At 37.3% G+C, this 141,662-nt stretch overlaps 2 protein-coding genes across 2 annotated transcripts; one reads left to right on the top strand and one right to left on the bottom strand.

Annotated features, from left to right (window-relative positions):
* Positions 1–31,075: 31,075 nt before the first annotated feature.
* On the top strand, positions 31,076–33,609 carry LOC306867972 (homeobox protein DBX1-B-like; the record flags this gene model as incomplete). The annotated part of the gene is made up of 4 exons (XM_079413942.1): positions 31,076–31,433; positions 31,625–31,726; positions 33,022–33,224; positions 33,307–33,609. 4 exons carry the CDS (start codon positions 31,076–31,078, stop codon positions 33,607–33,609), a joined length of 966 nt encoding a protein of 321 aa, XP_079270068.1.
* A 692-nt stretch (positions 33,610–34,301) lies between these two features.
* LOC306868252 (neuron navigator 2-like) lies at positions 34,302–103,362 on the bottom strand. Its single transcript, XM_079414339.1, has 37 exons — positions 102,824–103,362; positions 98,200–98,317; positions 97,681–97,733; positions 96,429–96,501; positions 96,091–96,343; positions 94,884–95,014; positions 91,206–92,148; positions 90,997–91,109; positions 88,070–88,181; positions 86,056–86,397; positions 81,619–81,741; positions 58,789–58,918; positions 56,079–56,376; positions 54,731–55,334; positions 52,883–53,251; positions 52,616–52,681; positions 51,602–51,762; positions 50,439–50,615; positions 48,827–48,879; positions 48,444–48,467; positions 48,008–48,082; positions 44,682–44,765; positions 44,425–44,545; positions 44,172–44,335; positions 41,305–41,477; positions 39,638–39,791; positions 38,662–38,809; positions 38,486–38,583; positions 38,306–38,401; positions 38,053–38,221; positions 37,691–37,926; positions 37,321–37,475; positions 37,133–37,204; positions 36,596–36,792; positions 36,334–36,452; positions 36,045–36,248; positions 34,302–35,957 (listed from the first exon to the last, which is right to left on the bottom strand). Exons 1-37 carry the CDS (start codon positions 103,040–103,042, stop codon positions 35,856–35,858), a joined length of 6,729 nt encoding a protein of 2,242 aa, XP_079270465.1. The 5' UTR covers positions 103,043–103,362; the 3' UTR covers positions 34,302–35,855.
* Between the last annotated feature and the right edge of the window lie 38,300 nt (positions 103,363–141,662).

Raw genomic sequence — 141,662 nt, 5'->3', positions numbered from 1 at the left:
TTTGCACTTGCAGACATCTACATTAAAGTAAAAAGCGATATATCTTATTAAATTCTACCTTTTTATATGTGCTATTAGAGAGACATATCGGGACACTGGGGTTTGGGGTATGTAAAACAAGCTTGCATTTAACTAAATTTAGAAGGAAATCTAGTAGGCTAAACCTATAAAAACAGAATAATTCTTAAAACATATTTAATTTACAATTCTAGATTGTCTTAAATGACAATAAGATTGTTTGAATTATTCACTGTGGTTGACACCAAAAACTATGTAGGTTCCTTGCAAACCACTGCTTTTCCATGCAGTATAAAGCCTGGGCTTTGATTGGCCCATTTAAAGTTGGGGAACACATTTGACTGCCAAAAGCAAGCGTTGCCATATTTTAATGTCATTCAAGGGTGTTAGAATGAGCAGGAGATTAGATGGGGGCCCCTAATTATTTTGGCTTTAGTTCTGGATTAACCCTCTGTTCTGTCGATTTCAATTCACACTCGCCGTTTGATGAAATGTGAACTGACATAAATTCCGCGGCTCACTTTCAATCCGATTATGCAGTTAAATCACAGCAGTTCGAACCCAAGCAAGAGGCTCTGGCGGGTCCCTATTCTCCGGCTCCTCCGAGGCCCTGACAGCTCCTCCCCGAAACACAGGGACCCACGCTACCTCCTCACAGGACCCACGCTACACTCTTAACCCCACATGAATAGGCCCTATTCAGCGAGGTAACGCTCAAGCACAACCTAAATATAGTTTTTATGAGCAGCAAATAGGTGGCACCTCCAAAATAATAGGCTACTCGTTTCTTAAATTCCCATCGTCCCTGGTCTTTTCTAGGGAGGAATAGCGCCGTGTTACAATGACCGGGCTTGTGTTGTTGGGCACATTTGGAACAAGAGGAACACAAGAAACCGACATACCATTGAAAACGTTTAAATAATTCGCCTCAGGTTGCGGAACACAATCAATTTTAAAACGGTGCAATGGAGTTGAAATCACATGGAGTTAAGCGTTTTCCTCAAGGGAACGGTTTTGTTTTGGCCGCGCGAGAGAGATTATTTGCTTACAAGCACACTGAATTTAAATCTTAATATTTATGTGTTTTAAAATCTAATTTAAATAATATCTGCCAAGTTTCTACTGATGTTAGTTTTATATTCATGTTTGTTTCAGTGTATTTTCAACAACAAAACAACATTTCCTCATGAATATGAAAAACTTTTATCAGGATTACGTCTAACCTAAACAAAAAAAAAATATATTTTTTTTTTGCGCTTTAACTCTTTGAATTTATCTGAACAAATTAACAAAACTGAAAACAATTATTGAAACAATTATAAATTATTGTTATCCCACCGAAAGTGTTTTTTGCCCCAGATAAGCCTGAAAGGAGTGGTAAATTCCACCCCCCTCAAATCTCCTCACGGTACGTATAGATTTAGCCTATATCAAGTTTCGTTTGGCCTCCAGCAGAGGGCGATATCAGCGCGGATCCTGCAGAGAAAGTCTTTTAAATTCATAATTCTTAAGCCATCTGTTCTAAGACTATTTAAGTGGGTTTTCCCATGAATTTGCAATGCATTTTCACAGTAATTACGATCACACGGATCTGAATAATAAATAGTTAATTCTCACACAGCTAGTTGGTTAATGACGTAAAAAGGCTGGCTTTAGGTTGACATTAAATGTAAAGGATTTATTAATATGATCATACAACAACATTGTTCAACAGAATACAGTTGTTGTTGTTGTTGACTGACTTTCCTGTAAAGTTTAGCACTCCAACATAGGTTACTTTATTTAACAGTCATGCACTTAAGTAGATATTACAGTCGTGGCTTGATATTGAAATGTTTTAATTCTCAGAAAAATAGACTTATTTAAATTTTAGTCTATGGCTTTCTTTGAAATTGTATTATGTTTTGTGCAATGTTTTTCTAGATTTTACAATTAAAAGATTTAATATTTCTGTACTTTATTGAACCCCATATATATATATATATATATATATATAATATATATATATATATATATATATATATATATGTGTGTGTGGATTTTTAGAGAAATATGTGTTCTGGTTGGTGATCTGCTCAGTGATTTGCCTTAACTTTTTAAACAATTGTTGGATCATTGTTCTGTCCAGGTGAATGAAATTGCAGTTAGCATGTGGTTTAACTTGAGTTGCACATGCTGTTTTAATGCCTTAAACTGATTGGCTCACAGGATATTCACAGTCAGCTGGGTTCAGACATGACGTTTTATCATTGTAAAATATACATCAGTTTAGTTTCCCCTTTTTCTGGTGAAATAGTTATAGACTTGTTTTGTTAAGATTTTCTTTGCAAACCCGACTGCCTTCACAATTACACATAAATCTGTAGCGAGTTTCATTCAAAACTGTTGCAAGCTTCAACATTCCACTTTGTTTCCCTCTGAGGACTGTTTTGTCGATTCTAACATTCTTGAGTTGTTCTCTTCATATTTAGTGCTTTTGTCCTCATCAAACAAGTCCAGTGATTTTCCCAGGAGTAAGAAAGAGAGCGTTGAAATCTCCAAATTGGTATGGACCTCACCAACTCGCCAAAGCCTCTTTGGCAAATCTCTGTTTGATTTGACACTCCTGTTTGCCATTGCAAAATCTTTCTTTTGTTGTGTCTGGATAAGCTTAATGACTTCTTTAACTTGGGAACGCAGCTTCCAAAGCAGGAGAAAGCAGGGAAATCTATAAGATGGATGCTTTCACAGAGGAACTGTTCTCATCAGGTAGAATCCAGACTTCTTTGCATGTGGATGTAAAAGCATGACATCTATGCAACTGAGTTTAAGGTTTCCAGGTATGTGTTCAGAGGCCAGAGAAATAGAAAGGAAAGTAGGAAAATAAGTGAAACTTTGAGTATTGAGTACACAGTGTGGACCCACCACAGCACGATTCAGGGAAGCAAACATGACCACAAATGCTTGTATTAAGGGATCAATCAGGGTCTGAATGGACCAGCATTAACTGGGCTCCTAATTCTGGTTTACTAACACCTGTAATAACTATCAAACAAGTGGTAATCTGATAAGCCCCCATGTCATTTACATATTCTTCATTAGCTTGTTCAAACCTGAAGGATGCACTTTCTCTCTGTTGGCGGTCTCAACTCCTACACTCTGACTGCTTGGGTGGTTCGGTGGCTAAGTGACCGGTCTGAGTGTGATATGTATATGTATGTAAGGGATTATCTGTATTAGCATCAGCGTTTACCAACGTGGCCATATTCTTAACATGGCTCTGGATAATTGGAATGGGAGGAGAAGATGGCTGATCCATTAGTTCATTCTGTTTGCTTAGTGGATGGGTCGCTCCGTTCCTCAGTTTTACCACTCGGGAACATTTTTGTGGAAAGGGTGCGTGCGTGTGCGCGAGGACTTCTTTATGCTTACTAAATCTAAGTAGATTCATCTACAAAGCAAATGCCTTGAAGTCTTAGCATGGCTCGCACATAGTATCGGGAGTTAGACCAAATACTGTGGATTTTTCAAGTGACTCTTGAGGGAATGACCCAATCAGACCACACAGTCTGTGCTCTACAAGAGAGAGATCTTTGAAATCCATAAACACCTTGAAAAGCCCCATTCTTGCTCTGTGATAATGCTGTGCTTTCGAAGCTCGCCATCAAATGTACCGAAAACTGCTTCAAAGAAAATTGAAATGTAACAAATTCTGTCAGGGTAGAAAAGGATTATTGTAAGGCTCTAAATGGAGTTCATTTTGCCTGCATTGTGTTTTTTTTTTCTTTCTTTCGTTTTGCTTTGGTTGGTTTTCTTAAACAGCTGACTGAACATCTGTCCTGGAATTCCGATCAGCACAGATCAGCATCAGCAGATTAGATCTAATATTGCAATGTGAATATAATATAATATAATTAGTGCTGCCAAACGTTTAATCTCGATTAATCGCATCCAAAATAAAAGTTTTTGTTTGCATAATATATGCGTGTGTTCTGTGTATATTTATGTATATATAAATACACACACATACAGTATATATTTTTTAAATATTTACATGTATTTATGTCTACTTATATTCATATAATTTATATTATAAATAAATATATTTAATATATAAAAATAAAAATGTTTCTGAAATATAGTCATGCATGTGTGTGGATTTATATATACATAATAAATATACAGAGAACACACACATATTAAGCAAACAAAAACTTTTATTTTGGATGCGATTAATCATTTGGCAGCACTAAATATAATATAATATAATACAACTTAAATATCTTAAATAGGTTTATTATATTTCATACAATGTTAATATATTATATAATGTTTACTCTAAGAGCAAAAACTTTGTAAACTGTTTAATATTTATGAAATATGTATAAATTAATATTTTGTATTGTATTAATTTATATATTTATCCAACAATCTAATATGAAATATGTATTTAAATATATTTTATTAATTCAAATATTTATATTTAAATTATATATATATATATGTATGTATGTGTGTGTGTAAATATCATATTATATTTAATATAGCATTTATATAATATATAGTAAATTATATAATATTAATTATATAAAACTTAAGATATTAAACATTTATTTTGTGTTCATATTAAAATATGTATGTACTGAAATTATATCTAATATTAATTTTATTGTAATAGCTTGTGTTTAATCTAACTGAATATAATAATTTAATATTATAACAAAGTATTTAATTACAAAATATATAGCTATAATATATAATTATATATTAAATGTTCTAATGTGAAAGTGTTTTATAAAACTGTAAAATGTAAAAACAGCTTTTTTGTTGGTTCTTATCTCTAAAGTATAGTATTGTCTAAATATTTCTCCAAAATGACATCAGGTTGAATAGCTCACAAAAACCAAAGCAGCTGTTAACTATTCTTCCTGACTAGTCAGTACTGCCAACCCGATCTCACAGCAATTCATATATATTTTACGAGGTGGCTAATTGAATCTGGTCGTACAAATTTGTACAATTAAAAAAAAAATTGTCCATATTTTAGAAGGTGACGAATTCGTTCAAAGGACCACCCCTAACCCCACCTCTAAACCTACCCTTCACACAAATCGTACACAATCATGAGTGAGTTTGTACAAATTTGTATGAATTAGCCACAATGTAAAATATGTACAAAATTGGTCGTGAGAGAGCCTTGATACTGCTCTCTGTGTTTTATGGTCCCAATATCTGCATTGCTTTGACCACTTCATCTCAAGACCCCTAGATTCTGGCCCACTTAACCCGCCTGCTTCTTTCCCTTTAGCCATAGGGATGGAGTACTGGGGCTTCTGGTCCTGACAGGGGGAAGCTCAACCAGTGAAGAATGGTCCAGGCAGCTGGTGTGACTAAGCCATGGCTTGTAAGGATGGGGCGGAGTGGCGTAGACTGTGAAGGCAGGGAGGGAGGTAAGGCGGATGGGGAGGGGGGTACCATCAGGCTCTCCGCAGAAAACAGTGTCTTTACATCGCACCAACTGTTCACATTTTTAACGCCGACCCCCTTTTTTTCTTCGTCCTGCCAGAGCTTTGTTAACAAAACAGTTTACTAAGCGCTGGTAAGACATGTGGTTAATAAAGTGCAGAGGGTGGCGTCAAAGTCCGATGCGATCCATATGGACCACACCAAGCATCCGTATTGTCCTCCTGTCATGAAGCTACTTAACAGGCCCTAACTGCATTAGATCAGAAAATAACAGCACATGCTCAACCTGATGCTTCTATCGCTAAAATGCCATAATAGCACCCAAAAGCATTTTACTTAGAAACATTTTTACAGGATCTTTTTAGGCATTTTTGGGCATATCAAACCTCTATGTTTCACACTCGGTCTTTACTATAATTTGCTTATTTGTAGAGTGTCAAAATGGCTGAACATGAGGTTGTGATCTGTTAATGGTATAGTTGACCTAACAATGAAAACTATTGGCATCTTTTAAAGCATAATATCCTGCGAAAGCCAAAATTGTATTTACTGGGTCGTTTTTACTACGTATTTGTTCTTCTGTATTTTTTTAAAGAAACTTTTTAGGCATTTTTGGGCAACACAAGTGACTATATTTCAAACTTAATCTTAGCTAAGATTTGCCTATTTGTTGAGTGTCAAAATAGCTGAAAATAATGTCATGATCTCTGAACCAATGAAAAGTCCAAACAACATTGGACCCCATTGACTTTCACTGCACAGAAAAAAAATAAAAAATAAGATACTTTCTTCTTTGGAGCGATACAAATTAGGAACGACATGAGATCATGAGTAAATGTTCGCAGAATTATCTTTTTATTTCTTTTTAATCGTAGTTTACAGATGGATTTTGATAAATAGGTGTTTTTAATTTTTTTAATCTTAAAATATGTAGAATAAAATATATACAATTATATAAATATATATATATATATATATTCTTAAAAAAGAATGAAGAATAGTTATTGAAGAGTCACAATAAGCACAGTGATATTGTATCAATATTGTACAAGCAAGCAAAATGTAAAATATTACATAAAATGAATACATCAAAAACAGACATTTATCCCTTCGCTTATGCTGAAATATTATGCATTACATAACAGAAAATGAACCATTTGAAACACTAACTGCACACCTAAGTGTTCTGCTGTACTTGTAATGATATGACTAGTGATATAATGTGACTTTTAACTAGATCATCTTTTCCTTATTCACACAGTAAGATACCCTGGGGAGCTGACAATAGATCCTTTGAGAGAGGAAGGGAGGTCTGCACTGGCCAAAGGTTAAACAGGGCTTTTGGCTGGTGATAAATCACTATTAAATGAGGCCTGCATTGCGGCGCATTGTCGTTGCTCACTTTCAAACCCATTACCTTCTGGTTGTAAAGCTGACACAGCTAATGAACTGACTGCTTTGAACTGGGGCCACAATATTGACTGGTTGCTTGGGGCAGATGTCTCAAGTCAAGCGACTAGTAAATGTACATTTGATTAAGAAAGACTCTTCGGCTCTTTGGGGGTGGAGATATTCTGAGGGGGTGAGGCTGCTTGGATAGCAGGGGGCTAGTCTCCACTTAATGAAAACACTTCAGGAAGTTCATATTAAAACAATTGGGCTGACTGAACCTGGCTGATAAAAGAGTGTAAGGCATGCTGTTTGACTTTGCGAAAAGACAAAAGGCTGCTAATGATTAGCCAAAACATGGTCAACTCACTTCCTCTCAGCTCTTCTGGTGCTGATGCTGGTTTTGATGGGTTTGATTGACATTTGTGAAAATCTAAATAATTTGGGGTTTAAACATGAGGTTGAAAATTAATTTCAACAGTTGTGGATTTGATCTATTTTGGTTGGCATTTTAATTTTCAGATAATTATTTGTGGTTATTCAAAAAAAAAAAAAAAAAAAAAGTTGCCCAAACACAATTTTGGCATTTAAACCACACTTAAAAATTAAGAATTTTCATGTGTTAGTTAACAAAAAAAAAGTACAATTGCAGACTATAATTACTTTTATTAATCACATAAATACATAATTGTATTTGTAGTACACTTTGCACAAAATAAATGTATTTCAAATACACTTTAGTATTTTATTTTTTTTTTCAAAATGGAATCCATTGGTTTATCATTTATCATCTATTAGTTTACCAATGACATGGCTGCATTTTTAGGTGTGACTTAAACGTACAAACACTTTCAGGGCCACTTCATGCTACTTTTAGACATAATAGTAAGAATATTATTGAATATTTTTGCTCATTTGCACCATAGTGTCAATGCATTCGTTGGACACCTCTATAGCAGACTTTAACTGATAGATTAGCCTATAGTAAGCCTATTGGAGGAGAAGTCAGCGGCTCTAAAAGGAAGCATGACTAACTGTTATCTTGTGCTGCCGGTGAAGGATGGGGAGCTGAAGCAGTGCTGATGTGCTGATTAGCATATAATTGGTTCTTTTGTATTAAACACAGGGAATTAGCCTACTGTTCAGCCTGCTGTTAGCAGCCTGGTTTCCTATTCACATAAAGAGAGAGTGAACACATGGCCTGCTGGGAAGTGCTAGCATCTGACAAAAAATTTGAAAATCACCAAAAAGAGTAAAAAAAAAATATCTTATTAAAATATCTATCTATCTATCTATCTATCTATCTATCTATCTATCTATCTATCTATCTATCTATCTATCTATCTATCTATCTATCTATCTATCTATCTATCTATCTATCTATCTATCTATCTATCTATCTATCTGTTCCCTGTTGTTCCTTTATTTTCCTTGCTCAGGAAAAGATCTTTAATCTTTCGATGATTCTCTGATCAGTATAGATAAACCTGTAATCTGGTTCTTCACACTCATCTGTTTCCACACGGTGTTACACCATTAGTCATCATATTGACCCAGCCATGGTGCGCCTGTTGTAAATTTGTTGTTACATGGTGTGTCTGCCACGGTCCCCGCAGCATATTTGTTTGGGTTGTGTGTGTGTGTGTGTGTGTTTGTGTGAGAGTGTGTGCAATGCTTATGCAGGGGAGTGTGTGTAGGGCCTGCCAAGCTGCCCCCCATCTCTGATAAATGGACTGTGGTCAGTCTGGGGGTGGTGGGGGGTTCACGAGGCCCCACGGGGCCAACAGTGCTCTCGGATGCAGGGATGAGGTGGACCCACGCCAATTATGGTCTTTTGTATGGGCTAACTTTGTGATTGACATCGGCTCTATCCTCTCCCCATGGACCCCATTTACACATACTGGCCAGTAACTGACCTGCACAGGGGAGGTAATGCATTTACCGAACTCTCAACTGACTTTTGCCTTAGGTCGCTTTTTTTTTAAGCAGCGATTAATTTATGACTTCAGGTGAGACGTTTATTATTTTCTCATAATTACACAGCCACTTTGTGGGATTAGCCAAACGATCTGAAAAACGAAACATTTGCAATTTAAGATTAAGATAAGAGTGTGTTGGGTAAAAGTTTCCGCTAGTTGAAATGCCTAAAACAACTGTGGCGGGCATCGGATAGGGGCCATTAAGGCATCATCTGTAAATCCCACACATTCCTGCTCATGAAGACACAAGCGTCAGCAGCGAAATGATCTCATTGTGACTTTCTCTTTAATTTTCAATCAATTTATAAGGGTTTGCCTTTTCCTGCCTCTGTCAATGAGCTCTCTTTCTCCGTCTTTTATTTTCTCCCTAAAGACAGCTGAATGAGCATGCAAGAAGATGTGAGCATAATGACCCCGGCAATGGTGACAAAGCCTAATTGGTCACGGAGGCCAGTGGCTAATGAGCTGAAAAAATGAGCCCATGGGTGTGTAATAACTGTATTTTCCTCCATTTCTTCTCCTTTCGTCACAGTCCTGTGTGGCATTTTTAACCAACTAAAATGGCACCAGATGCAACAGGGCTCAGACATTTTGACTTGAATTGGGAAACCATATGTTCAGATAAGTCATGGTTTCCCGTTTCCCACAGGCAGGGGCCAGTGCATCTGTGAGGAAAAGCACTGGTGGCCAGGAAACCCTGCTTTACGACTTTACACAAGAGCTTACGGTCTCGGATGGCATTACTTAGGCATGAGAGGGTTTTTGCCTAAAAAAGGTGAAGAAAGCAAGAGAAATGAGGATGTAATAGAAATTGATTGAGATGTGTTTTTTTTTTCCACCAACATTTTTTTAATTTTGCAAAAGTTGAATTGTAGTAATTCTTATAGTTTTACTTATACCTAAAGGAATAGTTTATTCAAAAATTAAAATGATGGAACTTTTCTGATGACTTTTTTCTGTGGAGCTATTTAAAGTAAAACAAAAACTCTTTTCAATGCAGTAAAAGTGAATGGTGGCAAAGGCCATCGAGCATTTTCAGTGAGTAATGACTAACATTTTTCTTTTAAAGTGGTATCATATGGCTTCATAAGACTTGAGTGGCAAGTTGTGTGGACCGCTTTTATGGTGCTTTTTCAATTTTTATTTTTATTTTAAGAGCTGAACAGTCCCTGTCCCTATTTACCTTCTTTATATAGAAAAGAGCAGCACAAAAACTCTGCTTAACATCTCTTTTTGTGTTGAGGGTAAGTAAATGGTGTCAGAATTAATTTACCAAAAAAGTTTGTAAATTAATTTATTTAAATTATAATATTAAAATTAATTTATATTTAATTAAAATATTTTTTACATAAATATTTTATATTAGCAAGCATTTCAGCTTGTTTGGTGTGGAAAACCCTTTGGCAATGAGATCCAAAACAAAGGCTTTTCTCAGCCGCTCTTGCTGCTCACTTCAGATTCTCCATGACTCCAGTCAAGTGAAGTTACTACCTCAATTTTTTTAATATACTGCACTTCTTGCCCTCCTGAACCTGTTGAGAGTCTCTGAAAGGGACCTGAGGAGTGCTATACTGGTCCCTGAAAATAGTGCTGACTGTCGGGCCGAAAAGGGGGGAGTCTGCTTTTATTCAGTGCCTAAGATAACAGCATACAGAATGATAGACTTCTCTGAATTGTTTGTTCCTCTAGCCCATTGTTCTTCCCTCCATTCAATGAGTCTCTTAGCCGCACTTGAGGGGGCCGTCACAGGTAGGAAGGCAACTGAGCTTATTCCCAGCACATGCTTGATTGCCTCCTTATAGACTCTCACTCTCAAGGCTCTGAATGGCCTTGACGGCCTGGTGAATAAACTACTGCTCGCTTCCATAAACTTTTTCTCCTCCCGAATTTTCCGAGGATGTGAGCAAAGAAGCTCAGAGCCAGGCTCAGGGGAAGCGTCTGAAAAGGGAGTCTGTTTGAGAATCAAAGCCCACCGGGTCCACCCTCTCTGCACACTCACAAAGGACGAGGATGCATCAGACCCTGCCCACCGAAGAGCAAACTTCTTGTTTGCACCAGTCCAGGTACAGACTGTTAAAGGAACATAGCGAAACGACTTTTTCTTAGACTTTAATAAAATATCTAAACATGCCTCATTTCTTCCAGGATTGTTGCCATTGGTTCTAGCTGACCATTGTGCTTCTGTTGGGACGCTGATAATGAATGAACTTTGAGGGAAGATCTCATTTTAAATTCAATTAGGTCAGACTAGACCTATACATATAAGAAGCCGTACAATGAGGGATTGTTGGTTGAAATCAGTCCGTCTTGACTGTCTTGTCTCCTTCCTGTGGATTGTTCTTCTCTTGTTAATGAGGAGAGACTGACAGTGGAACATGCTGGGCTTTGGTAACATATCTTTGACTACTTTAAAGACATGTTAACTATTACCTCCAACGTCAAAGGGTTTTAAGCTAACAAGACAATGCGGATGCTGACAAACGCGCTTTTTACAGATCACATGAAAGGATTGAGTCATGTCAGGCCAAATAGTTAGACAAAGAAATCACATCAGATCTTGTGTAAAAAGAACAACACTTGCATAATAGCAGTTTGGGGCCCTAGAATAATTGATTTCCATCAGAAGCATCAAAAATAATCCTTGAACATCAGTTTGAAATCAAAGAATATTGTTGGCATTTAGACTTGGCACTTTCATACTTTTCTGGACTTAACTGAGCTTTGCTGGTAGCTTAGTCCCAGAATGAATGTTGGTTGTTTGAGAGATTGAAAAGCAGTATTTTTATCACTTATAAAATTACTAATAAAGTTTGTGAACAGTTTTGTCTCCACGGAGGATGTGTCGCTTTGTGACGCTTGCATGTTCTCCACCTATTTAAGGAAAGTTGTAAAGATGTCCATCAGTAATTTTAAGTGGGTTTGATTGACATTGTCTTTGGGAGGGAATAGACTCTGCTTAAACATTGTCTTTATGTGCTCTGTGTTTAGCTGTTGGACTGTGACCTCTCCATCTGTTCAGGCTAATCTGGCCATTATTTGGACACTAGCTTCTTTCTCACGCAGGATACACTCAGAGCCGACGTTTAACACATAAGGCATGATGCTAAATTAAAAGCGATTTGTAAACACATCAACTGAACTGACTTTATATAGCATACAGGGTAATTATTACTAGCGACAGGTATCTAGACGTTTATTAAATGTAAAGAAACTGTACTTGTTCATTTATGACACTGTGCAGTCAGTCACTTTAAATCATCACTAGCCTACTGTAAAAATGTCTTATTGGTCTCCTTCAACCCCCTTTTTTTAGTACAAGATTATAAGATGCATTATTTGATTGCTTGGCTAAAGAGATTTGTCTTTAATCTAGATTTAAACAAAGAGAGTGTGTCTGAACCCCGAACGTTATCAGGAAGGCTATTCCAGAGTTTGGGAGCCAAATGTGAAAGAGCTCTACCTCCTTTAGTGGACTTTACAATCCTAGGTACCACCAAAAGTCCAGAGTTTTGTGAGGGATCGGATTGGACTGTAGCTAGGTACGCAGGAGTTAAACCATTTAGGGCCTTATAGGCAAGTAATAATATTTTGTAACTGAAACGGAATTGAATAGGTAGCCAGTGCAGAGACTGTAAAATTGGTGTAATATGATCATATTTTCTTGACCTGGTAAGAACTATAGCAGCTGCATTTTGGACTATCTGTAGCTTGTTTATTGAAGATGCAGGATAACCAGGGTATGAATGCATGAATTAGCTTTTCTGCATCGGAAACGGGTAACATGTTCCGTAACTTGGCAATGTTTCTAAGATGGAATAATGCTTTTTTTGTTACATTGGAAATATGATTTTCAAAAGACAAGTTGCTGTCTAATATAACACCCAGATTTGTGACTGTAGAGGACGTAACAGTACATCCGTCTAGTTGTAAATTGTAATCCAAGAGATTTTGTGAAGTGTTTTTGGAGAAGAAAAATTTTTGGGAAATTTATTGATCTGGTCTTGTTGAGATATATAGTTGAGTATCATCAGCATAATATAGAGCGTCAGTTCTATATTAATGCTAAAGATAAAGAAATATATTTGTGAAAGATTATTGGCCTTTCTCTGTCTGAAATATAAATACCAATAGAAATAATTTCTATATTTTATTAATTTATTTACAGAGGGAAGTGTACATTTTTGATATTCTATAGTATTTTTAATACAAGTCTTTATGATCTTTCAAATTTTTTTAAGAAATGAAAATTAATATTTACAGTTGTGTTAAAAATAATAGCAGTCCAACATGACTAACCAGATCAATCACTGTTTTTGGTATAAATCATATTATTACATGGCAAATAATTTACTAGTAGGTGTAGTAGACTCCGAGAAACCAACAGACCCAACATTCATGATATGAATGCTCCTGAGTCTGTGTAATTGAATAATTAAGTGAAAGGGGCGTGTTCAAAATTATAGCAGTGTGGAGTTCAATCAGTGAGGTCATTCATTATGTGAAGAAACAGGTGTCATTCAGGTGGCCCTTATTTAAGGATGAAGCCAGCACATGTTGTACATCCAATTCTCTCTGAAAACCTGAGAACGATGGGTCGTGCCAGACATTGTTCAGAAGAACAGCGTGCTTTAATTAAAACGTTGATTAGAGAGGGGAAAACATATAAAGAAGTGCAGAAAATGATAGGCTGCTCAGCTAAAATGATCTCCAATGCTTTAAAATGGAAAGCCAAACAAGAGAGACGTGGAAGAAAACGGAAGACTACCATTCGAATGGATCGAACAATAGCCAGAATGGCAAAGACTCAACCAATGATCAGCTCCAGGGAGATCAGAGATGGTCTGAAGTTACCTGTGAGTACTGTGACAATTAGAAGACGCTTGTGTGAGGCTAATCTATCGGCAAGAAGCCCCCGCAAAGTCCCACTGTTAAAAAAAAGATGTGCTGAAGAGGATACTATTTGCCAAAGAACATATCGACTGGCCTAAAGAGAAATGGAGAAACATTTTGTGGACTGATGAGAGTAAAATTTTTCTTTTTGGGTCCAAGGGCCGCAGACAGTTTGTCAGACGACCCCCAAACACTGAATTCAAGCCACAGTACACTCTGAAGACCGTGAAGCATGGTGGTGCAAGCATCATGATATGGGGCTGTTTCTCTTACTTTGGTGTCGGGCCTATTTATCGCATACCAGGGATCATGGATCAATTTGCTTATATCAGAATACTTGAAGGGGTCATGCTGCCTTATGCTGAAGAGGAAATGCCCTTGAAATGGGTGTTTCAACAAGACAACGACCCCAAACACACCAGTAAGCGAGCAGCATCTTGGTTCCAGACAAAATTAAGGTTATGGAGTGGCCAGCCCAATCCCCGGACCTTAATCCAATAGAAAACTTGTGGGGTGACATCAAAAATGCTGTTTCTGAGGCAAAACCAAGAAATGCAGAGGAATTGTGGAAGGTTGTCAAATCATCCTGGGTTGGAATACCTGTTTACAGGTGCCAGAAGTTGGTTGACTCCATGCTGCACAGATGTGAAGCAGTTCTCAAAAACAGTGGTTATACAACTAAATATTAGTTTAGTGATTCACAGGAATGCTAAATCTTAACGTTTTTTCAGTTTATTGAGTAAATATTTGAGTTTGTAATGAAAAATGCAGACACTGCTATTTTTTTTTTAACAGCCCAATACCATTTTTTTCTTCATTTTCTGTAAAGTAATTAAAATATTGATAGTTTTTCTTCATGTTTTGATGTAAAATATAATGTGCAGTGTTCCCAATGAATGGAAATAAAAAATATTATAAGGATTTTGAGCTTTACACACGTTTTAAAAAACACTGCTATTATTTTGAACACAACTGTATATGCATTTACAATAGTTGTAGTACTTAATGTAATTTATTTGTAATTTGTATATAGTAGTCAACATTTGAAGTGGATCAAAAAGTTCATCAAAGTTGTCCTAAGACAAGAATGCATTTAGGTTTTAGGACAACTTTGATGAAAGGTTTTGATCCACTTCAAATGTTGACTACTGTATACAAATAAATTACAATGTGTTTTATATATAATATATATATATATATACAGTGCCCTCCAAAAGTATTGGAACAGTAAAGACAAAATTGCTCTGTTGGCAGTAGCTGATGTCAGACAAATCCTAAAAGCTGTGAAAATGAATCCTAAAAGACGTGTCTGTAAAATCACCAACAACTTCCAGAAAGCTGGGGTGATGCTCTGACAATCTACTGTCGATTTAAATCCGACTGAACATGAATTTCACCAGCTGGAGAGGAGAGTAAAGGCAGAAACTCTTCAAAACAAGCAACAATTGGAATTGGCTGCATTAAAGGCTGGGAAAAGTCTTTCAAAGGATGAGACCAAGAGTCTGGTGATGTCTATGGGTCACAGACTCACTGCTGTGATTGTGTGCAAGGGATCTGCAACTAAATAATAGCTTTTAATCTTTTATATCTGCCTTATGTTCAACTGTCCCAATACTTATGCTCACATCAATGAGTGGGATGAACTCTAAAAGTGCTGTTCTTTTTATTTGGTAAAACATGTATGTGTTGAAACGTATAATAATAAAATGTGACATTCTGTATTTTTGTCTCATATTCATCTTTTAATCATATTTGCAAATGTCTTGACTCCACCTCCAACAGAGCAATTTTGTCTTTACTGTTCCAATACCTTTGGAGGGCACTGTATATACACATATACATATTACACATACATATAAAAATAATAATAATAACAATAATAATGGCCTCAAATGGTGTCTTGCTTTAATTGGACACATGCACACTCACACCTTGATGAAATACCTCCATCACAGCGTGCAAAATCTGCTTGTGAAAGCACTTCTAACCCGATCCATCACAAAATGACACTGATAGCCACACCAGCCCACCGTGTACAATGACTGACAGCCTGAAGAGTGACATCATAAACCTGGACACCCCAAGCAGTGGCCAAATCCCCTCGAGATCACAGGACCTCTGTGCTTTAAAGCCACTGTTTATAATCTGACTTAACACTGAGTCACTCAGGGTTGACGCAGAAGATTAGAAAAAATCTTAAAGAAATATGAGAGACCAGCTTTTCATGCCTTTTGTTGCTGGCCTTGACCCCATGTGTCTTCCCAGTCGAGAGAAACTATAAGCTTAGATCAAGGAAAGCATTAAAGGGAGAGAAAGAGAATAAGAAGTAAATGTATTCATAAAATCAGTAGGCCTCTGGGAATGGGATTTATGTAGTGCAAGCTGTTACCTTTCATACGGGAACCTGTTTAAGTGAGAGAGACACGGACAACATTTTGACAGAAATGTTTTTGTGTTGATGCTGAAAGTAAATCCTGAATGCAAAAAAGAGAAGTTTCTTAAGGGATTCTTTTCTGTATCATCTAGAACGATGCTTAATGGATAGCGGATTCCCCCCACATACACCCTCCCGAACCCCATCCCATTCAAGTGAAGTTGTCCATTAATTAATCTCTGCTTTTCTCTACAAACACTTCTTCTGTGGTTTCTCGCTCCTTTCATGCTCGTTTTACACACACACTCGTGAGCAGCACTATGGGAAAGAAAGCCCTATAGTCGGGCACAAGTGTCTTAATTAAGGCAGAGAATCGCAAGCAGGCTCAGCTTATTTGGGATTCCTTTCTTGCGTGCCGAAAGAAGCCGGAGAGAAGTGTGAAGTTGCACTTTAAGTTCAGCTTGTTTGCCGCTGCCAGTATAAGGTCTTAATAGATACAATGACTTGGAGAGGTTTTCAAATTAAAACTGGCAAGACCCCTCCACGGCCCATGTCATTCACTCTCATTATTTCCAATATGAGGAGCTGAAAGGGAGAAGAATACAGCATCTTCAAAGTCCCCCTTCAAATAACCCTTGTTGGTAATTAACAGTGTGGATAGGTATCGTCTTAGTTTGTTGTGGAGACCCGAGGGTGAAGGTTCTGGGTGTCTGAGACTCTCAATTCAATCGCTGTGAATTCAATTCTGCTTCATTTCTCAAGGAAGCTTTCCAGCCTTTTTGGAAATGAGACGATTGTTGTGGAATTAATGAGCAGAGCTCAGGAAGACAGACAACTTTGTCTCTGAATAAGCTTAGGGGAGAATCTTCCAGGTCTTGGGTTGCGCTTTCATAGCTCATGAGATTTGAAGTCATCACTTATGTTTTATTTCAGTGTATTTAAGTTCAAATTCATTAGGAGAAATTAAGAGACACAAAAGAGAATTTTTGTTAGAATCATTGTAGGCAGCATGGCTTAGATGATTTGGAAATCTTGAAAGAGCTTGATGAGAAATTTTTGAGTTCATATCTTGGTGAAACTCTGGATATGAAATTACTAGGACCTTTTTCTCAAGAGAAAATCCTGAAAGACCTAAGAAAAAGAAAAAAATTATTTTATTTTATGATGAAAATGTTTGTATTTGTAGATTAATATTATATGAGGGACTTTCATACTATCTTAAATACCATGCACAACATTATTATTTATTTGTAATATCATAGTAAAACTACTTTATTTGAATCACTTCAAATGACTTTCTTTAGAAATTACAATAAAAATTATTTTAATTAATTTATAATTTTGTATAATATTTATTCTCTAATTATAGTGCATTATATTAAATAGCAGTTTTTAGATGATTTCACAACCACAGATTTCAACCAGAATCCTGTTTAATCTCACTCGCTAGAAGAAAGAAGCCGGAGAGAAGTGTGAAGTTGCACTTTAAGTTCAGCTTGTTTACCGCTGTCAGTATAAGGTCTTAATACATACAATGACTTGGAGAGATTTTCAAATATTAAAAAATTCGAAATAATTCGAAATAATTATCATTTACAATTTTTTTTTAAATGTATACATTTTTTAATTGGAGTGCATATTAAATAATTTAATATACTAGTTTAAGATTTTACAGTTTCTCTCAAAACAACAATCTAGAAGCAGTCCAGTAGTCTTGTAGCCAAGTCTTTGGACGTGATTTGGCTCCATGTCTATTAAGAATACTATTCTCTATTAAGAATACTATTCTCACGACGCCTCTGAATTCATCCTCATTTTCACTCATCTTTTCAAACTGCCCTTTTGTTCAAATCAAGAGATGGGAGAAACCATCAGTATGTAAATTGCATGCTCATATGAGACTTGCTCATGTCGCTCTATCTATTGAGCCACCCTTTCCATTCCCAGATTTATCCCTCCAAAAAAGAGAAACAATTATTTGGATGACAAAAGAGTGGGGGGTAACGACTCGCAACGCACGCAAGAGAAATCACATTTGTGGGGGAATTACAGAATAATTACATATATGCCCAGATTGCCAGCATTCATGGGCTCTGACAATATTTTAAGGATTAGAGATGTTAGTGGCGCGGCCCTCTGCCAGAGAAGGAGCTCGCGGATGCATTCAAATGCAAAAGCATACCGTTAGGAGGGGGTAATACCGTCTGTCTGTACCGCTCGATACACTTTTGTGAAGGGCGTCCCATCCAACAGATTCGGCCACTTGATGCCCAGATCTGCTCTCAGAGAAGAAGTAGTTAACAAAGACGGCCAGCCTCTTTAGGATAAAAGTAATTATCTTGAAGCTGATAAAAGTACTGCTTGACTGAAGCCTTCTGAAAACTATAACAGACAGCATATTTTTTGCCTTCAACGTAATCCGAAAAGTTGAATGCATGACATGGAACAGTTTGATTTGGAGTGGGAATGACGTTAAGAAGAGGGTGTGTTTTTGCTGATTTCCAACAATGTCCATATTAATGTGAAGGCCGAAAAAGTAGAAGTATCTTTTAACAGGAATATATTTAACAGGTTCAATATGAGTTAAGCTTGATTGGCTGCATTTGTGGCATAATGATAGTTAGCACAAAAAATATCATTCATTTCTTAAAAAAATACAAAAATAAAGGGTACAGTAATGCAGTTACAATGGAAATAATGGGGCCAGTTTATGGGGGATTTAGATGCAGAAATATGAATCTTGTAATGTTACAAAAGCACCTAAATTTTTTTCTGAGCTGTAAAGATGTTTAAATTAAAATTATACAGTCATTTCAGAGTTTTAGGGTTGATGCCATTGAGTTATCATGGCAAAAAAGTTTACAAAGAAAAGGTTAATATGTGATTTTATCATGTTAAACTGCCTATTGTTCAGGTCTTATGGCTATACTATGTTAATGGATTGACTCACTTTTATTAAAAGTGCCTCACAATAACCCAGATTTGAGCTTTATTTTAAAGAAAATGAGCTTTTATTATAGTCAACATTACGCCACAAATGTTTTTGATTGAGATTAACTTTTACACTGATATCAAACACTGTTTGCATATAGACCAAAAAACTGTTCATTTTTAATGAAATCTGACTTCTCAAAGTGTTTAAAGCCGCAAGCAGTGGTATCTCGTCCGTACGGTCCGTGAAATTCCCTCATTGTTGATGTTTAGACATGGGAATGTAAGGCATTCACAGGAACTAAAGCCGTGAAAAACGGATGAAATTACAGTCTGTTGGGGTGAAAAGGCCAGAGCAGGCGAAGTACAAAGGCAGATATTCTGGTGTTAAAAGTCTGGAGGTGACTCTCTAACAGGTGAAGGCCTCCAGTGTGTGGCGACGGCACGTGAATGTGACCGGACAACAGGCGTCCTGCTGGGAAACCACAAAGAGGGAGCAAACACCATAACCACCAAGACACTGAGCGCATCAAGTGCTGGCTTTCACTCTCGCCTAACCTTTGGACTTCTTCAAGTGTTACAGATATGGCACATTTTGGCAAACCGGTGAACGGTTTCATTTGCAGAGACCCCTTTTCAACAGGGGCTAATATGCGGAGAGCAGGCATTGCTTGGGAATAGCCACAAGTTCCTCTTCGCTTTTTATCTCTGTGTGTGTGGGTGGGTGTGTGACGGCAACCCTTGAGAAATCTGATTTGGGGCCCTGACTGAAAGGAAGGCAGGTTGAGCGTGTGTTATAATCTTAGAGAAGGTATGGTGAACATGACACGGCTCTCAAACTGAGAGCAAAATATTCATGTGTTCCCTTTCTGAAGAGGACTGTATTTGTTTTTTGTCTTATCTGTTGTCTGTACTTTTGTCTCAGATTTGTTGCTTGGACAGTTATATATACAGATCAAGCAAAAAATACAGCTGCCCAAGATGATGGAAAAAAAAATCTTATATTAATGATATATTTATAAATGAAAAAAAACTAAACATTTATATAATTTTTGATGTGAAAAGCAAAAAATTTAAGTAATAAAATAATTTCCGTTCACTTTAAATATGTTTATGCAATCATTATTTTCAGAAACATTTTCGAACATTTTTGAAGTACTTTTTCCCTTACAAATTCCATACATTTTTGCATCATAATTATTAAAAGTTTTCTTTACGTCAAAATTTGTTTTAGTTTTGACCTAAAAGTCCTTTTTCATAAAATTTTATATTTTTTAAAAACGTAATGACTTTGATACAGTCTTAACGGTTGGGTATTAAATATAAATTATATATGTATTAATTTATGCCATTGGTTTTTTTGTTGTTGTTTGTTTAGTGCTGATGTTGTTGTTTGTTTAGTGCTGTCAAATGATTAATCACTATCAATCACATCCAAAATAAAAGTTTTTGTTTACGTTATATATATATATATATATATATATATATATATATGTACGTGTACTGTGCATATTTATTATGTATATGTAAATACACACACACACAGTATATATTTAGATAATATTTACATGTGTATACATTTATATATTCATATTCTTATATTTTAAATTATAAATACATTTAATATATAAACAACATATTTTTCTTAAATATATACATGCATGTGTATGTATGTGTATATATATATATATATATATATATATATATATACAAATAATATACACATATTTTTTTTTTTTTTTTTTTTTTTTTTAGAATTTCGCCTTTAAATTAGATTTTTTTTATATATATAATCTCCAGACAGTTACGCTTTTTGAACATGCTTTCAACTTCCAGATTTGATCTTATTTTAATTTTATTTTATTTTTTTCATGGGGCATGAATTGAAAAATGTCTGTTACAGGACATTTAAGAATATGCAATAGGTTTAAAAAAAATACTTATTAATCTACAGTTATTGCTATTATAACAATATAATAACAATAAGGTGAAATGGCTCAACCAATGTCTTATGCTTAACGTCTTAACATATTTAATATGACAACAGACAACAAATTATAATTCTATTGTCTAAAAACCACTTTTTTCTTATTAAAGGCAGAAATGTAATGACAAAAAGCATGTCGCTATATCTACAGTAATGATATATTTTTTTTAAAAACAACAACTTGACTGTACCATCTACTAAAGGCCTGCGCTCGGCATCACAGACAGCTGCACAAAAAGTCTCTCCATACAGACTCAAAACAACAGTGGGGAGGGGAAGAGACTTTCTGGCCTCTTAGAGGCAGCCTCTTGAAGTCAGTCCCGACAGTCAACCGGGGTGTTGATTAGTAACCCCCTGCCAGAGGACGCGCTCGCGTGCCTGCACCATTCGCCACCTCCGGTCGAGGTCTCCAACATGCCATCCTTTTGAGAGCAAGTCAAACTGCGGCCCGAAACGCTGCAGAGAATAAAAGTCCCCTGCACCGCAGTGGACGTCCAGCGGACTTCCATTCAAGCCCTCGACCTCCATGAAAATGGCAAAATCTGAAACAAACTTTCAATCTCCGCATCCCGTTTGAGTGCGGGAGAATGGTGGCCTTCCATTTTCACAACTCCCCCCACTGATCCTTTTGTTCTCACTGTGGCCCTAATAGTCTTTAGATTTCGCTTTGACCCAGTGAGGGTTATAGACTGCTGAAAGAGTCCCTTTTGTCCCTAGCTTTGAGAATGATAAGGAAAAAGGCAAAAAATAGTCATTAAAATCCAAAATGAAAGCCAAAATGACACATCCTTTAATATGAAGGCACAAAAAGGGGTCTGTATGATTATCAGCATCAATGAGTTTGCTAATGAATACGCATTGCCTAAATTACAAGTTATCGGTTTAATGGCTGTCCTCAGCATATAAAAATATACAGGAGGATCCATGTTTTATTCAAAATCAGATTTATTATCTGGATAAGAAAGGGTCCCATAAAAATGTTAGGATGGCTATTGAGAGTCCCCTGGCCCTTTGTGAGCAGGACCCCTCCTCATCTGAAGAAGGAATGATTTCATGACTGACTGAGAATGAAGAACAGCCTCAGTTCTCAAGTGACTATTTTCCTGACTCTCTCTCACTCTCTCTCTAAGCAGTAACACCTACATTGTATGCAGAGAGACAGAAAGCATTGAATGGCCTTAAAAAGAAACCCCATTCACTTCAAGGCAGCTGGGCAGGCCAAGTGTTCAGCCGGCCTCTTTACTCATGGATGGGTTTTTGTGCGAAGCGTGAGGAGAGGCCTCCAGCGCTCCTTCTGTAAGGAAAAGAAAGACAATAAATTTGTCTTGTGAGCATTGCTACTGCTCAGTTCTTCCACGTAGCATTACACTGTGGCCAATATACAGTTTTATACTTTTCCTGGATGGTTTTGTGGGCTTCTGGGTTGATCTGATCTGCATTTTTGGCAATGCACTGCCAGGGGCTTGAATACGTGCCAGTCTTAAAAGAGGGTCTTTAGAATGTAGAGGGGGTCAAAGGTCTCACAAGAATGTATAGATCCTTACTGCCATCAGTCTTGACCATCAGTGGACAGCAGAAAATAACACTGAGTCTAGAGTGGCTGTTCACTTTATGAAGTCTCCTCAGAAAAGAAGAATTGAAGTCGCTCTTTGGCCTTTTTTCCTGTTCTTTTCTTTCTCTATACCTCCACTTTTAAAGCATTGTCTTCTTTCACCTATGGAAACTTGTTACAACTTGCCTCAGTTACAAAAGGTAATTGTGAGATAAAGTTTAAAATAAGAACTAAAGTCACGCTGTGAGATCAAAATTACAATAACTCGCAAGAAATAAAATCACAATTGGGAGATTAAAAGACAAATTGCAAATTTTAACATCACATTATGATAGATCTAAGAGAAACTAAGTTATTGGGAAATTAAAAGTCAAAATTGGGAGATATAAAGTGACAAAAGAAATCAAATTAATTGCTAGATATAAAGTCATATTTTGAGATAAGAAGTTGCAATTAAGAAAAAAGTCACAATTATAAATTAAAGTTTTATAAAATTACAACTGCACTGAATTATTATTTTTTTTACTCAGAAATTGCTGGTAATTTTTTATTATCAAACAAAACAAGTGTGAAGTAACAATAAATTAAACGTAGTTCAAGTAGAAACTAGAGTAAAATAGTATTTAAGGTCAGAAATGTATAACCCTCATAAAAGTACCTTTTTTCTTGAAGGCAGAAATAGGCTTCAGCATTCACCACATTTGGAAGGGAGAGTTTCAAAGTAAAGTTGAAAATATATGCACAATATATAATATATGCATCTTTAAAGATTGAAGGTAAATGATCATCTCAAATGAGTGTAATTTTACAGTGATTATTTGTAACAAACCAGTTCTCTGAAATGCACCAAAGCGACTGAGAAAAATGTAATATGATTTCCTCTTGTATACCTACCAGGATGTCAGCGACAGGAGTGATTTGAGTCAAGTATGCACCTGTTGCTGCCACATTCTCTCTCCATAAGGAATTATTTCTTGTGGAGATTAACATTCATCTGTGCTGCACACATCTCCACACTTTCTGAAGAAGTGGCTTTAACTTTGATGTGCGCCAGAAACATGGCCTTTTGGGTACAGAAACCTTGTTAGCCTTTCTTTGGGTCCGAGAGGTGGGAGGCCAATATCACGCACCTCTTCAGGAAGTGTGCGCTGAAAGCACGGAGCAGTGGGGATTCCGGCTGGATTCCACAGGACCAGCAGGCTCCGCCACTGGCATTATCCTCTCCGGGCAGGAGATCCCGGGCCAGAGCACCCCCACTGGTACTTCCCCATGCCTTTCAACCCCACGGCCTGCAGCACACAGAGAGGAGATTAAGATTAATCTCAGGTCCGACATGCTGATATTAACACCACCTCTCCCACCCTTCACTCTCTGCCGGAAGAAGCGGTACTGTCGCATCTGTTTTTAGAAGTTGAGGGTTGTGAACACATGAAAGTCTAGGACATGGATTATGCCATGTCCTAGAAAATAGAGACATGTTCAAAGGTCTGGCCTTTTCCAGGAATGAGGATGAGAAATCATTCTTACATCAGCCAAAGTGGTGTCTAGTTCACAGTGAAAACTTCGAATTGGTTTTAAGGTGCAATGATCCAGTACCATAAATGTCTTCTTTAATGGTTCTATATATTGATTATGCATGCTGTTATTTGCTTTCAGCAGGAGCACCTCCAGGTTGTCCATCAAGAAGGATCCAGATCTCCTTTAAAAAAATGCTCAAATGAACTGAGGAATAAATCCAAGTGTTTTATATATATATATATATATATATATATACACACACACACACACACACATATATATAATTTTCTGGTTCACTTTTAAAATGTAAAATTATTGTCAATCGGGAAATATATAATTTTTCCATTTAAGGTTATTTTTAATATAATTGAAGGTTTTTAATATAGGGCTACATGTCTAAGCTGTCATCTTTTTTATTTGAATTATATAAATATACGTATTAATATAATATGTTTTAAGTTTTCTTACTCTCACAGTTGGCAAAAAGAGTTTCTTTGGGTTTCATGTGGGAGAGCTCCTCTTCCATCTCTGAGATGTTTCATTTTGATAAATGTTTGAGGATTGAAACATCAGTTTTTATTTATATTAGTCATTGGCCAGCCATTTTTTATAAGGTGTCTTTTTCTTTTTGTGATACGTGTAGGTACTACACAAAATAAAGGTTCTTGAATGGTTCTTTGCGTCTGAATTTTTGTTTGTATAGAATTCTTGAGTTGGCTGTATGCAGCGTTGGGAAGGTTACTTTGGAAATGTAATAGGTTGCACATTACAAGTTACCTTATTCAAAATGTAACAAGTAGTGTAACTATTTCAATTACTTTAGTAAAGTAATGTAACTGCACTCTAAAAAATGCTGGGTTAAATACAACCCAGTGATGGGTAAATATTGGACAGAACATATGCTGGGTTGTTTTGTTTTTTAATGTTTAACCCAACCTTCTGGGTAGTAACCCAACCGCTGGGTCTAAACAACCCAATCGCTGGGTTCGTCCATATTTTACCCAGCGCTGGGTTGTATTTAAACCAGTATTTTTAAAAGTGTGATTACTTTTTCTAACAAATATTTTCAACTGTTTCATTATCAAACATTTAAACCAGACAGCATTAACCTTACAATAGTACTCTGCAAATTCAAACAAGAGAACTAATCAAAACACAATAGCATCACTTTACCAAACTGCTTTTAAATGTCAGGAGGCATTATCAAAAACAGGAAAAGCAACAAATTCATATTATTCAACATATCCTAGCTTTTTGCAGAAAACTTTCAGATGTAACCTCCTTTGTAGTCATTAACATTAACTGTAATTTAATTAGACATTTTTTTCTCAGTAACTGTAATGGATTACAGTTACATTTATTATGTAACAAAATTGCATAATTCATCAACACTGGCTGTATGGTTCTTTGGAGATTAAGTGTTACTTACTATAATAATGTTACATTATTATATTTATAGTTAGATAAACATATTGGTTTCTGGGTTATTTCACTACCCGATCTCATTTGGCGTAATATTTGTACACATTTTCATGAGACTGGGCTCTATTTCAAGAGGATGAACATTTTGTGGTCTTTGTGGAACTAGTTCTCCTTTGGCAATAGACTCCCTTTAGTTGTAAATGGAGCTTTTTTTTGTTGTTCATGAAAAATTTTCAAATGATTATTACAATTTTGCGTTTTAGAAAGTAAATTATAATCCAAAGAATACATAATTACATTTCAAATGAGCGTTCAACAAAAGAGAGATTAAAAAACCTGAAATGTCACAACAAAATCCCATTCAAAACTGCCACCGTGTGAGAGTGCACATCATTTAAGGCGAATTACACCACCGTAGCACTTTTGCTTTGTTGTCTGACTCAACATATTGCTCCAGCAGTGGGAAAAAAGCTAAATGTCAGCGTCTAACGTCTTCTCGCCCTTACCCCTGTTTGCTTATCCCTGTGAGAAAACCCACTCCTTCACAATATACACGTTTATTTCGCACATTTGAGTACATTTTCCCCCTTTAAGGCCTGACCAGGGAGAAGCACAGGAATAGGACCCGCACACACACACACACACACACACACAGCCAGGCCTTGAAAAGGCAAAAGTTCTTTGCTGTTATGCAAATATAGCAATCTGTAAATGGTCGAGTGAGAGTTATATTTGAATTAAATGAGGCTTTGCCTTTTCATAACGCTGAATTGCAAGCCAAAGTCTCAATACAGAATCCCCACGCCAAGGCCATGCATATTATGCATTTGACGAAATGTGAACTGACACAAATACCGTGGCTCACTTTCAATCCGATTACTCGGCTAAACCACATCAATACCAGCCAGCCAACAGGCGCTGGCGTCCCCCATTCAAGTAGCCAGCGAACAACCCCGGCTCCTCCTCAGTACACAAGCGCCTCAGCTACGTCTGCTTTGCCCCATGTTCAACTTATCAGGCGTACTCAATAGGAGCCTTTCGACAAGGTTCTCTCCCCTGCTCCCTGAGTTCAGGTCTAAAACAAAGCTAAAGATTGTGCTAATGGGCTCAAACTCTTAACACCATCCTATGGCCCCATACAAGCATTTAGCTTTAAATAGGGAGTCCTCCCTCCAAGCACTGAATTTTTTGGTTTGTGTCCCATTTTAAGCTCATTGAGTGGCTTTTTCTATTATGAGTGTCAGCAAGAAAAATGGCACAGGTTAGCATGACCAAGGGTCATTTTATTTGCAGCAGTGATTGCTTGTTAGCAACAAGCCCTTAATTTAAAGTGGTCTTGACAACCACGAGGATTGTTCCTTTTTTCAGACTGCGTAGCAACGCTTGGGCTTCCCCAGAAACACAATTTAACTAGAGCCATTTACAAGCTTTATTTCAAAACAACCTGACAGGTGCTGAGGAGTCTGAAGAGATTTGCCGTAACTGTGAAACTTTATGAGATTAAAATGAGAAGAAAACACATTTTCCACGTTGATGTGGCCTGAGCTCCCATGACCAATTTAAATCTAATGAACAGATTCTGTGAGATTTTTTTTTTAAATCTCAAAAGCTTGTTGTTTTCTTTTAAATGCATATGGTGAATTAGCTATTGTATTGTAATGTATTTAAATGAAGTCTTATCTTTAAAAGAACAGAGGATGATGAGAAATATATTACCCATGGGAAATTGATTTTAATTTAGCATCCTAATTATCTAAGAAAATCAACAAAAACTGAAATACACACAGACCCACCCATAATTTTAAACATTTTAATCATGCTTGTGTTTCTATCAAAGCATTTAATGACTACTATGCAATGATGATATGTTCTGATTAAAATGTTAGTCTTAAATTAAGGAAATAGAAAAAAAGTTTTACATTTAAATTTAAAATAGGCCTACACATCATGTATTGAGCATATAAAGATTGATTGCTCAATTTACAATGGTTAATCATGGGATATCATAAGCCAAACATATATCACAAACCTACAAAAGCTAAATTTATTCATTAATTATTTGATGCGATCCTTATTTTGCTGTTTTCTTTATTGCTATCACTTTTTGTGTTGGGAACCTTTTTTTGTCCATTTATAATATTTTTCCTTAACATATTAAGCTAGTCAGACTAGACCGCTTGAAAACAAGGCTATGAGGGGAAACAAGCCTTTAGATAGGTTGTACTCTCTTATAAGCTATAGATCAAGTCTGTTTTCAAAACTGTTTTCAAGAGTTTTTTCTTTCACCTCTGTCACCTCAATCGTTTCTGATTTTTCAAAGACACGTTTTAAGTGTTTTGGCAACCTGAACGATCAAAAGTAACATTAGGCTAAACGTTACTGAACGTGCATCTCCAAACAGCCTCGTTTTCATTCGTGAAAAAATAGGCATATATGCCTATGTCGTCTAACCAATTTATAGTGTAGTTAAAATATGTAATTGATAATCACTTAACCAAAACACTCTTCAAAGCCAAATTACAACCTAAAACTTGTTTTCAAGTTACCGGACAAATGTTTCTCCATTTGGTGATTTGTGAGGCTGCAGAGACGTGTTGCGCTAAAGCTGTCTGAACAGAACAGGTGTTTTGTCTGACGCAAATCAAAACGCTTTGTTCTGCAGACTTACGTTTGCTCCGGCGTCATGTTTAATGCAGAGTTAATATCAATTTAATGCTTGTCAATGCTTTTCTGTATTTCGGGTCTTGGTTAATCTCCTCAGTGTTCTGCCGTCCTCGGATAGAAACAGATGCTGGGTCTGTCTAAAAGGGGTTTGCACGAAGGGCGGCTTAAGGTGTTAAAACCAGACTCATATGCAGTGTTTACATGTTACTTAAAGATATTAATTCAATTAAAAAATCTAATCATAATTTGCAATGGGTTATTATTACTCTGTAAATAAAAAAAATAAAAAAAAAGTGACAAGGCATTATTCAATTTTAGTGGCTTAATATTTTTCTGTTCATAACTGGTCTACATGTCATTTAATTATATAATATTAATATAGCCTAACATATTTGAACTATTATAATTTTTTATCCTCCCCCATACATTATAATGAGTAGCCTACTTTCTATAAACAAAAACATAATTTTCAATAATATTATAAAATTATACTAAGTTTTACTGCCAAGTTTTTTGTTTTCTGTTAACTAGGTTTTTAACGTGCTTTAATCATTGCATTGGCATTTCACTTAAGTTGCTTAGACCAAATCTGCAGAATGCGGATAATAAAATGAAGCCAAATCATTTTCGATTTATGCCGTTGAGCTAAGGAGAATGACATCAGCACAACCTGTAATGCAAAAGCGCAGGCGTTAATGTGTGTCCGGAGGAGGGAAGGCACATTTATGTGGATATAATATCTTAGAAATGTGTCTTTAATGGGTTTAATTCAGCGCCCGACCAGCTGCACTCCCTCTATTTGGTAAAGAGAAAACAATCGTGCCATGGCTTGGAAAGCAAGCAGAAATTAGTTTCGGTCACCGAAGCTAAGCTATATTTCCTGCAAACCATCTGCTTGATAGGTACAATGGAGGGATTTTCAAGTGCAAGAGAAAGAATAAAGTGCTTTGAACGTGCAGAAGTCCTCTTGGGTTTTCTGAAGGTGATGAGGTGTCTTAATACGACTGCCCCGGGCGGTGCTAAAAACAACTGATGCAAATCTAACGGTCGTATTATTTGATGAAAATTTGAATAATTACATGCTAATCACTTATGGGTCTGTTATTGGCGTGTTGATAGATTTTAATAGCCTACTTGTTTAAGCTGCAGCAAAGGCTGTCAACAAAAATGTTCCATTCAATTGAGAAATTAATGTGATTCAAGATAGATTGATTAATAGATTGATAATAAAGCTACAACTATATTTTAAGTTCTGGTTATGTTGGCGAAAGTAAGAAAAAGGTAGGGATATACTGGGCCGTAATGAGGGAATTACAGCTGTCCCAAAATTACTTGCGTGATGCCACAGTGATGCCCCCAACAAAGATTTCTCTGCTTTTACTAAGATGGTTACTAAGACTTCTTAAGATGGACTGTCGGGCTGATCCCGTTTTAAAAAGTTCTGAAATATTGTCTAAAGAGTCAGTATCACAATCCATTTGTGCGAAAGAGCAACGCCTGGCGCATAATTTCATGGAGATTTACTCGCCGTGTCATCGCTCAGGGCTCACGCGGACTATGTCTTCCCCTCGTTTTTTTTTCCTGTCCAAATCAAAGCGCACGAGTTCACTCCGCGGAGATAAATGTGAAGGTAGCTGCAAGAAAATGAATGGATAGTGAGACAAATCCTGACAGAGAACCGGTCAAACGCCATTAGTCACAGGTCTTAGCCCACAGGCTTAAGGATTCACCTCTTTTGGTGCATCTGACAGGGGAGAGCGTCTGTCCCAATAAAAGCCTCCAAGGAGAAATCCTTTTGTTCGCACTTTTTCTCGTTTTATAATATATTTTATCAGTAGGCGTTGGCCATTTTCCCCTTGCGGTTTAGCAGCAAAACTTGAAAGGTTGTGCTTTGCCATAGCACATTAAACCTTATCCACGTGTGGCGCATTATGTTCTCTGACCCAGCTCCTCAAACAATGAAATTCCTCTTTTTTACTCTCTGTAACTCAATGGAAGAAAATGTGTGACCTATGAGCAGAAAACACAGGTTGGCAACTACTACACTGAAAAAAATTGCATTTAGTAGTATTTTCTTGTATAAAGTAGTCCAATATTCTTTGTTTTATTTACAACTTCGAAAAATCATTGTACAGCGTTGCTATCCTGCGTTAGCATTTTTATTTAAATGCTTTACAAACACTGGACAGTATAGCCGCAAAATCTACGCCGTGAAATGTCTTCATCTGTAACCTTTTTGTCATTTCTACACGAATTTTCTGAGAATTTTTCAATGATAATTGGTTGAATAATGTTAGTAATCAACTAAAGTTGTACCCCAGCACTATTTTACTTCTAAGTTTGCAGTTAAAATTATTATTTTTTCCCCAATTTCTTCATTATATTGGTTATTTTTAGATCCTGCTTTTCCTTTAATTTATTATTTTCAAGGTGTAATGCCTAGAATATATATATATATATATATATATATAAATCATTGCGTTTCGTATGCAAAGCAGAAAGTGTTTTTATTGCAATATTTGTAACAGCATGACTATGATAATTAACTATAGACTCCAATGTTTTTTTTTTGGGGGGGGGGGGGGGGGGGTTCGTAAAAGGCTGTTGTCTGCGGTTTGCTTGTGGTGTCTAATCCAATCCGAATTTCCTCTGTCCAATCAGGACGCGCCGTCTCTAGAGTAAACGGAACTCACGTGGAGAATTTGGTTGAACTTCATTGTTAGAGCTGTCACCCATGAAAAGGCTTCTCCAGCGGTCCACTATAAAACCCCTGGAAAAGAGAGGGACGGGCAAGAGCTCCTTCATTCTGCCCTCTTGGACTCTAATCTACGCAAGCCTCTGCAGTGAGAGAGTAGCAGCACGTGAATTCCTCGCTGTCATTTTCAACAAAAAAAAAAAACGGTGCAATGATGTTGCCAACTGTTATTGCGCCACCTGCTATGTATCCAAACTTTCTGCGGCCCTCGGCGGCTCTTTCCTTGCCTCCCACTTTACAGTCGGCGTTCACCACGCACTCGAGTTTCCTGGTGGAGGACCTGTTGCGGATCAGCAGACCTGCCACCTTCATGCACAGGAGCATCCCGTCTCCAAGCGCATCTCCTCCGGCCACAGGAGCCACAACTCTGAACAATTCCTCCGCAATCCACGTCGCCATGTCTACATCATTGCCAAAAAGATCAAGCTCTCCACAAACATCATTTTCAAACGATCCAAATTACTTGAAGTTTGGAGTGAACGCGATTCTCGCGTCAACAACACGAAACGGTAGGTTTCTCTTTTGTTTATAAACTAGCAACTTTATACTGTTAAAGCATCAACAAGAGTAACTGTCTTGAATGTTTTGTTTAAAATACGCTCATTAAGAATTTAGCTACATTTATGTTATAAACGCATTTTATGTCACATTCAACTTGTACATTTCATATAATTAAAGTCCGCTTTATTTTGTGTCATAGCTTCACCACCACCTTCAGTGCAAGGACTGAATGCGAAAACATTTCCGTTCCCATATTTTGACGGCTTATTCCACCCATTCATCAGAGCATCATATTTCCCAGGTGGGTTCCTAAAAAAATCGCTGTCATTTCTTAATTCGGTCAAACTGATGGGCCTTCAGAATCTGCTTCCAATGCTGGAATTTGTAGGACATTGTGGAATCAGTCTCGCTAATTCGATGCCCTATTTAGCAAATGCAGTGACTGCTGACATTTTGCACCGCTTCCCCTAATCCACAAATTAGCCGGAATTGTCATGGTCCCAATTTAAGGCGGGTCCGCTCTCACAAGCAAACTGTTGGCGTCTCTTCATCGCTGCCTTTTCCCACCGAGCCAGTGTACTTAGTTACTGATTGGCAACAATGCTTTCAGCACCATGACCAATTGGTCAGCTCCCTCTGGGCAGCCACACACAGACCCGTCGTTGACTTAAGCATGCTGCTGATAGGCATTTACCAGTCATGGACTAATTCCCCTATTAGCTTCTATTCAGTGTTTCAATATTCTCACAAGACCACATAGAGTGTGGGGAGTCTTCACTGGACGTCCAAGCAAAAGTTTTGGTCTCATGTAGCAGCATGAAAATTGCTTAACAGGGTCTTAATTAGACTACTGTGTTCACTAGTAGCAATACAAATGGATTATAAAAGTTTATTAAAATTTACTCTAACCAATGCAATGATTACGAAAACTATATTTGTATATTGGTTAAAGCTAAGTATGCCTCTAAAACCAATAAAAGTGGGTCTATTTTGCGTTAAGCTTCATGTCCATCAATCCAATGAATGCGGGCTACAAATAGCCTTGTGGATCGTGCACTCATTCAGACCGACGATAATAGACTGATTCTGTTCACCGCGGTGTGAATACGTCAACAAAACAACTTGAGCAGTATGAATGGCTTTTCGTGTCCATTTAATGAAAATATTTGGGGGCAAACATAGTCCCCCGCCATCAGTATTCTCAAAATGTCCCTGGCATACCGTTGTGTTTAGTTTTTAAGTGTAAATCTCTTTTGTGGCCGTAATATATGGCTTTAGTGGCCTGTCCTAAGCCTTTTTCAGTCAGTTCATTACTACACAATTACCGTCCACGCTTCATTAGCACCTCTATCTTTCACTGGAGCGCTCTGAATGACTGCTCGCCCTTGTTACCATACCAATGCTTTTGGGAACCAAGCAATGTGCTAATTAGCTTCCTCATCACTCAAACGGTTTGTTTTTAAAAACAAAACAAAAACAAAGGCCAACTTTCGTTCCAAGCCCAAAGACTACTTCCTGTTCTTAGAAAAGACTCGTATTAGCTTATTTAGAGAGAAACACTGATTTTAAAAGAGTTTGTTTGGTTGTTTCTGATAGCATCGTCTTCAGCAGTGCCTATTCCCGGAACTTTCGCATGGCCCCTCACTGCTCGAGGGAAGCCGAGGAGAGGAATGCTTCGACGGGCCGTCTTCTCTGACGTGCAGCGAAAAGCGTTGGAGAAGATGTTTCAGAAACAGAAGTACATCAGCAAACCAGACAGAAAGAAACTGGCGGCGAAACTTGGCCTTAAAGACTCTCAGGTAAGATGATGTTGTCCACAAACATTTTTTTTTGTATCGTACCTTTGGGTGTGCTCATGTCTTGCGAACGCTTTCTCATCAGGTTAAAATTTGGTTCCAAAACCGAAGAATGAAATGGCGCAATTCCAAAGAAAGAGAGCTTCTGTCGTCAGGAGGTTGCAGGGAACAAACATTACCGACGAAAATGAACCCCAATCCTGACCTGAGCGACGTTGGAAAAAAGTTAGAAACTGACGCGGCTCTGAGAGAAAGCCCGCGCGCGCCTTTCTGCCTTCCGCGCGGGAATCACGAGCTCAACGTAGATTTACAATTCACTTCGCCTTCCATCTCCAGCAAGCACTCAGACTTCTCAGAATCAGAGGACGAGGAAATAACCGTGTCGTAATCATTAAGCAGACTATAATTTTTAATGACTTATGTTTATGCACAAAACTGGAGGAAACCTTTCAGAAAAGTGGTCTTGTTTGACAGTTGTGTGAACTTTATAGGAAACCTTTCCGTTTAAGAGAGAACGTCGTAACCGCTGCGTTTTTGGCAGTGTTTTGTATGAGTATTTTGTATGGAATTTTTATACCAAGATTATTGTAATCTTTCTTAATGATTTGGGATTCTTTGTCTATAATCTTAAATACGTAGATGGCACATTTCTAACTTAAAAGTCTTATATTATTTTGTATACTGATGTTTTGTTTTGTAAAAAATGTATATACATGTGAAAAATATTTTTACAAATTAAAAATCCAAAGCAAAATACCATAATTTTCGTTTTTGTCTGCCTTGAAATGAACATTTTATTCATGGTACAATAGTTGTATTTTGACCAAATTGAAATGATACAAAATTTTCTTCACATAATTTGCAATATTTGTAGCATTTCGACAAACCAAAGTAAAAAATAAAAATGGATCAGATTTATTATTATTACCATATTATATATTATTAATATTATATAATATTATCAGGCCTGCCAATAAGATCAATGAAACAATGTCACTATACTTGCTCACTCCATCCACAACTACTGAAAACACAACTGTTGACAATTTGCCACTGAATAACTGACAGAGACTCATAGTTAGAGAGGAAAATAAACACATTTATTCCGAAAGGGTCATATGCAATCACTAAATTGACACTGAAAAACATCATTAAACATTAACAAGAACTTTACATTAAAAACTACACAAACAAATTAAACATGAGGCAAATATTTACAATATATTACAACTGAAAATATACACAAACTCAATCAAAATTGTGTCTTGTTTTCTAAAATTATCAGCAATTTATGGGAAAGTAGACACTATTTGCCTTTTTTTTATTAATTATAAACTCGTCTCATTGTTTTCCACACAAAAGTTTTCATGTGTCGAAGAAAAAAATCTAACAGAAAAAACTAAATTAAGAAATACTGCATAAGGTCATCTATTAAAATATTTTCTAGAAAATTATTTTAAAAGAAACCTTTATAAAGGGTCTTTTTCTAATTAAACAAAATGCAATCTTTCAAATAAAATATCTCTCAGTGATCTATTTGGACTTAATGCAAAAGTTTGCCACATTAGCAAGACACACTAATATTCAGACTAAAGCACAGCACACAGATCCTTGTGCCAAATCATTTGTGAATGTATAACTACCCCAAGATCTTCAGACCTTAATGATTCACATAATTTCATCCCATTCTTTCTCCCCTTAACAAATATTTTTAGATAAACATACTCTCACACTGAACAAAGCAGACTAATTTTCTGCAGCTGTCCTTGTAGAATTATAAGAATCTATAAAAGTGTAGTAAATTTTGGTTTCAAGTCGTCCTGATATCAACAGTATTGCAATAATGCCACTATACTGTCCGTAATGGTTTTTATTCATTGAGATTGTTTGGTAAAACCTTTTCTGTTATTGACTAAAATTTTGTATTATTCTGTTGTGATGAAGTTAAATATTCTTTGAATTTAACAATATTGCATAGAGAATATTGTACTAGATAAAGAGGCACAAACTATGCTCCTGGCACAAAATTAGCTTTAATATTATCAATATTTTTCCAAACAGCTCTTTATGTTATGCGAGTGTTGCCAAAACATTTTTTTGTTGGTGAAGAGCAACCAAAATACAGTTCATATTTAACTATATATCTCTGTTAGGTCCCACAGATAGTGCACCATTGGAAGGCTATAATGTCCTTGTATTACTTTGTATAAAGTTAGATCTTTAAGACATAAGCTAGCCTGTCTCAACGACTCTTGTAAGGCATTATTATAAAGTGCAGCACCAAAGTTTTTCACTAGTACATAAGTCACCCAACATTAGATACTATTTAGAAAGTTTAATATATGACTGAAAATAAACATGAATTGGCAACAGTCTTGGAGTTGCTACATCTAAACAAGGTTTATCTCCTTTTTGAACACATTTATACCGCCATCAAGTGTCCATTTCTGGAAATGACGATCTTTGATGAATATTAAACTTTTGGACATGTTTTTTCTTGCATTTCAGGTGATGATTAAGCTGTGATGCGACTTACTGAGCAATAATGATCTTTCAGGGTTTCCAGCACCCTGTTTTACAGGTTACCAGCACCTTGTAGATTCATATAAAAGACAAATCTGATATTAAAAAGTCTCAGAAGAGTCCATCTTGGTGACTGTTGCTGGTGGAATCACTGTCGTAGCTCTCTGTCCCTGTGCAGTGAGCCGTCTCCTTCAACCTCATTAACATATTCATCTGTGGTAATAGGAACAGGACATTACATGGTAAATCTTCATAAGTAAGAACTATGTAGATACAATTTATTTACTTTATATAACTTACCAGTGGGTCTTCTTCTGATTTTCCCTGAGCAGGCTGCTTGCCTGGACTGCCCTCCTGAGATATATTGTACCCGTCGAACCCAACGTCCTCTGGCCGAAGTCGCAGCAGGGAATTCCACTCGTGTTGCTGTGGACTTGCCACCCAAGGGAAGCTCTCCATCACCCACTTCGCCGGGTCCTCCCATGCTGCCTTACGCCCATACATCTGCAGAACAAACAGAGAGTTATTTGTTTGTTTGCTTTAGCATCCCAATATTGTAATGCTGGACATATGATGGAAGGCACCTTACCTGCAGCCCTTCTCTGACAGCCTCCAGCATGTAGGGGATGATGGAGTAGTTCCACAGATCGGTGAACCACACTCTCGAGCCTTCAACATCCATTGGGCAGGACAAAAAGAGCCGAGGTCCTGTGGTGGACAAAATATGTTTTACATGAATCAATATATTAAGCCAGTTTCATACTTAAGAAATGAGTGATTAACATTAGAAACAGTTTAAAAATTCTAAGGTAGGCATATGGGTGATTGTGATTGGCTGTTTCCACACTCACCGATTGTGACATCAGAAGAACTATGTGTTTCCAGGAAGCGGTTGAGATGATGCCAAACACATGGGATCCACTCAATAATCTTAACTAACTCGCCGTTCCTCACACGACTGCTGATCTCGGTTTCTAGAAGCTTCCGTCGCAGGTACCGACCCAGAAAACCTTTCAGAGGCTCCATATGATTGGCACACAAAACCCATCTGAAATAAGAGACCAAGTACAAGACTGGATCCAATTTTACCCAAGTATTATAAGCTTGAGCAAAATAAACGTTGAGAAATGCTTGCAGGACCTCTTGTGGAGAGTTGAGGTATAGCAATTACCTAACCCCAATTATAGGTATATGCTATATAATACATACAAAAATCCAATTTTATAAATTGTATATATGTGTATATATATATATATAATTTTTTTTTAAACTTATGAGCACTTAAGTGACTTCATTATATATCATTGATGTATTAAATAAAAAAAAAAGTAAATAGTAATAAAAATATTACAAAATAGTAGTAAATTAAAATCTGAATGAGATGATACCTGAAATTATGATGAATCTGTAGATTTGGAGTGGGAGATGGGGTTTGATTCATGGTTCCAATAATGTAAGGACTGTGAGAAAATAATATAATTAAATATACATGAAATCTATCATGAAACATGAAAATTTAAACAAAAAATCTGAATTTTCAGTTAAAATCATTGCCACAATCTGTTGTGATGCTCACCACTGGTGGTTCTTGCAGTTGAGCAGGCCGTTGAAAATCTCAGCTAGTGAGGTGACATGGTGAAGGTTATCTAGTATAAGCACTACAGGTATGTCAACAGCATGTACACTGGTTTTACACTGGTCTGCCAGGTTGGACAAGTACTGCTTCAGCTCCTGTATAAAACACACTGTGCATTATTACCAGAACCTTCAAATTTGCAACAAAAACCTTGGAGTTTTGTAACACTAAAAGTGTTTAGCATCTATTAAGTTGTTTGAATAAATCAGCCGCCTACAATTTCTCATTGTTTATAAAGAAAATTATTAAGTGAATGGGATATAAACCTGTCATTAAGTTTTGTCATATTTATTCAATCAGATTAACTGACCTTAGTAGTTTTGTTATCAACATTGAAAGTGGCGATTGCTTGATGTTCCAGCTGTTTTCCCTCTTTTAGGACTATGTACTCGGCCAGTCTGCTGGCTAGAAAGCTCTTCCCTGTGCCAGAGGGCCCTGAAAAGATGATTCGTCTGTGCTCCTCCAGCTGAGAGATATATCGTTGCAGAACTGGCTTTGGAATGAGAGTCTCAAATGCCAAACTGTCCTCACTATTGACAGACAAGTCTGCAGATGGAGAGACAAGGCTTCGGTCATGAGGAAACTGTCAGAGACCTGTCGTCGTCAATGTATTTCAATGGTGTGGTGTCATGTTTTCAAGACTAGTTACTTCTAAAAAAGCAATAGTCGTACCTTTCAACTTGACAGAGATGGTATCGCTTTCTCCCACAAGATAACCGCATGGTAGAAGTTCTGGTGTATCTGCATCACTGGCGCGATGGATGTCTGCAATGCCGTACTCCATCACACTGTCAGTGTTCAGACCCAACTGTGTGACAGGATCAACGTAGATGATATATTCCTGTTGGAGTGACAGGGACATGTGTTTTTTTCATAAGATTTCGCCTTAAAGGTCTCTAAACTCTAAGTAAAAGGGTTTTTGTACCTTAAAGAGTCGTCTGACTACACCGTCTAGGACATCCCATTTGGTTTTTCCACTGACACCAATGCAGCCCAGCAAGAACTGAGAAGGTCTGCACTCCTGCCAAAAGCAGTACAAAGAAGTGTTTGAAGTGACACTAATGAGATCATGGAGTTATTTTTGCTGAAAAGTCTTGAGTTGTACCTCTTTCCACTCTGGATCTTTCTCCAGACTGACCACAACCTTCACATGCTGTCCCTCTTTCCAGGAACTCCCATCTCCATTGTCTTCTAGCAACATATCTATAATTCAACAGAGAATTTCCATAATTTATAATGCCAGATTTATTTCAATTCTTGATGTTAAGAAGTCTTTTCTACCTAAGCTGGTGGATTCTGTGAGGCTGAGTTGAGAAGAAAGGCCCACAGAAGAAGGGGAGATGGACATCTGAGAAGGAGCTCTGCTACAACTGCCTCGGCTCTCCATCTTTAATCTGTCATTCTCCACTTTCAGCCTCTCAATCTCAATCTGATAGGATAAAATGGATTTTATGACTTTATGGATTTTAAAATTGGCCTCCACATTAAACATATTGAATGTATAAGCGAGTATAACCATGTATTAAAGGGATAGTTCAACCAAAAATTTAAATTCTGTCATTAATTACTCACCCTCATGTCGTTCCAAACCCGTTAGACCTTCATTAATCTTCAGAACACAAATGAAGATATTTTTGATGAAATCCGAGAGCTTTTTGACCTGCATTGCACAATGCAATTGAAACGTTCAAGGCACAGAAAGGTAGTAAGGTCATTGTTAAAATAGTCCATGTGATATCAGTGGTTCAACCATAATTTTATGAAGCTTCGACGATACTTTTTGTGTGCAAAGAAAACAAAAATAACTTTATTCAACTATTTTTTCTTTTCCAGTCAGTGTCTGCCGCCATTCATGAGAGTATCACAACGCATGCGTGTGCATTCTTTTTCTAGCAAACGGTGGTTCCTGCGTCAGCAGCACCACATGCATGCGTCCTGGTACTGTCGTGAATGAAGACTGACCTGGAAGAGAAGAAATCGTTGAATAATGTTATTTTTGTTTTCTTTGTGCACACAAAGAACCACTGATGTCACATGGACTATTTTAATGATGTCTTTACTACATTTCTGGGCCTTGAAGGTGGTAGTTTCGTTGCTGTCTATGCAGGGTAAGAAAGCTCTCAGATTTCATCAAAAATATCTTAATTTGTGTTCCAAAGATTAACAAAAGTCTTACGGGTATGGAACGACATGAGGGTGAACATTTTTGGGTGAACTATCTTTTTAAACATATTGTCTTGTTAAAGCAGATGCTCACTTGCATGCGGTTCATGGATTCTCGTAGTTGGTCCAATTGGTGGGCGGAGCTGAGAGCCTCCAATCTGATGTCTGTGAGTTTCATTTCTTTATCACGCAGTTCACTGCGCAACTGCATGACTGTTTCAGCCTCGCTGTCCGTACACTCTGAAATCCTGTGACAAACACGTAATATCAAACAAAAAAGAAAACAAACAAGATTAATTTAAAACACATGAGCGGAACAAAACAAAAATGAAAACAAATGCAAACAAATAAGGAAACATTAATACAAAAATATAAATAAAGCAAAATCTAAACAAACAAAACAAAAAACGCTTAAATACCAAACAAACAATGCAAAATATTAAAAAAAATATATATATACAAACAAATAAAAATAAATTATTGTGGTGTTTTGTTTTGTTTTAAAGATTAGGTCTTTATTTTTTTTATGGAAAAATCACAAATCATTAAATACTGATTAGCAGTGAAAGTGAATTTTCCATCAATGAACTGTGGAAGTAGTGCAAGAATCAGAAATAGCAACAATACGTAATTTATGAATCAGGGCATATAGTGTTTTAAAACTGTTAATTGCTCAGAATGACTAATGTAGGAGTCATTTGTTGAACATCTGTTCTTGGCATTTTATTCAGGGAACTGATCATCAGAGATTGAGAAATATTGGTATTGTTTGTGCCATTCCCTTTACCGTGCCAGTGAGGCAGACCTCATGGACTTGCTGCTACAGCCCCAGACAGGCCCAAGTGCAGGCAGCGAGGACAGTTGAGGACTATGAACATACACATATCAACCATGAGAGAAACTCTGAGGGTGTTCCACGTTGAATTGGACATTTATAATATGCCATCACATTGAGAGTTACTCTGTAGCAACATAAAATTTGGGTGTGCGTAATTTTTTAGTTTACAAAATGGGTGGTATTTTCCAAAAACACTACCTAGTTCTAGACTAAATCACGCTGTAAATGGTGCTCGTCTATTATAAATCTTTCTTCCATCCAAAATGAGGCTTAAGAAGTTTCCCGAAAATCTAATATTTCAGAAAACTCCTGGTTAAAGGTGTGCTACCTGAACCAAGACCAAAAGGAATCGGGCTATTATTATAGAAAAATAAGAAATAATAATACATTGATTAGTAGTAACAGTAATAATAATAATAATAATAATAATAATAATAATAATGTTATTATTATTAAAACAAGAAAAATAAATTAGATAGTAATAAATTATATTTATAATTTATAAATTATTATAAAATAATAATTTACAATAAATGATTAATTAAAATAAATAAATGTACAATACTACTACTACTAATAATAATAAATACATTTTATTAGTATTATTGTTGATATGAGGAGCTTAGTAGATACATTTATAATAATAATAATAATAATTAATACACAATTCTAAATAATAAATAGTAACAAATAATAAATAGCAATAAATTATTATTTTATTTTAATTTAACCTCTGCACACTTATTCTGACATGAAATAAAAATAGGACAAGGAATTATGGGTTGCAAAACTATTATTATGAACAGATATTATTATAATATTCATTATAATAATTTATTAATTAAAATAAATACATGTATAATAATTATAATAATTACATTTTATTAGTATTATTGTTCTTGTTGTTGATGTGAGGAGCTTACAGGGAGTTGGAGTGGGAGTTGCGTATCATGGGAGAAGATGCCGTTGAGCCGTTATAGGGGAGTTTGGGTGAAGATGGCAGAGAAGAGTCCATCATCTCTTCAATGTCCGAGTGAGAGGATGCCGATTTAGGAGACTTTTTCTTCCCAAATGCTTGTTTAAAGGAGCTCCGCAGCTGTGGAAAAAAAAACTAATCTGTTACTATGAAACCTTCAACACACAGCTGCTAGGAGTTAGTATCCTTTTTAAAGTTTATCTTTATGAACCATCCCTTTAAAACATTCCAGAAATATAAAAAGATATTCCGAAGGAGTCATTTATCCCACCTTACCTCATACACCTGTACCATAACATGAAAGCGCAGGGAAAATCAGACAAAAAACATAATTCAACACCATGTAGCTAAATTACCACTCGCTCAAACAGTTCGCAGATTTTAATAATAAAAATGCAAAATGTGTTTTGGATCACGCATTCTGAAGGAGGGGAGATCACCTGCACAACATAAATCTGATAAATCTAGTGATGAAAAACGCTGGTTCTAGCTCTAAAACTGCAGAACGACATCAACACTTCGATAACAAGGTTAGCATGGCATACGTAGTTATCAGGTAATTGTCCTCCACTAGATGATACAGCCTGAATGCAAGAGGACAAATTAATTTATGATATTGATGACTGATATTTACTCTACACTTAAAAACAAATAGTGCTGTCAAACGATTCATCGCGATTAATCGCATCCAAAATAAACGTTTTTCTTTACATAATAAATATACACAGTACACGCACACACATATTATGTACAGTCGTGGTCAGAATTATTGGCACACTTGGTAAATATGATCAAAGAAGGCTGTGAAAATTTATCTGCATTGTTAATCCCTTTGATCTTTTATTTAAAAAATTCACAAAAATCAAACCTTTCATTGGATAATAAGAATTTAAAATGGGGGGAAATATCATTATGAAATAAATGTTTTTCTCAAATACACAATGGACACACTTAACGGCACCCTTTTATTCAATAGTTTTTGAAACCTCCATTTTCCAGATTAACAGCTCTAAATTTTCTCCTATAATGCCTGATGAGGTTAGAGAACACCTGACAAGAGATCAGAGACCATTCCTTCATCCAGAATCTCTCCAGATCCTTCAGATTCACAGCTCCATGATGGTGCTTCTTCTCTTCAGTTCACCTCACTCGTTTTCTACAGGGTTCAGGTCAGAGGACTGGAATGGCCATAGCAGAAGCTTGGTTTTGTGCTCAGTGACCCATTTTTGTGTTGTTTCTGAGGTTTGTGTGTGGATTATTGTACGGTTGGAAGATCCAAACATGGCCCATTATAAGATTTCTAACAGAGTCAGTCACTTATTGATTTTTTATCTGTTGGTATTTGATAGAATCCATGATGCCACGTGTCTAAACAAGATGTCCAGGACCTCTTCTGGACATGTCCAGGAAATATAGGCCCACAACATCAAAAATACAGCAGTATATTTCATTGTACACATCTGACCATAGAAGCCAGTCCCATTTGAAGTTCCAGTCGTGTCTGACAACTGAATATGCTGGAGGTTTTTGGATGAGTGAGGAGAATATTTCTTGAAACCCTCCCAAACAACATGTGGTGATGTAGGTGCTGTTTGACAATTTATTTTTAAGGTTTTCTGACCCCGATACACAACTATTTACTGCAATTCTCCAGCTGTGGTCCTTGGAGAGTCTTTAGCCACTCAAACTCTCCTTCTCACCGTGCATTAGGATGATATAGACACATGTCCTCTTCCAGGCAGTTTCGTAACATTTTATGTTGATTGGAAATTCTTAATTATTGCCCTGATGGTGGAAATGGGAATCTAGCTCTTTTTTTAAAGCCACTTCACTAATTTGTGAAGCTCAATTATTTTTTGCTGCACATTAGATATATATTCTTTGGTTTTTCTCATTGTGATGGATGATTAAGGGAACTTTGTTTTCCCTCCTATATATATTTCTGTGAAACAGGAAGCCATGGCTGGATAATTTCTTGTTCATAATCACCCCGGAGTGCTCAAAATTGTGAATATGAATGGGAATATACTTCAGAGATATTTTACTCATAAGAATTTCTAGGGGTGCCAATAATTGTGTCCAACGTGTATTTGAGAAAAAACATTTATTTCATAATGAGATTTCCCCCCATTTTCAATTATTTTAGTTTAATGAAAGCTTAGAGTTTTGTGATTTTTTTAAATAAAAGATCAAAAGGATTAATAATGCAGGTTTATTTTCAGAGCCTTCTTTGATCGTATTTACCAAGGGTGCCAATCATTCTGACCATGACTGTATATATAAATACATACACAAGCATGTATATATTTAAGACAAAATTTGTTGTTTATATATTAAATATATTCATATATAATATAAATTATATGAATATTAATATATGCATGTAAATATTTTCAAAATATATACTGTATGTGTGTGTGTGTGTATTTATATATACACATAATAAATATACACAGTACACATACACATATAATACATAAACAAAAACTTTTATTTTGGATGTGATTAATCGCGATTAATTGTTTGAAGAAAAAAAAAAACACGTAAAGCCAAGAATATCACCCACAATTCTAAGTTTAATCCACTAAGGTACTACTAAGACATAAGTATTCACCTTTCCTCCACCACATGTAGGCTGATGACATGAAACATCCAGAAATGAAAAGAAAATGTAACATTTAAATGGTTAAAATAAATAAATAATCCAATCTAGCATTGATCTAACTCTAACTAGTCTGTTCAGTCTTAGAGAGAACCGTGTTTTAGGAGAAAAGAAGGTATTTTTGCATCAGATGGATAGGTTTGAACACTTACCCAGTTCTTCTTCTTCTTGTTCTTAGCATCTAGCTCCAGGTTGCTACCAGTGCTGGAGTGGCTGGTGGCGCTGGTCATGCTGGAGACGCTGTCCGATGAGGGCTGCCTGTGGATACGCAACTCTCGCTGGGACTGAGGCGACCCGTTGACAGAATCAAGAGAAACTGAGGGAGAGAAATAAAAATAAAAATGAAGCATAGGCAATACATGTGATACTGTTTATTTTATTGCACTAAAGTTATTGAGATCTCACCTTTGCGGTTTCTTAATAGTGGGTCCGGTGTGTTAATGACTCCATTGATGGTGGCTTGAGTCGCTGAGTTCTGCTTCTGAAGGAGCTCAATGGTCTTCCTCATGTCATTCAGCTCTGTGTCCTGCAAAAAAGTGATATTAAACAATATTAAATTATATTTAACAATAATACATATTTAAAGACCAAGTGAAGTTGACTTCTTCAGAAATTCTGATCCCCACAAAATTAATAAAACACACAGTCTTTCTCACACACACCTTCTGTTCTGCCGTCGTTGTCAGGCTCTGCAGCCGGATGGTCATGTTTCCTAAACTCTGCTCAAAAGCCGCCACAAGGTGAGCCTGAGGACACACACAATTTCATTTACAAAGTAAATCAGTTTTATTTTATTAAGCAAAATGCCATAAATGGACAAAGACTCAAAGCAGTAGTAGAGTTAAACCAGATGTTGAGCAGTCAACTAAAGTATGATCACATTTCTAGAAAAATGTGGGTCGCAGCTTGTCAGTAATGCATCCAAATATGTCTGTGAGACTGAGTTTTGTGATAAAGACAAGCTGTGGCATGAACTCGGTTGTTAAGCTGACATTTAGAGGATAAAGAAACGGGTAAAAACTCATTAGCCAGTTTAAACACTGACATCCTCAGCTAAAGTCAACAAAAACCAGGAACATAAATACAGAAATTCTTTTATATAAATAAATACAAATATAAAAAGAAAGAAAGAAAATACAAATAGTAAAAATAAAATTACAAACTGATAAATACTACTAATATAAGCAATACATATAATAAACAATTTTTCTCTACTTTTATCATAAGACCATTTTTATATAATTGCTATATATATATATAAAATGCATATACAAAATGCATTAATGTATATTTTTAGTAACAATATATATATCTTAACAATAAATATTTAGAAATGTATATAATATTGTGGATAGTATAGTATAATTGAATTTTCTTAATATAAACACACACACACACACTTATATATTTTAAGATATACATGTAATATATATTTTTAAATTTTTATAAAATATAAATCACATGTAAATCTGAATATATATATATATATATATATACACACACACACACACACACACACACACGTAAACAAACTTTTATTTTGTATTTTGGATGCGATTAATTGTGATTAATCGACTTGACAGCATATATATGACAGACCCTCTTCAAAGATGGGTAATGATTCAGAGGATACCAGGTAACTGCTCGACTGGAGTTAGCCTTGCCTGTCAACATCTTTGGGACGATGAACTGCATACGTACTAAAACACCGAGGACGATGTGTACCTTAGATTCTGCTCAGCTGTGGCCACCAAAAATGAGCAACCACACTCGTACACAACATAACAAGCATATCATATGCAACATGAGCCGATAATCAAGGGACTGGAGATCTGGATGACTTCCATCGGAGGGAGTCAGAGGTTTGTGTTTAGGCATGTGCGGTTTCAAACATCAGATAATCCCCAATATAGCTTCCTCAAAGGGTTTTCGTCCAAGCAGAGGAGCAGTCGGTGCATTTGTGTGTGCGTAAAACACTTTAACAAACACCTAGAAGGGCAAAAGCCTCTAGTTTTGTTTGTGAAACCCGTATGAGAGCTGACGAATGCATTAGGATGTGTCGGCCAAATGCGGGCTGTCATATTTGTTTTATTGAGCAAATAATTCCACTTAAAGGTGCATCTCACACATATACACACATACACACAAAATCATCTTACTCAATACAGTGCAGGCAGCTGTTTTACCAGCTGTTAAAGCTGTACAAAAGTCAAGACTACACCATGTTACAAATCCAACATTAACTCTATAATTTCATTATAGTATATTATTACATTTGTAATTTCAAATTTTATATCTCATAGGTGTGACTTTATAAAATAAAAAACAATATAAAAATAATTAATAATATATAATTAATCATAATAACAATAATATGACATACCCATATACATATTAATACTAGTGCTGTCAAACGATTAATCGCGATTAATCACAGCCTAAATAAAAGTTTTTGATTACATATATATATATATATATATATATATACACACACACACACACACAGTTGCATCTCAATAAATTACAATGTCGTGAAAATTTCTCTTGTAAGTTATTTCAAAAAGTGAAACTTTCATATATTTTAGATTCATTGCATGTAAAGTAAAACATTTCAAAAGTTTTTTTGTTTTAATTTTGATGATTAGAGCTTACAGCTCATGACAGTCAAAAATCAGTATCTCAAAATATTAGAATATTTACATTTGAGTTACAATTAATGACCATCCCTACAGTATAAATTTCGGGTGTCTCTTGTTCTTTGAAACCACAATAACGGAGAAGACTGCTGACTTGGCAATGATCCAGAAGACAAACATTGACGCCCTCCACAAAGAGGGTCATTACTGAAAGGTGTGGCTGTTTACAGAGTGCTGTATCAAAGCATATTAAATGCAAAGTTGTCTGGAAGGAAGAATTTGGGTAGGAAAAATGTGCACAAGCAACAGGGATGACTGCAAGCTTGAGAATACTGTCAAGCAAAGCTGATTCAAACACTTGTGAGAGCTTCACAAAGAGTGAACTGAAGCTGGAGTCAGTGCATCAAGAGTCACCACGCTCAGACGTCTTCAGGAAAAGGGCTACCAAGCCACATCTGAACCAGAGACAACGTCAGAAGCGTCTTACCTGGGCTGTGGAGAAAAAGAACTGGACTGTTGCTCAGTGGTCCAAAGTCCTCTTTTCAGATGAAAGTAAATTTTGCATTTCATTTGTAAATCAAGGTCCCAGAGTCTGGAGGAAGAGTGGAGAGGCACAGAATCCATGTTGCTTGAAGTCCAGTGTGAAGTTTCCACAGTCAGTGATGATTTGGGCTGCCATGTCATCTGCTGGTGTTGGCCCACTGTGTTTTCTGAAGTCCACAGTCAACGCAGCCATCTACCAGGAAATTATAGAGCACTTCATGCTTCCTTCTGCTGACAAGCTTTATGGAGATGCTGATTTCATTTTCCAGCAGGACTTGGCACCTGCCCACATTTTCCAAAGGTACCAAAAGCTGGTTCAATGACCATGGTGTTACTGTGCTTGATTGGCCAGCAAACTTGCCTGACCTGAACCCCATTATATAGAGAATATTTAATTTATATATTAAATATATTTATTTATAATAGAAAATAAATGAATATAAATATAGACATGTAAATGCATGTGAATATTTTCTAAATATATACTGTATGTGTGTGTATTTATTTACACAATAAATATACACAGAACACACATATTATGCAAACAAAAACTTTTTTTTGATTAATCGTTTGACAGCACTAATTATTACTATTAATTAGATATTATTAATTATTTTTACCATTTTATTTTAGTAATTGTGACTTCTTATCTCCTGGTTGGATCTTTACATTTCACAATACGACTTTTTATCAGATTTATTCTCAATGATACTTGATGCTGAAGAGCTATGCTATGCAGATTTTGAATTGAATATGACTGAAGGTGGATTGTGGTTAATAGTGCCAAAACGACCGTCCAGTGTACTCACATTGGCACTGAGCTGTGTTGTGAGTGCCGAGACCTTTTCCTGCGACGCATCCAGTTCCCTCCGCAGCTTACGGATCTAAACAAACATTAAATTCAGTTATTCAAACACAAGCTGACTTCTGATGCTAATGTCAGACCAGTTTGTGGTTTCTCATATAATAACGTGCTAAGGAGAGACTAGCCCTTGATCAGCATGAAAGGGAAACTTTGGATGCAGACATAAAACACAAAGATTAAAGAGTAGATATCAAGGACAGTTACCACCAAGACCGTCATGACAAACACAGAAATTTTCAAAGCGTTTCAGAGCGTTACATCAAAGTGTGTTTAAAATTACAAACCAGCAGAGAAAAACAGTGTTTTGGACAGTCTACAGGCTCCCATGTGCAACACAGTCAATAATTTACATTATAAGAAATGAGGGATGCTGTTCTCACCTCTATTTGAGCCTTTTCCTCAGGCTGGAGATGGAAAAAGAAGAAAAGACAAAGATTAATGGTTTGGAAAAAAGTTTTTTGAGCATCTGTGTAAAGAAAGACACTTAGGAGAAAGAAGTCACCATGAGGATTTTGTGTTATTACCTTTACCTGATAAACCCAGTCTAAACATTGGTTCATTTCTCTTATCTGTAACTTAAGTCTGACATTTATGACTATAAAGTCTATTGACTTTAACAGTGAAAATTCTACACAATTCTTTAAGTTTATACAGCTAACTTGTAAGTTTGTAAAGCTAAGAAAAGTATCACAAAACAACCCGGACATATGAAAGAACCATTGAACTTGAACATTTAGCATCAATTCAAAATCTTTTGACTCACCGTAGAGTAAACTGACGATGTGCTAGAGACTAGAGACAAAGATGAGCCATGAACTGTGAAGAGAAGAAAAATACAATCAAAATAAAACCATTGTTGTATTGCAGTAGCATGTGAGCCATTGAAAAACTAGCATGACTGATGAAAAATTAGCAGGATAGGCTAGCACATACTGAAACACCATAAAATGATTATCACCTTCAAGTGGGCTATTGTTTAGTCAACAATACCTTTATGGCCAGAGCTTTTCTGATAAGTTATACGTCCAAGTACGTTTTTTCTTGATATGCGTTATTGCAAAACCAAAACCAAAATAAAACAAAAGTGTGCCAAAACAAATGTACTGTGAAATAATTTGTGAGTGAAAGGGTATTCAACTTGCCCTTGCGATACAAGGTTATAAATCCTCTTTATCACACTGCATATTCACAAAGAATTATTAGTTTGTGTTTTTTCAAAATGGAAAAAAAAACCTCGTCAAGTGTTGCTTAAACTAAGGGATCAGCCTTCATGACTAATCTCAAGGAACAAATGGTTTCTTCACAGTCCAGAGAAATTGCTTAAGGGGGATTTTTAACCCAAGACAAAAAACCTAAACAAGAACGACATTTTAAATAAAAGCTGAAATTTACTCAAGTCTTTATTGTCATGATCCTTCAGAAATAATTTCAATATGCTGTTTGGGTGCTCAAGAAACATTTCTGATTATTAACAATGTTGAAAACAGTTGTGCGGCTTAATATTTTTATGGAAAGCATGATACATTTTTTCAGGATTCTTTGATGAATAAAAAGTTCAAAAGAACAGCATTTAATTGAAATATTTAGTAACATTAGAAATGTCTTTGTCACTTTTTATCACTATAATACATCCTTGCTGAATAAACATTCATGTACCATAAATAAATTAATATGGCAATCATTCAGTACCACGATACATCAAAATACCACCATTAATGTGCACATTAATTTCACCAAATACAATTTTTTTTAACGGTAGTTCCTCTCTGAGCCAACTTTTTCCTTTTTAAGCCAATAACAAACAGACTGGAGGACATGCATCATTGCGAACAGCAACTGTTGTTCTTTATACAAGCCTGAACACCACTGCTTAAATTCACTGGCACATTGAAATCAACACCATCACTACCTTACAAAGACATGAATCATAAATCCAGAAAGCAAAAGAGCCTTGGGACAGGTGGTGTTGAGCCAATGCAGGCGAGTTAATCATCAAATCAACATTAATTGTGGGGTAAAGGCTGCCAGGCCAACAAAGCTGCTCTTTGTTCGTTTATGCTTTGGCGCAAGTAAGGACACACTTTACAGCCTGACGTTGTCAAAATCCCTAACATTAATGACAACCTATCAATTAGTTATTTGCTAACGGAACAATGCAGGTCTATTTCCTCATTTCCAAAAACATGACGTTATGGATTAAGCTATGATAGTAAATTCTAATAGCAGACAGAAATAATGCATTCAGATGATACTAGCTCATATTTAGTCTCCTTATGCACACCAAAGTACACACACACACAAAAAAAAAAAAAAAAAAAAATCGCACAAATTCACATGGTTTATTTAGATCCATCGGAATCATTCTGAAGTCTCACCTTCTTCCAGGCCCTCACGGAACGATCCGGAGCTGCTCATAGTTCGGCTCTTTTCCTCCAGGTTCATGGAGGAATTCCTCAGACGTGGATCGCTGTAGGGGTCGCACAGGTTGTCGTGATTGCCCTGACCGTTGGCGCCACGCAAAGTTGCTATCTGAGAAGCTGTGGTGGGGCTGCCTGGATTGTCAACACAGGGATCAGGGTTAAAAAAAATACTAAGCTTGAACCTAATGACATGAATGTGCATTCAAAGTTCACAATAAAGGGGGAGACTAGTAAATATTTTAGTTAAAGCAAAAGCAACTGAAAAAATTTAATAAAAATTTCAATAAAATTGACAATTCTAACATAAAACTTAAACTTAACTTAAAACTTAAAACACCTTTGAGCTGCAATTCTGCTACTAGTATTGGGTAATAATCCAACAGACGATTATCTAAAATAACATTTTACACATAATCTAGGGATGCACCATTCTGGGAGATACCGATATATCGGTAATTATTTTCATGCTATGGCCAATAACCAATAAATGGCTGATATTAAAATGTATACTATTTTGCCAAAAAAAATTATATACATTTTTTAAGCATTACAACATTATAGTGCATTGTATGAAAAATGGATATTCATTTAACAGTGTTTAACTAAAATTGTTTTGTTTTTTAAATATTTTTAAATTAACTTTATATCACCATTACAAGAGAGCAAAGGTAATCTAAATGTACAAAAAAGGGAAATGAACAAGTAAAATTTAATATCAAATATCAACCGATAAGATTACATACGTATGTTTATTAAATGTATCGGTAGAGATATATAAAAATTATAATTATATATAAACACACACCCACCAATGTTAACACTGGTCGATAATCATAATCAATATGGTAACAATATATTGTGCATCTTACAGTGTAAACCAGGGGTCCTCAAATCTGGACCATTCCTGCAGAGTTTAGCTCTAACCCTAATCAAACACACCTGAGCATGCTAATCAGAGTCTTCAAGATCATTAGAAAATCACAGGTAGGTGAGTTTGATCAGGGTTAGAGTTAAACTTTGCAGCAGATTGGCCCTCCAGGGAAAGATTTGAGGAACCCTGGTGTAAACCCTAGAGTAACAAAATAAACCAGTAATTACGCATATTTTCTTGTGTTTACCAAGTGTGCTAAAGTTGAAGCGTGTGCCGGAGGGCGAGCTGAGTGTAGAGGCAGGGGTGTAGGGGGAAGAGCCAATTGAATCTGGAGGCCCAACAGCTGAGGGACAATGTAGCCAATCACGGGCCTCTTCATGACCTTTGACCTGAGGCACATGGCCATACCTGCAGGTTTAAAACAAGTGTAAGTCAGTGAAATGGAGAGCTGTTTTTCTCTTTCACATGAATGTTCTCTTGAAAATAGCTCCAGGAAAAATGTCACAATGCCAGGATAAGCACAGCTATCCAATCTATGGTGGGTAACAGAAAACCCAAGTCCACAGCTCCAAGCTCCCATGATTATTTGCATACAACAATATTTAACCAGGTCAGCAGATACATACAAAGTAAATACCATATTGTGTACTAAACGAATCAAAACCTTGTTAAAACAAACTGCACTGACATACTATCAATATATTGACATACTACTGACATAATCAGGGCTCTAGACTAAAACAATGAGTAGGGAGCCACTGGCTCAAAAAAATAAAATAAAATAATAATTAAGAAGTTAATTTATTGTTTTGGCTGACAAATTAGATTTAGATTGATATAATTAAAAATTACTTATTACACAAAATCTCTGTTGTGAGTACGTATTATTAATTCCAAGTAACTGTTCTCTGTTTGTTTTAAATCTGACATAAATGAAAAAAGATTTGTGGTTCAGTGAGGATCACTGACAATCTGATTAAGAAATGAGTCAGACGGTTTTGTGATTTTTTTTTACTAAAAAGAACCAGTTCAAAAGAGTCATTTCAAGGAATCTAGGAAGGTTTACTGTCATTCCAAAAACATGAAGAACATGAAAGGAACAAAACCAAGTACTGAGTTTTCCTGTTTATTTTTCTACTTCAAATTATTGTTACAAATTTATATTTTTTGTAGTCACAGTCAGGAGCTCTGATCATAATGCACACAAGCAAGACAAAAAAAGTAAGCAAAACTGACCATTTGACCACAAAGATAGCTTTACCTGTCCTGTATCCGTGGGAGTGTGTTGCGGATAAATTTAGGGCTAGCAGAAGGGGAGGAGTGAGGGCTAGAGAAGTGTACAGGGCAGACGAAACAAAAAGAGGCAGATGAAAGTGACAGAAAAGGGAGAGGAGATAAAGAAATGATTAAAGAGGAGTAGGTGGAAATGACGATAGATCATTACTAGAGTTATAAACCATACTTTCAAGTCACAAACAGCTGGAAGAATCATTTCTGTTGACATGAAGTTGAACAATCAGTTTCTCACCTGTCTGAGAGGCCATTTCGGTTGCTGTTGGTCCGATTAAGACATAAATCTTCCTTTCCCAAGGAAACATTAATGGAGTCACTATTGATGTGATTGGAGCCCAATCCATCCTTGCCTCCCCAAGGAGAGAAAGCTGATCCTGGGCTGGAGGTCATAGAGGAAAGGCTCTGCTCTCCATGACCCCCAGAGGGCACCGTCAGGCTGTCACTATAAACTGGGCCGCTGCCTCCACTGGCGACAGACGGTGTGTTTACAGAACCATTCTGCTGGATGGACGTGGCATGAGGATTGGAGATGATGGTGGAGTTCTTCATGTTCTCCATGGTGGTGACCGGAGTTTGCTTGTTGCAAGATTTGCTACCAAAGAGTCTGGATGGAAAGAAATTCAACAAGACAAAAAAAAAAAGAACTAAAATGGTTACAATTGCAACAAAAAGTAAACATTGTGAGAATGACTGAAAATCTAGGTTTCATCATAGTAGAATGCATGCCAGTGTCTTTTTAATAACTCTGTGATATCCAATTCACAAACAAATGACTCTTATGAACTAACTTTTTTTTTATTTTTATGAATCAGTCAAAAAAAATATCATGAAACGGTATCATACTCACTTGAATATAAGCAGTTTGAATAAGACTCAATCAGGCAGAGAATTATTCATGGCCAACAAATGACTCTTATGAAGCAGTTCTTTTTAATGAGTCAGTCAAAAATATTCATGAAACTGTCTCAAACTCACTTACAAGTTAGTGATTTGAATCAATAAGCAGGGGAAATGTTCATAGTGCAAGCTGTGATGACCAAATTGCTTATAACATTAACATTAACATAACATTTTAACTCTTATAAACAGATTACTAGAAAGATTCACAAAATTGCTTTTGAGTTTGACAGCCATTACTGAGACCACAATTAACACTCTCACTGAATCATGAGTCAGTTTTTGGTTATGTCCATTTCAAAATGAACTAGGAACTGTAATGTATATTTTTGGTTTGTGAAAATCTGTTTATTTATAGACTGGTTGTTCATATGAAAATGTGTAATTAATGATACATTGATACATTAATGAAACATTGAAGCATTCTACCAAAAAAAGTAGCAAAGTAAGTTCCAGTTGAACTGACAAGAAGTTTTTTTTTTTTTTTTTTGATCATTGACAGCAAAATGGAAATCAACGTCATTCTTCACTGAGGGTGTTGAAGTTTAGGGTGAGGGCGAGGAAGTTTGGCTCCAGTCCTAATTAAACAACCCTGAACCATCTGTCAAGTCTTCGGGCTCACTAAAAACCTCCAAGCAAGGGTGTTGGGGCAGCTAAACTCTGTGGGCCACTAGCCATCCAGGATGGACACCTCTGTTCTTCACAAAGAAAAATATGAGAGAAGGAAAGACTGGCACCTCTGATTTTTCTCATTACTTCATGGACTGCCTGGTCTGATATCAGTCTATCTGTAGTCTGGTTCTACTAACTAGGAGAGCAATCAGTCAGAGCTAGCAAGCTAATCAGCTAGAACAAACACTAGCTTCTTGGTCTGTGCCATGTCTTAGAGAAACATCAAGAAGCCCAAGGAAAATGCACCTGTGGTGCCCAGAAGACACCTTTAAAGCCTCAGAATCTCAACCAACATCAAATCGCTCAGATAAACAGTGAGTCCTGTGAACGCCGTCCAGCACCCAAGGAGGAGAATATTCTGGAACTCACACAGCCCAGCTGAGAACTGCTGGGTAAATATTTGAGGGCCCTAAAATGGTGCTTTCACCCACATCAAGTAAAAAACATGCCTTGCAAAATACATTTTTCATCAACAGTCTTTCAAGTCTACATGAGCTAAACTTCAAGAACTTACCTACGAAGGGTTGGCGAGGACATTTCTGAATACTTTCCTCTTGCTTGCCGTCCAGCTTGGCACCCCATCTGGGCAGTTGTGCTAGTCTTAAGTACCTGGCTCTCCACATCGGAAAAGATACCCTTCTCTCGGTCTGTCTGGTTAGTAGTTCCAATTGGAGACTTGACTAAGTTACGACTCTTAGGATTGGGAAGTGTGGCGGTACCTTTATTGCAAAAACTAGCATCAAGGCTTGAGTTGTTGGAGCGGTTAGAAAAGCGAGCCGTGCCGGTACGACTAGGCCTTGGTAAACTACGGTACTGAAGAGTTGTCCGAGCACTTGGAGGAAGGTATCCATCATCAACAGTCGTCTGACGACTCACAATTCGACTCCCAGAAAACCCAACTGATTTAGGTATCCTGCCCACTGTCGCAGAGCCACTAGTTACCACAGCTCCACTTGCAGTTATTGTTGCCATAGCACCCGGAGCCTTCTTGAAGCCAAAAGTGCTGGTTGGGGTGCGTGAGGTCGAACTGAGGGGAGGTTTCTTGGTGTCATCAACCGGTGTGGAGTGGGTGCCATTGGAACGTCCTTTCTCCGACACCTTGGCGTCGTCGGTCTTACCTGTGGGATGATCAAGGACATGGACAGTCAAGCACAAAATTAAATCATGTTGTTGAACAGTTCTGAATATAGTAGCATGGTCCATGTCGGGACTCGTCTGAACATAAGTCTCGGCAAAGGAGCGCAGCACACCACACATAAGACAATGTAGGTGTTATAGTGCAATGTGATGCGTTCTGTGATCTGATAATACATATCTGTGGCTTTCATGCCTCAGGAAACCACATGAAAACAGAGACATGGCTCAGTCAGTGTTGTTACTCTTAACTAAAACTATTTAAAATAGTTTTTATTAACTAAAATAAAGCTGAAATAAATTAAATAAAAATATTAGATAAGATGAAGTACTTAACTTAAAAAAAATAAATAATTAAGTTGAAGTACTAAAACAAAACTAAATAAATAAAGCTAAATAAAAACTAAAACAAAAAAAAATTTTATTTAGCTGATTTTCTTGCTCTGGGAGCAGATGAGCAACATTTTTCATTATTTATACATGAAACATTATTAATATTTAAGTCAAAGGAACAAATTACCTCAAAAATTTACATTTGGTCATCATTTATTTACCCTCATGTCATTTCAAACATACTTACTTTCTTTCTCTGGAACACAAACTTGTTTTTTGGACCCCACTGATTTTCATTTTATGGATAAAAACATTCATCAAAATACATTGTTTTGTGTTCCAAAAAAGGTTTGGAAAGACATAAGGATATGAAACATGACTATCTAAACCATTACCATGTGTCTTGAGTGAGCTGCAGTTTGTAGGTATTGTAGATTTTGTCCGTGGAGAGGTGACGCCCACCTGGGCGGTCATTCCCCGCCTCCAAGAGCCTGTCTGGGAAATTGTAGGTGTCTTGCGACCCATCAAGCTCCGTTCTGATTCATCTGAGAAATCTGAGGACCTGTGATTCCATTTAGTTGTGGTCTCCATTTTGTTGGCACCGTCAGAGCTGCCTTCTGAACCTTTAAGGTCGTTGTTGGACCAGTTGGGGTTGTGTTTCACTGCAGAGTGCTTATCTGCATCCGTCTGGAGCTGAAAGAGAGAAAACAAGATCATTAACGGCAAATAAATGTTCTGAGCTTCTGAACTATGAAAGCAATATCAAATGGATTTCTATGTTCTTTGCAAATAAGTAAAAGTGTCTATTGGGGTGTGGTGTAAAATTGGGTGTTTTCCAGGGGGCCACAAGGGGGTGCCAGAGTGTCTGTGGGGGGAATTTTTTTTTTAGGGCTGTCAAAGTTAATTTGTACTTAGGATATGAAATATAGATAAATAAAATATGTTTAACATAGTGATTTGAATAATAATCCTATGTAATATTAAAGTATATTAGGATTTCATTCTGCTTTCTAAAAACTGGTCAGAAATTATTGAATTTATTTTATTCTATTGGTAGCACTAGTTTTAACATTAAAAAAAACATTTGCATATAGTTTTGTGGAAAAAGGGTAATAAAAATATTATTTATTTATTTTTTAACAAAGGTGGTGGCAAATGGTTTGTGAGCAAAGTATAAATGAGTTGTTACATAAATACAAAAATATAAATATATATTACATAAATATATGCCTGCTTTTAAATTTAAGTCCTTTGCATTAGAAATAGTACATAAACGGACTTTGGACTGATATGCACAAATATCATTATATTATTATATAATGTCTTTAATGACTGAGTTAATTTGCAACTCATTTATTCAGCGACACCATCAACAGGCATCATAAAATCTGATTATGTGACAAAAGAGCTAACTCGTCCATTACATGACCTTGTGATGTATGTATCCAAGATGACATCACCCCCTTTTATAAAGCTGTTTTTCAGCTGCTACTGAAAATCCTCATAAAAATTATTGCCAGGGAAAGAATGTTAATAGCCTCCAGTTGTTATCAGGCCAATTCCAAAACATTGTTATCTCAATGCCGATACAATAAATCCTTCCTCCACTCCAGCCCGAATAATGAGGGGAGACTATCTCGGGAAAAAGTACAAGGGTGTGGAAGTGAAAGGTGGCAGATATTTGGCTTCGGATGCACTTTTGGGACATGTCTCTAAACTCTTTGAATTTGAAATCATGTTTATGGCTATAAGCATTGAAAAAGATCTTTGTTGCTTGAAATAAAACAAATGTTCACTGAAAAAACATTTCACAAAACACTATCATCATCTCTCAGTGATACTAAACTAACACTATGTACTGGAAACCACATATGGGACTTTTTTGAAGAACCAAAATCAAAAACAAACAGAGGGAAAAAAAAGTGTTTTCATCTGCAGAGATAAATATGGAAGACGGAAGATAAATAAGGTCATGGATTTCGCTTTTAAAAACTAACACCAATGCACAAACCAATGAGCCATAGGTGTGGATAAAGTTACTGGAACACAACCCAGTGTGCCACATCTGGATTTAAAGAGCTCATCTTGTTAGAACAGGCGAGACAGCCGCCGTATCTTTGCTTCACTGTACTGGCCCATTTGCTCAGCATATGTTAACCTGCTTTGAGCTTGTAAAGATAATCAATCACCGGGGCAGAGTTGAGTCAGTCCGCTGACTCACACTCACAAAGGCTACGCAAGCTAGTTCTGATAAGGGCCCACCAATGTTTCATTGAATCAAAAGGGATAATGAAGCAACAGAACCGCTCCCAAAGCAGTTCTGTAAACATGCAGGCCTGTTTTTGATTGCATATAATGATAACCAGAGATGGCAAATCAAATTAAGGGACTTTTTAACAGTTCAGTGAGATATTTATAAGGCTACTACATTTCCCTGTGTATCTTTACATGGGTGTTCCTTCAAAGTCAGGCATTTTTATGCCCCAAAGTCTCGATTTTTATTAAAATTAACATATTTCAGATAAATATAGACCTTTTATATAAAGGTCTAAAAAGGTTTACAATGCATACATCATTTATGTTTACCAACAAGTACTAAATTTGCCAATATTTTGAGAAAATTTCAATGAATTAGCACACTGGTCTTCTAGGTCTTTGCACACTGAGTCTGAAATTCTCTTCCAAAAAATAAATACGATCTCACGTTGTGTCAATCACATTTACACATTGCCTCCGAAACTTTCATCCGTTATAAAAAAATTCGGACCAGGTTCGATTGTCTGCGTTTGTCGCATCCGTAGCAAGCATTTTGATAGGAAAGGATGACGGATACGAAAAAACGCATATGAAGATTTCAGACTCAGTGTGCAAGGACCTTTAGAATTTCGATCTTAACATGAAAATCCATCATAAAAATATAAATTATTGCCTGTTTAAAACAATGACAGACAATCAAATCAAATAATAAAACCATTTTAAAGTACATTTTGTGATAATTATTTCTATAAATGAAAACTGAATCATGTTTTGAAGTTGTTTCTCATGTGAACTTCTGCAGATGTTTCTGATTCTGTAGACCATGAGGCCCCGGTATCAATGACTGACCTGTTCATCCACGTCTCTGTGTGGGACAGATGGGGTGTTGACGTAGGAGCTAAGGGACGAGCTGGTGTTGAGGTCATCTGTGTCCAAGGTGTCACTGATCCCGCTGCTGACTGAGCTGCTATCGTCCCAACTGAGAACAAAGAGAAAAGAGAGAGGAACAGTTTCAGGAACATTTCTGAGGGACAAGATATCAATAAAGTGAAACGAGCACCGCAAGACAGAATTCACGGATGCAGACTGTTCAGCGTAATATGGAAAATGCAGATTTAAAGAGTAGGAATGGAAGGAAAGGTAAGCAGAAAACAGCATCTGTGGAGAGTCATGAAGTCTGCACAGGGACAGTCTGAGCATAAAAACCTGCATTCCCATCATGCTTGAAACATTAGGTGCGTCTCTCTACTTCTCAAAACTTGTTTTAATTAGCTCTGCACTTCGAATTCTCAATGCTCTCTGCTTTGCTTTCCCCCATTTTCCACAGTGTTCCTGTCTGACAAAATCCATTAGGATGCTCAGCAGGGCTCAACCAAAATCATATGGGACAAAGACACTACTGGTTAAAGGAAAAACACAGTTGCGAGATTGAGTTGTGCGATTGTACATTTTATTGTCAAATCATAAAATGTATTTATTTAATTTAAAAAATCTGACAATAACAGAATCAGTTTCTGCTACTTCGCCAAATAAATGTATTTATTTGTTTGTCAATAACAGAATTATATTGCTAAATCAGGCTAAAAATCTAAAATCAGGCTAAAAAAAACGCAAGCAAGCAAGTCAGGCAAACATATAGGTATATTATATTTTTAATCCTATTCAAATTTAAAAGTTATGGCTAAAATATTTTATATATTTTTAAAGCTATTTATTTATTTATTTATTTGAAATCTGTATTTTTTTTACAGTCACACATTTTTTACTTTAGCTAAAATTCTAAAATTCCTAAAATAATTGTATTTACTTTATTTGAAAATAATAGAAACAACAATTGTATTACTTAAGATGAAATAAGGCTTTTTAAATCAAGGTTGAGAAAATCAAGCTAAAAATTATAAGCCTTAGAAAGATCTGAAAGACAGAGAAAATGACATTTGCTGAAATGAATGTAATGTGGGTGTGTAAACAGGAAGTCCCTCCATGCTAGTTGCTAAATCCAAACACAGACTGCCTAAACTCCCACAAGCCACCAGTTTAGGCCACTCCAGCCTTGAGCGATGCTAAGAGAACTAGCTTAAGCTACACTGTGTGGCAACAAATGTCTTATCAAGACCTAAGATACCACCTAATCCTCCTCATTTCTCAGGATCATTCAGGCAAACAATCCATAAGCTCATTCACGGGCAGTCATGAATCAAGAGAGGCGTGTGTTCAAATATCCACCACAGTCCTTACGACCTGCGACTCGGGTGAATAGATACTTGTTTTGATATGGACAAAGTCCCCATAACTCATGTCTGTCATAACTGACTCGACATAACTGGCGTGGAAGGACGCCTGTTTTAATGAGCTGTGAGAATGTTGGTCCCATTGGGGCTATTTGTCACTAAAAGCTCTCACATACACTGTGCTAATGTGTTTGTCTGCTTGAACGTCTCTGCTTAAATGATCTGCTTCATTCATCATTTGCCATATGCTGTCAGATGCTATAGATGGAGAATGCAAACAAATGCCAAAAAAAATGAAATGGAAAGAAAATAGACATGAATGAGTCACTTCTTCCTTTTTAAAGACGCCATGAAATCCATTTAAATGCATTCAGTTGTACTGAAAAGTTCCAGCTACAATTTGACAAAAAAAAATAAACTTTAATCAGATATACACTTTTAAAAAGCCTGCATCATCCAAGGAAATGCATAAACAAACAAAAATAGAAAATTAAATAAAATAAAATTTTAATCAGATATACACTTTTAAAAAGTCTTTGTCATCCAAGTAAATGCATAAAATAAAGTTATATTTATTAAATATGAACTAATTATTGATATTAAAATAAATATTATAAATGTAATTACATTTAAACATTCTCATTCTAGAATGAAAAATTAAATAAAGTAATATCGGTCATATTTGTATTAAATACAATAAAATAATTTAATATCAAATAGACATTTTATTATTCATTAAATATTTATTCATAGTATTAAAAAGTGAATGAGAGTGAGAATGATAATGAGAATCTATATTTAAAATAATATTAATAAATAATTATTTTATAAACAGAGTAACAAATACCACTTGTAAATATAGCTGCAAGCAGCAATGACAGGTCCAAGCACTCCAGCTGCAAAATGAGGAGCTAAACATAGTATGGTGCATCAGACGTACTGCAGAAATGAGTAATTGAAGCCATTTTAAGATTACTGCAGTCCAAATGGCTGAAAAATCATTTAAAACTACTAGTAATATGATTGAATGACTTTTAACTTTTGACCAACAGTTAGCACGTTATCAAATCGATGTGGTGTGTTCTGTGTGAGGTGACAATGGCACACACGCAGTTTGGTATGGCCTCAAGTGTCATTTTGGCATCATGCCTCAAATTAGTTGTTGTGGTATGTTAAAACTGTTTTGTCTATCAACACAAAATCCATAACTTTTTGTCAGCATGGTCTGAAGATGATATGATTCGATTTTGGTGAAAATCGGACCAATGGTCTAGGAGGAGTTCGAAAAGAAGGTTTTTAAAGAAAATGAAAAGGGCAGAGAGGAAGTATGGCTGACTTCGACAACATTGGTATCACTGTTCTCAGCATGACCCAAGGAATCTATTAATACCAGTCTAATTACAATAGGCAAATTTCACAGAAATTTCATTGTAAATTTTGACCACAAGGTGGCATTATCTCAAAACGTTTTGAGTACTTTCAGGTCATGGTCTTAATGGTACACACAAAGTTTTGTAATGGTACACCAATGCATTCGTAAATATAGCATTTTTTATCATAATACCCTATTAAAGTCAATGGCAATCTCATGTTTTGTTCAATTATAGCGCCATCAAGAGGCAAAATCTCACCATTTTTTTAGGTGTCCTTAGGGTGTGCCCATACATATGTGTGTCAAATTTGGTGAAAATATCTCATTTTGTTTTGGAGTTATAGACATATTTGTATATGAGTAGAGGAAAAATTACTGACTGTTGACTTTGTTTGCATTTTTGTGCCCCTTAAATATTAGCAATTGGGCATTAGTATATACTGTAGCCGGGACACTACGTTTACGAATTTCCTACGCTGGTTTCGTGTCGATCGGAGTAACGGTTTCTACGATATTGGCAAATGTTTTTTAAGCGCTAAAATGCAACACTGCACAAACCATAAGCCAAAATCTAGCAAGTTTGGTATCGCTAGACTCGGCAAGGATACAGGAGTCTAAAAACATGAAAATAAGTCAACCCCACTCAAAGTTATAAGCATGTGAAAATTAGATTTTACCACTAGGTGACGACTTGAAACTTCAGGCTCCTTCAGGGCATCGTGCTGATGACCCATACCAAGTTTCGTAACGATACGTTAATGCGTTCGTAAAATATAGCATTTTACTTCAAAATTCAACATGGCCGACACCCAAAATGGCTGACATGGGAAAATTGGATATGGTTGGACTCGGCATGATGCACCGAATCTAAAGAGACCATTTTATAAGCAAAAATATGAATTTTTCATATCTCCTGACCACTAGGTGGCACAGCGCCGAAACACTGCAGGTAGCCTCAGGTCATGCTTGATATGACACACACCAAGTTTCGTCTCAATACGTCAAACCCTTTGCAGAAATATAGCCTCAGATCCATTTTTTGCGCTTTTTTTGGCGAATTCGTTAGTGTGGTATTCGAGAACGGTTAAGCGAATCGACTTGAATTACTTAACTTTTTGCCAGCATGGTCTGTAGATGATCTGAGCCAATTTTGGTGAGAATCGGACAAACCGTCTAGGACGAGTTCAAAAAAGTAGGTTTTACGAACAATTGAAAATAGCAAAAAAAAACTAAACCTTACGCTTGAGCCAAGGATTCAGAGGAAAAAATCATTTTCATTTTGTGGCTTACGGTTCAAAAGTTATTAACATAAATATGAGTGAAACTTTGGACAAGTGGTGGCGCTAGAGAGTTTGAGTTAGAGACTCCAAATTTGGTGTGGTTACTACTGACCGTATCATCTACCAGTGTGCCAAATTGTATAACTTTTCGTCAAGCGATTCTATGGGCTGCCATAGACTTCCACAGCGGAAGAAACGGAAGAAGAACGCCAACGGTTACAATAGGTGCCTAAGCACCTTCGGTGCTTAGCCCCTAATTAGCTTGTAAAGGTATAAGGGGAAATTCTTTATTAAAAAAGTAAATACTATAGTATTAAGGTCAAAAGGTTATTACTAAGTGAGCCCTTTACTACAGTATACATATAAAGTTAGACAACAAGTAAAACTTTATGAATTCATTCTTTAAATGTTATGTTGAATAAATGAGGTCAGCCCAACAATCTCCTATATAGTTTAGTCACATTTTTTAAGTTACACAACAGAACAGTCCAACATATTATTTTCTTGTTGACCAGCATGTCAACCTCTCTGATCTTCACAACAACAAAACAAAGTTCTGAACAGCCACACAATACTTCATACATGAAAGAGAGAGCGAAGCAGAGGGTGTGGGTGGCAGAGAGGGTAGAGGTGGGTCAGAAAGTGGTACATTTATATACGTTCAAAGAATTCATCGCTCTGTTTCTTTCTTTCCAATATAATCCAAGGACATTCCTCTTGCTTTGCCCAAGTGCAAACCATCCCAAAATAGAAGGGGAGTGTGCAATATATTGGTTCTGAAAGAGGCATGGAATACAAACAAAGGAATGTTTTAAAATGCCAGGAAGAAAATAAATATTTTGGGTGAATTAAAAGCACAAAACAGAGTTAAAAGTCAAAGAATAATTGAAGAATTAGAGTAATTACAACCACCCAGATGAAAATATTATGGCTCATCTGTCATAACTCGTGCTTTCTCATTTAAAATGAGACCAAAAGCTGATCTGGCTTCATTGCAAATCTGAGAACAATCATTGAGATCTATTTAAAAACTGTACAGGTGAGATTTTTTGAGACATATGTGAGAATGAATGAATGATTTGTTCACAGCTGAATCAGTTCTTGACTTAAAACCACAACAAGTCATCACAGCTTTCTAGAGATAGAGATTATATGTGAATAACGACTTAAAGGGATAGTTCACCCAAAACTGAAAATTACCCCATGATTTACTCACCGTCAAGCCATCCTAGGTGTAAATGACTTTCTTCTTTCAGACGATTATAATCTATGAGTTATATTAAAAAATGTCCTGGCTCTCCCAACTTTATAATGGCAGTGAATGGGTGTTGAGATTTTGAAGCCCAAAAAAATACATCCAACCATCATAAAAAGTGCTCCACACAGAGGGATAAAAAAAGGCCTTCTGAAGTGAAGCGATGCATTTGTGTAAGAAAAAACAGTTCAAGTGGATGACATAAAACATAGGCGTAGCATAAGCTCTGGTGAGAATATGCTAGTTTCGTGAGAACCAAGTTTTGTTTACAGCAAAGAAAAAAAAGTCTCCTCTTGGCTTATATCGTAATCTTTTCTTGAATTTTTCTTTACAAATCCTCATTTTGTACTTCTAATTCGAGACCGGTGTTTTGTTTTGCTCTCTCCACTGCACTTCCACGTTCCTCAGCTGGAACGCCATTCTCTCATGATGCATTCGACAGTTAGCGGAGGCTAGAGATTACGGTTTATAAAGTTTTAAATATGGATATTTTTCTTACACAACACATACATAGATTCGCTTCAGAAGGCATTTATTAACCCCCCAGAGCCATGTGGAGTACTTTTTATGATGGATGGATGCACTTTATTGGATTTAAAAATCTCAACACCCATTCACTGCCATTATCCCAGCTATTCCAATGCCTGGAAGAGCCGGGACATTTAAAAAATATATATAACTGATTGTATTCGTCTGAAAAAATAAAGTCACATACACATAGGATGGCTTGAGGGTGAGTAAATCATTTTAAATCTTTTTATGTTATTAAATAGCATTAGAAGACTTGGAATATAGCACATGGGTTATGTAGACAAATTTTAGGATACTTTTAAGGTCGTTTTGTGGTCACTTTGGGGCTTGATATCTTTAGTAAGCATTCATTGTCATTGCATTGGAAAGTGTGATATTTCTCATGTTTCACAGATTTTTTAAAAATTAATTCAGGTTTAAAATAACATGAAGGTGAATAAACAACAACACATTTTGGGTCAATCGATTTAAACAAATTCTTCAGTTGTGAAGACTACCAGTAAAACAATTAAAGAGGCAAATCATACAGTCAAATCTCCATATTAACAGACACACCTGAGATGCTTTGAGTAAAAACGGTAGAAACGCTCCCCGCCTCACCTGCTTTCCACAATCTCTCACCACCAACATCAACAACATTCACTAATAGTTTTAAGTTAATATTATGAATCAGCAAATTAATTATCAGTGACAGAAGACACAGGTCTGACAAGACCAAACACACACCGTCCCAAAACAACCTGTCATCTACTCTGCCATAGTCAAATACGTGCATGCAGAAACAGTGGCCCCGGCCCCCGCCCCTCCCCCATCTGGGAGATTAGATTAGTGTCAAGCCCCAAAGAAGTAAAAGTATGTAGGGGGGTTGATCCATAGGGCAGGAAATTGTTTTTTTTCTAAAGACCTGTTATGAGAAGAGCAGCGTGGAGTTGTGAGCTACAGCTTGACTACACACACTGCCCCGTCCTGTTTGCTTTGGGTGGCCTATCAATTAGTTCTGCAAGGATACCCATCACTACAGCAACCCCAGCCCTGTTGCCAGACATTGTGGGAGATCAGGAAAGGTACTATAACCAGGAACAGCAAGAAATAAGGTGCATGGGTCACTGACAAGCTTGATGCTTTGAGAAAAAATGTTTTTGTTGTGGTGGTGACTATGGTTTTAAAAGTTGGAAAATTACACTACTATTCAAAAGTTTGGTGTTAGTAGGATTTTTAAGTATCTTATGCTCACAAAGGCTGCATTTATTTAATCAAAAATACAGCAAAAACAGTAATAATGTAAAATATTATTACAATTTAAAAAAGCTTCTTTTTATTTGAAAATATCAAAAAAAAATGTAGTTTATTGCTGTAATGGCAAAGCTGAATTTTCAGCAGCCATTACTCCAGTCTTCAGTGTCACATGATCCTTTAGAAATCAGACTAATATACTGATTTGCTCAAGAAACATTTCTTTTGTCAATGCTGAAAACAGTTGTGCTGCTTAATATTTTGTGGAAACCGTCATTTTTGCTGAATAGAAAGTTGAAATGAATAGTATTTATTTGAAACAGAAATGTTTGTAACATTACAAATGTAATAATGTAAATGCCCTGTTGCCAGGCTGTCACTTTTAATCAATTTAATGCATACTTGCTGAATAAAATGATTCATTTCTTTGTAAAAAACTCTTACTGTCCTCAAACGTTTGAACAGTAATGTAGTCAAATAAGTAATACAGACAAAGTCTGTATATGTCAGTCTGCAAAATTTTGAGCTTGTCAATAGCAAAGAGCAAGGAAGATGTTTCTTGACACACGTGTACCAAAACTGAGAACAATCACAGTACTCAACTTTCATAGACAGTTATAAAAGTAGATAAATTGCACAAACTACATTTAAATTGCGGCTCAAATGGTCAAAGGCATAATTTGAGTAAACTGTATAAATTTAAGAAAGATGACAATCATTATCTTAGACATTTACTCTAAAAATCCAATCCTTAATCAGTGCATCCTTCGTTTTTTCAATAAAATAAATGTAAGTTGTTTAATCTAATTGTTTAATTTAATTGTTTAATCATTATATATGTTTGATTTTTATTTTCTAACCACAATTGTTGGCATCAATTTTCTAAAAATATTTTGTATATAACAAATGTATTAAATGTTTATTTAATTCTAAAACTTTTAAAATCAATGTAAGATCTGTAAAGTGGTGTCAACACACACCTTTCTCTTTTGCACTCAGGCACTCACACAAAAACAGTCCCACGTGGCAAAGCAACTTTCCACCTCATAAATCCTCCAACAAAGAAAATTCCTCCTCTGTACCTCAGAGTGTCGGAGCAGGGCTGCAGAATTCCCTGGCAAAAGCCTGATCCCGGGACAGCCAGCGAGAAGCCGCTAAAGTTTGGCTGGGTGGCAGGCAGCTTCATGAGTAAAGCTCCACTGCACTCCTTCCCTCGCTCTGCCTTTCACTGCTCTGAGAGAGAGACCGATTCTCCCCAAACACTCTCTCTCTCACACACACACACACACACACACACAAACCCAGCAGCCAACCACAAGCTGAGGGGAGCGGCTTTACCAACTGAAGGAATGATAATCTGATCACAAAGCAGAACTTCAAAAGGAGATGGTTGTTGACTCTATAAACTGGTCTCAGAACAGAGCTGGATTAGAGAGAATGTCAAGATGTTAATTAAGATGAATTATTCATCTGTAATGAGCTAAGGCTTAAAAGCAAATTGGGTTTTCAAGTGGTCAAAAAACCTGCTAACATCAAGTGTTTGTGGTTCACAGATCAGGAACATCTGACCAAGTGAATTCTCACAAATCAACCTAAAGCATCAACTTTGTGTCAGAAGTTACTCCTTAGTAAAGTTAAAACAAATACGACAATTGTTAACAAAAAATGGATCTATAAAATGAATGTGAACAGAAGTGGTTGACTAATGTATTTTAATGGCCAATGCTGATAGAAATATCTCTAAAGGCCCATATAATATGTGAAAATATGGAACAAAAAAAATAATGGTTTAAAAAAAAAAAAAGAATAAAAAAAATAAAAACAAATTGTCCATACAATGTTGTTTTGGACCCTGTCGACTACAATTGTAAAGGTCTTTGCACACTGAGGCCGAAATTCTTGTCCAAAATTTTTCAATAAACAAAAACGTTAAATAATAAATACAAGCTCACATTGTGTTAATCACATTTACACACTGCCCCCAAAACTTTTGTTCGTCATAAAAAAAATTCGGATCAGGTTCGATTTTCTGCGTTTTCACATCCGTAGCAAGTATTTTGATAGGAAAAGGATGACAAAAAAAAAAAAAAAATTCAGATTCAGTGTGCAAGGACCTTAAAGACAAAAACACTTCTTCAAAATATCATCTTTTATATCCACATAAGAATGAAAATTATATAAGTTTGTAACAACATAAGAATGATAAAATGATGATAGACTTATTTAAATATTGTTCAAATCATATTGTAGTACTGTCACAACACACGTAGGAGCCAGGAACGAGGGCGGCCATGGCGGAGCAGGGAGCTTGGATGGCCATGGCAGGTCTGCCTCCGAGACCACGGCCCCAGCCCCCACCTCGGCCTCTACAGCAGGAGCCCTATTAAAATCGTCACTGCCTGCGTCATTGAACTTTCAGCACGACACACAACAGACCCGCTAGATTTAAATTAGCACAGCCAGCAAAGGATCGAATGCAACTCTTTTGAATGAGCGCACCTTTTTTAAACAACCAAAAAATGGCTGTTTCGTTGTCTGTTGAGGAAGTACAGATGTTCCTCTCGATGATAGCCGAGGAGCGGATCCAGCAACGTGCGATGGAGCGACGCACAAAATTAAAAAGTTTTTCAGGAGTCACGGCAGTAGAGGCGGTGCAACTATAACGACACGTGAATAATCCCACCCATTCTAAAGCGGTACTAAACTGCAGTGGAAACAAAACGAGCCGAACTGAGCCGTGTCGTGCAGTTCTGAACCGTGTCGAGCCGAGTCGTACCACGCAGTGGAAAAGCGGCAATACTCTCTGCTGGCGGGCTTGAGGGCTGCGAATGGCGGTGGGCTTGGGTTGGCCACGGGCGGCTGACTTGCGTTGGCCGCGGACGGCAGCAGGTTTGCGTTGGCCACGAACGGCAGCGTTAATCTCCCCGTGGATGGTGGTCTTGGGAGAGCCGTGGACGGCTGCGTTAATTTCCCCGCGGACAGCGGGCTTGGGAGAGCCGCGGAGGGTAGCGTTAATTTCCTTTGCGTTGGCCGCGAACAGTGGCAGATAAGACTTCGGAGCAGTGGACGACGGCAGGCTTGTTCTGGCTCGGGGCAGGACACTCTCCAGACACCGGAGGATCCCCTCCCTCCATTTTAGTCCAGTGTCTGGGAGGTCCACGGGACGACGGGAATTGGCCCCGTGCCAGAACAGCGAGAGGATGGTGGCGTCATCGAGGGCCGTCGCCTGGGCAAGCCTGCAGAATTCCCATGAATATTCTGCGAACGGGAGAGCTAGGCGGGTAAGGGCGACATCCATCGCCGCGGGAAAAAAACAGAACAACTAAAAACTTTTCAAAAAACAGGGAAAAAATAAACGGGGTAGGTAACGGTTTGAGTCCAGTCTTCTGTCACAACACACGTAGGAGCCAGGAACGAGGAGGTGAGGAGCTTCTTCAAAAGACTTCAAAAGTACCGCTGGAGATATAAATACTGAATGACGATCAGACTGGACACAGAGGCAGGGAAACACAGGGCTTAAGAAGGGGAGACTAAACTAGATAATTAATAACACAAGGCTGGGGACTAATAAACTAATGATGACATGAAACGAGGACAGGAACGGGAGGACCAAATATGGGCACGAGAGGGAGGCAAACAGGACATGGGAAACACAGGTCTGACAAGTACTTACTGATATTTTGAATGAGCTTTTATTTTTATATTTTCATTTTCATTTTTGTTTAAGTTTTAGTAATTTTGCTATGCACTTTTGTCATTTTAATTAGTCTTTTTAAGTATTTCTATACAGCTTTAATTTTTAAAAATCTTTATAAGATTTCAGTTTTTAACAGTTTTCAACTCAAACTCATTTCAGTTAGTCGGCAACATTATGTTCAATTTGTTTTTTCAAGTTTTTCCAATTACATATGTTTATATTGTGTTTAAGATGATTTTGGCAAGCAATAACAACATGAACAACATGTTAAAGAAATAAGCAAATGTGTTTTTGAAAGTTTGTCTATCCTCTCAGCTGGACAGGTTTGACAGTCACTGTCTTCACATGAGTTAGATCTGGACATCTGCGTTGCGCCGTAAATGCCAGGTGACCTTACAGGTTTGAGGCAAGGCAGGTTCCTACATGAAACGTGTTTGTGTGTAAGTATTAAGTGTATGTGTGTGTAGCTGTGTGAAGGAGTAATCTTCTTAAGCACACCAACTTCTGTGATAAGTTACGGCTTAAGTGTGCTTTTACAGCTTGGAAGCATAGTCCACCGTGATACGAGTGTGGGAATCCATTTTCGGTTTACAGATCTGTTTGTCTGGGGTTTAGCTGGTAGCTAGCTTGTGGCTAAAGCTACATAAAGTCAATAAGTGACTAACCTACAGACTTCACCAAACCTGGCCAATTAGTTCATTCCACAAAGCTTCACGTTCTCATGCCCTGTTGTTTACAGAAGTTTTTTAATGGTCACATCCCATAGTTAAAGTTCAAGCTGGCTTAATCCTTTGCGGAATATCCTGCTAACCGAGATGCAATTTTGTTGCGTCTACCAAAACAGAAAACGGTTTTTGGCCTCAAACATTGGCAGAAAACTTTGTGGGCAAATGAGACCTTATATATGTAGCGTCTGAGCTTTTTTTCGTATACAAAAATCCATAAAACCAGAGGTAGCCGCTAATCTTGTTAGCGTTAAAACCATTGAAAGTGCAAATAGATGTCTAAAAATCTTGGGGAATGTATATATACAGCGTGACCAGAGGTTTCTGTCTTCATAGAGCAGTTTTGAGCATGTGACTTTGTATAATAACACAGAGGCACACAGAAAGAGAGAGAGAGAGATTCCAGCCCTCGTGCCCAAACCTTTGCCGCCAGTCGTTTGTAATGACAGAGCTGCTAGTGAGCGCGAGGAATTCAGAGTAGTTTCTTTCTCTATCCCACTCGCATTCTCTCTCTCCATCTTCTTCAACAAACAAATATAACAAAGACGACAACTTTTCAGGTCTCACACTTCGGTTACGTTAATGTTGGTTTTCCAGGGAACTGCAGAGCATGATTTGCATTGTTTTGAATATGGAAAAAAATGGTTAAACGTGCAAGGCAAATATAAGCACCAATGGCACAACACAGTAGACTTGCAATTCCTAAAAAAAGTGCTTGAAAGGCAATGTATGATAAAACCAATCACAATACTGTGTATTACCTCACCATTATTGTGCTGTAAATATACAAATATGCAGCTATATGATGCAGCAATGACCAAATATGATCAATAAGTAAATAATTCAACCGACAGTTTATTTTTTTTAATTTTTTTTAAGTCTCTTATGCTCACCAAGGCTACATTCATTTGATCTAAAATGTAGTAAAACAGTAATATTGTTAAAAATTATTACAATTTAAAATAACTGTTCTTTTGTAATATATTTTAAAATGGAATTTAATCTGGTGATGCAAAGCTGAATTTTCAGCATCATTACTCCAGTCTTCAGTGTCAATACTTAAGTGCTTAATACTTTTATAGAAACGTAATATTTTCTTCTTTGAATAATAGAAAGTTCAAAAGAACAACATTTATTTGAAACAGAATTCTTTAGTAACATTATAAATGATTTGGTGTCTCTTTTGTGTGCTAGTGTATTTACACTGAGATTAAACAAGTAATATGCTATTTGTATAAAGTGTAATTGCATGAATAATAATGGACAGAGTTGGTGAAAATAGCCTTTGCAAACAAGGTTGGAGGGGGAAAATAGGTGTGTGGAAAAAGTAGTACAGTTCTCACCTCACAAATATGGCAAAAAAATGTTTTTACATAAAATAAAGATCATTTATAGTTAGAAAAGAGCTTCATTGTAGCTCAAATGGGTCTGTAGGAGCCACCAGGATACTGAAAGGACATGACAATTTCTCCATTGTTGTTTTCTTTCCTTCCTGTGTTTCCATCCCTCTGTTTTCGCTTCTATGTGTTCTTTTGTTGCAAATACACATGCCACACTGAAACAACACAAATACTCTCTTTTTCTCATTTTGTTTCTGTCTCTGACTTCACTCATGCAGAATACACGCAGCGACAGCGCATGCTGGTAGATGAAACCTGTACATTTTGCACTGAATAATAAAATCTCATATGAAATAAAAAATAAAAATAAATAAGATCACAAAATGGACTGTTCATACTATAGTAGTTAAGCTACAAGATATTAATAATTTTAAGCTTCCCTTTAAAGTAGACAGACAGACAGATATATCTACAAATCTATAGATAGATAGATCTTGTTGAAAAATAAGTTTGTTTTGAAAAAATTGTTTTGAAAACAACTTGCTATGGAAAAAATGTAGATAAATGAATATCATTGCTACTTTTAGTCAGTTACTCCCCATCACTGCATACAGAATCCATTTATATGACTAATTCTCCCTCTTTTTCTCTCTCTGTCACACACAAGTTAGTATGGGGGATGGGGGACTCGTGTGTTGATGGATATCCTCCTCCCTCTGTCTTTCAGGCTGTTTCTCTGTTTCTTTTCTTTTCTCTGTCCCTCCATCTCCTACTTCCTTTTCCCTGGCCATGTTTGCATGTGAATGGGCCACGGGGTGTGATGGCTGTGCCGAGTGATTAAGATCATTGTCTCAAGCATCCAATTAGCACAGATAAAGGTGCGATTCCTCCCCACAAAAACAATCGCATTGTCCACGAGAACACTTTCAGAATCTACCAAGCTGCAAAACCTCTTTCGTTCAAACAATGTCATGCAAACCAGCCAAGACTGATGTTCCCAGTTTAAGGAAAAATCACAAATGGGATTTCTTTAATATCTCACTTGATTTTTTAAAACAGACTTAAGATTAGTTTGAGTCACAAGTCTTCTCTAGAGTTTAGAGATCAACAATGTGGCAAAATAATTCTAGGAAGGAAGATAGGAAAAGAAACAATTTGAGACAAAGTTGAGGCCCAAATAAAACATAGCTCAGTTTTCTTAGCGTTCTTAAAAATAGTTCACCCAAAATGAAAAATCGCTGAATATGCACTCACCCATAAGCCATCCATTCAAGATGTAGTTGAGTTAGTTTCTTCACTGTAGCAAATTTGGAGAAATTTAGCATTATATCAGTTGCTCACCAATGGATGCTCTGCAGTGAATGGGTGCTGTCAGAATGAGAATCCAAACAGCAGATAAAAACAAGTAGTAATTCAAGTGGACTCCAGTCCATCAATTAACATCTTGTAAAGAAAAAACTGGGTGTTTGTAATAAACAAATCCATCATTAAGACGCAATTAACTTCAAACCATTGCTTCTGGCTACAATATGAGTCCTCTATTGGGGAAGTCGTGGCCTAATGGTTAGAGAGTCGGACTTGTAATCTGAAGGTTGCGGGTTCGAGTCTCCGGCCGGCAGGAATTGTAGGTGGGGGGAGTGAATGTCCAGCGCTCTCTCCACCCTCAATACCACGACTGAGGTGCCCTTGGATGGACTTTCACTAGAAAAAGCGTTATCAGCTTGTTTGGACTCCCATTCTGATGGCATCCATTGGCGAGTAAGTGATGAAATGCTCAATTTCTCCAAATCTGTTCTGATGAAGAAACAAAATACATCTTGGATGGCCTGAGGGTGATAGCATCAGCAAATTTTAATTTTTGGGTGACCTATTCTTTACGAGAACGAGCAACAAATTCCTTAATGGTACCATCCAGAAACTCGCGTCTCCATCGGATGAGAAACCATTGAGCATTGGCTGCCAGTCATGTGTTTTATGTATAGACTGCGGTAAAGGAAGTAGCTGTTTCCTCAGATGTCAGATAAGAGTTCTTTCTTTCTTGTGTCCCATCCACTTAACTGTTTGGAGAGCGGTTCGCTCTGCTGTGATTGCAAAGCCCCCCTCAGAGCCCATGTTCACCCGTCCTAAATCACAGAAGAAGCGGTTCTCTCTTCATATCGCTTTCTCCATCAATACCAGACGTGTCAAGGGCAAATGGATGGATGTTCTTTTGCATCCTTTATTCACACTGAAACAACAAATAAACCCATTTATTTACTCTTTTCAAAACATTTGTTTTGTATTGTCCCAAAAGATTATGTTTCCAAATGTCTTGCCTCAACACGACAATAAAAAAAGAATTGCACGGGTGGCGGCTTAAGCAGCTTAAAAGTGAAGAATGCTTCACATGCTGTCATTGAGTCTGTCCTGAGGGCTTAAGGTGAAAGAACCAGACTTGCACTCATTGCAGTTTTGGCTATGGATGGGGTTAATGACTTAAGTGTAACAGATGACAATAGGCAGAGGTTGTGTCTCCCTTTGTGCTGGAATTCTGCTGGTAGACTTAAATGACTGTCTGGGTTTCATTCACTCATGTTACCAACTTGCCAATAATAGCCCAGCAGGGGCAAATGACAATTTGCAAATGTAAATGTGAAATATTATAAAATTAGACCTGACATTAAAAACGTGTTGACATGCAGTTACAGTGGTGTGAAAAAGTGTTGGCCCCCTTCCTGATTTTTAATTTTTTTGCATGTTTGTCACACTTTAATGTTTCAGATCATCAAACAAATTTAAATATTAATCAAAGATAAAACAAGTAAACACAACATGCAGTTTTTAAATGAAGGGTTTTTTTTATGAAGGGGAAACAAAATCCAAACCCATATGGCCCTGTGTGAAAAAGTGTTTGTTTAACTTTTTGGAAGGTGTGTGTCCCATTACATCTGGCGTAAAAGTAACAGCATTTCAGAAAAAGAACATCATACCAACAGTAAAATATGGTGGTGGTAGTGTGATGGTCTGGGGCTGTTTTGCTGCTTCAGGACCTGGATGACTTGCTGTGATAAATGAAACCATGAATTCAGCTGTCTACCAAAAAATCCTGAAGGACAATGTCCGCCCATCTGTTCGTGACCTCAAGCTGAAGCGAACTTGGGTTCTGCAGCAGGACAATGATCCAAAACACACCAGCAAATCCACCTCTGAATGGCTGAGGAAAAATAAAATGAAGACTTTGGAGTGGCCTAGTCAAAGTCCTGACCTGAATCCTATTGAGATGCCGTGGCATGACCTTAAAAAGGCGGTTCATGATCGAAAACCCTCCACTGTGGCTGAATTACAACAATTCTGCCAAGATGAGTGGGCCAAAATTACTCCAGAGCGCTGTAACCGACTCATTGCAAGTTATCGCAAACGCTTGATTGCAGTTGTTGCTGCTAAGGGTGGCCTAACCAGTTATTAGGTTTAGGGGGCAAGCACCTTTTCACACAGGGCCATGTGGGTTTGGATTTTGTTTTCCCTTCATAATAAAAAATTTCATTCAAAAACTTGTGTTACTTGTGTTATCTTTGATTAATATTTACATTTGTTTGATGATCTGAAACATTAAAGTGTGACAAACATGCAAAAAAATAAAAAAATCAGGAAGGGGGCAAACACTTTTTCACACCACTGTAAATGATGTCGCTAGAACATTAACCCTATCTATTTTCTAAATGGATATTATAGATTTTAATGGGTTATAAACAATTAATCTGTGCATGTTCCATTTTTAAAAATGTTTGACCTCGTAATGTTTAGTCAAAAATACTTGATCCTCCGGTGAAAAGGATTGACTTCTTGTGATGTACACAGATCTTCTCCAATCATTCAGTCCAATTAACCCTAGCTTCCCAAAGCTCACCACAATCCATCTCTAATTTTAAGTGCAACGCATGTCGCAAAATCCAGTCCAATAAACCAATAATCTGTTAGACTTGGATGTACATCACAATATGGAAGAAAAAATCTGTTGCTACTTCTGTTTTATTGCAACTTTTAGATGTTATTTATTTTGATTTGACCCAAAGTAAATAAATAAATACAAATAAAAACTATAGAAAAAAATTAAACATTAAAATAATATCATAAAACCAAATAACATTTAAAAATGCTAAATAAAAATTGAGAATGAGGCAAATAAAACAAATAAAAACAAAAATACAAACAAAACAGAAAACAAAAACCCTTCAAAACAAAAATAAAAAGCCATAACAAAAACAAAACTCTGCAAAACAAAATAAGTCACAACAAAAACAAAACCCTGCAAAAAATAAACTCACAACAAAAACAAAAAATAAAATTCAAATCTGATATAACAGCTAGATAAAAGCAAATGTAAATAGTTAACACTTGATCAGAAATGTTCAAGACCAGCCAAAACAAACTGTAGATTTAGTTACTCGACACACAACTATAAATGCACAGCCACAAATACAAAAACAATTCAGCAGTCATCCTCAAAAGCACACTTACTTCACTGCCTAAGCCTTAGACCAGTCTGTCATGTCAAAAGTGTTCAGTCTCGCCCTCTCATCATCCATTTATATCTGCACTGTACAGTTACAGCTGATCACAGGGACACGTATCAGATCCCTGAGAACCAGACACACCAGCTCTATCAAAGATCCTAATCAGTCTCAGCCATAACACTACCGCCACTGTGCCCCTACTGCTGAGTCTGCGTGTGTGGCGAGGGGCCGGGGGTGCGAAAGAAGTGTGAAAGTGGAGAGAGATTTTTTTCAGCCCTCCCATGCACTTAATGACTGTACCTGCTGGGCTATCATGAACAATAATGCTTGTTGGCAAAAAGGCAAGTTGCCAGCTCATCTCTCCTTTTCTGTCTTTCTCCTGGTGGAGAGCACATTTGTGTAGGCTGAGGGTCTTATAATCCTACAGACTTCCGGTCACATAGGGAGAAATATGAATTTATCAACAGCCAAACAACACTGGCGGGAACTGACACAAAAAAAAATTGCTTTCTAAAGAAATATTAGCACAAGACAACTATTTTGACACCTAAAAACAATGAGAGGAAAAGAAAAGGAGCACATTCAATCGCATGTAAAACGCCTAGGTTGCAATGCAAGTCATAAATCAAACCTTGCTTAAAGGGGACATATCATTTTCAGTGCTCTTATGTAAGACATACTCACACGCAAATCTCCCTCCTCAGTACATCTTAGCTACAAAAAGCTCATTCAGAAACCATAATGCTATTGTCTAGGCTATTGTCTGTGATGTACTGAATATTCGCAATATATATTTGCAATGACTTTAATTTGCAATATACTGAATAGGATACATTTCAGACAATTTTTTTAATTCTGCAAAATTACTTTCTGTGAATCAGTTCAAACTGTTATTGTCTTTACTCAAAAAAAGTGTTTGTGTGCCATTTTTCATATTTTAAAATGTTTTTGTAAAAATATTTACAGGTAAAAACTTCAGTTCATTATACTTTTTTTAAATATATTCCTCCTCATATTTAATATTCAGCAACTTAGCCCACCCTGACAAATTAAAGTATAAAGTATGGTGGAAGACAGAGGTTAGACAATCATAACATAGAGGTTATTTACATACAGAAGTCTTTGAGGTACAGTAATGTAAACTGATCTGACTGAATGCCTCACACCAAAGGCATTCATATGCATTGAAATGAAGGACCGAAATGCACTGATCCACATATGTGAGAGTGCAATATGGCACATTTCCTCTGTGTGTGGGTGTGGATTTGACCAGGTCTCTGCTTTCAGTCCAGACTTGGTCCCTAAACCCCTTTCTTCAGGGCGAGACGCCCCGATCACATTTCAGAGCCGTGTTTGAACTGCCTCAGCCAAATTACACAGTCAAACACAATGTAGCAGTCACCACAGACCTGAAAAACGGACATCCCTCCACCGGCAGGAAACTACACGAGGATTATTCAGACACCACATACTTGAGACGACTGTCATTTTTGAGGGAGTGTCTGCTTTTTCTATGCAAAAGTATATAAAAAGCAAAAAACTGCAAAAACCGTTTGACATGAACATTATGTAGCAGATGAATAAATAGACTCCAGAAGGTATCAGTTATGTGGAAAAAAGCTAAATAATGACAGTTAAATTTATACTATTCATTTTTTAAATAAATTAAAAATAAAACACAAAAAAATTAAATCAGTCATCTTAAAAGCAAATTTTGGCATAAGTGAATTTTCTAATGTACAGAACTAATTTTTTTTATTAATTTTGAGATTTGCTAAAGATTAAATTTTCAGAGTTTAAGCCAATTTTAAGTGAGTATTAGATGATGGTAGAAGGTAAAAGGTAATCTAAATGTAAAAATAAGGGTATTGATGATTAAATATCCATTATTGACCAATACATTGAATTACTAAACAAAAAATAAAATTAAATAAAATTATAAAAATTAAAAATAAATATTTTTATAATTAAAATGACTAAATACTTTTATTTTAATGAAATAAAAATAAATAACATTTTTAAATAAATATTTTTTATTTATAAAAACATTAATAACCGATATGGACAAATATTATCCAATCAAAACAAGACAAACCTTGATGCTTCATCTGAGACATCAGCTGAAATGAATAACCAGAGAGTTTGGCTTGTGATCTGATCACACAAGTCTTGACCGAATTCACAGTACAGCGCAAATGAATCAAAATAATCTTCTACAGCATCCACACCATCCAACTCCAAAACCAACATGGCTCCCTGCTCTCAGAAGGATGCATCCCTAAAGTTCGCACCACCTCATCTTTTTTCACCGACCCGGACTTTGTTTTGGCAGATCTGATGACAAAGCAAGTCAAAATAACGTGAGTGAAAACACCTAACTCTTTTTTACACCAGCTGCTGTTGGAGAAAGAATCCACTAAATTATACATGACATCAAGCATTTCCAGTAAGAAATAAGACAGAAAAGGAATTCCCATTGGATTCTTGCCATTCCTGCCCCGCAGCTACATTTCACGAGGTCTTAGATCATCCCTCCTTCACCTGTATCAATCTGGGCACTAAGACGATATCTTGACAGGCACTGGGCACAGAATCCTGCAAAAACACCTGGCTGGGCTCAAGAAAATGACCTTATTTGGAGAACAGTGGATCTTACAGGGCTTGTCTGTAGGTCATCTGTCTGACTTTCCTTATTTTATGCCAACATTTTGATTGACTGCCATTTTATCTGTGAGATGTTCTGCACTGACTTCATCAAGGGCAGGGCAAGTTCAGTCATGAAGAGTCAGACCTTTAATTACAGACTAAGTCTAGTCCACTTTGCAGGACAGGACTGTCAGAGCTCAGTTTTGAAAGCAACATTTGTAGGCATAGTTCACCCAAAAATGACCCTCACACTCATGTAGTTTCAAACAACTTTTTATGCCACCTTGGTTACGGAAGTATCTTTCCCAATCATTTTTCCTATAGGGTTTTTAAGTTTTTAAGTCTTGGAAAGTGGAAAGCCATTAACCAAATCAACCCGCTACGAGGTGAACTACAACATTACAAACTTTGATTTGAATCAAAAAATTAAAAAATCTGGGAAACATATACATACATAATGTACAAAACAGTGCACTTAAAGGGATATTTCATTCAAAAATGAAAATTACCCCACCCTCACCTCAAGTCATCCTAGGTGTATATGACTTTCTTCTTTCAGACGAATACAATCAGAGTTATATTAAAAAAAATTGATGGCTCTTCCAAGAGGCTTATATGTGTGTTCCAGTTTGCAGAAGCTAGAGATTATGGTTTATAAAGTTTTAAATATGGATATTTTTCTAACACAAACGCATTGATTCACTTCAGAAGGCTTTATTAAAGGCAGGGTAAGCTATTTCTGGAAGCCAATGTTGATATTTGAAATCACCAAAACAAGCACGCCCCTACCCCAAAAGGGTCTCGCCCCTATTTTGATAGCCCCGCCCCACATATATGTAGCCTACGCAACCCAGGCAACGATTAGTTCTGTGAAACATAAGCAGGTTTTCCACCGAAATTACCTGGAACAATATGTCCCAGGAACTTTTTTCCCCCAGACCTGTTGCTGTCTGCATTTCCATCATGGTCTAAACTACCGAGAAGAATAGGCAAATAGTCTGAGGACTTAACGTTAGGTCTGCGCGCGTTTCTCAATACCAAGTACGCAAATTTTGGACTTGCATCCTCGGTATTCGGACTTCACGAGTTAGTACTTGATAACCCCAACTCAGTTTTCTAAAACGTTTTTGAAAAATTACATACCCTGCCTTTAACACCCAGAGCTGTGTGGAGTAACTTTTTATGATGTATGGATGCAGTTTTTGGGCTTCAAAATCTCAGAACCTATTCACGGCCATTATAAAGCTTGGAAGAGCCAGGCCATTTTTTTTATATAACAATGTATTCGTCTGAAAGAAGAAAGTCATATACACCTAGGATGGCTTGAGGGTGAGTAAATTATGGGGTAATTTTTATTTTTGGGTTAACTACAAATCACTTGAAGCATTGCAAATGGCAATTAAAATTAAAAAGGATAAATATAAAACTAATGTTTTATATATATTGAATATTTATATATATTGTATTGAAATGTTACTTTTTTGAAGCAAGTTCGTTAAATGCTGTCCTTCAGCTAAAAAATCCTGACAGCAACAGTAAACTGCAAGAATGTTCCGAACATGCCTCCCATCTAATGTAGCTTAAATAATTAAATAATTTTCTCACACACATACATCTGCTGATCTCTCAAAACGTCTGTTTTCCGTCTTTTAGTTTTAAAACAGACCGATTCGCGGCACAGCGTTATTACAGTGTAAACTGATGGACATACAGAATCATACCTGAAACAGAAAACTAATAAATTCAGTAATATTCCCTCCTCACTTCGGAAACTGCAGTCTTTCACACAGACACGTGCTGCACACACATAACACATCTCCACGTGAGAAGCGTTTATTTAGACGGGTGAAGGGCAAAATTAAATTAAAGATGAAAGATGGAACATAACGCCAGCAGGGATCACTCATACTTCATTAAATAAATAGCAAACAGTTAATTCTGCCGAAATACATAATACATTAAACAGTTTTGATGCTATTGATTGTTTATGTTGCTAAGGATGTTGCTCAGTGATACACAGAACGGTTGGGTGAAGCGGTCATAGCCGTGCTGTATCGTGAATAAAACACTGCTGCTGACCAATCAGAATCGAGGAATGGTACTAACCATTTATAAAGATAGATAGATAGATAGATAGATAGATAGATAGATAGATAGATAGATAGATAGATAGATAGATAGATAGATAGATAGATAGATAGATAGATAGATAGATAGATAGATAGATAGATAGAAATATTAAACAGTTTGAAAGTGCTGGAAGTCTTAATTATGTCATTTGCAGTGCTTCATTGAAACTGCTTCTTTTGTCTCAATTCTCTGATTGGTTGAGGTTCTCTGAAGAATCATGGGAAATGTAGATTTGTTTTCTACCTCTACATTTTTCATTTCCTTTTTCAAGCTGACATTTCAGACAACTTTCTATTCTTAACGAATGAGTCACAGCTCATCAGAGATTTTTAATCATAAATATGTCGACCGCTGTCAATTCAGAGTGTGTTTAGTAAAAACACAGACGGCTTTACATGTTCACACAGAGTGTTGTTGAGTTTGAGTAGACACAGCGCAAGCGGCGAGGGATGTGGGACGTTAAACAGCCGCAGGGACAGCAGGACGGCACAAAGGAACACCGAACGTGAGAACACATGCATAAAGAACTGAATGTATGTCTAAACTGATCCATTAGCTCTTGCCTCTGGCACTGATGAAGACAATGACCACTCTCTTCCTTTGTGAGGAAACAAAAGCAACTCTGTTGCCCATCTGAAATGCTCAGGTTTGACTACCAAGCAGTCTGTGGCGATCAACAGCATCAGAAAAAGAGTCTACAGGGTGAGTTAGTGCAGGTAACGCAAAGGTTAAAGATTAAGTCCTACCTATCAGTATCTTCTTGACTCTTGGGATTAAAGTGGTGAACGGTCTCTCTCACGCTGTTCATTCCATCTGAGACCCGGTTAAACCTTCTGGAGTACAGGTTGAGACCTCCGTCCGTCATGTATCTGCAGACACAAACACACATTCAGCACACAAGATACAAATCGTAGGTCTAATTCAGAGTCTTTATCTGTAAATGAAGCATAAACAGGCTGTCTTGTGAAACGCTACAGTTAAATATGTTGCGAGACGCATTAACAAAAGCAAATATTTTACATTATGTTGCCGCCATCTGATGATCTATGGTCTATACTTGTCCGGCTCCTTTGACGGCATGTTGTGTCTGCACATTCACATTCATAACAAATGAATTCAATAAACTACAAACAGAGTAAAGAACGTTTGTCAATGTCTCAAGAAATCAGCCCACAGGAAAAAAAAACTGTTTTTCTACCAAAGTAGAGAAGTGTGATAATTTTAGATATTGCCGTGGACTGCACAGTTTTTTTTTTATTTACATACAATATATTACATAAAATATAGTATATTCCACATATAAATATATATGAATAGAAATTAAAAACAAATAGATGTATGTAATATTTTATGTTTTAGTACTTTTAGCCCCCCAAATATATTGTTTTTGTTTGCTTCATAACAATTCAAATACTCAAAGCCAAGATATATCATTAAACATGTTTAAATGTAGCATTGTTTACACCTGCATCGTTAAACTTAATCAATAGGAAACTACAAGCTAGTTTCAATGAACCTCAATTCAAAAACCACTAAACCAAAGCAGCTATAAACTAGACCAAGTGCCCTCTTTTAATTTAAGACCAACAATACCTTAACCAGCATGCAAGTCAAAATATTCACTCACCTCACCAAAGGTCACAAGCTAGGTCTGCGACCATCAAGAAAGTCTGGCTGGTTTCACATGACCGTGTCTGTTGACTCTTAAGGTGTGCGTTTATGTATTTGTGATCTTACTGTAAGTGCTTATCCGTGTTCTTAATATCCCTAAGGACACATTATACTGAGAAGTAAGGAGAGAGAGAAAATATGAGCGATTGTGGGTTGGACTGCTGGCAGGAGTGGACAGGTGAGCTGTGTGGGACAGTGTGTCTTAACCTGAGGCACTAGGTGGATGGGTGTTTACTTCGTTAAACCGTTTAAGTGGATGTTCTAAACAGGTTCTCAAAAAAAAGAGTCATTTGCCCTCTGAGGACAAGCAATATGAACCAAACACTTAAAACTACTGCAGGCGGAGAGCAGTGCTGATAACAGGCTGATCCAATTACAGATAAGCTTAATGTTTCAGGTTAATATGATTTTTACCATATAACAGATGCATCTCTTGCACAACAGAACTACAACACAATAATACTGAATAACATCTTGTTGCACTGTTAAAAAAATATATGAAAATAAAAAAGCCTGAAATTTCAGGTTGCCTGAAATCTCCTGGAAAATGTTTATAATAATAATAATAATAATATTAATAATTTATTTTTATTTATAATAATTTTAATTAACATAATCATTTTAATTTTAACTTATAATAATTATTTAATATAACAATTTTACTTCTTGTGGTACAAAAGGCATGATGAATTATGAACAAATTCACTAATTACAATCATTACTAATATTATATAATTAAATGGTATTCTTCATGCATTTTTCTCTGTAAAGAGGTGAATGTCTTTCAACAATGTTTCATTGAAAGTAAATTCAGTGTACAGGTAAAAATAATATCGATTTTGAACAAATTATGTGGTAGTTTTTAAATTATTTCACAATATTTATTATTAGAATTAACAAAAAAATTACATGTATATATGCGTGTGTGTATATATACGTTTTCATATAGTAACATTGACACTTTTTTATATCAGATTCCTAAGCATTTTCCCAGTATCAGCTTTGTTGATTGTAATGGGAGTGAGTTAGTTTTGGTTGTTAAGTTTGCAGATGGTGACGAGACTCTGCGGATGGTGAGATTCTGAAGACGTCTTAACAGACACGTATACTTTTGCTTAATCTCTCATTTCCTGCTGTGAAGCAATCAGGTGACAGCGTTTCATCACCCGGAGCGGCTGACTAACCTGCTGGGCAGGTGGAAAATTTCCAAACAGGATACGCCACACTTAATGATTTAAGTAATTCACTTCAGATAATTAAACAGTACATGAATCATCAGGTGCGATTCAGAGCAGAAAAATCAGAAGTCAGTAAATATGATTTTCACAATCCTGTGTTTGCTTAATCATAATTTTCGAAACACCTATCAAAGGTTTAGCAACTAGTAGCGCAAAGATATTCAATTGGTCTATTTTGTTTATTGTAAATCTATAATAAAACTGTAAATGTGTTTAGTAGATTTATGTGACGATTTAGCATACTAATTAAACTGAATGATTAAAATGTATTTTCTTTTAGCATATGTCCTCTGTAACCTTTGGCAACTTTCTTGTCACGGTACATGAATTTACGGTAAATAAACAATACCATGGTATGCATCAGAGCATCACCATCTGATACCATCACTGAACTATATAGTACCAGCATTGTACTTTTTGTAGAGGTTATCTATGATTGTGAATAGTGTCTGAGTTTTAATGTTATGACTGGACAATATTTCCTGTTCTTTAGTTCCCTGACAGGTGTGTTACTGAGAACAACGGCTTCTGTTTAACATTGGTTACTGAGCAACAAAACTTGTTAACATCGGTTCAACCAGTTAAACACTCTGCTCCAATGAGGTTATTCATTTGTCCTGACCTGGTAACCCACTGCAATCAACATCAGTCTGTCAAGAACATCAGTCTGTTGGTTGACATACAATGTAAAAAATAAATAAAAAATAAAACCGATGCTTGATGGATATAAACAAAACTCTCCCTACATAATCTCCCACAAAATATTGTTAAATGCTTTTTATGTTGTCTATATCTGATTATACAAGCATGTAACTAAAATGATACTAAGATAAGCTAGTAAAACGACACTAATCCAAACCAAGGCATCAGGTTTTCGAAACAGATTTTGCTGTAAGTACCCAATGTTGACTGCGCTTCAAAATCCATCCATATATGGTCTCAGTAATTGGGCTTAAAAGCTTTCCAACTATGATCAAATGTCTCGCAAAGATTTTCTTGTGGTGACAGAATCACTCTACTGGAATTCAGCACTGAGCAGAAGGAATATGAGAATCCAATAAAAGGTGTCTGTTTGATTCCTGTTTGAACAGGACTAGGGAAAGACTATGCACGATTCTGTGTGTACATTAATACATATGCTGTGTTTGTGCATTTAGTCGCATTTCCAAATTTGGATGTAACCTCATATCTCTTCCACAGGGTCAAAAGGTTGCAGATTTTTCCATGAAAGTCAGCTAACTGCAAGTCTGCGAGGTAAATTCAAGTACTCTTTCTCTTCGTGCCACAAATATTCATACATTCACCCTCTCTCAGGATTTAACCATGTATATTTCCCATGACCCCTGACTCCCGTCTTCTTACCACAGGCTATATGTTGCGTTTTCATGTCCTACTGACAGACAGCCAAATGAACAGCTGATAACAGACATATGAACAAAATTAATGCTAACATGAATGAGCTATTGGGGCTTTTAAAATATTGTTGTACAGTAGTGATACCCTAATGTACACATTTATGTCAGTAGCTGCTTAAAGCAACATACAGAAGCAGACGAGCTTGGGTTGTGATTGGATGGTCCAAAACAAGGCCAAGAGTTCATCCACACATACTGTAATTTGCATGTTGCCACAAACCACACCAGTACACTTTGAGCATGCAGGCAAAACTGGCAGAGCTCCTGTTGAACAACACAATGAAAGAGTGATGGGAATAAAGAAAGCTGGATCGGAGTTACATGATTACATGCTAAAAAGCTGTGGCTAGCCACTCATGGGACCCAGTAGGAATTCAGCGCAGGGCGCTTCGAGTCACTTTGCTACACACACACACATTAATACTGCATCTTCTGATATATAGTGCTAAATGGACATTATAACTGGTTAAAAATGTCAATTATACATCTTTCTAACTGTCATCAAGATTAAGAAAGCCTAAACAATGTTTTCACTTCTTGTGAATTGTTATACTGAACATGAAAGCTACAGTATTTTTGCCAATATGACTGTCTTCTTAACCAAAGAATGGTTAAAAAATAAAAAAAAATGGTTATAATAACATTTGTGAGTTGTTTGGAAGTAACTCATTTAAAATAAAGTAGTAAAAAGGACTAGCAAAAGAGCGCCACCCAGAGGTAGATGTAGAGAGATGCATTCTTACCTGTATTTTACCTGCATCATTTCTTACAGTAATTATACATATATATATATATAATTATATATATATAATTTATCAATGTTTGAAAATTTGCAAACACACCATCAAACCACACTCACCCACTAGTGACAGTATCCATCTTCATGCTCTTGCCTAGGACGTCTCCATCACTCATGTACCCCGCTGTTTCCATGGCGATGCCCTCCATCTCCTCCACCTTCTCTGAAAGTTCAAGGACTCCGTTGTGCGTGCAGGTCTGTTGCCTGTGTGTGTGCCGCCCACAGCCACTGCCATGCTGTACGAATGCGTTTCCTGAAGAGGGGGCATCACCAGCTTGAAGGCGAGGGCTGGATGAGCCCAGTCGCCATGGCAATGCAGAAGCAGGGCGGGAACTGAGGGCAAGCAAAGCCCTCCCATTGATCTCAGTAGTTATGGTGCTGTCAAAGGTGGTCTCAAGAGTGCTGGCAGGTGATAGTCAGACAGGAAAGACATAAGAAGTTAATGATGATGATTTTTAAGTTTAAGGATTTCATTTCATTTAATATTTTTTTATATATTTATAGTTAACAACAATGACACTGCCTGCAAGGGGCATACCTGACACCATATTTCAGCATTGACATTCTGCAAAATAACTCCTCCAGTCTTTCACCAAAGAACATAAAACCATAAGAGTTTGGAATGACATAAGATGAGTAAATTACTTTTTAATTTTTGAGTGTACTATCCCTTTAAGAAAACAGAGGATTTATCTTAAAGCAAGCAAAAAGTAAAAGCATCACTGAGTTTCTGGCAAAATTCGGCATCCTGTACAAGCAAGCTTTTTATCCAGTATTAGCAGGCAGTAGGTGGCCCCCGGCCGATTTCACGCCCAGCTTTTTTTTTTACCCTGGAAGGCCAAGACATGCATCAAACTGATCACAGCAAAGACAAAAACCCGGCACCCCCCAAATCAGCTCCTAATGCCAATCAAACTGTCTTCCTCAAAGCCATTTAGAGTTTAACCGTTCTCAAACCCCCAGAGATAAAAGGGTTCACACACCCGGGAACAATAGGGTGCTTTCTGAACTGTGCTGTGATCTCTGTGCCCAGTCATAATTAATGTCATGTTGTACTTCAACCCTACTGAACTGAAGTCATTTAGAGTCTGACCATGAACTAGAAAAAGTGCAGTGAGAAGCTGCTACCACTAGGGACTCCTTTGGAGCTGATTACCAGTAAAAAAATATATATATTTAATCTCGTCCCTATTTCCATTGAAAAAACAAAAATGGAAGTTACAAAGTGGCACTTACATTAAGGCCAATTTTTGAATGATTTAAAAGCAGAAATATGAAGCTTATAATTTTATAAAAGCACTTCGTTTAAAACTTGTGCATTATTTGAGTTGTAAAGCTTTTAAAACTAATATTAACCTCCCGGAACCACGTGGAGCACTTTTTATGTTGGATGGATGCACTTTTTTGGGCTTCAAAATCTTGACCCCCCCCATTCACTGCTATTATAAACCTTGGAAGAGCAGGATAGTTTTTAATATAAGTCTGATTGTATTTGTATGACAATCAGAGTTATATTAAAAAAGAAAATCATATACATGGCTTGAGGGTGGCTTGAGGGTGAGTAAATTATATTAGGTGGTAATTTTCATTTTTGGGTGAACTATCCCTTTAAGATACGTAATATTTTAGATGAGTAAAACTAAAGGCTGGAATACACTACACGACTTTTAAAATCTGAACAGATTTCCAAAACACTAGGCATCATACACTTACCGACTTTGTAAATAGTGACAAAGGAAAACTGGACATCATACACTACCGGACTTTAAAGTTGTTCCGATCACGACAAACTCACGCAGAAACGTGCGCCTTGTTGCTAGAAGACGTATGACAAATGAAAACAATATGTGTTCTAAAATCGAGTCTGTGACCATCATACACTACGCGATTTTCTGTGGAATCTGTCAGCTGTAATCTGCAGACTGGCTCTGACTTCCCTCAACTAGCCTCAACTTGTTCATACTGTAAAGTCGGGGGGAAAAATTGTGTATTCCAGGCTTAACTTTGACCACTTTCGGCAAGCAGAAACACACAAAATATACAAGCAAAAATAAAACCATCCCAATGTTCTTACCTGTGACTGAAATGAGCCGTGCCCCGCAGACTGGACATGGTTTCTTCCAGGTTTTGCCTCAGATCAGCGATGTTTTTCACAGTACGTAGCCTCTTGGTTTCAGAGTCCTCACCTGAGGAAACCAGACTCATCACCATCACCACATTCTGCAAACAGCTGCTACCATAACTCTAAGGCATGTCCGAACACACATATTCACACACCTAAAATGCTTCAAAAATGCAGCCAAAACCCTGAGAATCATGGGATAATGTAAATGAAGCAACTCCAAACTCTGTATTAGTATCACAGCTCTAACTCTGCCTCTTTTGCTTGTGAAGTTAAATCTCCTAGCATTCTGTAATAGAGCTTTTTGTTTTCTTGCACCAGTGTTAACGAATGTAACGTTAACCAACCGCTTCTTAAAAATAAACACACAGTGTATGCCATAGGTGAGTGGGGATTTGGCCACTCAGATTAACGGCTGTTTACTGATCATGAGGGGTCCACAAGGGGCTCAGGAGGTACAGAGCAGACTCACACACATTCGCACATGATGTAAAACGTGTAAAAGAATGAGTGCCGTGGTAAAGTACATTCCTGCAGGCTGTAAAAACCACAAACAACCTCTTTCAGAACTGCTCACTTAAGCTAATGCTAAATCTTTGTTCACTAGGCACTACTTGAGTAAAAACAGACTAGCTTCCTCTCAAGCTGCTTAAAATATAAACTGTTTTATTCAAAAACAGCATTTAGGATTGATATCGGCTTTATTTGGATGGGATGAAAGTTCATAACACAACTCAAGTAGGCATTTTCAACACAAGGGGCGCTAACAGGCATTAGCATAAAGGTCTATATTCTGTCTTTTAAACTAACTGCTGTCATGCTAAGTGTTATTATCATCATTTTGGTTTAGTTAAGGTTGAAGTGCTAAAATAAATCAAATTAAAACTTTAAATCTACATAGACTAATAAAAATTCCAAAAACAACAAAATTACTCAAACTTTAAAGTTAACACAGAAAATATAAAAATAAATCTAATTAAAAAAAACATCAACAAAAACTATAACAGTATATCAGTTATCCTAAAATATCACTGTTAATAATAAAGTCAGAGAAGAACAGATTCACTGAAGCTGTAGCCTGGCAGTTAACGCACATGCCAATAATTTCCAAAAGGGGGACAACAGCACCTTTTAGCAAAAACATCATCTTCCACAGTCATTTTTCTCCTTTAAGCCAACAATTTCAGATTTCAGCTAAGAAAAAAAGACAAGACTTTGTTAAGAACAGAATTGCAGAGATGTGACCTAAAAGTTAACACAAATGCTAATATAAAAGATGCAGGTCCATTCCTCCTCTCGCTACTGTCTTTATCAATAAAAAGTGGCCAAAAAGCCCCAAGAAATAGATAATTAAGACTTTAGGCATGCTAAAAGCCTCTTGGGTAACTCGTTAAAACAGATAGAATCGTCCAACACACACATCTTCTTACTTTCATGCTTCTCAAACATATCCAACATGGTTAGAAGGATCTCCTCATTAACACGAGCAATTCCATCCCACACACAAGAGTGTTGGCTTAAATATAGCTGATATACACAGCTAAATGTGTTAACTTTCCCTTCATTCAAAACCCTTGGTTGAGTGTGTTCAGACAGCCATTTAGAAGATGTTGGAGGTCCTCCAGAACTGTCTACACCTCTGAACCTGTCGTCTGAGGTGTCCTCATAAGAACCATCTCTTGTTCCTTCTGTTCTGAGAGGAGATGCCAACTGACAATGACCTCCTGCTTGGTCCATTGAGAAGACGATTTATTTAGGTCTGCTTCCAGTGGTGCAGGTCCTTGTCTTGGTTGCAGAAGATGACTTCACAGTGCTACTAATGTCCTGAGCTGTTTTTTTTTTTTCTGGTGGCAACGTGTCCCTGACTCTCCTACGCTTCTATTAAGATGGATAAATGGTCTGTCTGACACATTCTGAGTTGTTTTCCCAGAGAATGTGCCGATTGATTCGTGAAAGAAGCTCTTGTGACTTTGGTCCTGCCTTTTCATTTCCTCCATGGAAAAGAGAGGGGAAATTAGAATACAGCTCTCATGTCTACACCAGCCCAGGGAACTTCCCCTGTGGAGAAGAGTTTTTCTCGCTACACAAAGTTCTGACAGACTGAGAAAGGACACACACACACACACATACATTCAGACACACACACATGCTTGACATCCATAGCCTTTTACATGTAGATGAGTGCTGTTTTGTTTTCTTGTTCACTCTCAAACTGTTACTGATTCACTGAAATAATTCAGTACGAATCTAGTGCTGTCAAATGATTAATTGCGATTAATCGCATCCAAAATAAAAGTTTACATATTTTATGTCTGTGTACTGTGTATATTTATTATGTAGATATAATAAATAAACACATACAGTATATATTTTGAAAATATTTGCATGTATTTACATGTATATATTAATATTCATATAATTTATATTATATATAAATATATTTAATATAAAAACAACATTTTTCTTAAATATATACATAATACATACACAGTACACACACCCATATTATGTAAAAAAAAAACTTTTATTTTTGATGAGATTAATTGCGATTAATCATTTGACAGCTATATGAATCGCTTAATTTATTCGCTGAATCGCTAAAATTACTTTCTATGAAACAATGAAATTATTATTTGCAATGAATTGCTAAAATACTGTAATGATTCATTATGAATCACTGAACAGATTTACTATGAATCACAAAAAAAAGATTAACAATGAAGCACTGAAACATTTACTGAAAATTAGTTGCTGTTTTTTCAGTTGCATGTTCTCTAGTTTTATTATTTTCAGTTTTAACATAGCTTCCCAAACACCGTCACAACTCAAGTTTAATTTGTCTATACTGTATTTTTTTCTGTAGTGTTGAGAATGAGTACCTGTCAGATTCTCCAGAGAAGTATGGATGGATTTGCTGCACAGGCCTGTTCGTTCTCTCCTTTCCTCCACTCCTGCCATAAGCCCAGTCTTATCTATTTCTGTTTGAGACCTACTGTATAGATTGACAGAATAACCTGCTAGTTTAGAGCCAAATAGAGCCTGATGGAGAATCCAGGATAATGCATTAAAATTATCATAAAGGTGTCACCTGTACATGAACGGAGCGACAGTGGCCGTGTTGGGATGGTTGTATTGTTGCTGGAGTTGTGGAAGTTGTACACTGACCATATTGCTGGCTGTTGAGTGGGTCTGAGCACCAAGAGTGAGATCTTGGCAACTTTTCCCCTCTGGAATTGGTAAGCTAGAAGTAGAGCTGTAGTTTCTGTTGTCTGTCTGCCCTTTATGCACAGACAGACCTCCTATCTTTCCATTCCGTAACCGTTCTCCCTCTGCACCACAAGAGGGCGATGCTAAAGTTTTATTTGCAGCTGAAGCCTTTCCTCCCTGGCTTGGTTTAGGAATCCCACTCATGGCTGATTTGGCTTTGCTTCCTTTGGGAACAGACTTCTTAGTCTCGGGTGTAACATGTCCATCGGTTTTGGTATCTCCTTTTAGATGTTCAGGTTCTGTAACAGGAAGCTGTTTGAGCTTGTCTTTCTCTTTAGGCTTTGACTTCTCTTTAACTTTTTCGGTTGCTTTAGCCGAGGCTATTTTGGGTGCCAAAGCCCTTCCGAGCGTCAACTGTGCAATGCCCTTCAGTGCTAGCTTGGGACTTGAGCTACCAGAACTGCTGGGAGTGACAGGTCTTTGGTTTCCAGGGTGGGCTTCAGGGTGTATGGGGCAAATCTGTCTTTCTTCTGGTTCTACAGCACTGACATCTTCTGTACTGACAAACGTGGCGGTTATGGAACCTGTTTTGCTGTTGAAGAGCTTGAGCTTTTCCAGCATGGACTTCTGGGCGATCACCTTAGGAGGAACCTCAAGAGAATCTGGGGGTGGTTGTTTAACCGTGACCATGGAGGATGTAGCAGTGTGTTTTGCACTGAGCGACTTGCTTCTCCAGGGTTTAGAGGTGCTGGTGCAGCTGGGTGGAGGAATAGAAGAGCTGATTGATCCATGATCAACCATTATGGGTGATGGTGTGGTTTTCTCTGCAAATTCAAGATGAAATAACATTTTAGAAGGTCTTCATCACAACCGTACATGTGCTTTGCAAAATATGCTAAAAAGAATTCCTCATGTGCACATCCATATTGGTGAAGACCAAGCATCTCTAATTTCCATTTCTCTTTGAGGTTTCTGAAAGTGTACTTAATCTAAACAAATAGTATTTTTATTTAATGACAGAATTGTTCAAATATTATTTTGAAGGTTTGCAAAAATATTCCAAATATTATATAATGTAAAATTAATCTGTAAATTGTAAAAAAGTTAATTTTTTATATATATATATATATATATATATATATATATATATATATATATATATATATATATATATATGTAAATTGTGTAATGTTTAAAGTGATAATTCAGCCCAAAAATGAAAATTCTGTGATTTATTACTCACCCTCAATTTTGTTCCAAACCCATAAGACCTTCGTTCATTTTCAGAACACATTTTAAGATATTTTTCATGAAATCCGAGAGCTTTCTGACCCTGCATAGACAGCAATGTAACAACCAAGTTCAAGGCCCAGAAAGGTAGTAAGGACATCGTTAAAACAGTCCATGTGACATCAGTGGTTCAATCCTAATTTTATGAAGCCACAAGAATACTTTGTGTGCAAAGAAAACAAAAATAATGACTTTATTCAACAATTTCTTCTCTTCCGTGTCAGTCCTTGCTGTGCATTCACGAGAACGTGGTAGTTGTGTTGCTGTGCAGCTTCAGAAAGCTCTCAGATTTCATCAAAAATATCTTAAATTGCGTTCTGAAGATGAACAAAGGTCTTACGGGTTTGGAACGCCATGAGTGTGAGTATTTAATGACAGAATTTTCAGTTTTGGGTGAACTACCCCTTTAAGACAGGCCAAAAATTAATAAATATTTATATATTTTAACTGCTTTAGGTAACTTTTTGGACATTTAACTGTAACAGGCAACTGGCCAAGTAGGGAGGTCAAACAGCCACTAAAGCACAGAGAAAGTGGGTCAAATCTTTCAAAGGCTAACAAGTGCAGTCAAGCTGTTGCACATAGACATCAGCAAGTGTGATGCCCGTGGGAGTTTGAAAACATGAAAGCGTACTGGATGAAGTGCAGAGAAAAAGAAGCATGAACTATGAAGAGAAACATCTGAAGTATGTGATGTGATGTATTATATTTATTTTTGATAATAAAATAAATCCATACTGTTTAAAAAAGGAGACTGGCTGTGAAGCATTTCTTGATATTTGGGACTGTGAAGAAATTGTTTATTAAATACAAACATAATTTCCAAGGCACAGTTGTTCATGTGACTAACAATCATTAAAGCTATTTTTCATGCGTACATTACATATTATATTAAAATAATATACCAAACTCTGTTCTGTTCTGTTCAATGACCTCATTCAATATTTCCCTAATTTCATGAGTGGAAAATCAATGCTATTTCCCTGTGCTGCATAAATGGTTGTTTCCCTTGTATGTATTATTTAATTATGAAGTTATTTACCAGTCTGTTGCATAAAAACTCAGTTTAGCATTGCTTACCTTACAGGCAGTCTGAGCAAAATTCCTAACAGTCTCATCTCCCTTGCATGTCTTCCTAACTGCTCAATCTCACTGTATAAAGTTTTGCCATGATCACTGACTTTTCTTTCTCTGCTTCATCTTCTGGTCTTGCCACAAGTACACTAATTAGAGCTGAATCAGTGAGCAGTAAACACCTCTCATCATCATCATCATCATCTTCATACCACAGCCAGCAGTGTGCAGCTGAGAGTCCATACAAACCACACACAGACATGTACATCTTGCATGTGCAAACAGGGAAAATTACTTTATTTGGTTTTATGACTTCGGTTTGAATACAAAAATCCACATATTCTCAGTCACTCAACTATGTGACATGTTAGAGGGGTTATCACCCTAAATAACTCAATGCTGAAGTAAACCGAGCCTGCCATAATGAAACAACAGTGGGCCAAAAATGTGTCAACAACACAGCATGCAATTACACAATCATAAAACTGTGAACGCTATGAGCAGTTACCCAACTCAGAGACTGAACAAATCGAGGGCGGATGGTTTAGATCACTCGTTCTGCGCAAGAAAAATGTTCTAATGAATATACTGACAAATTTGGGTCAAAATGTTGTTGAAAAATGTCCAATAACAGATGGTTAAAAAAATAAATATAACTATCCTGTTGTCTTCATGGTACTTTTATGGTTCTTTATGGGCCTTTTTGACCATCAAGTCCATGTCCATTTCATTTGTATGCTTTTTTCTAAGCATTTACATATTTAAAAAATAAATAAAAAATATAGGTTTTAAATAATATATTTACATTTTAAAAATACCAGTTTTATTTTCTTAAACATAAATTGTATTTTCTGAGATTTAGTTTTTTTTTAACCAATTTGAGCAAGGAAAAGTCAGATAAATCTCTACAATTTTTCACATGTAAGCATTATAATTCCATGGGTGTCGTGGCATAGTGGTTAAAGATCTGGGAGAAAGGTTATAGGTTTGAATCCATCAATGAGTAATTCATTGTGCTATTGAGCAAGAGACTTTTTGTGCTATTCATTGTGCTATTGAGCAAGAGAGGTCATTTCAAGATTCTTGTAACAAATATACACATTTAATAACAGCTTTTATCAAACAAGTGCTTACATACTCTTACATAACCCACATGGATCATTTCAGATTGTGTAAATGAATGCGATTAACTCACCTCTTTCATGAGCGCAGGCAGAGATGGACGGCTTTAATCGGTCACATTGGTTGAAGCTTTGGCTGCGTCTGTTGGTGTTTGAGGTTCGAGGTTTACTCTCTCCACCCGCCCTCACTGAGGGGCTCGGAAGCCTGACAAAGAGTTCAGTCAGAACAAGCTCATCCTTTCTCTTTAAACAATAACTATTTATGCTGCAAAAACACAAGACTGGAGTGCCAATTATATAAACAAACCTCAGTGACCTTTATATAAAATCCACATCTGATCATATGAACGAGAACAAAATGACTATTGAAGGGATTCACATGCTTTTTTGGCCCTGATGACACAAGATTGGATTGAGTGGAATCACAAGATCACCAGTAGATGGTGATGTTGTGTAGTAATATACTGGGAATACAAGGAGATGTAAATCAGGCATGGTGTGATATAGAAATGTGGAAAGCTGACCTAGAGTTCTTTATCAGAGCAACTGAGAGTTTGACAGCTTTTTTCTGATTGGAGCCTTTTGAGGTATGACTTCAAGATCGAGGAAAAACAAAAGAGAAAGAAAAAATGACAGAATGGACAGAAAAGAAGTGTTAAGTGTTAAGAAATAACCAGTGTTGCTACTGTTAACTGAAATTAAAACTGCTAAAAAATATTTTTGTTAATTGAAATAAAGCTGATAAAGTATAAAATGAAATATAAATATCAGATTAAAAACTTAAAACTTAATTAAAATAAAAATGACAAAAGCACAGATAAAATGCAAAAATAAAAGCCAATTAAAAATATTAATAAATATTATAATAGCTATTACAAAATAATACTAAAACAACACTGAAAATAATAGAACTGGGAAGTTAGAAATGGAAATGAAAGGTTACTTTTTAGAAATGTTGAGCGTGTAAAAGGTTAAAGCTATAAAGGGTAGTTTACACAAAATTGCAATTTACGCAAAAAAGTCTCAAAATCAGAATTTTAATGATTTTAAAAATGTAACATGTTGGCCACTTTACGTACTAAAATAAATCAAATAAAATGAAATAAAAAAAATAAAATAGATAAATAAATAAAAAGATAGATAAATAAATAAATACATTTAATGCATTTTCCTCCATCCAAATGATTTAAAGTTGATTACTGATATCTTAGTCCAGCTGCTATGGAGTCTATGAAAAAAGCTATGAAAAAGCTACCCAGGATATGAGTTGGAGAATAATACCTGGACTGCAGGTCTGTCTGTGGTTTCTGTGCACATGAGGAGGAGGTGTAGTGTTGATGAATGGGAGAAGGACAGGGAGAGCTACAGGGAGGAGTGTGAGGAGGCAGGGCAGGACTGGAGCATCGGTGGGCCTGGTTGTACTGGAGCAGCTGAACATTGCTGGAGGCCTGTTTCAAAGTCTGCTGCTGCTGCCGGAAACGTGACAGAGTGAAGAACAGGCCTAAAATGGCCTTCAGATTGCCATTGCGGATCTCTAGTTTGTCAGAAAAAGAAAAGAATCTTGCTGACATATTGTTTCAAATATTAATGAGCACTGGTTTAGTTAAGAGTCAGCTCACCTTCAGCGCAAAGTCCCTTTATATTCACCCCTTTAGCAGCCAGGAAGCCCAGACAGGCATCAATGTTCCCAATCTGTTTAAGAGAAAAACATGGACATACATTAAGAGCTTGCTGTCTGAAATCAAGCCTAATAACCCATTTTTAAATTGCGACTCTGGAAATGTGCTGGTTTGTACACTATATTCAGGTGTACAGGGCATATAACCCAACAGATGGCGCTCAATAGGGTAGATTTGTGGTTTACAACCCTGTGGGTCTGTCCTGCTGTGTTCCTGTGACATTACAATGTATATCCTGACCACTGGCGAGACGACAGACTATAGCAAGCTGGTTAACACCAGGGTTTTGAGGTCAACAAGACCTGACATTGTCCTCCCTGAGGTTGTTTCTTAAAGAGACAGTTCACCCGAAAATGAACACTGTCATCATTATAAATCTTCCATCACATAAATGGAATATTTTGAGTGAACAGGAACTTACTGTATAGCCTGACATATGAAATAATAGTCTGAAAAATCTAAAAAAAAATTTTTCGAACCTTATGACAAATAATAAAAAAAAGAATTCTGTATGCGTTTTTTGTTGAGTATCAAATTTGATAGACTCATAAAGCATGATATAGGAAAATATGGAACTCATATTAAAGAAGGAAAAAAACAGAGGTCCAAACTGAGAAAAAAAAGCAATTTGGTGCAGATGTTGTTATTTATATGGCCAAAAAGTAAGAACTTCTGATAGCTTGAAAAGTATAACTGTATAGCAGATTACTTGCATAAAATGCACATAAATAACAGTTGCCACTCTGTATCTTCCAATAATGTCTTAATAAGATGATTTTTAAAGCAGTGGATTCAGTCCAGAAAGTGTTCATCTTGAAATATTACTAACAATATAACAGTTATTTTTATGTTTACTTCATAAAAAATAAGTGAAGATTTCACTGAAGGAGGACGTTCTGGGAATTGAACTGAAATGCCTTTCACTTGCTAAGAAGTATAAACTATTAATCAGATGACAGAAAGATTGTAGTAGATTTTGTCCAACAGTCTTTTTGATCACCATCAGTTTTGATCATGTTGATAATTTAGACATTTGCATATCAAATATGACAGTAGGATTAAATTTCAGAACAAAACCTTGTAATATAGAGCACATGCCGTATGGACTACATTTATGCTGCTTTTTCTGTCCTTTTTGGAGTTTGACAATCTGTGGTTTGTTTCTTTTCCCAACATGCATTTTGAGTCTTACCATTTGAGAGCGACTCTCTGGGAATCCGTTGATATCGGCAATCTTCTCATTTGCTGAAAGGAAAGATGAAAAAAGGAATGGCACTGAATTAAAGTAACACCATTTTATAGCTTTTGGTTTTATGAAAACATTTTCGACTTGGTGTGGTCGTCAAGCTTTTGTATGGACAGGAATCCTCCTCTGGCAAATGTTTATTTTATTTCAGCTTAATAAAATGTTAACAACTCAGTTTGTTGCCTCATAAACCATCTATAAATTGCCCCTTTTCAGAAACTGATCTCATAAAATAGCTTCAAAACACATTCAAAATAATAAAGGTGGTGAGTTTTTTTTGATGCTCATGTGTGTCCATTTCTTTCCCAGTCCTCCTCCTCTACCTCCTCATAATGGTCAGAATTACCGGTACGGTGGAGGATAATTGTAGGTTTGATGTATTAATTTTTTTCTTAAGGAAGAAGGGGGGGGGGGGGGGGGGGTTGTTGAATTATGGAAAATTATTTTTTATATCTTTAATCTTACCTACAACCTGAATGATTTCTGCCAACAAAACGCCATCGGCAACATCCTGTTGGAGGTCTTTAATCAGGCGTGTGTGTCCGGACTTGGCTAGGTAGTGGTTGGCCCAATCTGTATAAATCTATTCATTCAAAGAAAAAGAGACCGAATGAGGAAAAGGCACTAAACATCTAACTCTGGGTTCAGATTTTACATAAATGAAAGACAAATGCCACATTGTGGTCCATAAGCTACCATTTAAATATTAGAGTGTGGACAGGGATATGTTCAGGAAAATTAATATAAGCAGGCTGTCAATAAAGTCTGGAATACCAGACTGTACATATTATTTTTTTAAATGGTTATAGCTGAAAAATTCAGACAAAAAGTGCAAATTATAATTTAATACTTCATAATGCACGGTATATACTATAGTCCATTTAATCCAAATATTTTTGGATTAAAAATATTTCACAAATCTGCAAATAATAATAATAATAATAATAATAAGTAGAAGAATAAATATGTTAAATAGTTTTTACAAATATACACAAATTATAATATCTGATAAAATGCTACATTTATTTCAGTTTTTTTAATTGAATAAATATTTTTAATGAAATATATACAAATTCAAACAATGCCATTTCTGTTATTTAAACTAAATAAAATTTATTTTATTTAAATAAATATGAAGTCTCAACAAATATTACAATTGTTGTTGTTATATGAATAAATATTTTAAAAATATTTTAAAAAAAAATGTTTTCAAAAATTATAAATTAAAGAAAAATGGCAGTTTGACCAAAAAATAAGACAGGACAAAGATGACAAAAACCACTCTCAAAAATGTTAAGCACATTGCAGTTTGTGACAATATTCCATGCAGTGTGTTTTTGTTAATACAGAATGAATTGAGTATTTTATGCATACAAAACGCTATGCATGGTATATATACAGCAAAATTAGCATGTGTACTATAGTACTATGCCATTCCAAACATACCTGATTTTTTCCATAACTGTCATGCAGCTACACAAATTGAGCATTGGGAGGCAGCACGGTCTCAAAAGGCCTAGTCTCTGACTACCACTAGTACAGAGGTCTGAAATAAGGGGTTGTGGGTGTTTTGTTGCTGGTCTTGTTATGTCTAAATGGGTCTAAATGGGACATACATATAATAAGAACTGGTGTGACTGCACATGATGCAGATCAGAGTCAAACATGGGCCATTTAAAACTGGAGCCACTGCTGGTTTTAATACAGAGACTCCTTGTGAGTTCTGCAGGGGGCTGTTTGTATTTCTGCCCACAGAGCCTGGAGAACTGATCCACCCATTCGCTGTAAACAAACCCTAACCTCTAGGCTGCGGTGGACAGCATGTGGGAATAATAATCTCAAATAATAAAAACATAGGGTAAGAGCTATGCGTAACCAGGTTTAATGTTAACATGAACAAGCATTACGTGGCTAACGTTATAACATTAAAACAAATATAGCACATTTAACAGACCAGAGCACATTAGCTTTTATATCCATCATGTTCTGTTTGGGGTCTTAAAGACCTGCCAGTCATTTTTATAACTTGAAAAGTGTATTGATAAAGTATCAGGTTAATACTTAATCTATTCTTATAAGGATTTTTCAGAAACTAAAAAACATAGTATCAGTTATATATTAGTATTATTTATAAATTATTATAGTAATTATTCATATTTTGACAAATCTTTCATTTTTAGCAATAAATTCATTTTAATTAATTTTAATTAATTTTGTGCTTTTGTCATTTTTATACTTTTTAAAAATAATTCTATTTAACTTTACTTATATTTTGAACTGACTTATTTAAGTTTCTTGAATTTTTGTTTTATTTTTTACCATTTTTAATTTAATTTTTTTTTTAAATATGTTTTTTTATTTAAGTTTTCCATCTAATATTTACATTTTATTTTAGCTTTATTTCAATTACTGAAACCAGTTTTTAATAGTTTTATTTAAAAGTAACAGTACTGCTAAAAAAGATACTTCCAAAAAATACCATGGTTTTGTTACACATTTACCATGCTAATGCCATTTAAAGTATCACAAAACTTAGAGGACCATGTAAATACAAAATTTCTGTATGATTACAGTAATTATTAAGTACTAAATCAAAGTACCATGGTAAATTAACACCAAATCACTAAACCAAACTATGGTACTACCAAAGCGATTTTTGTAAAACTGAGCAAGCCTGCCACACTCCATTTCCATTTAAGTTTCAAGATCAATTCAACAAAAATAAGCAATTAAATTTGTGTAGGACAATTTAGAGAGCAAAAAGCAGTCCCTAAACTTGTGCAATGGACTTTCCATTCCTCATCTTTTTTTTTGGTCATTTCAATAATTTCCAAACACAAAAAGCAGATATTTAACAAACTAGTAACTGCAATCATCACGTTGTTTTACAAGGCAGTCAACTGTGTCTGAAACGGTAACCTAATCCTTACACCAGCACAGTCCCAAAACACATTTTGTGCCATTTTCCAGCATTTTCCAGCTTCCTGGCCAGAAGAAAGGGGGACAGAGGTGCAGTGTAAAGGCATAGTAGTATATTAGCAGCAGTGTTTGCTGAAGGGTGCCCACTATTGGCCTCTCGGACTGGTGTGTGTGGTGTCCATATGGCCAAATGCCCACCAGCAGTGCGGCTCACCGCTACTAATAGAGCACTGTAGTAAAACCTCCATGACCGTGTCTATGTGTGCGTGTGTGCTGTAATTACAGGCCAACTGGCTGAGCTTTTCATTCTAGCCTGCCACATGAAGAACTTGGCTCTTCACTGCCTTTAAGGCTCTACTGAACGTATGAAGATATATAAACACATGTACACACACACACACACACAGACATGAACTTACACACCGCTGCCATTGACCAAAGGAAGAACATTGTGATTTTCCCCGACGATTTACTCTGACCAGGTCAGCAGGAGCTATTCTTATAAAGCATAATATTTTTAACGCGTAAATGTATAAACACATGAGCTTTCAGTGGGGAGCTCTACAAACAGCAGCTACAATGGTGGTAATGTGGCCGAAGTGAAACTGTTTCTAAAACATGAATACAACTGACACGCATATTGTGGCGTAGTGGTACCTACATCATCCCTACAGTTGTTGCAGATCAAGTCACTGTGGAATATGGGCACAACCCGTAACCAAGCTCTAAAAAGTTTGAATTTCATCATGCTATAGATTAAAAAAGAAGTAAATAATTGTTAATTTGTTACATTGTGAGATTTAAAGTCACAACTACGAAAAACAGAAGAAGCTGTGAGATATCAAGTAACACCATGAGAACTACTCATATTGTGAGAAATAAAGTTGCAGTTATGAGATAAAGTCTGTACTCTTAGAAATAAGTCTTATTGTGAGATTTAATGCTGCAATTGTGAAATATGATAAACAAATCTGTTGTTTTAAGATAGAACATTGCAAGTATGAGAAATGAAGTTGCAATTTTGAGATAAAATTGAGATAATATTGTGAGATATAAAGTCACAATTACATGAGACAAAATCACAGAGCAAGATATAAAGTCGCAATTATGAGAAAAAGTCACAAATGTAAGATATAATCACATTGCGAGAATATAAAGTTCAAATTATGAGAAACAAAGTCACATTGCATGTTGCAATTATAAGAAAATGTCGCAATTGTGATAGTTGAAATTACGAGAAAAACTCATAATTGTGATATATAGTCACATTGCAAGATATAGTCACAAGTATAAGAAACGATCGCATTTGTGAGATATAAAGTCACAATTATGAGAAAAAGTTGTAATTGTTACATATAGTCACATTGCAAGAATGAGTAATGATCGCAAATTTGAGGTATAGTCACAATTACGAGAAACAAAGTCTAATTGTGAGATACAGTCTTATTGCAAAATATAAAGTTGCAAGTATAAGAAAAAGTTGCAATTGTGAGATATAACATCGCAATTACGAAAAACAAAGTCGTTATTGTGAGATATAGTCTCATTCTAAGACAAAGTTGCAAGTATAAGAAAAAGTCGCAGTTACGAGATATAATATCACAATTACGAGAAAAAAAAAAATGTTATTGTGAGATATAGTCTCATTCTAAGAAATAAAGTTGCAAGTATAAGAAAAAGTCACAATTGCGAGATATAACATCACAATTACGAGAAACAAAGTAATTATTGTGAGATATAGTCTCATTCTAAGAAATAAAGTTGCAATTATGAGAAACAAACTTCCACTGCAAGATATAAAGTGGCAAGTAAAAGAAAAAGTCACAATGGTGGGATACAGTCACACTGCAAGATATAAATCTGCAATTATGAGAAACAAAGTCTCTAAGCAAGATATAAATTCATAATTACAAGGTTGCAATTCTGAGATATTCTGAGATAAAAAAAAAAGTCACAACTATAATAGTAGATATTACAATAGTAGATAATATTTTTGATGTGGTCAATCTATGGTACCATGAAGATGAAAAAAACTTAATTAATTACTATTTTTTATTATTTTTTATTTCACTGTCTGTGTGGAATCAAACTATCCAAGGAAGATCACCTAATAGAACAAGAATCAATGCAACCACAAAGCCACATACAAATTAAGCATCAGTATTCCAACCTGAGGATCTTCTGATGTTTCTTTGGCGGTCTGGTAATTTTTCTGTAAAGTCGCACTGCTTTGACTTTGCTGCCTGTAGATGGGAGACTTCAGGGGGATGAGGCTGGGCTGCACAGGCTTCTGGTGGGTAGCTACCCTGGTTGGAATTGGTAGAGCGGTGCCATGCACAGGTTTGGGCAATCCCGACTTCATCTTGGAGGCAACTAGAATAGCAGGCATCTTCTTATGCTTTTACATCCAACCACGCAGACGCTGGCACAAAGTTTTCTGTTTGCAACCAAAGGCTTGGAGCAACCGCACACGCTGACTTAACAGCTGGAGCAATGCGGTGAGAAGCGTGTCCACAAACTCACATTCATATAGCACTGGGAAGCTCGACGGCACAGAGAGGTCTTGCTAAACCTTCTAATAATATGATTTTCCCATGACAATCGGCCAAATCCTTCCCCGACATCAGCATCTTCAGTGTTTTTCTTGTCCAATGAAGCTCTTACTCCATGTACGACTTGAGATCTGGACTCCGCCCGCCACCTGCTCCTTGTTCCACAGAGAGGAGTCGCTCAATATAGCCCAGCGCAGCCACTGCTGAGAAGCGAACACACTCTGGCAGGCAGAAATCACAGATAAGTGGGAAGGCAGGATGCAATTTGTTGTCAGAGCAAAAGGAAACCTACAGTTTGTACACGGAAGTGTTACCAGCCTCCAGATGCAGTGGCAGCAAGGCATGACTCTCAAGCTTGAGAAGGATTAGCAAGCCATTAGCGAGACAGCAGATGTGTCTTATGGGAAAACTCAACGCTAACACCCCTGGGTGACAGCCTAATCAGACATAATATCACCCTTCTCGCCAATGCACTGGAGAAACGGACCATTAGCAAGCAAAGAAGAAAAGTCTCGCATTAGTTCACGGGTTTTCAAACATTTTAATGTCACAGACCCCCAAATATGATGATAAAAAATGGCAGCTTTGTAAAATTCTTAAATGTAAAAAAGTGCTTTCTTGAGTTCTAATTTTGTTCTAAGGAAACCCAAATCGGTGCTATTTACAATCATAACTAACTACAAGTGGAATTAATTGAAGCAAAATGTTAAGAAGAATTGTTTGTTCTTGTTGTCATCTCAACAAAGCAATTTACCCACTGCCAAAAACATCTATTAAGCATTATTAAAATCAGTAAAAGACCCAAACTGCCTCAAAGTCTAAGTATTTACTTGCAGTTAAACTGATGCATGCGATTTTACCATTATTGAAATGTTAAGTCTCATTCGCCCTGTTTTTCGGAAGTCTCTGAATTCCCATGCCCGGTCGCGTTTCTAACAGCATGCTGAGAGAGGGAGTGTTTGGTTATTCATGCAGGCCGAGCCGAGGCTTTGGGAGGATGAAATTCTGTTGGAGCAGCAGTTTTGAGTGTCTGCAGATTGAACCCAATAATCCCTGCGGGGACGAGTGAAACCCACTGCCTCTCTGCAACCTGGCACTGATGCATTGTTTCCTCTGAGAACCACTGTCCACTGACTCCAAAACTATGTTGATTGTGCAAAAACGGAGATGATGCCAGTCCAGCACGGACCTGATATTTTAACTACTGCCAAACTGATACCTCTTACCCAATGTTTTCTTATAAACAGAGGAATAAAAAATGGGTGATACTGTATCTCAAGTCCACCTCAACAGGTACAAAGAACCAAAGTTTGTGATTTCTGCACCACCACTAATGTCACCAAAACCCCCCACGTCTTCCATTGGTTGAACAAACAGATAGTGTTGGCATGTTGGACTCTTTCAGATCATTAAAACAGTAGAGAATCAAGCAGAGGATGTTGTCATATACCTACCGCAGGAATGGTGGGTGGTAGGTGCAGGTTGCTAGGTTGAGGCTTCGATAAACACATATGTGCAACCACAACACACAGCAAGGCATCAATTTTACAGACCCATGTTGTTAAACTGGATTTGATCATTTAAACCACAAGAACACTTCTTGAAGGCATACTGCTTTTGGATGCCAACATCCACAGCAGAAGATGCCCAGAAATACATGCCCAATCAATTTCACCCACATTTCATTTTTAAAGATGTTCTTTAGATATGGAAATGACCAGTTTTCCCATAATTATAGATCTGGGCCAGTAACTAAAAGGTTGCAAGTTCAAATCCCAATTTTAAACTTTACTTGTTAAATGAATGAATGAATGAATGAGAATGTAAAATGAAAAACTTAACTGACAAAACAAATGAAATTAAAATACATTTCCATTCCTCCAAAATGAATTAAAACATAAAACATTCGGATGACTGGTGAAAAATGTCCAAATTAACCTGAATTCACCCTCATAGAATAGGCCCAGAAACCAGCGGCGACCCTATAGATACATAATATATTGTAAATGTTTTATTTTTTTATTCCATCATTATCATTAAAAATTGAAATGCCACTAAATGCACCAGAAACGTAATGCTCACATTTAACAGCATAAACACTGAAACTGAAATTAAACACTAAAACCAATTCCAGAACACTGTAACAAACACATTTTTAACACATAAATTGAGAGTACAAACTGATAGAAAATTATAAATAGAAACCATAACAAGCCTGGTTATAATCAAATTTCTCACCTTATCCACCATAGGAGTTATATTTTCTGTAACAAAATCGAGGAAAAACAGGTATCTGCACGATCAGAACTTTTACGTGAGTGCGATAGATCCCTGTGCAAATTTCACTTATTTTCAAATTGGTAGCATGAATTTGCTATGCTGACCAACAGAAAACGTACCAGGTTACGTATGTAACCCAGGTTCCCTGAAGGGAACGAGAGCTACGTCCGAAGACGCTATGGGAACGCCATCAGCGTAACCGGCACTCTGAATATTGTATACAACCAGTCTAATGAATGGGCGAGGCGTCACGGGCGGGGTGACGTCACGACCAGGTATATAAGCACGTGCGGCGGAGCCGGCATCAGCTTCAAGTCATGAAGCAAGCGCTGGCAGGGATGCCGGAAGTGTGGCTCGGGACGTAGCTCTCGTTCCCTTCAGGGAACCTGGGTTACATACGTAACCTGGTACGTTCCCTTCCAGGAACTTCGAGCTACGTCCGAAGACGCTATGGGAACGCAATACCAACGCCGCCAGACTGACAAGTCCCTGCCTGGTGTCAGGCTGAAAGGATGGATGAGCCTGGAGTGGCTCTGATGTCGAGGTTGTAAAACCTGGCGAATGTCAGGGGCGTGGACCACCCAGCAGCGTTGCAGATGTCTTGCATGGAGACACCTGCCCAGAAGGCCTTGGAGGCCGCCACACCTCGGGTCGAGTGCGCTCTGACTCCCAGCGGCGGGGGAAGGTCAGAGGTCTCGTACGCCAGATTGATGGCATCCACTATCCACCTAGTAAGAGTGGGCTTCGTAACAGGAAGACCCTTCTTAGGCGGACCAAAGCACTCGAGCAGCTGGTCCGTCTTTCTCCACAGCCATTCTGTGGATATATGCGTCCAGTGCTCGCACTGGACACACACAGTTGTGCCTTTCCTGGTCGGGCTCCCTGAAGGGAGGAGGACAGAAGGCCTGGAGTACGACCGGCTATGGTACGACCGTCAGAACCTTCGGTATGTACCCCACACGGGGGTAGAGGAAGACTTTCGCCGAACCGGGCGCAAAGTCAATATGCGAAGGGGCCACAGATAGGGCCTGGAGGTCACTCACCCTCCTCAGAGAGGTGATAGCCAGCAGAAAGACGGTCTTGATGGTGAGGAGTCTATCAGTTATCTCCCCGAGAGGCTCAAAGGGTGCTCTGCACAGAGCCTCTAGTACCACAGCCAGGTCCCACGTGGGGACACGGGGTCGTACAGGCGGCCTCAGCCTCAGCGCACCGCGGAGGAAACGTGTAACCAGGGGGTGTCTGCCCACTGACAGGCCACCGATAAGGGCGTGGTATGACAAATAACTGCCACGTAGACCTTAGTAGTGGAGTGGGTTAACCCTGCGGAGAATCAGGCCTGCAGGAACTCCAGAACTGCACAAACTGGGCAGTTGACTGGGTCAAGGTGGCGGTCTCCGCACTTCAACGTACAGTTTCCTCGTGGAGGGAGCTCTGGATTAAAGGAGGGTCTCGACAACCTAGTCGATAGACCGGAAGCTATGAGTTGCGCCTGCTCAGAGGCCAAACCCATGGCTTCCATAGCTCCGGGCGAGGGTGCACATAGGTGCCCCCGGCCTGTGAGAGGAGATCTCTCCTGATCAGTACCGGCCACGGAGTGCCGTCAAGGAGAGAAATCGGGTCCGAGAACCAAACTCGGCCCGGCCAGAACGGTGCTACTAACAGTAGACTGACCGCGTCCTGGCGCACTCTCGCCAGAACTCCCGGGAGCAGAGCGATCGGGGAGGGAAGGCGTACAGACGGGGCATGGGCCGCGTCTGTACCATAGTATCCAGTCCCAGAGGAGCTGGAGGAACTAAAGAAAACCAGAGGGGACATTACGCTGACTCTGGAGTCGCGAACAGGTCTACCCGTGCCTGGCCCAACCTTCGAAATCTGCTTCACCCCTCGAGGTGAAGCATCCATTCCCCGGGCCTCAGCCCCTGTCTCGACAGAACGTCTGCTCCTACATTGAGATGTAAGAGACCACTGCCGTGCTGTCGGTGCGGACCAGCACGTGGTGATCTCTCAGGTCCGGGAGGAAGTGCTTGAACGCACGGAACACAGCTAGGATCTCTAGCTGGTTGATATGCCACGTCAAGTGGCGACCACTCCACAGACCGCGGGCAGGGTGGCCACTCATGACCGCACCCCAACTGGTGAGGGAGACGTCCGTCGCTAAGGAAACACGGCGACCAGGAGCTCCCGGCACCAGGCCCTAGGACAAGAACCAAGGTTTCCTCCACGAGTCTAAGGCACGGTTTCTCCATACAATGGCGTGATCCTTGACAATGCGAAGCGAGTCTCCCCTCAGGGAGACCCCCTTGGGTCTTGAGCCACCACTGTAGGGGCCTCATGTACAGCAGGCCAGAGGGAATCACACTGGACGCAGCTGCCATGAACCCAAGCTGTCTCTGCTTAACAGTGAATGGCTGGCCTTCTTGCACTCTCTCGACTGCCGCGAGGATCGACTCGATCCGAGCAGGGGATAACCGCGCCTGCGTCGTGGTCGAATCCCACACCACGCCTAGATAAGTGGTTCTCTGAACTGGAGAAAGCACACTCTCCTTGGCGTTTAGTCTTAACCCCAGATCTTTCATGTGGGCGAGAACGACATCTCGATGCCGAACCGCCAACTGCTCTGTCTGAGCGAGAATCAACCAATCGTCGATATAATTTAGTATGCGGATGCCTCGCAGTCGCAACGGGACCAGGACCGCATCCACACACTTGGTGAAGGTGCGGGGTGAGAGTGCTAGGCCGAAGGGAAGAACCCGATATTGGTACGCTTTGCCCCCGAAAGCGAACCTCAGGAACTTCCTGTGAGAGGGAAGGATGGACACATGGAAATAGGCGTCTTTGAGGTCTATCGTGACAAACCAGTCCTCGGACCTGATTTGAGATACGATCTGCTTGACCGTCAGCATCCTGAACTTCAGCGATCTGACTGAGAGGTTCAAGAGACGCAAGTCCAGTATGGGCCTCAGCCCTCCGTCCCTCTTCGGAACAATGAAGTATCGGCTGTAGAAGCCGGTGTACACTTCGTGAGGTGGAACCAACTCTATGGCTTCCTTTTTCAGCAAAGTGTTGACTTCCTGTTCCAGGACCAGAGCCTGCTCGGGGCGGACCGTAGTCACGCAGACCCCGTTGAACCGCGGGGGCGGCCCATCGAACTGGATGGAATAGCCAGCCTCTACCGTGCGCAGGACCCAGAGAGACACGTTCGGCAGCCGTTGCCAGGCCGCCAAACGATCTACTAAGGGAATCAGTCTCTCGAGACTGACCTCTGGTGTTAGAGAAGCGGCCAGACCGCTGTCTTGCTGGAGCGTACCGGCAGGGGACGCGTAGTCTGGCGGCTGGGGCGAGTCTCTCAGGCCCGCTGAGATCACAGGCGGTAGAACCTGAGAATAACGCTCGCTGGGACCTGCTGTGCCCTGGAACTGCAGGGTTGGCAGACAAATCCCCGGAGGGCACCGAGGGGAGACGGTCACCGTGAGCCGCGGTGTAAGCCGCTCCACCCCAGTAGGGGTCGTCCTCCGTAGTCCTGGGGCCCGCCCGTCAGGACATCTGAACAAACCAGAGAGACACATTCGGCAGCTCGCTGTCCAACGAGCTACTAAGGGAATCAGTCTCACGAGACTGACCTCTGGTGTCAGAAAAGCGGCCAGACCGCTGCCTCACTGCGGCGCACCGACAGGAGACGCGTAATCTGGCGGCTGAGGCGAGTTTCTCAGGCCCGCTGAAATCACAGGCGGAAGAACCTGAGATCAACACTCGCTGGGACCTGCTGTGCCCTGGAACAGCAGGGTTGACAGACAAATCCCTGGAGAGCACCTGAGGGGAAACGGTCACCGTGTGCCGCGGTGTAAGCCGCTCCACCCCAGTAGGGGTCGCCCTCCGCGGTCCTGGGGCTCGCCCGTCAGGACCTGTTGCGCGAGGAGCTGGTATGCGGAGGAGGAGGCGCCCGCCCAGCAGCCACCTGAATTTCGAGAGCGCGCATACCATCTGCCCTCAAAGATTCCACCCGCGATCTCAACACCTCGGTGGAGATCGGGGAAAACTGAAGGCTCTTGTGGCTCCTCACACTGGGGCGAGAGAGGCGGCGAAACCTCGTCAACGCTCGTCACATCCCTTTTCCTCGGAGGACGCAGCGTCAAGCCCTCGTCTCGGGGGGAAGAGTACCGCTTCCGAACCGCGAGACGGGGCGCCAGATCTGGTGGATACGGGAGAAGATAGTTTCTTCTATATGCCCGCCAGCCAGATCAGCCTTTTCTCCTACGAGCCCCATGAGCGCAGCTGCCGCTCTGCCTCAGCAGAGCGGGACCGGCTTTATTTGTGTCTGTACAAAACACTGAAGCTTACAAAGCTCATCGATGCCTTCCTCATCCACCTCCTCGGAGGAAGACAGGCGGGGCGTCGCGCCCTCTCTCTGGGGGAAGAGAACCGCTTCCAAGCACAGAGAACGCGCGCTGGATCCATATGCGAGCCGCGCGAGCCCAGCCACCGCTCTGATTTTGCAAAGCGGGACCAACAGCGCGCTTGGCGAGCTCGCTATTACATTGGAGCGACGGAGGCGGCGAAACCTCGTCAACGCTCGTCTCATCAACCTCCTCGGAGGAAGAGAGATGAAGCGTCGAGCCCTCGTCTCTGGGGAAAGAGAACCGCTTCCGCACCGAGAGACGGGGCGCCAGATCTGGCGGATACGGGAGAAGATCCCCGTCTGACTCTCGCCAGCCAGATCAGCCTGCGAGCCCCACGCGTGCAGCCGCCGCTCTGACTCGGCAGCAGCGGGGCCAGCACCGCGTGGGAGGCTCGCGAAGGCTCCCTTCTCGAAGAGAGCCTTCCGGGTGCGGAGTGTGCGCAGCGAGAGCCGCTCACAGTGCAGGCAATCGGCTCCCTCGAGAGCTGATGCCGCATGCTCCGCACCCAAACAGACCACGCACAGGTTGTGTGTGTGTCCACTCGTTATGTAACGAGGGCAGGGACTAACACACAACCTGAAACGCGATCTGGGATCGCCCCTAGTCTTTGCCTTGGCTTTAGGCATAATCTCTTGGGTTTCTAAGACAGACAACACCAAATAAGACTCACAAGACACAAATCAGACTGACAATACACAGAGCGCTTGCTGAATGACAAAAAGCTGATGCCGGCTCCGCCGCACGTGCTTATATACCTGGTCGTGACGTCACCCCGCCCGTGACGCCTCGCCCATTCATTAGACTGGTTGTATACAATATTCAGAGTGCCGGTTACGCTGATGGCGTTCCCATAGCGTCTTCGGACGTAGCTCGAAGTTCCTGGAAGGGAACTGATTGGTTTGAAAGTGACTTCTGTGTGAGCTGTGCTTTAATAATAATAATCATTATTATTATTAATAATATTAAAGAGACGCAAAAACAACAATAAAATAGCTGAGACTGCAACAGCAACAGACGCTCACATGACAAGCGCTTGTGGGCAAGAGGGTATGAAACTTCTCAGCTTTGGTATAAAGTGTTCAAAAAATGTTGTTATCATAACTTAACGGGTAAAAATAGAGCAGACACTGGACATGGATGAAGCATGTATACTTTGACAACTAGGCGTTTGACTGAAAAAAGTATTCAAAGTATAGGGCTTAAGACCAGAGAAAGTCAGTGCACACTACAGGGGGTCATCTGATGGAGACTGTCCAGTTCATTAACGACTCTCTCACTAAAGTTAGCCTTTAAACAGAGCCCAATAGGATCCGCTTATTCCATATGGCCACTTGTTGTGTGTGACAGAGTGTGCCAGCTTACTTAGATCTACCTTAAACTGTCAGGACAGGTCAACAACATGCTGGTCTTGGGATGGACAATAAACCTGCTGAGTGCTGAACCCACTGAATGTCTTATAATGTCTTTATAATAAGCAATTTTGGGCTTTTTTAATAATAAAAAAACAACAACTTGAGAGTAGTCTGTTATATCACCACGCTAGCAGCTTGATCCAGAGGGCATCAATGGACCGTATCAGACAAACGTGTGTGCAGGATGTGAAACAGACACTCCACTTCAGCAAATCTCTGCAGTGGACAGTCACAGGAGATTGACTCCTCCGACTATCAGCTGACCGAAACACAAGCACGTTCAAGCACTTTGTGGTACACATTCATGCACACACTCTTTTTCCCATTCTTGATAGTAATACAGACCAAAAAATATCTAAGTCTTAACCATTTTTGCTTTATATACGTTCACTGCTGTCCACTGTTGATAAATACAATACGGTATATTCAGGCATGTTCTGAAACACTGTCCACCATTAAACAGAGTGCAGGCCAAATGTCAGGAGCACATGGACAGTGGCAAGCTTCTGCTGAACAGGATGCAGACCCGCAGATAGCGATACACTATCAGCACGATGCCAGAAGAAAAGCTCTGTACTGCTTTTTAAAAACCTACTCAGAGACGTGCGATCTGGTAGGAAAAACAGTTTGATTTTTGTGAGCGTGGCACTGAAAATGGTCCAAATGGACCATTTTCGTTTGACTTGGTGCCTTGTTTTTTTTTTTTCTGTAAATTTTATATCGCATGTGAAAGTGTGCAGCCTTTTTTTTTTCAGGTAATTTACTTTTGGGAAACCTTTTTTGGATTTTTTTGGATTGTTCTGGATTGTGCTGTCAGACGATTAATCGCATCCAAAATAAAAGTTTTTTGAAAAATGTGTGTCTACTGTGTATATTTATTATGTATATATAAATACACACACAAACATTTACATATATTTACATGAATATATTTATATTCATATAATTTGTATTATATAAAAATATATTTAATATATAAACAACATTTTTCTTAAATATGTACATGCATGCGTGTGTATTTATATACATAATAAATATACACAGTACACACACATATATTATGTAAACACAAACTTTCATTTTGGATGGGATTAATTGTGATTGCATTTATTCAGCAAGGGCAAATTAAATATTTACATTATTATATTTCAAAGAAACACTATTCTTTTGAACTTTCTATTTTTAAGAATATGCTGGAAAAGGCATCATGGTTTCCACAAAAATGTTAAGCATCACAATTGTTTTCAACACTGATAAGAAAGTGTTACTTGAGAAAGTTATTTCTTGGAAAAATGTTGTTTAAAACAATACAGTAAAAAAAATATATACAGTAATAAATGAGATATTTTAAAGGCAGTTGGCATTAAAATCAATGTTGTTAGCCATGTTAAATTATTAATGTATTTAAAAAAATTCATGAAGATGAAAGTTATTCAGAATAATGGGTAAGGATCAAAGGTAATCACACCCTACCCATCCAAAAAAAACAACAACAACAACAAAAACTAAACTAAAATCAAAACTTAAAAGTAAATAATAACAAATAACTTTAATGAGGAACTTTAAAAACCTGCCCAGTGTAGTAATCACCAGCAAAATGGGATTAAATGGAGTTTGACCTAGTAAACTCAGGGTCATCATAGAGGGTCTATTCCTCTCCATGCATTTCCTTTCGCAAGCTCAGTGAGAAGCAGCAGACGGAGTCTTGGCACTAGATTACAGTTTGCATGCCCAGTCAGCAAACAATCTTGTTACTGGCTTAGATGCTGGACTCAGGGTCAGATCACACCTTCTGAGGGATCACAGCTAAACACGCTGTCATTCATGTCAAATGTCAACATATACATACAGTCCCCTCCAAAAGTATTGGAACAGTAAAGACAAAATTGCTCTGTTGGCTGTGGAGTCAAGACATTTGCAAATATGATTAAAAGATGAATATGAGACAAAACTACAGAATGTCACATTTTATTATGAGCTGTTTCAACACATACATGTTTTACCAAATAAAAAGAACAGCACTTTTAGAGTTCATCCCACTCATTGATGTGAGCATAAGTATTGGGACAGTTGAACATAAGGCAGATATAAAAGATTAAAAGCTATTATTTAGTTGCAGCAGTGAGTCTGTGACCCATAGACATCACCAGACTCTTGGTCTCATCCTTTGAAATCCTTTCCCAGCCTTTAATGCAGCCAATTCCAATTGTTGCTTGTTTTGGGGAGTTTCTGCCTTTACTCTCCTCTTCAGCTGGTGAAATTCATGTTCAGTCGGATTTAAATCTGGAGATTGACTTGGGCAATATAAGACTTTCCATGTGCTTGCCCTTATAAATTCCTTGACTGAACTGGCAGGGTGTTTTGGGTCATTGTTCTGATGCAATATGAAGCACTTCCCAATGAATCTGGTGGCATTTTCTTGAATATTGGTAGGCAAGATGGTTTTGTTCCCTTCCAAATTCATTCTGCTACTGTCATCTTACATTAAGTCATCAGTAAAGTTGAGAGGGCCTGTTCCAGAGAGCCATACATGCCCATGCCATGACACCACCTCCACCATGCTTTACAGATGAGGCTGTATGCTTGGGATCATTTGCAGCTCCCTTTTTTCTCCACATTTTTGCTTTTCCATCACTTAGATAACGGTTCATCTTTGTCTCATCGGTCCATAAACACTGTTCACTCTTCTGGCTCACCTTTGTGCTTTTTTGCAAACTCTAATCTTGCCTTTCTATTTTTGGTGCTGGTCAGAGGTTTGCATCTTGCTGTGCAGCATCTGTTATTCTGTGTCAAAGTCTCCTGAGGACAGTAGATTGTCAGAGCATCACCCCAGCTTTCTGGAAGTTGTTGGTGATTTTACAGACACGTCTTTTAGGGTTCATTTTCACAGCTTTATGATTTGTCTGTCATCAACTACTGTTGTTTTCTCAGCTGATCAGGTCATTGTTGGTTGCTGGCGTCGCTGGTGGTTTCCAAACTCTTAATTTCTCCATGCCCTTTATTTTTGCTAGAGCTCTAACTGACTTCCTCTTTTCTTTTAGCATCCAAATTGCTTGCTTTTCTCTCAAAGTCAGCTCCCTCGTCTTCATCCTGGTTTGTGTGTGTCATCATCGAATGCAAGATTCAGAATGCAGAAGTAATGGATATAACTGATACGACACATTCCCTGCTTTTAATATCTGAAGAATTAATGCAACAGGACACAGCTGATCACTTAGAAAGACCTGTGAGGCAACTGTTCCAATACTTATGCTCACATCAGATAGAGGGATGAACCTCTAAAAGTGCTGTTCTTTTTATTTGGTAAAACATATATGTGTTGAAACGGCTAATAATAAAATGTGACATTCTGTAGTTTTGTCTCATATTCATCTTTTAATCATATTTGTAAATGTCTTGACTCCACAGCCAACAGAGCAATTTTGTCTTTACTGTTCCAATACTTATGGAGGGCACTATACTTCTAATGTTATGAAAATAGACTTTTCAGCAATTCACCCTTTAAAGAAGTATTTCAAATGAGGGTGCGTAAAACATGACAGTTTTCTTTTTTTTGGTGAACTATTACTTTAAACTTTAGGTTCTTTTTCTACAAGAGCCCCCCAAAACGATTTGACTATTCGTAATTCATAAACGTTCATTTCCACAAAACTTTGTTTGTATGAACACTGTGAAACAAAACAGAGGAGGAGTCTCAGCAGTAAGGTGTTTCCCAACTTGTCTCGCTCAGAATCAACCACAGAAGGTCACACCAAACACCACCTGCTTCTGAATCCTCTTACCACAACCACACATCTCCAGCTCAGCCTGCAGTCCGCAATGGATTTCAGTGACGAGCAACATTCACAAACTGCTGCTAGCATAAGGTCTTTAGTGACATTTCACACAAGATTAGCATCTTAGCCTAATGCTTATCAGTCTGTTAGCATGTACACCGAGCTATACGCTAGCAGCTGGAGGCTGAAAATGTGAAAACACTGGGACTTACAAACACTAGAGATCAACTTTGAAAAACACAATATTCATTATGATATTATTCATTATTATCATTACTATAAACAATTGGTATTAAGCTATTAATTATTATTAAACAACTATTTAAAAATAATTTTTTTTTTAAAAAGTGTGGCCAAGTATGGTGACCCATACTGGGAATTTGTGCTCTGCATTTAACCCATCCAAGTGTACACACAGTTGTGAACATACACCCGGAGCAGTGGGCAGCCAATGCTGCGGCGCCCGGGGAGCAGTTGGGGGTTCGGTGCCTTGCTCAAGGGTCTCACCTCAGTCGTGGTATTGAGGGTGGAGAGAGTGTTGGTTATTCACTCCCCCCACCGACAATCCCTGCCAGACCTGAGACTCGAACCCACAACCTTTGGATTACGAATTACCATTAGGCCACGACTGCCCCCAGTCCCCATTTATTTACATTTATTAATGTAAATAAATGATGATTATTATTAAATTATTAAATATATATATTCAATAATATTGTTTTTTAATTAGAAAAAAAAATCTTATTATTGTATATTATTAGTAGTAGTAGCAGTAGTAGTATTAAATTATAATATTTTTATAAATTGTTATTTATAAATTATAATAAGAACTATTAATTCATATTGAAAATGAATTAAATTCTATTGAAAATAAATAATTATTAAACAGTTAGAAATATCTAATTATTATTCATTTAAATTATCTAATAATTTATCATTATTATTATTATTGTTATTAATATTGCTAGAGTTAGACATATATTTATTATTAATTTAAATAATCAAATCATTTATTCTTATTATTCTTATTAAACATTACCACAACATTATCATTTTATAATATTTTATTCTAAATATTATTATTATTTTTATTATGATTATCAGTCTGTCTCTAATGAACAAACCACCTAGTTGAAAAACATCAGGATAAAATTTGAAATCCATTTTACAAATGTATAAATCAAATTATAGCCAAATAAGTAATAAGATACATTTTAAATTAATTATTACAATAAATTACATTTATTCATATGCAAAAAATAAAATAACAATAATAAATAATAATAACAAATATAATCAAATAAATTGATTTTAAATAATTAATAAAAAATTGAAAAATTAAGTAGTAGCAAATATATCTTAGAGATCAACTGCATATTCTAATTAAATTCAACCCAGAAGTACTCATCCATACACTTACATTGCGCCATTTAAAAAAAAGAAAAAGAAAAAAGACGGTTTACAGCAAAGACGGTTTACAGCACTTCTACACATGCTGAATGATGTTCCTTCCTAGGCTAGGAGGTCAAAGCCATCGGCAGGGCTGCTTGAACAGAGAGAACACCGAGAGGAGGTATAAATAGACGGAGAATCACACAATGTGCCTGGAGGAAGCAAACATGTGAAACGGGAACACACACGGAACAATGCCTCCGCTAAAGAGATAAGACAAGAGGCCTGTGAGAGACCTGAGATTGTGTTCCTCTCCTTCCCATCGGAGAGCTACGACACGAGTGAACTGCAGTGAGACATTGTATACATGGAGCAACAATGCTAAAAGCTTGAAGCTTCTCAGAAACTTCTAGAAATGAATATGCCTCTTAAAAACTCTCTAAATTGTCTCAATTAGGGGGTTTGAATTAGAGGAAAGGAAGAACACATGTTAAATCAATTGGCGCCAGCGCCAGATAGAAATAAAAACAAACCATCCGATTAATGTCATTTTTGGGGCTGTTCAATTGTAGACTCCTTCACTGCCAAATCCTCATGGCTTTGATATTTGGTTAAACACACCCCTGTTTCTAGACTCTGCAGTCCAACTTAATGCTAATTGCAGAAACACACAAAAACCCAAAAACACGTCAACCTATGTGTGATGTCACTCATGCCCAGAAACTTCTTAGCTCATGGCAAAATAAACCAGAATATACCAGCCTACATGCAACCACTGGGACACATGAAGTCAGGAACTACTTTAGAAAGAACGTTTACAACCTTTTTGTGAGTTAGCGGCTGGATTAGCGCATAAATGTGGAAATGATTCCCAAATATTCAGCAAGAAGTAAAAGACAGTAAATAGTATTTCAGTTTTTACATTGCAAAACTAACAAGTACATTTTAAAAATAAAAAAAGATAGCTAGCTACTAGCTAGCTTGGGTTCCTTCTTCATCTATGGGATATTTCTGGACCATTTTAAAATCCAGGTGGCAATTTTAAGTTTGCACACAATGTTTTTGAATATTCAATATATAAGTATTAAGTAATATATATATATATATATATATATATATATATATTTATATATATATATATATATATATATATATATATATATTACTTAATACAATAATAAATTATATATATATATATATATATATATATATATATATATATATATATATATGTATATAAGGGAGTCACTTCTGCTCATCAAAATTTTTATTGTGAAATCTTACTGCAATTTCTAATATTGGTTTTAAGGCATTTCAGTTTCTGCATCCCATAAAAATCAGAAAATGTTTTTATGTTTGATGCTTGAGTCACATTTAAAATCAGTCACAGAGAATAATTATTAACTCAGCAGCAATAGTTTCTGTCTTAAGCCTTGCAATTTGCAGCAGTGCAGCCACCTTCTGTTAGACTGGCTCCATTACAACGAGTGAAGCAACATGCATTACATGCTGTTGTTGAAATATTTATAAAAACAGTCTCACAATATGACATCAGTATGTCACTTATGCAGGGGAATATACTTTGGATCTGGAATGCAAGTACTTCGCTTCACTGAAAATTCAAGGGTGTAAATGCAAAACTGTGATTAAAAACAAGTGTCATGAACATACACAGTAATCAAACAGGCTCATATGAAGGTAAAATGGTGTCAAAAAGATTTGCATGCGCAGGGTAAGATTTCTGAAAATATACATAAGATAGCAAGCGTAAATTAATTTGGCATGCGCAAGAAAAGATTTGTAAAAGTGTAAATCACGTTTCAAGCGTAAGAAAAAAGATTGGCATGATTCTCTCACTGATTTCAGATTTGCAAATGAGGCTCTCGCTGACTCTCGATTTACTCTTATCTGATTGGTTCAATAAAAACTCCAGACGTGAGAACACATCTTTATCTTAATTTGACTCAGCGTCATTCTTATTGCGGCAATGGTATTTTTAATGCACATATATATATATAAAAATAAATTAATAATACAATAAAATAAAATAATAAAACAAAAAGATCCTTAGAAGCTGCTGTGTACCATTAGGCTGACTACCATGTGCTCATATACTGATTTTCAAGCTAAAGTGAACTTTATTGGATTGTTTCGACACTGCATTGAAATGTAAGATTTTAGAGAATCTGCCTACACCACTGAAATTATGTTAAACTTTACAATCAAAATGTTTAATAGCACTTTGTCTCCAGATTTGACTATAATGCAAACACTGACACTTCAAACCAAATCAACATTTAAAAAACTACAACTATTTTGACAAAATATAGTCTTTAATAATGTCTAAATATATGCATCTAAATGAAAAACCAAATGCAAAGTAACTATATCTGAATCAAATGTTCCCAGAAACCATGAAATACACAGTAGGCTAACGTTGATATTTTTATATGGACTTAGGGATGTAACGATTACCGGTTTGACGATAAATCATGATAAAATTCCCCACGTTAGTTTCATAACCGTTTCAGATTTAAATTATCATTAAAACCGTATTCGATTACCACGATCTGAACATCTCACGATACATAAATGCTGTCCATCATAAAGCAGAGTGTAACAGTGTCACGAGCGCACGGCAGCAGAGTTTCATTCTGAGTGAAAACAGCGCGGAAAAGCTGTGAGGTTTTAAAAGAGTGCTGAGGGAATTATACAAATGAATATATCAGTGAATTAATTATATGAATGTACCTCTGAAGGATCTGACTGTCTTCAGAAACGATTCGATGGCATTTTGTTTTCATCTTAGCTCCATGTAATACCTAAAGGAAGTGTTCTTAAACACAATACTGCTTTGTTCGCGGAGTTCACGGGAATCAGCTGTAATTCAGCTTTTCCATATAAAGCGCCACCTGCTGTCAGAGAGTGGATTTACAGACACTTATTTACATTCAGCCTGTGTGCAGTTTCTGTCTGGCCAAAAAACGGACCAAATTTGCATGCCCTGCTGTAAATTTTAACCGGTTGATGAAAAACAAGCTTATGTGGATTCTACACATTTAAACAATTCAGATAAGCTATATAGAATTATTTATGGAGCAGATAAGTGGATAGAGAGTTGGGCTTGTAACCTGAAGGTCGTGGGTTCGAGTCTCAGGTCCGGCAGGGATTGTAGGTGGGGGAGTGAATAACCAACACTCTCTCCACCCTCAATACCACGACTGAGGTGAGACCCTTGAGCAAGGGGGGAACACACCACTTCCCCCCTCCCCTTCCCCTTATTAATCAATTATCATTTTGACTTAACTCTTTTCTTTAAAGGCTGAAATGTGAGGTTTACCTTTATATGAAACTTTTTCAAAGCTTTATTTGAACATTTACATTATTTATTTGAACATGGTATTAAACTGGTGTCAGTCAAGTTGTGATTTAAAATCCAAACCTCATTGGTCATGCTATTGTTTTAGTGATTATGCAAACAAAAAGTCATTTTATTTGCTGTTTGTTGATTTTTAAGTATAAAACTTGAAGTAATTTATGGATCGGTACTTTTTGAGCATCTCCAGCACATTTTAACAATACCGTGATAATACAGATAACCGTGATAATTTTGGTCACTATAATCGTGATGAGAAATTTTCATACCGTTACATCCCTAGGTTGCACGAGGCATTACAGAAATGCATAATTTAGGGGTAAATATTTAGCACAGTAAAATCTCCTTTAAATACACGTTAAAGGAAAAACAAAAATCTGGCATCAACCCTGATCAGGAGACATGGTGAAATTATTCATAGTAGTGCAGATACTTCAGTAGCATCAAGATTGCAAACTAATATCACATGGTCTGCTGAAGAGGAGGAGGATGATTAGGATAAATAGAGTGAATACACAGAAATATAATTTCCTAACATTAGCTCGAAATTCAGAATGAACACATGGTAGTCAGCCTAACGGTAGCCTACACGGCTTATAAAGGATCATGCTTTTTTGTTTTATTATTTAATTTTATTGTATTATTAATTAATTTTTTTAATATGTATCTGTGCATTAAAAATACCATCATCATACCATAAATCGAGAGTCAGCGAGAGCCTCATTTGATTGGCTGCAAGAAGAAGGTCCCGCCTTCCACTCGCGCTTGCAAATCTGAAATCAGTGAGAGAATCGTGGCAAAACTGCAAGCGCAAAGACGCAGACATACATAGAGGGTTATTTGGGGAACATTTTGCCCTACGCAAGCAAGAAGTAATTTAGACAGTTGCAACTATTTTTTTTTCTCCACACACATATTGGTTTTATGATGTCAATTCGTATTGCAGCTCTTGATACGGTTGTTTTCGCTTGCAAAACGCTGTGCACAGGCTTGCAATACTTTTGGCTGTATTTGGGCGAAACAACAGTGCCAAAAGTGTAAGTGTGGAAAAATGGAAGTCAGAAGAATACAGATCATATTTATTTTGCCTTAGCATTAAGTTGCAGTTTCACAATACATGAATTACACTTACAAAAAAACAGTAAAATTCTGCAAATCTTTTTTTCTTACGTTTGAAATTTGATTTACACTTCTTTTCTTGTGCATGCAAAATTAATTTACGCTTGCTATCTTATGTACATTTTCACAAATCTTACCCTGCACATTCGAATCTTTTTGACGTCATTTAACCTTCATGGGCTCACACTAAACACACTGATGTAAGTGAACTACCCACTCATTGTGAAACTATTCAATTGAATTCCATCTGGGGGTCTTTGAGAGGCTTGTGTTCAGCAGCCCCTTACTCTGATTGTGAGGCATTTCTGAGACTTCATCTATTATTTAGAGAAGCAAAGCCATGGATGGGGGAGGTTTGCCCTTTGAAAACGCACCAGTGTCGTGAGGTGGTCTTCACACCCAGTCCCAGTCACTTACTTATTAAAAAGCCACATTCTCGTTTCTTCACAAGGAAAAATGGAGGACCAATAGATGAAAGAGGGTTAAAATACAGCACCCAAACACTTCTCATGCCTTCGATGAAGCCTTGTCCAAGATGAATTCACCCTATATTTATATACATATCCAGTGTGCTTCTCTACCATATTTAAAAAAGAAAAAAAAATCAGGCTGAGAAACAATAGTAAAGCCAAAGGCAGAGTTAAAAGGAAAGGAAATTCAGCAGTCTATCAGTCATCTCCCATCACATCACTGGGGCCATTTCCAGTGCACTGTGCCACTGAGCTTCCAGCTCAAAGGAAGGACATTAAGAAATAGAACGGAAAAAGACAGGGGAACAGTATCTGCTAAGAATGACTTGGAATTTCCTTATCATAAAATGTTTACGACTCTTAAATTCCAATGGACTCCACACAGACATAACATGTCTATCATAAAAATGATAATGGAAACAAATGTTTCGTGTGAAGGTGCAACGATGCACTGATAAGCATAGTATCCATCTCATTCTAACAGAGAGTGTTATCCAATGGCACAGCAAGAGAGAACGATATTCAACCATAAATATTTAAAGAAACAGTTCAGCCAAAAATTTAAATTGCCACTTTTAATGGTGTTTCTGCATCCCTTTCTCCTTTTTTAAGCATTTGAAGCTCCACTATCTCTATTAAATTATAAATACACGGATAAGGCCACTGCTTTCTTTTGTTTCCAAAGTCATGCAGCTCTGAAACAACATCTTTTTGTGTGAACTGTCCCATTAATTTAATCAATTTAAAACACCATTTTATAACGAAACAAATAGAAATTATACTAATTGTATGTTATTTAGGTTCAAATCTGAGCAAAACTGTTCACCGACCTTCTATTGTGCTAAACATCAGTGATGATGTTTCGTATAATGAAAGGCAGCACATGACCCTGGAGACCAAGTCCCTGCTCTTAACAAACACCAGCGCGCCTCAAGCCTTGAAAGTGGGACAATACTGGGAGCTTCTTTTGAATAAAGAACGTGAAAAAAGCAAAAAATGACACACCCTCAGCCATTCTGAAGCGTCCACGTTTAAATTGAAAGGGCAAAGGATGCCCATCTCTTTGATTTGTGGAGATGTGGTGTGACACAGCAAGAGTTGGGACTTCACCATCAAATGGTGTCCTGGTGGCAGAGCCATTTTAACTCCGCTACCAATTCATGCCGTTAATGAATTATGCATTTAGGACAGACATGATGTCTGTTTACAATGCAAAGACATTTATTATACTTTAAAAAAAAAAATGGATTATCATTTTTAAACCAAGATAAATTCACCTGATAAGCAAAACTGTGACATTAAAGTTCATTTTGATTGTTTTAAAACCATTTCATAGTTTTGTTCTATCCCATGAGGCCATGGGAACTGAGGAGCTGTCAGATTCGACGCCAGGTTCCAAGAAATTTGTTCCTTGTCGTTAAAATGTACTTATTTAATAACACCTGAGTAAATTATTTTCATGGTTATTTTATGTCAAAGGTCAAAGAACATCATAGGAGTCATAGGAGTCAAATAACAATATTTATTCTGAAACTACATTGTAAGTATATCGTTTTTTTTGCCAAGTATCCAACTGACTTCATATGCAACAGTTTATCAATAAAATGCACTGAACATAAACTCTCTCATAAACTCTCTCATGTGCTAAAATAATACAGCACAAAAGGGATAGGCACACACTTAATGTTTTTTGTTTTGTTTTTAACATTATGATGATAGGAGAGTGGACAGGAAGCGAAGTGGGAGAGAGCGAGTGGGGGTGGGATCAGGAACGGTATGTCGCCGCCGCCCACAAGCCTATCAGCGCCAACAGGGTAGGTAGTAGGCACAAACTTGATTGTGCTGGAAAACAAATATTTACTGTGAAATATTACTGTATATACTATTGATATTAGCTTAACATCTCATTAGTTTGAATCACCTTGGGCTAACATGCATATTTATCTCAATATCACAGATTAATTTGACTGGTCTCATTTGGGAGTGATAATTAATGCCCTTTACATACTCCATAAAGTTAGCAATATGAAATACACTTAATACAGGCTATTTATTTAATGCTGCTAATCTTCCAATGCAACTTGAATTCCGATAAACAGGTGGAATGCAGTGGTTCTTCAAGACAGAACCATAAATCTTGACAAAGAAAACCCTCTCAACATTTAAAAACTGAATAGTAAATTCATCTTTGCACTGCTATGTTGTTGTTTACAAAACGCAAGTTAACCCAAAACATATAACTTAAATGGCACGTTGATAATCGAATATAAAATGACTACAGGGATGTTGATTTAATACAACAATTGAACAAACAAGATGTTAATATTGAGTTACTTACATTATTGGCACAATATCGCCAGTTACTTTAGCTCAGGAGACAACATAGCTCCAACTGACTCCACAGAACCGTTACGAATCTTATGACACAGACGGTGTTTCTTTGCTCAATTAATCAAATTTGAACGATTCGAGTGAATGATTCAATCACTCGCTAGTAAAAACAATTCCATGGTTCGTTCCTGAATGCTTTTGAACAAATCAGTTGACTAAATGATTCATTGATTCGCCCATTTGTTTTGATCATGAATGAATCAGTGTTTTTGAACGAATCAGTTGACTAAATGATTCATTGATTCACCCATTTGTTTAGATCATGAATGAATCAGTGTTTTTGAACGAATCAGTTGACTAAATGATTCATTGATTCACCCATTTGTTTTGATCATGAATGAATCAGTGTTTTTGAACGAATCAGTTGACTAAATGATTCATTGATTCACCCATTTGTTTTGATCATGAATGAATCAGTGTTTTTGAATGAATCAGTTGAATGAATGAATGAATAAAGACAGTCATTTCTCGTTTGTGCTGTAATTATGTTTTTTCATCAAACACCCTTCAAAAACACAATATAATTATTTGTCAAATTTCAATCTGTGTAACTATTCAGCAACTGAATATGCAACTGTTGGTTCAACAAGGTCATTTAGAACATTTTCAGCCTTCAGTTAGCTGCACTGGTTTGTTGTTGTCAACGATTAATAGTAGAAATGTGTCAGAATTGAATATGAACACATACACTGGACCATGCTCACTGTTTCTAAACACAGGTGAACCAATAACTGAAAAACTGTGCATTGAAAAACTCAAAAGACTTCAAAGCAAACCACAAACTTCAAAACATTGATCTTCAGCCCAGTGGAACCTGGTTGGGCGAGTGCCTGGAATACAAAGCTAAATCAGAACAGCTCACATGCAAAGCTCACACAGCTCACACTCACTGAAAAGTTTAGCGAAAAGAACTTTAGCTTTGCTAGTCAGTCAGGCCGGTAGAGCCTAATGTCTACTGGCAAGCTCGTCTTCATTGAGACGGAGGACTCTGGACAATTCCCCATTCCTCACGGCCCCTATAAAGTGATTAGATTCCGTGTCAGTGGAACCAGTTAATGGTGATGACAGGGCTAACAGTGAATTAACACAGAAGTCCACAGGCCAAGCTCAACTCGGTTGTAAAAGAAAAGCATTCAGAGGGGGGTGATCGAGAGGGCTTCAACATTTTAATCTTGATTTATGTTGCAGACCTTAGTGGAAATTTTGCTGGAAAACCACACACACACACAGACAAACGGTTTCTGGAGAAGACCTGCATAAATAAAATCAACATCTCGTCTTAATTCAGAGAATTGGGGTATGCCAAGGGTTGGTGAGAACAACCTGTTCTTTGTTGAACTGTCAAGCAGTGACACCCTTATAATCATAATGAATGTGCAGCTGCACTGCAGGTGAACTGAACAAACACCCCTTCTTTATTGGCTACAGAAAGAGGGGAAAAAATCTGATGTTGGATATTTCATAGAAACATTTTACAAGGAACAAGAACATGTCAGTATGAAGTGGCCCTAAAAAGTATTCTAACATGTAGGCCAGGCATAATAATATTAGTATCATAATATCATTAGATATTTAAATATTTATTAGATATAAAATATCATTTTTGAGGTCTTTTTTTAACCAAAGATGTGATATTACTTTATTCATAAATACTTAAAAATGCATGACTACACCTCTAGTATAATGAGCAAATTTTATATTTATGAATTAAAATTCACTTTTTTTATGGTGCGCATAAAGTTTGGATGATACAGTTGTCCTGATGTATAATAATGTAGAAAAAAAAGTCTCAGAAAAAAATTAATCATTTTATTCACTAAAAATTTATTCACTAATTATTAATATTTTAATGCCTAATTATTCATATTTTAATCAGTTCTGTGTTTATATATATATATATATATATATATATATATATATATAATTTAAAATTATTTATATTTATAATTTGTATTTAGATTTATAATAAAATACATTTTACCTGGAAAACTATAATTTAGAAATAATCATTAAGAAGAGTGCATCTAAATCAATGGCATTCATACATTTTATGTATCCAAACTTTTTGAGGCCATGATATGCATATAACTTTTAGGAAAACCACAGAAACAACTCAACCTAAAATATTTTTTTAGCCATTTTTAAGGTAACACAAAAACTATCATCATGCTTTGGCTAATCATAAGCCTAGTTCATCCAGACAATTAGCCTGGCATACATCAGGAGGGATTTGAGGCTGATTCTTTATGATGTTTAAGTTCCTAGAAGGGCCTCTAGGTCTGTCTAACACCCAGCAAATGATTAGACATAATCACCCTCACTTATCATGGCAAATTAACTAATGGATTTCACAGTTAACATGGAATGTGGCTTCTTCAAAGCACTAGCATGGATGTTGGCGCAGCTGTTTGAATATGGGCATCTGGGGTACCAGCATCAATAAAAACACTCCACCATCTTAAGATGAAGACCATATGGATGATGTGCTACTTGAACATCGGCTTTAATTTATTCTAAACACATGCATCTTGGAATATTCAATGAATAAATACTCGAAAATTGCCATGCATGTGGAAAAACTGAATTTTAGGTCTGTATTTTATCTATTAAAGGAATAGTTCACCCAAAACTGACAATTCTGCTATCGTTTATTAACCCTCATGTCGTTCCAAACCTGTACCACTTGTTTTCTTGTGGATAACACAAAAGAAGACGTTTTGAAAAATGTGTTTCGGACCCCATTTACTTCATTACATAGGCAAAAACATTCTTCAGAATACCTTCTTTTGTGTTCCACTGAAGAAAAAAAGTCATATGAGTTTGGAACGAGTAAATTAAGACAGAATACATATTTTGGGGGGTGAACTTCCGGCATTCTTGAATGAGACAAAAGTGTGAATAAAAATAGAGTTAAGTCCAAAATAACCTTGCACTTTTCCAAACATTCACTTTAGAGGTGTTTTTGCAACAAATACTTAAAATAGCCATGGATTTGTCTATACGGTGAAATCAATTTTCCAAACTTACTTTTTTCTGGTCTTCGAGAGCATGGGTGACAGTCTTCCTCTTCTGCTGAAGCTGCTGTTGCTGGTGATGAGGACAGAGGTGCTGGCATGTCTCTGAACCTAACTCCATTATATCGGAAACCCCAGGGTTCCCAAAAAAAATCTACACTCCGAAACGTATGGGATAATCCTCGATCAAGATATTCCTTGATCCGCCTGATCAGACATTAAATTTGGTCATTAAAGCTACAATCAAACGATTGCTGACCTTCATTTGGCTTCTCGGCTGCTCAGTGGATCGGTCCACCACAACCATCGTTGAAGGATCAGCAAACACAGATCTTTGGTTCATGATCCCAAGTGAGGAGGAATGTAAATTGCTGAGGGTGGCTCAGTCCTAGAAAGTCCTTTTTTTTCCAGTGATGCACGAGTGAGCATCTTGCCATAGAGCTGTCGTGTTGGAGATTCTCTGCCACCTAGAGTCACCCATGGATTGAGAAGTGTGTGTTGGAGAGAGAGGAAAAGAGAGAAAAATGTAGGTAGGAATGTCAGAAACTGGTTCACTGTCTGTACATCTTAACATCTCTGAGAACAACATTTGAACCCTGTTTTACATTCAAGATAAGTTTTGAACCTATGAAGTTTCAGTTTCACTCATCCGAATTTGTAATCGAGTTCAGTTCAGAATGCAGTTCATTTGCGTTATATTTACTAATTGCACTAATTCAATTGCACTAATTGACACTGTCTAGACAGTTTTAGATTGTGCATTCCCTGACAATATCGTAACTCAGCAGACAAAAAATATATATTTTATAGCAGAAAACTAGTAGAAGTAGAAGAGAAGTTACCGTGGTATCTTTTATCCCACTTCCATTTGGTTTACAAAACTGCTGCAACTCTTCTTTCGGGTTTTGCACGCGGAGCCGGCTGGGAGAGTAGCGGCGTTGTCTATGATGTCATGAGAACACCCCTCAACCAACCAGGAGCATAAGAGCTCTTTCAGCAGCGTTTATTGTTATCATTGGAACTTTATCGGTGAAGAATTTGTACGCCATCTAGAGGAGCCAATCCAGATCGAGCCACGGACGAACACTCCGAGATTGGGGATGGATTTACTTCAAACTTTTTATTCCAGCGGATATTTGTCAGGGCAGGTTTTGTATTGACTAAGAAATATATAGAACTTTTACATAAGATAAATTTAACTAATTGTGTGTGTGTGTGTGTGTGTGTGTGTGTGTGTGTGTGTGTGTGTGTGACAACATGCCCCAAAAATCTCACAGTGTAAATTGAAACAATGGCTGTTCAGTAAAATTTTTAACATTAAAACAATTGTGAAACGCAAGACAATTCTGCAAAAAATGGAACGGTAACATATAAAAACGTACAACAAGATAACATACACAAATATAGAACCACAACTATATATATATATATATATATATATTTTTTTTTTTTTTTTAAACCCATAATACCTAAAATGACAAACAGCCTGCCCAATGCCCATGTCTTAAGAATATGTTTTCTACCCTGTCGGTTAGTTCAAATATAACTTCTTTATATAATTTAGACAGTAGAATTTAGAAATATTGAAAAGAATAGGCTATTTCGGAAGAAATTAAATATTATTGTTCTAGCATTATTAAAATTATTCAGAAGGTTTTGTACATTATTATTCATCAAAATGTTCTAATTACTCATGAGCGTGTAATATGTACTGGAAAATACTGAATGAATGCATAAATAAATAAATACATAGCCTAAATCAGGGGTAGGCCTATACTCAACAGGCGGAAAGCATTTTGTGGCCCGCGTCATGTTGAAGATTAATACATTTTTATTACAGTTTGCGTTCAAAATGTTGAATTAAATGTAGCTTATACAATCGCAGTAGTGAAATAACTTCATTTAGTGAGCTGATGTGCGGGTTTTTTTCACAGAACGAGGCAGATAATATAGCCTATTCTATACGGTAAAGGCAATGTCGATTATCATTGGATTATAAATATACTTTATTATCATGAAAATACCAGAGCTGGCTTGAAGAACACGGTTAAACCATATATTGTCGCGTCGTATGTTTATTGTCGTATACTTTTGGATATTCAAATCCAGAGAGAGCAGTTTACTTATCTTTACAAAGTCATTTTTATGGTTATTTCTGTGTTACAAACATTCAAATAATCACAGAAGTACTGGAATAAAAGTAAAGAATAAAATTGTCTTGAAGTCTGATGATGCAACTTGTAATTTGTCGCTCTTCGCATCGTATGTAGTTTAAATGGGCCTCTGAACTTGAGTACCCCTGACATAAATTGTCAAGAATTGTGTTGTATTCAGGATATAACAGCAAGAGGCGCCAGAGAGCTATATAATAGGCATCAAAAACGCCTATACATCAGAGAAAATGAGAAAACACTCTCTCTCTCACACACACACACACACACACACACATTTAAAACAGTTGACTCGAGTCTTTACAATTTAAATGTGTGGATGGAGCAAAACAATAACTTTTACAAACAGAAAAACAATATGTGGACACAAATCTCTTTAATGAAGATCCTTTAATATCAAATACAGTTATCTCATGCAGGGGGCATTAATTAGACAGTGAGATCTGAATAACCTTTATTTTTAATTAAGCTCAGAAACAGCCGCTTTCAGGGCTGTTAATTGGATTTGGGTCATCGTCACTCTGATTAAGGGTTTAATTTGTGGATTACAGCAAGAAGACAGAGAGGAGGTGTCATGTTTACTTGTGGCTTTCTGAAGATCCATCATCTGTGATCTTGAACAGGACTCCTCTATTCAAATCTATTCAAATTCTACAGAATTAGTCTGACTGTTTGATCAGATGGCCTGAAATCCCACGTAATAAATATTCACATCTTTACTTTTAGGCCTAGGGGATTTTATGATTAATGGGGTTATGAATTTTGAAACCTTAAAGGCATAGATCAGCCAATAATGAAAATTCTGTTAGCATTTACTCATTGCCATATGATTCCAAACCTGTATGATTTTCTCTCTTCTGTAAAAAACAAAAAATGTAAAAAAAAAAGAAAAGGAAAAAAAGGCTGGTCAGACCATTCTTTTCCATAGAACTCTATTCGCTGACCTCATCATCCTTAACATTAAAATAATTTTTTTTACATTAAATATTTGTATTAATATATGTTTTCAGACCACATACAGACAGTTGTTTAATTTAATTAATAATAATGAATAAATTAATGACTTATTTCATAAAAATTTTTATTTTACTCATGGCATAACAACATAAATAAATGAAAACAGCATGAAGCTTATGAGGATTTATTGCTGTTTTTTGCTCAGTTTTTTTTTTTGTTTCTGTCACCAAACTGTACATACACTCCTATATGGGGAAGTCGTGGCCTAATGGTTAGAGAGTCGGACTCGTAATCGAAAGGTTGCGAGTTCGAGCCCCCGGCCGGCAGGGATTGTAGGTGGGGGGAGGGAATGTCCAGCGCTCTCTCCACCCTCAATACCACGACTGAGGTGCCCTTGAGCAAGGCACCGAACCCCCAATTGCTCCCCGGGCGCTGCAGCATGGCTGCCCACTGCTCCGGGTGTGTGTTCACGGTGTGTGTGTGTGTGCATTTGTTCACTACTCACTGCTGTGTGTGTGCACTTGGATGGGTTAAACGCAGAGCACCAATTTCGAGTATGGGTCACCATACTTGACAATACGTCACGACTTTTGACTTTTTTTTTTATCATAAGCCCTGTATAAAAAAAAACAACTATAAACCCATAAACTACATGAAACCCATAAAAATGCAGTATTGCTTCTATGTAACAGTTCAATAAAAAAGACATTGGTACTTGTCAGTTACATTGTCTACTTTTGCTCTGCCAAAGAAACAAGTTGCAAAATAAACCACCAGAGGCTCGTTTCAGAAAGGAGGTTAAGTGAAAACTCTATGTTAACCATGAAATGAGGGAAACTCTTTCCGTTTCAGAATGGGAGGTTTGTCAAACCTGAGAAAGCAGGGTGAGTCAAGCCCGTTTCTGAAAGAGAGGTCACATACTCAGTATGCATATTGACTTGAGAATTTTTAAGAAAAGCATTTTTTTTGTGCATTGTGCATATTTTTTTATCATGAAGACACCTTCAAAATGACAAAAATGGCATATCCTTTTATACAGGATCCTGTAGATGAGAAGGCTGCATTAATTCATGGTGATTTAGTTTTTTTGCCATATTCATATTTATTTGAGTGGTTTAATTTTTAAATGGCAGTTTTCTACAAAACATCGGAGATGCAGAGCAGATTAGTAGGCCGCTGTGTGCAGAGTGGTACGTTTGCGTCGCTCTCATGCTCTTTCAGAGAATTTTTGTGTTGTTTCCTGGGCACAAATTCATCAAAGGACTGCAGGTCAGTGTTGTAGAAATCAGTTTAAATGAGGCTAATCTGATAAATGAATTTCACTTGATAACATCTTGCAGTGACCTCTGGAAGTAACTCAATAATTAGAATTTCCTTCAGGATTTCCAGTGTGGTGCATAGTTGACACGCATATTCCCAACATCACACTTTCTGAAAATGAAACGGATTACTGCATGGAATTGAAGGATGCCAGATGGAAGGGTATATGCCGTAACCACCAGCACATCTGTTAAATAAACACAAATTATTAACAATTTATTTGTCAAATGTCAAATATTTGTAAAGTCATGTAGCCTGAATCTTTTATGCTTAAAGCTTTACCTTGATTGAATTGTGTTTTTATACTTCATTTTAAGCTGCTGTCACATTCTTTTTTCCCCCGAGTTTTCACCTCTGATATTATACAGTAACAGTGATTAAGAATTAAACTTATGCGTTGACTCAAAGTATGCGGCTGCTGTTGCCTTGGTGAATCATAATTTCATATTTCGGAGCTCCAGTGATCATGACTTCTCATAGTCGTGGTGCATGTGCTAAACCCTGAGTCAACCTACTCAGACTTGATTGAACTAACACAATTCATCTGTTCTGAAACCAAAAACTCAGAGTTTTCCATTACAGGGTAAGTCAACTCAGAGTTCAAGATTTAACTCAGAGTTGGTTGAACCTTCTTATTGAAATGGGCCCCAGGCGTTTCTGAATGAATCCGTTGACTGAATGAATGACTCGCTCACACAGAGAGTCGCTTGTTTCATTCCTGAATGAAACATCGAATGCAACCTGTAGAAAGCTAAAGTCGGTCTTTACGAAACATGCAAACATGTAGGACAAGGAACATTATATATTTATATGCAGGCTACTTTTAAAATGTCAATCAGATTGCAAAACCAGAATTGTTGTATAATATCAGACTGTCATATCAGGCCACCATCACACTGTATTCTTATTTCGAAGGCGGAACACAAAAGCATCCTTTGCTTTGTCTCATTCCATCCAAATTCATGAGGCCATTTTGAGCGACGGCCACAGAGGGGCACGGACATAGAATCTGTCCCGTTATCGTTGTTTTTATGACACAGGAAGAGAGTTTGTCACTGATGTGAAATTGAATACCATAATTCCTCAAACAAAGCTCCTGTCTGTGCTGTCAGCGAGTCGCGACGAGGCAGTTCATTCGCTGCTTTGCCATCGAGAGCACATAATAACCCGACAGTTGTCAGCAGCGCCCGGAAATTTATGACACAAAAAGATTCATATCATTGCAGTAATCTCTACTGCTTTGCAAGCTCCCCACTTGAAACTCATATTAGAACTGAGGCATTAAAATTCATGAAGGTTCTCGGTGGTCCCAAACGCATGAGGTCTGGAGGTATTTACATGTGTGACACGTCATGGAAAGCACTGATAGTGTTTGATAGAATTCAATTCTTTAATTTTGGCAAATAGTAAGTATGTCTGTCCTTTGTGGAAGAACTGTAACCTTTGATAAACCTGCTCTGGCAACATCAGTTATTGGTGACAGAAGAATTAATTGAATCGGAGATTGAGAGAGACAGAGGTCCTGAGATGACAGAAAGGGTGGGGAACGAGGTTGAGGTCTAAATAAGCTTTTTACCGAAACACACTGTCACTCTCTCTCACTCTCTAGCCTATAGAAACAAGTCAGTGTATCACAGCATTGAGGACAAGGTGATAGCAAGGCCAGAGAGACACAAATCAATACCTCATTTGCTGGGCAAGATTTGCTTTCCGTTGCCATATCAAACCCATCAGATGTTGTGAAAAAAAGGGGTGAAAATTCAGAATTGTTGAAAAACTTTTTGTAAGACCTTTAAATTTCCCAAGACATGCTAAATGTCAGAGAGGGCGCAGGCCTATTATAAGTCAAGACACATTTGCGAGGTCAAGCCCTGTATATGTTTAAACTCTGTTTTAACATCTCAGCGAACAATATCTCTTTGGGGAAGAACATTTACTGCAATTCACATAAAGGTTGTTTTTCCTAATTGTTTGATTTAATGGAGGTAAGGAAAAGGAACCAAAACAAGCCTCTGATGAGTGTCCTACTTAATGTAACCCATTTGTCTTATGTGGTGATTTCCAGTGCAGAATTGGCCACCACGACGCTAGAATTTTGTAGGTTGCTTCCAGGGCATTGCTATGCAGTTGCCAGGGTGTTTATGTGGTTGCTACGGCATTGCTTCATACTCTGAGATCTTCTGTGTGGTTCTTCCTGAAGAAAATTTTCTCTTTATTTGACCCTCTAACTCTAGCACTCTCTATTCTAATTCTATTCTTTAAAAAAAAAAAAAAAAAAGAACACCAGCTTCGCTAATCTTTTTGTATTCTATCTATTTGTTTTCTTTTTATTTATTGCAATTAACAAAAGCAAAAAAAGCCTCTAACACTAGCTTGCTCTATTTCTTTCTATTCTGTTTTCTTTTTATTTATTATATAATTAAAAAAAACCTTGCTACGTGTTTTGCGTTGAGCTAAGTGAGACTTGTTATAGCACTTGCATATCATTGCTCTTTTGTTGATTTTGATTGCTTCCATTGTCCTCATTTGTAAGTCACTTAACGTCTGCTAGAGAATAAAAACATCTGCTAAATGACTAAATGTGAATGTAAAAATGTAAATGTAAATTAAACTATAAGTGGTGTTTGTCAGCGCCAAACCCAGCACTATGCTAGAGTGTTGTGAATGGTTGCTAGGGTGTTGCTATGCAGTTGCTAAGGTGTTCTGGGTGGTTACTTGGTGGTTTCTTTACAGTTTGTGAAGAAATTGTAAGTGGTGCTTGTCAGTGAAAAAGCCAGCACTATGCTAGAGGTGTTGTAGAGTTTGCAAGGGCATTGCTTTGCAGGTGATGGCTATGCAGTTGCTAGGCTCTTCTGTGTTGTTGCTTTACACTTTCTGAAGAAACTGTAAGTGGTGCTTGTCAGTGCCAAAGCACTATGCTAGAGTGTTGCGAGTGGTTGCTAGGGTGTTTCTATGCAGTTGCTGTGTTATTCTGGGTAGTTGCTAGGCATTTAAACATTTACATTTACATTTAGTCATTTAACAGACGCTTTTATCCAAAACTACTAACAAATTTATATGTGGTTGCTTGGGTGTTTTAGGTTGATGCTATGGTGTTGCTTTGCACTTTCTGAAAAAAATAGTGAGTGGCCCCTGTTGAAAGAAACAGCATATGCTGTTTTGAAGCATGGCTGCTGGTTTGAGCTGGTTTAAGCTGGTCCTTAGCTGGTCATGAGCTGGTGTAAGCTGGTCTTTAGTTGGTCGTGTGCTGGTTTAAGCTGGTCTTTAGCTGGTCATGTGCTGATCTTAGGACCAGTGGTTCAGAACAAGCCAGTACCATGCTAGGGTATTCCCATGTAGTTGCTAAGCCATTACCTTGTTGTTGTTATTGTGTTGCTATGCAGTTGCTAGGGTTTTCTGTGTGGTTGCTTAGACTTTCTGAAGAAATTGTGAGGGGTGCTTGGCTGTGCAAAGCCAGCACTATGCTAGAGTTTTGTGAGTGTTTGCTAGGGTGTTGCTATGCAGTTGATATGGGGTTGCTAGCCATTTTTAGGTGGTTTTTGGTCTAAATGGTTGCTTTACACTTTCTGAAGAAATTGTGAGTGGTTCTTGTCTGTGAAAAGCTGAAAAGCTGGTTGTTACTAGGGTATCACTAGGTTGTTGTTAGGGTTTTCTGGTATCATTGCAGTCAATAGTAAGACTAGAGACTTCTAATCCTTAGTATAAGCATGATAATCTTTGAAATAGTTACCATTTTGCAAACCAAGTGTTACAGGATGTGTCTGAGATCGGAAAGCAGCATCAATAATGTGCGAAAAGCTTAAGGGAATCACTTCTAATGATTAGCTAACTTTAAAATCAATACGCAATCTACACAGCCATAGTAAACAGCACCTACTGTTCATTCTACTTCGATTGGTGTATGTTCTTGATCAATAACTGTACATCTCAGTTTGATCAGTATAGTTCTATAACCCTCATTCATCCGGTACTGTCCCCTTGATAATACAGTACACATCCTATTGTTTGACTTATATGCAGAAAATGTACATTTACTATTGACTACATGTCGTTTGCAATGACTGACAGCTGCGCTGGAGAAAAGCCCCCTCTTTCCTTATTCACTGGTATAGTCGAGTGCCCCATTTTTATACTCCTTAGACGTCCAGTAATTACTGAAAAGGTCAAAGGGCACCAGGCCTTCCTCCTCCAAAGGGGTTAAACTGTGTACTGAAGTTCCAAATGCCCAGGAAGTGACAGCGTCATGTGACCTTTGACATATTGACAAATATCCATGTTCATAAAAGATGCATAAACTGGGTTACACAATCAGTATCAAACTCTGCAGCAGTCAATGACAGATATACATTCTCATTTCATATTCATGCAACTTTCAGTGTGATTTATCCATAAATGTATTATTCTCTCATCTGTTACAAAATCTATAGAAGCCTTTTTTTAACCCCTAAAATTCCGAATACTCACAATTCATAGCACAAACAAACATTCTGGTTTGAATCAGCAGCTGTCTTATTGTGAAATGAGTGTGTCACTGTCAGAAAAGAGGGTCCAAGGAAGTGTTGACCTGCGCCGCCCTTTACTAATTACCCCAGCCTCCCTTCAGTCAATTCATTTCATAAGGGGAGACTCCTGGCAAGCTGCTGCAATTGTGAGGACTCTGCAGGGGACAGCAAATGCCTGGTGACTACTGCTGAGGACCCCAAATCCCACTGCATTATGTGGAATTAGTGTGTATTGATTCATCCTTTCTAGATTCTGGATTTGGTCCCTTATTCATTACGTTGGAGGTCAGCTAACGGTCATGTTTTAAAAAAGGGTTCAGTTTTACTGTACTGTACTTTGAGGGTGGTTTTTAAAGCTAGAAATGTAGTGTTCTATGAATATTGACTTCATTAAAATCACTATGCAGCCTATTTAACGTCCATAAAGTGATACATCTGAGTGAAAAGAATTTTCAACTTTTTATCCATCAAGATTTAATCATATATTATAATATAATATTGTGAAAGGTGTCCTCTATTGGACCAGTGACACTTTTAATATTTTTTTTTTTAACTATCATGGACAAATAAAAAATGATTAAAAATTACATTTACATTATTTATTTATTTTTATATTAAATAACAAACACAATTTTCTAGATTATTTAATCATAGGTCAATTCAAATATTTATATTTATTATTATTAATAATCATTAATTAACTGGATTGTGAAAAGATGTTCCCTAAATTACCAGTGGCACATTTTTTTTTTAATGAACATTTCTATATGTATATATATATATATATATATATATTAGTGCTGGGCAACAATTAATCGTGATTAATCAAAAACACATTTTTCATAAATATATATATGCATGTGTAGTTATACACTCGCCTAAAGGATTATTAGGAACACCTGTTCAATTTCAATTATCTAATCAACCAATCACATGGCAGTTGCTTCAATGCATTTAGGGGTGTGGTCCTGGTCAAGCCAATCTCCTGAACTCCAAACTGAATGTCAGAATGGGAAAGAAAGGTGATTTAAGCAATTTTGAGCGTGTCATGGTTGTTGGTGCCAGACGGGCCGGTCTGAGTATTTCACAATCTGCTCAGTTACTAGGATTTTCATGCACAACCATTTCTAGGGTTTACAAAGAATGGTGTGAAAAGGGAAAAACATCCAGTATGCGGCAGTCCTGTGGGCGAAAATGCCTTGTTGATGCTAGAGGTCAGAGGAGAATGGGCCGACTGATTCAAGCTGATAGAAGAGCAACTTTGACTGAAATAACCACTCGTTACAACCGAGGTATGCAGCAAAGCATTTGTGAAGCCACAACACGCACAACCTTGAGGCGGATGGGCTACAACAGCAGAAGACCCCACCGGGTACCACTCATCTCCACTACAAATAGGAAAAGGAGGCTACAATTTGCACGATCTCACCAAAATTGGACGGTTGAAGACTGGAAAAATGTTGCCTGGTCTGATGAGTCTCGATTTCTGTTGAGACATTCAGATGGTAGAGTCAGAATTTGGCGTAAACAGAATGAGAACATGGATCCATCATGCCTTGTTACCACTGTGCAGGCTGGTGGTGGTGGTGTAATGGTGTGGGGGATGTTTTCTTGGCACACTTTAGGCCCCTTAGTGCCAATTGGGCATCGTTTAAATGCCACGGCCTACCTGAGCATTGTTTCTGACCATGTCCATCCCTTTATGACCACCATGTACCCATCCTCTGATGGCTACTTCCAGCAGGATAATGCACCATGTCACAAAGCTCGAATCATTTCAAATTGGTTTCTTGAACATGACAGTGAGTTCACTGTACTAAAATGGCCCCCACAATCACCAGATCTCAACCCAATTGAGCATCTTTGGGATGTGGTGGAACGGGAGCTTCGTGCCCTGGATGTGCATCCCACAAATCTCCATCAACTGCAAGATGCTATCCTATCAATATGGGCCAACATTTCTAAAGAATGCTTTCAGCACCTTGTTGAATCAATGCCACATAAAATTAAGGCAGTTCTGAAGGCGAAAGGGGCTCAAACACAGTATTAGTATGGTGTTCCTAATAATCCTTGAGTGTATATACATAATAAATATATATATACATAATAAATAAATGAATATATATATACATACACACACACACAGATAGTTGCACATATATGTATTTTATTATTATTATTTTATATTTTACATACATTTTTAAAGCATAGAATCTGAGCAGCACAACATCACAACATACAGTATACTGTATATGGTACATCTCCTGAGGGAAAATCATCCTAACATGAGAGGATTTGATCTCAATCCATCCTTTGAGAACATTCATCACACATTTTATCACCCCAAAAAAGCTCAGGGATGAATATGCACAACAAAGGCACCTAATATTGCTATAGAACCAAGCAAAACACCCACCCACCAGCATATCCACAATCCCACATACACCAATACAACTGGGCACTGAATGGAAAACAGCAGTAATGATCTGACGCTCGCTCCCATGTGCAGAACCGACAAAAGAGCAGTGCTGGTGATGCCAGGCTCTGTCAGTATAGAACTGGATGACAGAAGGCACGGAAGCCTGAACAGCCTGGTTGCCATGGAAGTGAAATTCTTTTTCAGCTTGCTTTCCCTGCCTCCCTCACCCTCTGTTCTTCAAAGAATGCCTCTTCTCTCTCACACACACATGCATACACACAACCTCAGTCAGTAATGACAACGTGGCCATGCAAGAACAAAATCGTGCACGTGCAAATGTGTAGGTTTGGTCTCTTTCACTGTCACTGCATTAATTAAATAATTACACAGTGGTATTTCAAAGTGCTTTGTGACTTCATCATAAAGAAAATAAGAGATAAAAGTCAAGTTTAACATTTTTTAAGAAGATAAATGTGAATAGGGAAAATTAAAAATTGTTTAGGAGACAAAAAGTATAATAACAAATATAGCTGCGAGCAGCGATGACGGGCCCAAGCCGTCAGCATACGCCACCCCGGTGGCATCGATAAAACGGTGCCCAGCGAGCACAAGCATCACAGTAACCCTCTGGCAGTTTGGTTTTAAGGGATACGGCAATTAAAGGGTTAATCCAAACCATCAACTCTGTGAAACACACACACACAGAACAACATATAAAACTTTAAATTCTATGAAAATATATTTTTCATTGGTAGTTGATGTTAGTTAATGCATTTACTAATGCTAACAAATGAGAAATTATTATAGTTACCAAAGGTTTTAATGATTTATAAGCATTTTTTAATGATTTATTTTTCCATTAACTAAAATGAATAATTTTTTCTAACACAAATGAATAAAGTAAAAAATATATTGTTAATATTTAATGTTATTTGTGAATTAACCAATGTTAAAAAACAACATTATTTAACTGTTGTTAATTTACATCATTAATAAATATATACCATTTAATGTTGAAATCAATGTTTTAATGTTTAAAATCAATTCCAAAATGTGTTAATATATTAAATTTTAAAGTTTTATCTTTTGAACATGACTATTTTTCTAATATTAAAAATATTATGTTCATTGTTAGCTCATTGTAAGTTCATACTATCAATGAAGAATTAACATGCTTTAAAAAATATATTTTTCATTGTTAGTTCATGTTAATTAATGCATTCCCTACTGTTAACAAATGAGACTCAATTATAAAGTGTTATCAAAACCTTTAATGCTTTAAGCATTTTTTAAGGATTTTATTGAGAAGTTTAAACAGACTCTCTCTCTCTCTCTCTCTCTTTCTCTCTCTCTCTCTCTCTCTCTCCCCCTCCACACTCACTGAACTCACACAGTCAGTCACTCACCCAGTCACCTACCGCACACATTAGAAGCACAGTGACAGGATATCTCTGATAAGTTTTAAAATTTTCTTCTCGCCATAGTGTACTGTAAATTCATGGAATTAATCACATATCCTCAGACTGTCTTGTTCTGTGTTTGGTGTGAATTTGTGGTTTCTGCTTGGAGGTGTATGAATTTGTTTACAGCCCGTTTTGAAAAAAAAAAACACATAAAAAAAAAAAAGCCGACTTCCTGTTGGTCGTAGCTAATGTCTGTAAATTAGAAAGTTGTCCGGCTTAATGTGAACAATTTATGTACCAAGTTTGGTGTCTGTAGCTATCATTATATATATATAATCATTAATAATTATATTCCATTTAATGTTGATCAATATTAATTCCAAAATGTGTTAATATATTATTAAATTTTAAAGTTTCTCTTTTGAACATGACTATTTTTCTAACATTAAAAATATTTTGTTCATTGTTAGTTCATTGTAAGTTCATACTATCAATGAAGAATTAACATGCTGTAAAAAATTATATTTTTCATTGTTAGTTCATGTTAATTAATGCATTCCCTACTGTTAACAATTGAGACTTAATTATAAAGTGTTATGAAAACCTTTAATGCTTTATAAGCATTTTTTAAAGATTTAAAAAAAACAGACCCTCTCTCTCTTTCTCTCTCTCACCCAGCTCCTCAATCCACACAGTCACTCACACAGTCACTCACACCCCACCCCCACCCCCTCACTCAGCTGCAGGCTGACAGGGAACTCTCACTCATAGAAGCATTGTAACAACTGTCTGATAGTTTTTAAATTTTCTCCTCTGCATAGTGTATTGTAAATTCATGAAATTAATCACATATCCTCAGACTGTATTGTTCTGTGTATGTAATTTTTTATGAAGTGTTTGGAAGCTGCTCTTAAAAGATAAAAAAAAAAAAAAAAATCTCTTTTTTACTGTAACTTTAATAAATTGCCATTAAATCATCGTTCAAGATATCCTAAATCCGTCCGCAATTTAGCATCTTCAGTATTTTGGCATCATGAGAAAAAATGTTTGGTGTGATTTACGTGTTTCTGCTTTGAGGAGTATGAATTTGTTTACAGCCCGTTTTAAAAAAAAACCCACATTAAAATAAATATAGCCGACGTCCTGTTGGTCGTAGCTAATGACTGTAAATTAGAAAGTTGTCCGGATTAATAAGAACAATTTATGTACCGAGTTTGGTGTCTGTAGCTAAAACTAACCCCCCCATTTTTGACAAAAGGTGGCGCTATAGAGTGCCTCTTCCACGCCCGTTTATGAGGTTTTTCCAGTGTCTAACTATCATTAAAATGGATATGTGTGTTGAGTTTCATGACATTCTAAACATGTTATCTGCCTCAAAATCACCAGAAACGAATTTTCAACTTTGACACGTTGCCATGGCAACATAATTTTAGATATCAATATTCCCTTCACAGTTTTACATCGGCCGTGTTTTGACATTATTCTGGTGAAGTTTGAAGCAAATCGAGTAAAAATAAGATGCTGAATTCAAATAATTTTGAAAACGACACACTTCCTGCAGCCAGTTGGTGGCGCTATAACTTTCAGTCATAATAGTCACATCTATCCGATCGGCATCATACAACGAACAAACCACTGGAGTTTGATCAACATCATACAATGTATGTGGACGTTATTAGGCATTTCCTGGGTCTCATTTTTCGCCATAACTTCATCGCCTCGCCACGGGCAAACCGTTCGACATATCAAAAATATCTTCGCAATTTAGCGTCCCCAATGTCTTGAGATCATGTTCACCGAGTTTGGTGGCAATCGTATGGAAATCCTCAGAGGAGTATATCAAATTCCAGAGCATGCGCTTTTTAAACAGCCCTGAATAGCCGACTTCCTGTTGGGCGGAGCCTATGACATGCTGCGCGAAAGTTGTTCGGCTCAATGAGTTCTATATGTGTACCGAGTTTCATATGAATACGTGCAAGTATGTGTGAGCTATACATCAAGCTTTCTGACAATTTTCCAGGGGGCGCCGTAGAGCCCCTGTGCCACGCCCGGGTCCCA

This window comes from Barbus barbus (genome assembly GCF_936440315.1).
Source record: "Barbus barbus genome assembly, chromosome: 50".
In the NCBI taxonomy this organism is placed as follows: Eukaryota; Metazoa; Chordata; class Actinopteri; order Cypriniformes; family Cyprinidae; genus Barbus; species Barbus barbus.
This window is presented reverse-complemented; position numbering and strand designations above follow the sequence as displayed.

Coding starts and splice junctions, on each gene's coding strand:
- LOC306868252 (XM_079414339.1), bottom strand. CDS start 103,042: ATGCCTGCTATTCTAGTTGCCTCCAAGATGAAGTCGGGATTGCCCAAA. Junction 81,742..86,055: donor ATGGATACTGTCACTAGTGG/GTGAGTGTGGTT, acceptor TTGTGTCTGCAG/ATACATGACGGACGGAGGTC. Junction 56,377..58,788: donor ACAGAGACGTGGATGAACAG/GTCAGTCATTGA, acceptor TCTCTCTTTCAG/CTCCAGACGGATGCAGATAA.